Here is a 144,179-nt window from a genome sequence, read left to right on the forward strand (position 1 = left end):
AGGCAATTTTAGTAATGAACATGCGTGATTTAGTAAAGAAATGTGACAATAAATACATAATTAAGAATAGTTTTCTTTAAATGAACTGATGACGGCGACGTGGTCCAAGATACAACAACTTCTCTCGCTCCAGAATTTTGAGGGTCCTCCTCAAAATTCTGCCCCAATTTCTAATAGCGGGGGAAAATGAAAATTTTATTGAATTATGACCGAACCCATAGGGCTGCCTACGTATCCCCTCTTAAATGTGAATCAGGTCAGGCGTAGTTCAAATACATCATATGAGAAAAGCATAAAAGTCATATATAGTATCGCTTCACTGCATCTGAATTGATCGGCTTCGGTCAAACTTCACCGTCTATTTCCGCAAGTATGAGGGCTCCTCCGGTGAGGACCCGGTGAACCATGTATGGACCCTGCCAGTTGGGAGAGAACTTCCATTTGGCCTCCTCTTGATGTGGGAAGATCTTTTTTAACACCAGCTGCCCCGGTGTAAACTATCTCGGCTTGACTCTTTTGTTGAAGGCTCTGGACATTCTGTTCTGATAGAGCTGACCGTGGCAAACTGCATTCATTCTTTTCTCATCGTAGCGACTCTTTACCCATTCTGTATCATCAAGTTCTGCTTCCTATATGATTCTCAAGGAAGGAATTTCTACCTCGGCGGGAATGACTGCTTTTGTACTATAAACCAACATATAAGGAGTTGCCCCGGTTGATGTGCGAACTGTGGTGCGGTATCCCAATAAAGCAAATGCTAACTTCTCATGCCACTGCTTATGCTTTTCTATCATCTTCCTCAATATCTTCTTGATATTCTTATTGGCGGCTTCTACAGCTCCGTTCATCTAAGATCTGGAAGCTGTAGAATTCTTGTGTTGATCTTGAAGGTTTCACACATGGCTTTCATCAGGTCGTTGTTGAGATTGGAACCATTATCAGTGGTGATTGACTCCGGAATTCCAAACCGACAAACAATGCGGTCGCGGACAAAATATGCTACCACTTTCTTAGGCACTGCTTTGTACGATGTTGCTTCAACCCATTTGGTGAAATAATCAATTGCCACTACAATGAACCTGTGCCCGTTTGATGCGGCAGGCTCGATAGGTCCAATAATATCTATTCCCAAGTGGTGAACGGCCATGGTGAGCTTGTTGCAGTAAGCTCGTTTGGAGGCACATTTATCATGTCTGCATGTATCTAACAGCGATGTCATTTTCGTACATACTAGATGCAGTCCGTTTCCATAGTCATCCAAAAATAACTAGCTCGGAGTATCTTCTTAGCTAAGACAAAGTCGTTCATATGCGAACCGCAAGTCCCTGTATGAATTTCTTCCAATAGCCTGGATGCTTCCTTTGCGTCGACACACCTTAGTAACCCCAAATCAGGAATCCTCCTATACAGGATTCCTCCACTATGAAAGAAGTTGTTAGATAGTCTCCGAAGTGTGCGTTTCTGAGTAGGATTTGCGAGTTCTGGATATTCTCCTTTCGTCAAATATTCCTTGATATCATGAAACCAAGGTTTTCCGTCTGCTTCTTCTCCTACATGAGTGCAGTAAGCTGGCGGATCATAGATCTTTACCGGAATAGGATCAGTGAAGTTCTTGTCGGGGTGTTGTATCATGGATAATAGGGTAGCCAATGCATCGGCAAACTCATTCTGAACTCTGGGAACATGTTGGAACTCTGTCTTTGTGAACCTTTTCCTCAATTCCTGTACATGATGCAGATAAGGGAGTATCTTGGAGTTCTTGGTTGCCCATTCTTTTCGGACCTGATGTATAAGTAGGTCTGAATCTCCGATCACTAGCAATTCCTGAATGTTCATGTCAATGGCCATCTTAAGCCCTAAGATGCAGGCTTCGTACTCGGCCATGTTATTGGTGCATAGGAACCTGAGCTTGGCAGATACCGGATAATGCTGACCAGTTTCTGATACTAGGACTGCTCCTATGCCAACTCCTTTGAAATTTGCTGCTCCATCGAAAAACATTCTCCAACCGTCATAGGATTCTGCAATGTCTTCTCCTATGAATGATATCTCTTCATCAGGAAAATATGTTTTTAGGGGTTCGTATGCTCCGTCCACGGGATTTTCAGCAAGGTGATCTGCTAGTGCTTGTCCTTTGATTGCCTTCTGAGTCACGTAAACAATGTCGAATTCACTCAGCAGGATTTGCCACTTGGCTAGCTTGCCAGTGGGCATAGGCTTCTGAAAGATGTACTTCAAAGGATCCATTCTTGATATGAGGTATGTGGTATAGGCACAGAAATAGTGTCTCAACTTCTGAGCTACCCAAGTCAGGGCACAATAGGTGCATTCCAATAAAGAGTACAAGGCATCGTACGGGGTGAACTTCTTGCTGAGATAATAGATGGCATGCTCCTTTCTTCCCGTTTCATCATGCTACCCTAGAACACAACTGAAAGCTCCATCCAATACTGCAAGGTAGAGTAATAGAGGTCTACCCAGCTCGGGCGGGACCAAAATTGGCGGCGTTGACAGGTATTCCTTGATTCTGTTGAAGGCTTTCTGGCAATCATCAGTCCATTTGGTAGCGGAGTCCTTCTTCAACATCTTAAAGATTGGCTCACAAATGATAGCGGATTGAGCTATGAACCGGTTGATGTAGTTAAGTCTCCCCAAGAAACTCATAACCTCTTTCTTGTTCTTCGGTGGTGATAATTCTTGGATGACTTTGACCTTTGAGGGATCCGGTTCTATTCCTCGATGACCCACAATGAACCCAAGTAGTTTTTCGGCAGGAACCCCGAATGCACATTTGGCGGGATTCAGCTTCAAGTTGTACCTTCTTAGTCTATTGAAGAACTTCCTCAGATCTTCCATGTGGTCATTGGCTCTCTTGGATTTGACGATGACATCTTCTACATACACCTCGATCTCTTTGTGTATCATATCATGGAAAATAGTGGTCATGGCCCTCATATAGGTGGACCCAGGATTCTTTAACCCGAACGACATCATCTTGTAACAATACATCCCCCACGGCGTAATGAAAGTCATTTTCTCCGCGTCTTCCTCATCCATCCATATCTTATGATACATAGCAAAACAATCAACGAACGACTACAGTTCATGCTTGGCGCAATTGTCAATTAGAATATGTATGTTTGGCAAGGGGAAGTCGTCCTTCGGACTGGCCCGGTTGAGATCCTGGTAGTCGACACAGACTCTAACCTTCCCGTCCTTCTTTGGCACTGTCACAATATTTGCTAACCATGTTGGATACTCTATTACCCTGAGAACCTTGGCTTTGACTTTCTTGGTGACTTCTTCCTTGTTTTCAAACTCATGTCAGGTTTGAACTTCCTGAGCTTCTGTTTTACTGGTAGACATGTTGGATCGGTTGGTAGTTCATGAGCTACAATAGATGTACTGAGACCAGTCATGTCATCATAAAACCAGGCGAATATGTCCTCATATTCCCTTAGAAATTCTGTGTACTCTTTCTTTTTTGATGGTGATAGATGAACGATGATTCGTGTTTCTTTGACATTTTCTGCATCTCCCAGGTTGACAATCTTAGTTTTGTCCAGGTTAGACTTAGGTTTGTTCTCAAAATCCTCAACCTCTTCAATAACCTCTTCTGGTATATCCTCTTCTTCTGAGTCCATATCCGTTTGTTGCGTTGCCTCGTCGCACGTCACAATCGTCAGTTCATCAAGATAAGTAATAGTAATGTTGTGTGAATAAAGTAAATGATAAAAAGTAATAAGAGCAAGATTTATAAGAAACTGAAACGCTTTTATTTTTTTCATAATTGTTTTGAACATTGGAGCTCTTATTTCAATATTAAAAATGCGGAAAGAAAGTCAATTAGCGAAAAAATAAAGATAATGCATGGTGCTTTGTTCAGCCTTGCTACCCCAAAGCTTTCCGGGCCCTGGTGGTTCTGATGGACCAATTGTTGAGGCGTGCTCCTCGGCTCACAGCTTGTATAGAAGGGATTTCCTCCCCCTCCTCCTCGAAAATGACACAACAGTCCATATTATTATCTTCCAAAAACAAATTCCTCATCGCCACCAGTTCTTCCTCTTCTCCCGACCCATATATGACATTGGCGGGCTGGAAAGTCTGTTCCAAGCGAGGTATTGGATGCTTTAGTAGGTAGTAGGGACTGCGCCATGGTGGCGACCAGTGGTTGAATTCCTCCCAAGTGTATTCATATCCCAAACCGAAAGTGGTACCGTGTTTCTTCAACTTGATAGGCTTAGCGATTCCTTGGAGATCCTTTCCAAGTCCCTTGCCAGGTTCGTATCTGCATCAATTCGGTATACTTTCAATTTTGCTATCCCACCATTTGTCCTTGTCCACGGCGTTGACTCGCTCAATGTGATGGTAGGTTTCTACGCCTATCTTCCTTCTTCCTCCGATTGTTGGGATGGTCTAGCGACTGTATATGGGATTGCTACTGTCGCCGTGAATAATTACCTCTTGGTGATTCCACTTGAATTTCACTGCTTGATGTAGGGTTGATGCCACAGCCCCAGCGACATGGATCTAGGGCCATCCTAATAGCAAGTTGTAAGATGCTGGGATGTCTATCACTTGAAAATCAACGTCGAACAAAGTCGGTCCCATTTGCAGACACAAACTGATTTCCCCAATAGTGGACCTTTGGGATCCATCAAAAGCTTTGACATTGATGGCTCCATCCTTGATCTCATGCAGGCTCTTTCCCAGTGTTCTGAGAGTCACCAATGGACAAATGTTGAGGCTAGACCCTCCATCAATCAGGACTCTGGTGATGAAATGATCTTCGCACTGCATAGTGATGTGCAAGGCCTTGTTATGGCTTAGACCTTCAGGTGGCAGCTCATCTTTGTGGAAAGTGATTTTGTGACTCTCTAATACTTGCCTCACCATGTTTGCCATTTCTCCTCCAGTTATGTTGTTGGGTACATATGCCTCGCTCAGCACCTTCAATAAGGCATTCTTATGTGCGTCAGAGCTTTGTAGCAGAGCCAAGATAGAGATCTGGGCTGGCATTTTGTTCAACTGATCAATGACCGAATACTCTTTGTCTTGTATCTTCCTCCAGAGATCATCAGGCCCAGTCTCAGTGATGGTTGGTCGTCCAGAGGCCTGCTTACTGGACTCGGCTAGGTGTTCTAGGGTATAAACCCTGCCGGTTCTTATCATACCCTCTGCTGCAATTGCTTCTCCAAATTTGGTTTTCCCTTTCCTTCTCGCCTTGGCGGTGTAATCCCATGGTATGGCCTTCGTATGGAACGGTGTTACGACTGTTATGACCACCGTCATGGGTACCTTTGCATTGGATGGTAACACAACCACTTCGAATGGTACAGGTGTCTTTAGAGACCCAAACTCAACCTCAATAGGTCCTGACGTCTTTGTAGAAGAAGGTGCTTCGAACTCAAGTGGTACGGACATGTCTATTTCAGCATTTTCAGAAGGCTAGATTTGGACCACAATTGGATTAAGTGTAATCGTTGGTTCCTTTGGCTCGTCACCTTCAGCGATCAATCCGATCGACCCTTTGGGGTCCCAATCATCCTCTATCTCAATCACGTGAATGCCCCCACCCTTGTGGTCAAGCAGAGGGTTGTTGCAGACATTCGGAGCTGGCTCCTTTGCTATGATGATCTTGTTATCAATCAAATCTTGGATCTTATCCTTCATAGAGTGGCACTCATCAATGGTATGCCCCTTCATGCCGGAATGGTAAGCACGGGTTTTGTTTGGGTTGACCTATTGGGAGGGGTTTTCGGGGTTTATGGTAGGGATAGGGGTGATGTAACCAGCAGCTTTGAGCCTTTCATACAGCTGGTCGATAGGTTCGGCAATGGCGGTATACTGTTTGGGGGGTCTACGGTCGAAGTTTGGTCGGGGTCTAGGAAAGTTTTGGCGGGTGGGAGGTAGTTGATAGTGAGAGGGTTGAGTATTGTAGGCTTGGTAGACGTGTGCGGGTTTAGAGTATCTAGGTGAAGTAGGTTGATATGTGGGTGGTGGAGGTGATTGGTAAGTAGGTGGTGGAGCTTGGTAAGAGGGCGAGGGTGCTTGGTAATTTGGGGTAGGTTGATATGTGAGTGGAGGTATTGGGTAGGTTTGGTATTCAATTGGGGATTTTGTTCTTTGTGCAACCATCACGGCAGCTCATGTCCCTTTTCTTGGACGTGCCACCAGACTGTAGAGCCTTGTTGGTGGCCTGCAAAGCTTCAAAGTTAGTGATCATACCACTTTTGATACCTTCCTTGATCCTTTCCCCTAGCTTAATGATGTCGGAAAATTTCTGGCTTTTAATCAGTATTGACCTTTCATAGTACTGTGGGTCTTGAGCTCAGACGAAAAACCTGTTCATTTGTTCTTCTAATAAAGCCGGTCTGACCTTATCGGCTTCTGATCTCCAACGAGTAGCATACTTACGGAATGTCTCCGAGGGTTTCTTTTTTAAGTTCTGGATGTAGAACACGTCTGGTGCATTTTTCGCGTTGAACCTGAACCTGTCCATGAAATCGGACGCCATACTTACCCAATTTGACCACTTCCTAAGGTCTTGGTTGATGTACCAAGACAAAGCATCTCCTTTCAAACTTCTCATAAAGAGTAACATGTGAATCTTTTCATCCCTTCCCACTCCGACCAGCTTGTCACAGTACGTCCTCAAATGGACTCTGGGATCCCCCGTGCCATCAAACACCTCGAACTTGGGAGGTTTGTACCCCTCAAGAAGTTCGAAATCTGGTTGAATGCAAAAGTCCTCGTAATTCAGTCCCTCAATCCCCTTGCTTCCTTCGACACCCTAAACTCGGTTAGTCAGCTTCTTGAGTTCCACAACCAGATTCTTGATAATAGAGTCTTTGTCATCAGACTTAGGTGTGCTTGAAATAGGTTAAGTATAGTGTGGTATGGTTTCCACATAGATGGGGGTGTTGTGGAGATGATCATTTGTGGAGTTTAGTGGTTTAGGGATGAGCAGTGGGGTGTTGTCTGAAGTGTGGCATGTGTTGCAGTGGTGATAAGGAGCGGGTTGGTTTTGTGGCTTCGGGATGCTTTGTGGAGGTGTGGGATTTTGAGTATTGGCAAAGTTGACATTTGGGGTAGTGAGGGAAAATTGGTCCAGTTCTTCCTGAAACTTTAATAACTTCTGTTCGAGCTGGGAGACATTTTCCTTGGAAACCTGAATACCCTGAGGAACCTCTACCCTTTCAACTGAGTTCTCCTTTCTGATGTTGCTCAAATCTTCCATCTTTCCCTTGTTCTTATTTCTGATAGGACTCGGGGGAGGAGGAGGTGGAGGACCCTTAGATCTTGTGGAATATGATAATGATGCCAGATTTCACGAACTAACCTTTGGGGAGGGGAATAAACAAAAGGTAAAAAACAAAAAGGTATCAAGTTAGTGTGGATTATGAGAAGAAAACGTTGCAATATTTAAACACATAGTGCAAGAATATAAATCGTGTCCTAATTTGGGAGCCTCGTTGTGCCCGAGGTAGGCCTAGCGAGAAGTTGATTTGGAGAACTTATAATGCTAAATGCCTCGTTTTATTGATAAAAATAAGACGGATCCCAAAACGACACTAAAATAGCAGAAAAATAAAATGTCAATAATGGTCGTTGGCCTTATTACATTTCATAAAGTAAAAGAAAACTCCTATCTATTTGGTCCCAGAAGGACCTTCCTCAGGTTGAATGCTCTCGTTAATCAAATCCTCTAGCTCGCGTAGGTTCACCAGTAGAAATGCCTTTGTCATGTGTTCTCTTCGTTTCCTTCAGCATTCTGGCAGTCAGTGACTCTCTTCCTCACTTTCCCTTCCAATTCCAGCAGACTGTACTCCAGATCTTGCAACTTTTCACTAGCTTTGGCATCCCTCTCTTTCCACTGGTTAATTTGGTCATTTGATGGAAGATTCCTCAACCAGTCCAGCAAAAGTGAAGGTGTGTTAATCATACCGAAGTTGGGGACCTCGTGCCTCATGTTTCTGCAAGACAAAAGGGTTAGGCCCTTACCCCCACCGGACTCGATTATTTAACTATCAATAATTGGCATAAGCAACATTTAGTTCTCCAAATAAATGCACAGAATATGGTAACGTCCGTTTGGGTTCCCAGGAAACCCAGTGGACTTTGGACAAGGCTATCTTAAAGAGTCATTATGTGGACAACATAACTGACTCGGTTAGGTTTTAACAGTGATGCATGCACAATTGAACAGAGTAGGGTTTCTATAAGGTATTAGACTGGTACCCTTGAGCGGACAACTAAAGAAGGAAAGGCACGGAACCGTCGACTACACCGTTGATCGACTGGTTTTACCGCAAATACGCCTTTGCCAAATTTAGGGGGTAATGATATCGGAAGGGCGCAACCACTCATTATAAGCGTTGCTATGGTATTTTGTTTGGCACGAGTGGAATATGATGTTGAATATACAGTTACAAGAATGAAACAAGTTATCATGTATTTGCACGTTCATAAAGTAATGATTACAATAATTGCTCATAATTACAATAGTATTAAAGGAAAGCAGTAAAGGAAAGCATTAAAGAAAAGAAACAAAGGAGCCAAGTCAGTTTCGTAATAGAAGAGAAATAAAGACATTAAATAAAGGCAATAAAGAAGCAGTAAAGTCACAAATAATATGAAACGGTAAAAGCCTAAAGAAAATCCCCAGCAGAATCGCCACACTGTCGCGCCCCCTTTTTCTCGCGAAATCGGGCTTATGACATTTGGGAGGACAACTCGTTCCCTCTTGGGAATTGGGTTTTGGAACTTGAAGAGTCGCCATCTAATGATTAAGTGCATTAGGACACTAAGAAGGGTTTGAGTTTGAAGAACCAGAGTTTGGGTAAGGGCTAGAAATTATCTCGAGGGGAAGGTGTTAGGCACCCCTCAAGATCCACTAGTGTGGTTCCCGGCCATGTTACAATTGTGACTTCACATAATCAAGTAAGCAATTAAGGGCCTCAAATAGAAGGGGATTTTCATATATTATTGCATGCAAATTAAAAGTTTGGAGAGATTAAGGAAAGCAGAAATAGTTCGGACAATAAAATAAGTTAAAAAAAGGGGGTCCTAGGTTTACAATAATATGGATCACATCAATGCAATACCCGGCAATCGCTCCTCAAAAGAGGGGTTGCAAGTGGTATTAGCGCACCGGTCATTATATCCATATCTACCCTTTACCTAATGGTTTGCCTAAGTGAGACCTATAAGCATGATATCTAACAGTGGTTGCTCTAATTTTAAAGAAAACTTACTAATTATAAAAAAAACGAAAGTTTCGCAGATTTTAGACAACATTGCAACTGATTTTAAACTTGCAGATGACATGAGCGAATCAGATTCAAAGGTTAATCCTATAGGCATGATTTCTAGGCGTTGTTGGTTTTAAAACGATTATAAAAGTGCAGGAGTCCTATAGACATGGTATCTAGAATGAAACTTATTATTACTCAACCTATAACTGTTTGCCTAATGATAGATGTAAAATGCATAATCCTATAAACAGGTTGTCTATATGATACGCGGAAGTGAAGAAAACCTATAGACATGATCTCTATATATGCAGAAGTGCAGAAAACCGATAGGAATAATTTATATATGAAATGCATAAGTGCAGAATCCTATACTCAGGATTTCTATATGATATAGAAGTGCAAAATCCTATAGTCAGGATCTCTATATGAAATGCAGAAGTAAAAGAAACAGGTTGTGATTGCAGGAATAAATACCTAAGATCATGATGTCTACCCGTATGCGTACATAAGTGACCGTCCCCTTTTTCACTAGAACCCCATAAGTTATTAAGACCAGAATGACTTAAGAAAAAGGTAAAATTACATCAGAAATTAAGCTACAACAAGGGAGCCTAATTCAAACTCAAAGTCCAACAATATGAGGTGAACCAACTTCCAGGAACAGATTTCCAAAACCTTCTCTTATTTGGGATGTGTCAAAGTTCCCTAAGAGCCTCGAGTGGACTCCGGGCAGTGCTTACAACCCAAATATATTGCAGAATTAAGAGCATAGTGCAGTGTGAAAATGCCAGCCCTCAGATGTCCAAGTTCATAGGGAACTCAATGTCCCAAATCAAGGCTCATATGAGGGGCAGAACTTAGAATCTAAGAGAGAGAGTTTAAGTGCACATGGCGGAAAATCAGGGAAAGCCATGGTAGGCTGGTGGTCATGCCCAACAATAAGGAGTGCTGGCACACCTCTGACTAGCTTATTAGCTACATTTTGAGAGTTGGGATCCATTGAGGATCAGGTTCAGACCTAAGCAGTAATTTGGATGCTGTCAGGCCATGAATCTTAACTCAAACACATAGAAGGGAGTGGGGGCATAGGGAATTCATAACAAACAGCAGATGCAAAGAAAAAAAATTACATAGTTAACATTAATCACTGAACATGAACAACAAAGTAAAACAAGCTTGCAGAAACTGTAAATAAACACATAGGGAATGAGGCAGAAAAGTTAAATTAGAACATACCAGTTTCAGGGAAAACAAACAAGTAAAAGCAGTCTTGAGAAAGCCAAGTTGCAAGCAGACAATTCCAAAAGATCTCAGAAAGAGTATTGTAATTGAGAGGTGTGTGTGTGTAAAGTGTTGAATTCGAAGTATTGAACTGAAGGTTCAAGATTGTCTAAGTGCAGAAGGGTCGTGCCCCTTTTATAGTGCAGAAAACAAGTAAGAAAAGGTAAGGGAATCATTTCAATCAATCACACAGAATCTCCCTTCAGTTAAGGGATTCTAATTTCAAACGGGCAGAAGACAATTAAGGAAAGAATTGGATTAAAATCTTTTCTAAAGTAGTACAAGAAGGGCAACTACATAGAAACTATTTAAGGAAAGAGTTTGATATCAACACGGTTTGTGCAAATAAGGAAAGGCAATCAATCAACAGCTAGTAAAATCAGAAATTGAGTTTTGGTATGAATGAATCCAACTAGAAAAGGTGAAGAAAGGTTTAATTAAAGAAAATCAGTAACAATCAATCGAACCTTATTAAAAAAGGAATTCTGAATCAATCACAAATTGGTAAACCTTTTTTGAAGGAAGAATTCTTCATATATAAAGCATACAGACATGTCAAACATGAAAGAACTGTCATGCTAATTAGAAAGATCTAGTGTAGAAAAGTTCCAAGTCATGAACAAAGAAATTCAAGTTCAGTACATAGACACGAAACGAGTCTGAGAAAGCCCAGAGTTCCAAAGTAGAACCCTAGTTCGAATACCAGATCAGAACTAGCCCAAAAACCCCAAATCCTAGGGTTTCCAACTCGAGTAAGATACAAAAAGGATGAGGCAGGTAATTGAAACATGATCAAGGATCTCTTTCAGAGACTTGTGAGAAAAACAAGCAGATACAATAACAAGTTCGAGGCAAACATAGTGAAGAAACGGATTTGAAGCATAAAGACATATTTTAAGAAAAGCTCGGAACTTAAACAGGTTCAGAGGAGAAAACAGGTAACATAGCACTTAAGAGAACAGTAGATGAAATATGTTTAGAAAGAACTCAAACAAAGTCCAGAAGAAGGCAAATAAGAACTAAGAGCTTAGTAGAAAATACAGTAAGGGGACATAGGGTTAAACAAACACATAAGATAAACGTGTGAAAGCATGACATAGAAACCAGTAGAAGAAAGAACGGAGCATAGTAGAAGAATATGCATAATAAAGCAAACATAAGAACACAGGGGAGGACCATGCGAGGCATAAAAAGAAAACATAAGAACATAACATAGGCAAATACACACAAAGAAAAGAAGAAGAAGAGTCAGAAAACATTTTAAAACTTTTCAGAAGCCCTAAATCGAAGATAAACAAATTTTGAAAGAGAAGATTGGGGAAAACGTTTTAAAACTCCAGTAGAACACAGATATAGCATGGATCTAATAAACAACCCAAGAAAAACCTCGAATAGCTAGGGTTTCAGAGAAACCCTTGAAATTAGAAAGGCTTTGAAGAAGGTCCGATCTTGAGTTGGATGAGGTCAGTAAAGGCTTCTAGTACTTGAATATGTCAGAGCATGGCCGGAGAAGCCATAAATCTACAGATCTAAGCAGGATCTAAAGAGAACCATCAGAGTCGGGCTTCAAATCATCGAACAACTTAGGTTTGATGGTGAGAGAGGGTGAGTACAGGTCATCCATGGCCTGAGAAGCCATGGATTCCAGTGAAGTAACGGTTAAAAAGGGTGGAAGTTGACTAGGGTTCCGAAGAACCTTCGAAAGAGTTTGAGAGACGAAGGGATTCAAAGGCGGCTAGTTAGGTGAAAGTGATTAGGGTTAGGGGTGTTTGGGAAATTAAAAAGGAAAGGGGGAATTATGGTCGTTGATCAAAATGATCAACGGCCTGGATAAAAAGGGAATCCAGGTGGGTTTTTTAATTGGGTCATGGGTCGGTAAAAGATGAAATTGGGTCGGTCCAGCTAGAGGTTAGGATTGGGTTAATTTGAGGGCTAAAATTAAAATGTAAATAGGCTGTAATTGAAATGAAATGAAGCTAAATGTTAAATAGCCAGTTTTCCCCTTTTATTTTATCAAAAATGGTAAAAATGATTTTAAAAGCAAATTAAAAGTACTAAGCCAGTTAATAATACGCAAATATTAATTCAAAAATACTGGAACAAATTTTACAATATAAAATGCTATTAATCATAAAGTAGGCTATAATTGCAATTGTATGCAATTTAGTCTTTTAAATATCAAATAAATTTGTAAAAATCTACCAAAATTATCTTAACTATATTTTGGTATAAATATGGGAATAAAATAAATTACTCACCAAAATTGATGATTTTGGGAATAATTATGGATTTTGTACCGCTAAAATGGACAATAAATTGATTTTAAAAATCTTAAAAAATTAGGAAAAAATACCAGAACTCTTGGGCATGCTTATTTATGCATGTACATGCTATTTTGAAAGTATTTTGTATATAAGAATACATAGAGAAAAATTGGGTATCAACAATGCCACAATGTGCCAACAAGCTACAAACTCGAATATGGTACATAAGGAAAACGAACTCTGGAAAGAACTCCTCAACCCACGTAACTAATTAAACAACCGAAAAGATGTTATCAACCTTCCTGAGAAAATGAGAAACAAAACACACAAGAATAGATATGGGGAACTGTACTCAATATCACACTGTTGCGGCGTGCAACCCGACCTACACATGATACAGTTGCGGAGTGCAATCCGATCCAACCATGATACCCATGACGGCGTGCCACCCGATCCACACATAATAATCTATAAGGAAATACTTAGCAAGCTAGAATGCTCATTCTTGCGAAGTACTCGAATGTCGACCACAAGCACGCCAAGTGCATAACACCATTCCTAGGGAGATAGATAGCGCCATATGCTACAAAACTGAAGCACGACTAAGGTGCAATAAATGACCTGCATCTCGATAGCCATCTTGCTCATATAACACCGCAAGCTACACCGGACCACAACACATGTGCGAACAATCAAGCCGGCTCACAACCCACATGGCACAATAAAGTATTACATGGAATAGTTGACGACAGAAATAACATCCAAGGACCGATGACTCCTCCGTAAGCAACACTATGCTGAAATAAATATATTCGGCCTGATATAGAGCACACATTCATATTTAGATCCATCCACGGACCTCAAGACGATTCTAATCACACCGCACTAGGCTAATAACCTTTCAAGGATCCACAATAACCCCTTTCTACATGTCACACAAGAACAACCGTCAAATCCGGAACAAACTTTCACAGTCCACGACCAAATGGACATAGCGCCCTTCAGGCATAAACTCTCACATTAGCGATAGTACCATATTCTCAATACTTGGTTTAAATATTTAATCAATCAAGTGACTACATGTCACACTCATACAGTCTTCCTGTGGGATACACTCCCCACGACCTTCCGCACAAGGTAACAAGTCTACACATCCACACCACCGGTCATACTAATGTCGTAGCGCGAATCGGGAATCTGCAAATTAGTACACCAAGCCTATTACACAGGACACCAATCCCAGGTGACGCTAAAGACAATACCAGCTTACTCTAAACATCTGAATTATTTCCTGCTCATTCGAGCTCTTGACATTCTTGTCGATACCAAACTACACCTTGATCCTCAACTTCCAATTTCCATGCCACTCACTGCACCTAACATAACAATACGTGAGAGTACAAGAATTCCATCACAACTCCTGATCCATTAATAGAATAAACACTCCATCATATAACAATCTTTCACTTAACTCATTTCAAGAGAACCATTGCAATACGCGATTGAATTCCCATAACCGCAGAAAATACGATCCTCAAGAAGTGGTCTAAACCACCATAATCCCTCTGAATCCGTCTACACATAACAGGCCATAATACTCGAATGCCTCCAAATAAAATCAATTACGGCGAAAGTTAAGCCTCGCACGTACTGTCGCAGATCACATGTATAACTTAACACGCTGAAGGAACTGATCATTATCACCATTATGCCATTTCAATTATTGCTAACCGGTCCGACTTCTTCTAACTTACTCTGTACTTGCCTTAGGAATAATAATAGCTCCATTCAAAACATAACAAACCCAAATCCGCACTCATCCTGAGTGACCTTATTTCATGAGACCACGTTGTCTCAAAACCCACGAACCATCTCATAACAAGCACTTCACATCGCATAAGATTGAATAGGAAAGAAATAAAGCACAAGCCTCAAAGGAATCAAATCGCACGATGAGGAATCAAGAAGGGAAGCGCTCCTAATAGCCATATAGCCTCTCGAAGATAAGTACAAACGTCTTCATACCGATCCGCAAGACTCTACTAGACTTGCTCATGACTCATGAGACCCAATTGAACATAGTGCTCTGATACCATGTTGTCACGACCCAAAATCTACTAAAGGTCATGATGGCGCCTAACACTGCTGTCACGCAAGCCAACGATAATTGATTAACTTGATTACTCATTTTAGTATTTTAAAATCATAATTTTTCCTTGAATTAAATAATAAGAAAAAAAATTACAGAGTAAATGATGATATTTTCCCAATTACAATACTAAACAACTCATAAGTACCCCCAAAACCTGGTGTCACAATTGCATGAGCATCAACTAGGAAGTAAAATAAAATATCGCATATGTCCAGAATACAAATTAGACAGGAAAATATAAATACTCTGAAGGAGATTTTGTGTGTTGTGGACTTGCAATATAGGATGCAGCTCACCTAAGTCCCCATAATAACCATGCATTTATGTCCATAAGGCTACTAGACATATATGTACATGCACAAAAATGTACAGCAAGTGCAGTATGAGTACGTAAATCAACGCGTACCTAGTCTAACCTCAAAGAAGTAGTGACGAGGGGTCGACTCTGACACTTACTATGGGCTAATAATAAAATACAGATATTATAATTAAGCATGGATTACATAATATAAGGGAAAATTCAATAACCAAAAATAATAAACAATCCCTTTACTAATAGAAATTTCCAAATTTATTTTCATCATTTAACAGTTTATATCTCAAGCCAATGAAACAATGTCAATTATTATCAGTTCCAAAGAAGTATCATGCGCAGGTCATGCCGAGGTCGTACAACTCGATCCAACAAAAAAATTTAAATTGTGCACTACCAAGGGTCGAACGGCACGAACCATAGATGCATCTATCTGCTACTGAGGTGTTCGACCCACTCCACAAGAAGAGAAAATATATTAAAACAAGCAATTCAAGATTCATTAAGGGTTATTGTTCAAAGAAATATCAATTCTCTTTAACGGTCAAGTGACCCGTTCAAAACTCAAGTAGATGAGGTTTAACCTTTTACGATTCCTTTATCAAGTTCCTATATGTGTTAAGCAGGTAATTTAACAAGTAGGATGCAAACATCGCAAGTATAACATGATTTGGGTCCTAGACTACCCGGACATAAGTATAATTAGTAGCTTCGTACGGACTCTAGTCACCTCGTGCGTACGTAGCCCCCACAAATACAATCACATATTAAATCAATTCACCTATGGGTTAATTCCCTCTTACAAGGTTAGAAAAGAGACTTACCTCGCTTTGAAGTTCCATAGCTGACTCCCAAGCCTTTCCGACAACTCAAACTGATGCCCAACACTCCAAAACTAGTCAATAAATGTGCAAATCTAAAAGTATGTACTCTAATACTCATTATAATCTAATTTACAACAATTTCCAACTCCGCTCGGAAAGTCGATAAAAACCACCCTCGGGCCCACGTGCCCGGATTCCGAAAATTTTCAAAGATAAACTTTACCCAAAATACCACAAACTCAAATATATAATTTATTCCAAATTCCATGTCCAATTTCGTGGTAAATATCCAAAAATATAAATTTCTAGATATATCTTCAAAATCTCAAATTTCTACAAATTTTCATATCTAAATCCATATATAAGCCTTGTATGTAGCTCACAACTAGTAGAAATCACTTACCTCGTGTTTGATGATGAAAATTGTGCTCCAAAATTGCTCCTACATCGGCTCCCATGGAGGAAATGAGGTAAAATGTCCAAAACCAGTGTTCTTGCAACTTATACACTGCCCAGGCGACCCTCCTTCGCGAACACGACAATCCCCTCGCGTTCGTGAATCTCAGCAAGCCCAGGCGCAGAAAACCTTCTTCGCGTTCGCATTTCTTACGACACGTTCGCGAAGCCTTCCGCCCTCACTGCTTTGCGTTCGCAAATCCGGCCTCGCGTTTGCGTAGGCCAAACGACCTTAGGCCCAGCTCCTTACTTCCTTCTACGCGTTCGCGACAAACCAATCGCATTCACGTAGGTCTCTCAAGATCTTCATCACGTTCGCGTCTCTCCCATCACATTCGCGATGGGAAAATCCAGCGGCTCCCAAAAGTCTCCTTCGCGAACGCATGAATCCTTTCGCGTTCGCAAAGAAGGAAACCAGATAGCAGCAAAAGCAATAGTAAATCATTCCAATTTAGTTCGAAACCACCCCGAAACACACCTGAGGCACCCGGGACCCCATCCAATCACATAAAACAGTCCCATAACATAACTCAAACTTGCTCGAGGCTCCAAATCACATCAAACAACGTCAAAACCATGAATCACACCACAATTCAAGCTTAATGAACTTTAGAACTTCAAACTTCTACATTCGATATCGAAACCTATCAAATCACGTCCATTGACCTCAAATTTTGCACACAAGTCGCATTTGACATTACGGATCTACTCCAACTTCCAGAATCGGAATCCGACCCAGATATCAAAAAGTCCACTCCTGGTCAAACTTCTCAAAAATCTTCAAATTCCAACTTTTGCCAAATGACCCCAAAATGACCTACGGACCTCCAAATCCTCATCCGGGCGCGCTCCTAAGACCAAAATCACCATACAGAGCTATTTCCAGGCTCGAAATCCCAAACAGACATCGATTGCATTGAAATACACTTCAACCCAAATTCATGAAATTCTTTCAAAATGCCAACTTTCTACAATAGGCGCTAAAATACTCCCGGTTCATCCAAAACCCGATCCGGACATACGCCCATGTCCAAAATCATCGTACAAACCTGTTGGAACCTTCAAATCCTAATTCTGAGATCGTCAAAAGTCAAACCTTAGTAAATTCCTCCAACTTAATGCTTCCGAAATTAGAATTTTCTTTCCAAATCAACTCCGAACTTCCGGAAATTCTATTCCGACAGTACATACAAGTCAGAATACCGGAAGTAAAGCTACTCAAGACCTCAAATCACTGAACGGCGCGCTAGAGCTCAAAACGACCGATCGGGTCGTTACATACAAGACATTACAAAAAGAAAATTTTGTAAATAGTTTTAGTTGGCTAAAACTAATAAAGTTTTAGTTAATCTTTTTTTTGAATTTGACTTGGTAATGAAGATTTATACAATTCAAATAAATAGTCAAGGTATCTAAAAAGTTATAAAAATGCACAGTTGAAATAAATAGTCATTGAATCAAAAGAAAAAATAAAAAGAGTGTATCCATAGAGTAAGTTATTTCTTGCAATTGTACACTCTTTTTGTTTCTTCTTTTGATGCAATGACTATTTATTTCAACGGTATATTTTTACTTTTTTCAGGTAAAATCTATTAAAAAAATATTTTTAGAGCACCATAATTTAGAGCTATATAAAAAATTATAGCCAAAATAATTAATTTCAAACTATGTATTTTTATAACTTTTTAGATGCCTTGACTATTTATTTCAATTATATAAATCTTTATTATCAAGTCAAATTCAAAAAAAGTTTAACTAAAACTTTATTATTTTTAACCAAATAAAAAAATTTGGCTTAAATAATGTAGTTCTATCCAAGTTTTATTATAAATTGTATTCGAAAAAAATTATATAAAAAACACACTTAAAAAGGTAAAAATATATTTTATTTTTCAAAAAAATACCACATATGCAGAAAAATCCACGTGACAGGTGAGTGCACGCACACTTTTTTGTCACATCAGCGTCCAGGGGTACAACTCTCAAAAGGTCAAGTTGAGAGGGTAATTAAGATCACAAATAGTTTAAGGATGTAACTAATAATCAGTGTTAAGTTTAGGGGGTGATAAGGTATTTTGCCTAAGATTGGATTGTTCATTTGATTTCCACTTTTGAGGCCTCATTGATCTGAATTTTTAATAAAAATTCTCTATGAAATAGGATTTTATTTTTACAGTTCGAACCCAAAAATCGTAGTCAAGAATATAGGGATACAGTCAGTAGAATTTTAAAAATATTCTCTTTTTTAAATATTTTCTTTTGGCTGTGAAGTTCCTGAGGTCTTAAAATTAATGAAGGGAAGTCAAAAATAAAAAATAAAAAATAAAAGCAAGTAATTAATAAAGCGTGGAAGTTGGAATATAAGAGCACAAAAGACGCAAAACCGTTCATATTTTTTCAGGAATTATCCCCTTCAAACGCAAATAATAACTCCATTAAAAGATATGCAAATGCAAACTCTCCACTTACTATCCACTTCTACTTCTTCTTCTTCTTCACTGTAAGTAACGACCAATCACTGGTCAGTTTATATTTTTTTTTTTTTTGAATTTGTTGTTCAATTTAACTTTTCGCGTTTGATTTGTGATTGTGTTACAGGTCCACTTTTGTTTCTCTTAATTGCTGCCGTTGTCAATTTTCAAATCAATTGCCATTTCCCTGCAAAACTAATTTGGGTTTTGTGAAAGGTAGCTCCTTTTTTATTTAGTTTCATTTGTGAAAAATATGTTTTTGCTGACATTTCAAAGCAGTTGACTTTGGTGTTACTAGCTAGTGTTTTATTTTTGCAATCTTGATTTATTGGTCTCTGTTTTTGTGTGAAAAGCTTTAATTGGTAATGGGTAATTAGTGATTGTATATGCAAGATAATTGTAAAACCTTATTTTAGGAAGTTGTTAAATTGTCAAGATCCCGGTTTGACATTTGGATATAAACAATGTTGTAAAAGGTAAAAACTGTTGAAAAGCTCCAAGGGCTGTTGGGGCGTCTCCATCTGGTTCTTGAAATTCTTAACGGGTAGATGAAAGCTGAGTTAAGGCAGTTTAGTGTTTAAAGGCAGTGGGTACTACTCGTGATGTATAAACATAAGGAGCAGCCCGATGTACGAAGCATCCCAGACGCAGGAAACCGGGGAAAGGCCCCACTCCATTGGACGTGATTAGGCAGCCTACCCTGACACAAGTATCAATGGCTATTTCACTGTTCGAAACTGTGACCTATAGGCAGAGGCGTGTCCATGATTTTAATATCATGGGTGCACTATTATCTTTAAGATAGATATTTGGTTCCATTATATAAAATTTTATGATGGTGGCCAAATTATATTAATACTATATTTGCAAAAAATATCATTCACTTTACAATTGTTCTCGACGAGTTTTTATTGAAAACAGTCAATAATAACATCGTTACTTACAGTTTTAAATATCTCACGCTCTATATAGCAAATTAAACAATCATTCAAAAAAGTTTTTAAAAGCGGCGCTTAATATTGAGCAGGGGTTTTCCTGCTTTGAATCCACTGAGAGCCGAGAGAGACGAGTCATGAGTACTTTGCTTTTAGGGATTTCAAAGTGTTTGTACTCAAAAAAATGATTAGGAGAAGAAAATAAAAAAGACGTAAGCAAAAGGGATTTTTTTAAAAAAAAAAGTAAAAATAAAGCATTTGTTTGTTAATTGAAAAGAAAGAAAGGGCATAGGGATATGTTGTTAATTGAAAAGGGTGTGGGAAATTGGGAATTTATTTATTATTTATTATAATTAATTATAAAAGGAATTAATCAAAAAGAATTGTATGGGGATCGAACCCCTGACCTTGGGGACGAAAAGGTGATAAGAGGGGCACTTGGTCACCAATGCACTAAACCAATCACTTGAACATGGGTGGCCACAAATATATTTGACCACATAATTGAAAAAATTAGTATTTTATGCATAGCCTAGGGAGGGGAGCATGGGTGCATGTACCCCACCCCCTCCACGTAAATCCGTCTCTGCCTATAGGTCACAAGGAGACAACTTTACCGTTGTTCCAAGGCTACCGTTATACGATGTATAGACAAATTTTAGTTTTTTTGTTTTTTTGTTTTTTTTGTTTTCTGATCTGGATTGGATGGATGATGAGTGGTTAGTGATTGTAAAGGTGACATCATTGTGAAACCTGATTCTTCTGGAAGTTGCTGAGCTGCCATAATACCTGACTGACATTTGGATGTAAAACCTGTTTCCTTTCGGTGTCGAAATATGGTTGCAAAGCTTTAAGCAGTAGATGAAAACTAAGATTTGTAATTGTTTTTTGGTGATTGTAACTGTGTGATTGTAAGTTGCTAAATTGTCGAAAGTACATGGGTGACTCTTGGACGTAAAACCTGTTTCCTTCCCAATGTCATAATCCTGATATTCGGGGTTCTTTACTTTGTCTTTCCTCCTCAACTTGATTCCTTATCAGAGTCGAACCTTAATTCGTCTCCTACTGATACTTCTGTTTAGTTAACATAGTTGGAAACCTCATGGTGCTTGACTTGCGTAAAATGAAATAGAGGAAAAAACCAAACACAAGCAAACAGGAAAGACCTAATGGTTATTTTAGTTACTGAATTTCAAGAATTTGTCTCCTAATGCAAAGTTACTTTTACTTCTCATCGTATTTGCAGTCAAGAGGCAATCAAAGGTTTCTAACTTGAAGGCTGGCTTTTGGGAATCCATCAGATCCGGGTACTTGAAATAATTGTTTAACAAGCTTTCCATTTGGCAAAAAGTGCATTAAAGCTTATATTTGGAATGTTTGCTACGAACATACTAACTCCTTAAAGTTATTTCTCGCTTTCCCATCAACCTCACTAGAGGCAATTATATGTTTATGCTAATTTTCTGTGATGTGTCTGAAGAAATGGTATGAGACTGGTACAAGATATTGAGTTTAAGCTGTTATTGCTGTGCTAAGTGGAAACTTGCCAAGATCTTGCCGTAAGAGATGATAAAGGATACATGTTTATTGACAAAAAAGTAAAAGTAAAAGTAAAAATAAACAACAAAAAGGCTGCATGCTCTGAGTAGTGAAGTAAATGCAATGTGGTGGGATAGTTCACTTTCATAAGTGCTTTCCCAAAATCAAGACTGATTGATACACAATGATTATACAGCTGTCTCCAGGATGTTTCATGTGGACTCTATTAATTTCCTTAATAAGATCGTCTTGGAGTTATAACTTAGACTTATAAAGCGTAAATAGCCTTATGATGCTCCGTAGTGCAGGTTTGTTAAGAATAACACTGTACAGGTTATAGAATCACCATCCAATGAAGAAGAAGAGGAAGAAGAGCCTTTGCCTGAGGAATTTGTTCTAATTGAAAAGACTCAACCAGATGGAACGGTTGAACAGATTATATTCTCTTCTGGCGGAGATGTTGATGTGTATGATCTCCAAGCTTTATGTGATAAGGTGATTGATTACATTTGTCAAATTCTATTTGCACTGGGGTGAAAATTTGGTGCTTTCTTTAAGTTAGGCAACATAAGATTCAATTGAACAAACAGTGATGATTTGGTGCCTGGAGATATGAAATTACAATGCGCAACATGATATAACACAAAATGTTAGTATTATGAAGTTCATCCTCTTCAGCTTCTTCTGTAGCTTTTCATCCCTTCTAAGGGTTGACTTGAAAATGTTCATACTGCTATAGGCTATAGGAACAATTGCAGTCATGATTTTGTCCTTTGTGAAACGAAAGGAGCATGTGTACTTGTTAATAGTCTAGCAGGAAGGCACGAGAAATTTCATTCATATTATATTAGTCTAGAGTCTAGTCATTGTGAATGTATTAAATTCTGGGGGCCGTATCCATGTACTCTAAAATAAGAAGCATGAAGGTGAACCCGTTTTACCTTCTGTTGACACTTTTTAATCCACTTATTCACAATCTATGGAAATGCAACATGAGTTGGGGACAAATTTAAATACACAAAATTCAAGCCAACAGGTACTGATTGCCTGGTAAATGTCCGTTTTTTGGAAACTAATTGGACATCAAGTTTTGAGTTCCAAAGGAAAGGTGGGGCAGAGGAGCTTGAAGTACAACATGAAGAAAGAAGAAGAAGCCAAAGCAGATTGACGAGATAGAGTGGAAGCTAGCTGCGGTGCCAAAATATCTCTCTAGTTCCTCATCTATGGATACAAGAATCCTGGTCCTTATATACTTTCTTTTATTGCACGGGAGGTCTATTCCCATCAAACTTTCTTGTGGTAGTAATGGCGAGCTCATTTTATTTTTGGAGGATTTTGCTTTCTATTCTTGCAGCTGAGAAGCCTCAAGCTGTGTCCCCTATTCACAACATCTATAAAAAGCCCTTCCTCTTCCTTTCCTCTTAATTATCAGGTAAGCTCCAGAATGGCCGCAATTATGAGTTGCTTTCTTCCATGGGGAAAGCTGCAATCGAACTCTAGTTCTGGAAATAAGTTGGGGCCCTTTTATCAAGTATATCAGATGGAAGATGATAGAGGGCCAACTGTCGTTGTTTCGTACAAGATAGTTCCCTTTCACTTCGATTTCCTTCTTTCCATACCAGATTCCAAGAATACTAGTCCATGTACTTTTCCTTTAGTGCATGGGAGGTCTATTCCCAATAGTTATTTCTCCTTTAGATGGGATCATCTTATGGTACAGTCTGCTAAAGAATTAAAGGCTAGTGACACATTAAACAAGTGATTCTTTTAATTGATATGCCACTTTTGTTACTTCAATTAAGACAGGGACTTGGGTAGCTATGCTAAGGATAACAAAATGCAAATCGAAATTCAAAAAGTGTATTCTTTCACTGTGGATGTTTATTTGGTTGACGCAACTTTTCATTACTAGGACCCAGCACTTCTTAAGTTCTGCAAAGTTGTGTGTTTTCAAGTTCCTACTGATACGTGTGCAAATAATCCCCTTTTAGATGTTGCAAAACTAAACTTATGTGTTATAGCATGTGATTGGTTTGACAGGTTGGATGGCCTCGAAGGCCACTGTCTAAACTAGCTGCTGCTCTTAAAAATAGCTATATAGTTGCAACTTTGCATTCCAGGAAGTTCTCTTCAGGAGAAGGTATGTAGGTAGAACAACTTTATTGTGGGATTCATATGTTTATCTTTAAGTATTATGCCCAATTATCTGAATTTGTGTGCAAATGAGTTTTATAAGTAAGTGATAAAAGTCTTAATCTATTTGGACAAGTTACTTGGCAGAGGGGAATGGAGAAAAGAAGCTGATAGGCATGGCTCGTGCAACATCAGATCATGCTTTCAATGCAACAATTTGGGATGTTCTTGTTGATCCTTCCTATCAGGTATCTGCTCTGTGCGCCTTGAAGAAATTTGTCCGTGCTGTCATAGCTATTTAATTAGTGGCTACTGGTCATCGCTTGTACTAGTCAGGAATCAGGATAGGTTTTCCTGAAACTTTTCATGCAGTAGCACAATTTTGTTTCTTTTTTTAAATGATGCAAGTGATTTTTGCGCAGAGGTATTTTTTCCCGATTCTTTTGGATTGGTCTAAGTTGTCAACCTTACATCTTCATTTTCCTAGTAATGCAATACAACAACTACGCCTCAATCCCAAGCTAGTTAGGGTCGGCTGAATGAATCCTCACTAACCATGTCGCTCCATTTAGACGCGTATAAGTACAATGTTTAAAGATTTAAGTTCTCATGCACTAGGAGTTCTCTCCTATACAACATATATCCATCTTAACGTTCACATTTCTGCGACGTCTTGTGGATATATTGAATCTTAGGGGTCCAATGTTCACTCCTATATAACATAACTGGTCTTACAATTGCTCTATAGGATGTGTCTTTCACTTTGATAGGTGTCCTCTTATCATATAACACTCTGGTGGCACTTCTCCATTTCAATTATCCTATTCTAATTCTCTGTGTAACATCTCATCTATCATACTCCCTCCGTCGCAATTTATGTGAAGGTAATTGATTGGGCACGGAGAAAAAGAAATGAAGGAAAACTTTTACTTGTGACTTAAAACAAGCCATAAAGCTAATTTGACTAGGAAATGCTTTCAATGCAACAATTTGGGATGTTCTTGTTGATCCTCCCATAATTGCAATATTGAACTAAAAATGGATTTAACTAGGAAATGCTCATCTATCTTGAAGAGGAAATGGCTGTAAATGCTACTATATGATAACCATTATCCTCACGTGTTTGTATATTGGATGCGTCTTATTTTCAAACTTATGTGGAACTATTACTGATGGTTTTCTTGATAATCTTCTTGTACTTCGAAGTTAATTTTGAACTAACATAGTCGATTTGATGGATTTTTTTGACATTCAAAGGGACAAGGACTTGGAAAAGCTCTTATTGAGAAACTGATAAAGACCCTTCTCCAAAGAGACATTGGAAATATTTCATTGTTCGCGGATAGTCAAGGTACCATTAGAACCAAGGTCTTTGATCGGTGAAGATTTGTTTGGTGTTGAATCATATTGGCTAGTTTTTGTTGAAAAACTTTTAAATCTTCTTTGAATCTTATATCTTAAAAGTTATCTTTTGTTACAGTTTCTCCATTAACCTAAATAGGCTTCTGAAGCAACTTTCATTTTTCTTTTTACAGTTGTGGAATTCTATAAGAATCTAGGTTTTGAACCTGATCCAGAGGGTATTAAGGGAATGTTTTGGTATCCAATGTATTAAACATGTATAGTTGGACCAACAGTTTCGGCCTCTTGCTCTGTACAAATTCCTCAGCGTGGTGCGGGAATGTGGCTGTTGGATTCTGCGACAACATGCAGCATTCTTTGGAAGCTTATGAGCTTTTTGGCCATCTTGTAATGTACATTATAATGACTATGGAACATTTGCGATTGTATCTTGAGGGTCATGTTGTATTCTTGTTAGAGGATTTCGGTATACATGCACAAGGGCTAGGTTTCTGATAGTTTATTAGATGTTGCTTTTGATTAAAATGTAACCTCATTAATTTTTTAATAGATCTTGTTCCATTATAATTTTCCTTGTCTACAAATTCTTCCATATCATTTTCCTGTTGCTTCTTGCCTTGGCTGTTCTTGACAGTGGTGCAAATTGCTACTCTCCATTTCCTAAATTAGCAGTCATATTTTTAATCTTTACATGTTCGATGACATGATGTTGAGTAATGCACAAGTAACAACAATAATAACATACTCAGTGTAATCCCACATCGTGGGGTCTGGGGAGGGTAGTGTGTACGCAGATCTTATCCCTACTTTGTGAAGGTAGAGAGGCTGTTTCCAATTATAGACCCTTGGCTCAAGTAACAATGACAAAATTCTCTCTTTTATCAAATGCATGCAGTACAGGAAAAGATAGCTTTATATCGGTTTGTCTTTCCGCTTGAGGTGGTGTGCCACACTGAGAAATCTGCATTTCTAAATTGACAGATCTGGTCTTGTTTTCATGCAAATTGGGACATAAAAAGTATTATATATTTCGATAAATAGGGAGTCAACTTGACATGGGAAGCATTCCAACAGCAGAATGTGTAAACAAGATAAAGAAGCAGAGTCAGATAGCTTTTGAGACAAAGCTAAAGTTACCTACCCAGAGAACTTTTGTCCAATGTTATAGTACTTAATTAGTCAGTAGAGAAGACCAAGTCCCCTTGCCTAGTTCATATAAGTCATTGTTTATTCCCACACCAAAATAACTGGAATTTTTCTGTATCAAATTGCCATTACTAAATATCACTATGTCCAATTTCTTTTTTGTCAACTCATATTGACAATGCCATTGCCAACTACTAGCTGATTTTCGTTTTCTGGTGAATATAAAAAGAGGAAAACTTGACAAGTTCAAGATTGCCAGTGTCAACTCTCAGCTATCCTCACATATCTACATGTTTAAAATGATACCACTTTCCTACCATTTATGTAGCATTTCCAGATATCGGTCGAGCCTTTGAGTCTCATTGAGGTTTCTGGTAAGAGGTCTAATTATTTATATTTGGAAATTGAATTTTTTTTTTTGTAAATTTGTATCCGGCCATGACTTCTTTTCATTTTTTTCTTTAGCCGAGTGTCTATCGGAAACAACATCTCTGTCCTACAAGGGTAAATTTGTATCCAACTACAACTTCTTTTCATTTTTTTCTTTAGCCGAGTGTCTATCGGAAACAACATATCTGCCCTGCCAGGGTAAATTTGTATCCAACTACAAGTTCTTGTTATTTTTTTCTTTAGCCGATTGTCTATTGAAAACAACCTCTCTGCCTTGCCAGGGTAAATTTGTATCCAACTACAACTTCTTTTCATTTTTTTTAGCCGATGGTCTATCGAAAACAACCTCTCTGCCCTTCCAGGGGCAGGGGAAAGATCTGCGTACACACTGCCCTTTCCAGACCCCACTTGTGGGAATTCCCTGGATTTTTTGTTGTTGTTGTTGTTTGTAAATTTGTATCTGTGAGGTTTTATTAATGTTCCGGCTACTTCAGTCGGAAAAAATACCTACCTTTTCGGATCTTTGGCAAAATAAATTTTCTGACTACAGTAGTTGGAAAAGTTTTTCCGATGTACTATTTTCCGACTACTCAAAAACATTCGAAAAGTGGTCGGAATAGATATTTTTCTGACGAAAAGTAGTGGGAATAGATACTTTTCCGACTATTTTGGTAGTTGGAAAAAAGCTATTTTCTAGTAGTATTTTACTTGTGCTCTTCGTGATGGATTTTCCTTGATCAGTTTCTTTTGTGAAGTAGTTAAGAAATTAAAAATTACCTTCTTCAAAGAACTAAAAGAATAACTTTTTTTGTTTAAAGATACTTGGAGATGGGCAGAAGAGAAAAGGTAGTAGGACACAATGAGATGGTATTACTGCTTATGACTCTCTCAACATGTTGGTCTGCTTATGGACAACCAATGATCACTGATCCAAATGAAGGTAACCTTTTTACCTCCATATCATTTTCTTCTTTGAAGGGAGCCGAGCAACGATAAAGTTGTTGTCGTGTGATCTATTGGTTATTGATTCGGGTGATGAAATCTACTTGTATCAGAAATATTTCGTGCACCAGACTATCCTTTATATCATTTTCTTCCGCAAGTTACACTATTTCCTTTCCGCTGTTTGATAGTCTCTTGTGATTTGCAAGCAGGCAACACTCAGACAAACAAAACAATAAGGTCTAATTTGTTTTCGAAAGTTGTTTTTGGTTAAAGGGAAAATAATGACTGTGTTTGGGTGTGAAACTTGGTTGAATGATGTCGGGTCGTTCAAAAATAGTCCAGTTTCAAAAGTAATCGAAATTTAGCCACTTTTTATGTAAAGATAAATCTGAGCGAAAATACTGTTCAAAATCCGAAAAATACGCCAGTATATTATATTGGAGTTCCAAGATAAGTATGCTGGAACTCCAGCATAAGCATATGTACACTAGAATTCCAGCATAATATACTGGAGTTCTAACAAGTATAATTGTCCAGTATAATATACTGTAGTTTGGAGCACCGGTGCTCCAGTCTCCAGTATATTATACTGGAGTCAGCAAAGTATACCGGTCCAGCATAATATGCTGAAGTTCATACACAGGTGCACCGAACTCCAGTATATTATGCTGAACCGGTCTTTGTTCAGCAAAATAGTGGCTATTTTTCATTGACTTCGTAAACGCTGGCTATTTTTGAATGACCAGTCCGAAAACTGGCTATACCGTGTTATTTTTACAATAAAAGATATTGTTAAAATCCTAAAATAATTGTGAAAATAGTACGGGCTAGCCAGTTTTCGAACTGGTAATCAAAAAATAGCCAACGTTTGCAAAATCATTGAAAATAGCCATTGTTTTACTGAAACATAGAAAGTTCCAGCATAATATGCGAGATTATGGAGCTTTTGGGTATAAACTTCCAGTATATTATGTTGGAACTCCAGCACACAGAAAGTACCAGCATAATATGCTGGATTATGGAGCTCCTGCATATAAACTTCCCCAGCATATTATATTGGAACTCCAGCACATTATGCTGGAAGCTCATATGTAAAAAATTCGAACTTCAGCATATTATGTTGGAATATTTCCGAATTTTTAAGGGTGTTTTTGTTCAGAATTTATCTTTACATGAAAACGTGACTAAATTTCGATTACTTTTGAAATTGTGGTTATTTTTCAATTACTAGTTGTAAATCTACCTATTTTTAAAAAAAAATTCCAAAATAATTTTCTATGCTTTCGTATGGGTGAAATTAATTTTATAACTTACTTAACATGTTGAGGTACTAATGCACTTTTTAAATTTTTATGAATGAAAAAGTTGATGGACTAAAAGAAAAGATTTTGGCTCCAAATAAAATTATGAGTAAAAGAGAGTTTAAAACTTCCGTATGGATGAAATTAATAGGTTAAATTTGCTGATTGTGGTTACTGCTTCTCTTTTTAAAGCGTCTCCACCACCGTCTTTTTTTGTCGTCTGATTTGATCATGCTTTTTTTGAGCCGAGAGTTTATCAGAAACGGTCTGTCAACTTTCACAAGGCCTACGTAAACAGTACTTAATCCAGACCCCACTTGTGGGATAAATATGTTGTTGTTGATTGTTTCTGAAATATATTTTTGAAAAAAAGTTTTTGTCTGTTTCAAAAAGAACACAACTTAAAATTCCCACGCATTTACCTTAAATCACACACAATCAAAGACTTTTATTCTACATTACAGAATTATTTGATCAGATGTATATATGTCTCTAAAGAGACTTTCTCTTGGGTTCGACAATGACAAGTCTTTGTGTTAATTTTCTTTAATTTCTTCGAGGAATTTTGAGTTTTTGACTATAACTATTGCTCCACTAGCAATATAGGTATAAGAAAAAATAACATGCCGAAGAAAAACTTAGAAGAATTAAGTTGCACCTTTGAATGATGCTCCATCCGTTCCAATTTAATGACCAATCTGATTCGAGATAATATTTAAAAAAGAAGAATATTAAACCTTGTATTTACTAAACACATTGTGATCTTACAAAATGGTTGTAATATATCGTTTCATAATGTATCATATAGTACTGTATCGTTTTAATGTATACAGTGTTTGGATAGATTATACTGTTTACCGTTATTTTATAATGTCATTCATCAACAATATAAAAAATGAATATGCAATATTGTAAAGGAAAAGTAAGGTACGAGGTAATAATATTATATAAAAAGATATGGTAAAGAATTAAATAGGATTATTTAATAATAAAAAACGACAAGATGAGAGAAAAACATAAGGTAACGACGTGACCACACCAAATTGGTCATTCCATAATTTGGCACATTTTGTCATTACGTAACAATCAAAACAACATTGTATTTAAAGTAACGATACAATACATCAAGTTACAACCATCCAAACAAGCTGTTAATAATTTGTTTAGCTATAAAATCTTCTCATCAAAGATAAATTAGACCATCTTCAGCCCTAACACCAAATTTCACACCAAAATGGTGTAACACCAAATTTACTCCAACCATTACACCATTTTTTACACCAAAAAAGAATATTTCTTTTTATATTCTTCTCTCTCTTCTATATTATATTATTATCTTCAATTTAAATTTTATTTTTTATTTCCTTCAAACAAATTCTATCTTTTTTCCTTTTTCCATATTCATCACATATAATTCACATTCACCACTTATATAATTATTTATTACAAAATTATTTTAAAGGATAAATCAACTCAAAGTGAAATTATTGATAAAAGATAATTAAATAAATATTACATCATAGTCAAATTTAATTTAAGTACCACATAAAATTTTATTGACGAAGTTGAATTCCATTGACGATCCAAATCTTCGTGAATATTTGCGACAAGAACAAAAACGAATAATCGATAAAAGAAGTCAACAATTTCAACAACCACAAGCACAACAATCTTCCACCCCATTCTCTCAGTTTTTTAGTAATTTTGGTGCACCTTGAAATGACATACCGGATTACTAAACTTATGTTTTATGTTTTTAATGTAATTTCAATTTTAATGTATCCTCCTTTGATGTACTTTTAATTTTAATGTATTTTTATTTTATGTATTGTTAATTTTCTTTTTTAAATTTTAGTTTTTACTTTTCAATTTTAGCAACATTAGATATCTTACATTTGCATTTTTCATTTTTAAATAATGGTTATATTTCTTTTTATACAATTATAATAATAATAAAATTAACTTATAATTTTATATAAATATAATATATACAAAAATTAATATATCAAAAAATAGGATATAAAATTAAAATTATAAAGATCTTAATATAAAAATTAATTATATACACAATATATGATAAATTAAAAGTCTAAAAAAATAAAAAGATGAATAAAATAATAATAAATCAAGTTTGGTGTTAATTTGGTGCAACACTATTCATGCACTATAATGGTGCAAGATTAAAAAAAAAAAAAAAAAAACCTAAGTTTTACATGTAAAAAATAGTGCACAATTGGAAAAATTGAATTGAAATATAAAATATGCGTATCTTTTTTTTCAGAATTAATTAGACAATAATTTCATACATTAAAATGAAATGAGGAAAGTAATTGTGTACTTAATTGATGAAAAGTAACAGTGTAGTAGCAATGAGTTACTGGTGTGACATTGCCGGAATTTGCAGTGACGGCGTTAGAGGCGATTCGCCGGAGACTAGAAGATCCGGTGGGTTATCTGAGGAATTGGGAAAAGGAGAAAGACCCATGCATTTCGTGGTCTTTTGTGCACTGTGTTCCAAACAAAACTGACGGTTATCAGCACGTCAACGAATTGTATGCACCTCGATCTCCTCTCTCCCTCTCTATGTTGTTTTATGTATTTTTCTGTAGTAATAGTATTGTGTGAATAACCTTACTCAAAATTTGTGTCAACCAAATTAAACATCTCATAATTCATTGTGTTTGAAAGCTTTTCCTTTTCTGTTTCATGCGGAAATGCAGGCGTCTGATGAATATATCCTTATCTGGTACACTAGCTCCTGAGCTTGGCCAGCTAACACAAATGGAAATATTGTGAGTCCCTACAATTATATTACTTCCATTTGATATTAATTAGCACTTGTTAAGTGCAGTACTTAGTACATTTATTTCAGCTTTAATTTTGAAGGGGAACTTTGGAGCAACGATAAAGTTGTCTCCGTGTGACCTATAGGTCACGGGTTCGAGCCGTGGAAGCAGCCACTAGTATTTGCGTTAGGGTAGATTGTTTACATCACACCCCGGGTGCGGCCCTTCTCGGACCCTGTGTGAATGCGGGGTGCTTTATGCACCGGGCTACCTTTTCTTTTTCAGCTTTAATTTTGGTGATGATGATTCCTTTGCTTTCTAATTTTTCATAGGAATTTCATGTGGAATAGCATTAGCGGCAGCATACCGAAGGAGATAGGCAACATTACTGCTCTGAGGCTACTGTATGTCTCTTCACTGCTTAATTAGGAAAAACATTACTCCCTCCATTTCATTCTAATCATTGTGAAGAGAACCCCTTTTTGTTTGATATGATCATTTGAAAAACATCAATAGTTTGGACAAAACTATGGCCTTCGTGTACTCATTGTCATTTTCTATCATAGTGAAGGTTGCTATGACGAGGTCGTTGTGCTAGTGAAGATTGCTTCTAATGATCGGGATTTAAAAAAAATACAGAAACCATAAAGTGTAACGGTGTATGAATGGACACAAAGTTAAAGTGTTAATTTGATTCGTGTATTGTGTTTCCTAATTGAAGAAATATTAAAATAATGGTTAAAAAGTTAGTTTGTTAGAGAAAACTAATTTTTGAATTATCTTTATTGAGAAATGAAGTCTTATCTTTATCATTAGAAGTTACATAAACATTTACTGGAATTTCACTTCTCCATATAAACTTCAATCAATATTTTCGAATCCTTGCTTCAGTTGAAGCCAGAATATGCATATGCCTTACTGTTTACAATCAGTGCTTTTGCTTACAGATGTTATAGCTGAAGATATCTAATAAACAACTTGCATGTATTCAACATATATCGATTGTGCACTTCTTCTGTCCTTGCAGGCTTTTGAGTGGAAATCAAATATCAGGTCCTTTACCAGAAGAGCTTGGTTATCTTCCTAACTTAACTAAATTTCAGTTGGACTTAAATACTATATCGGGACCAATACCAAAATCGTTCGCGAAATTGCCAAAAGTTGTGCATTTGTGAGTTCTCCACTAGAACCCAAAGATTCTCTGCTCGTTGTGGTGGTATGGATATGTTTAGTTTCTGTATTAATCATTCTTGTTGTGAATGCAGCCATATGAATAACAATTCAATAAGCGGTCAAATTCCTCCGGAGCTTTCTGCTTTACCGCTTCAACACTTGTAAGAATCACTTAACCTACAACACCTAGTTTGACTAAATTGGCAAGCAGAGTTACAATGCCATAGGAGCTAGAAATTTTTTCTCTGCAATTTTCATGTTTGGATTTACTTGAATGTGCATTATTTCAGTCTTCTGGACAACAACAACTTATCAGGTTACCTTCCGCCAGAGCTTGCACAGATGCCGAGCTTAAAGATTCTGTATTACCTGTCTTTTAACTCTAAGCTTTTGCTGTTTTTTCTCGATAATTTAATGTCATTTCAGCATTAATAAGCAAACGCAACACCCCTTTTCCCCCACAATAACAACTTTTGCAGTCAACTTGACAACAATAACTTTGAAGGCTCTGTGATTCCAGCTTCTTACAGCAATATGTCCAAACTCTTGAAGCTGTATGTTACTATTCATCTCTTACGTTTATTGGTTTATATCCCCCTTCTCGTTCTGCTGTTTATAGATGCCTGTTTGCACAAAGCAAGAATATATAGTTCTAAAGGATGTTTGTCATCACTTAAAGATTATTTATCCCAAATTTTGATCAGAAAATAAGTCCCCAAGTGGAATATTCTGAAATAAATATTATCCCCGTTGATGTAACCTTTGACAGGCGGTAGCATTATAAAAGAGGATTAATATAACTTTTTCTTCCCATGATTATCAATTAATTTTCAATAAAGGTCTCTATCTCCCCTCCTCACACGAAACGAGAAAATTACAATAATGTTTTCATTCTTAAAGAGTGGCTTTTTACATAACATGGAGTAACAATTTAAAGAAAGTGATAAAGATTGTTGGAGGAACTTTATACTATACTATGAAGCTTACGATGTAATGATACTATGATTTTATTAACCTTTCCTTAATGAAAATTACATAGTATAATATTTCATCGAACCTGCAGGAGTCTTAGGAACTGCAACTTGCAAGGAACAGTTCCTGATCTGAGCACAATACCAGACCTTCTTTACTTGTAAGTTGTAAGCATACTTCATCGAGAAATTTTGCTGTCCAGTTAAAATGTTTCTGTTTTGCTAACCTCTTGATAGTGTTGATATCGGCGAAATTTTTCTTAATAATTCTTCTATACTAGATGAAGTTGAACTCATCTGCCACTCAATTAATTTGCGCTGATATCCAGAGAGTTAAATTTACAACCAGTGACTATTCATCTGATATAAATTTTTCATGTCACAGAGACCTTAGCAGAAACCAACTCACGGGAAATATACCTTCCAATAAGCTGTCTGATAATATCACAACCATGTAAGTTTCTGGTAAAGTTTGAAACTGCTCAAATCTTTCCTGGTTTATTCACTCATCTTTTTATCTCACTCCCTTCCCCTTCTCACCTCCCCCTCCCCCACTCCCTATCGACATCTACCAGTAGGCGGTTGAATGTACATTAGTTCTTAACACACACCCTTTTCTTTTTCATGTTTGAGTAACTTACTCTTGGTATCAGACTCTCAATAGTGGACTAAGTGCTTTGGTGGTGATTGCAGCATTCTGTCTGGAAACATGCTCAATGGTTCTATCCCTTCGAACTTTTCTGCCCTTCCAAGTCTGCAGAAACTGTAAGGAGCTTCATTTGCTCAATCTTTGCTTCTTGTTTCTCAGGATGTTTTAAATTTCATTTCGATACTCTATTAAATGCAGTATTGACATTTCCTTCCGTTAAAATTATTTTTCTTGTAGGTCACTCAACAATAATAGGTTAAGTGGTTTTGTGCCAACTACCATTTGGGAGAATATGACATTTTCCCCAGACGCAAAACTTAGATTGTAAGAGTCTCATTCGTACATATTACCCTTATCAGTACTTTATTTTCATGCTTATCTTCTCTACTTTCCACAATCTATTGGCTGTTTAAGTTAGTAACCATAAGAGAGAAAATAAAAGCTTTTTTGAAATCCCCAATAGCCCATGAGGTTTGAAACATGGTGTGTAATGGTCCTTTACCCTTATTCATTTAAATTCCAGTTTTTTGTTTGCAGTAGGGTTCGAAGCCGTGACTTGCGCCTAACCCATATGTCACAAGTTGTGCTCTTACTACCAGATCAAGGCCTTGGGAGCCAAGATAAAAGCTTTTTGTAGTTAATCAAGTCAAGTTTATGTGCCAATTTCAGTTTGGTAGCTTTCAGTTCACATGTAATTTTGGATAGACAAAGAATGTATCCTGAAAAATAAAGTACATTCAAGGTCCATTGGCAACAACAGTTTCTATTTCTATACAGTTAAAAACTTAAAATACAACAAGGAATAATCTGTCTGCTTTTTGTTTTGTTAGAGGTAGGTACTAAAGTGTGTATTCTGTCCTCTTACTAAACCATGCCATGTCTGACTAGAAAGGGCCCCTCAAATGTTAATTTATCAGATTGCCAGGCTTATCCAGTTGATCTCCTTTGTGCAGGAACCTTCAACGTAATTTACTCTCAGATATTTCAGGCATTCTTGATCCTCCTCCAAATGTCGATATTATGTAAGACCTTATTTCCGATAATCTTGTACATATATATTATTGTACTTACTTTCAGTTCTCGGCTTTTATAATTGTATGTGGCGAATCTGCTATTTATCGTTTGTTAGAAACCAAAGAAGTTCTATATTTCATATCTAGAAGAGAAGATTACAAGGCCTATTTATAATACTAATTCACCTAATCTATTAGTTGCCATACACCTAATTACACCTACTATACAACTCATATACATGTGCTAGCTATGATGTAGTACATGTGTATACATGTGCTACACAACTTGTATTACACCTACTATACAACTCATATACATGTGCTTGTATTACACCTACTATGTACCAGGAACATCGTTCATGGTCCTGTTTTTTTTATAAGCTTTAATATCTGCAATAATTCTGTGGAGTCCTTAGTTTCTATTTTCTGCGATTAAACAGAATAACTAACATGAAGAAGTCTCAGGCAGACTTGTTATAGAACTTCCCATGACAACATTTGTGTTAATTAGCTAAGTTATAGACATTAACATTACACTAGCTGTAAAGTTTCTGTAAACCTTGAAGTTAGAAACGAGTAATGACAGTCAAGGGCTGTCCGGTAATCGTTACAGCAGTCCTCATTAGGAAAACTTCACTTTATTATATTTAACGGATGTGCAAAATTCTTTCTGGACCAAAACCCAATTTTGATTTTATTGGGTAATGAAATGTTCATATTGTTCATCTTATACTTTTAACATTCATCTGAAACATACTCTGAATCCAGTGTGGAATTACACGTTAGAGTGAAGTTCCTTGATATTTCTGAGTTCTGACTTAAGTATTCCATAAATGATGATGCTTTAATGGAATAACTTTCAGGCTTTATGGAAATCCTGTTTGTGGAAATGCAAATGAGCATCAGATTATACGATTTTGTAAATCAAAACATGAAGATGAAGAGTATGGAAGCTTGAACAACTCTATTCCAAGTTGTTCCGCACAGCAGCCTTGCAACAAGGATTTCGAACATGTCCCAGCATTAACGGATGACTGCATTTGTGCAGCACCTTTTGGGGTTGGTTTACGTTTAAGAAGCCCCAGCATTTCAGACTTTCCGCCACATCGTAGTGAATTTGAACAGTGGATAACAAAAAGCGTTAACTTGGATTATTATCAATTATTCATTCATTCGGTTGCATGGGAAATCGGTCCTAGGCTTGGGATGTTTCTGAAATTCTACCCTCTACGTACAAATGATTCTGGAATAAATGATTTTGGCAAATTTAATAACAGCGAGATAGTACGGATTGCAAACAAATTTGCTTTGTTTAATCTTACTGGAACTGATATCTTTGGCCCATATGACCTGCTCAATTTCACTGCCATGGGGTATAATTCTGGTATGTTTCCAAACCCGTTGTGTTTTTGCATAAGTAGGATATAATCTGTAATGTTACTGACAGATCAAATTCATTAAAATGTGGACGTGTTTAGTTGTAGTTGTAGTTATGTAATGATTTCCTGAGGATTTTAAAGTAAAACCAATTTGAATCTCGTTTTTTTTACAACTGAGGTCACGAATGGAGTATGATAAATACAAATTTTAGTTCAAATTTCTCTAGGGAGGCACAAGAACCCAAGTTTGAGATTAGCATGCAAGCTTAGAGAAATGCCTTTGATTATCTTACAACTTGTTTCTTCAGTTCTTATTTTGTGTTTAATGCCTTCTCAGATATATTTCAACTAGACTGGAATTCTAGAACTCTTGTGCGCCTGCATGACTAATTTTTATTTTATTCTTGCTGATTCTTGAGTATAATTATTATGATTATTATTAAATTCTTTTTTCTTTTCCTAGTCATGCTCAGATAAAAATTATCTTTCCGTTGTGCTCTTTTTCGTTTTTGAAAATGTTTATTTATATCGTTTATCTTGTGATATAGAGCATAGTTTCTTCTTGTTGTCATAGATGTATGCAAGTATGAAACCAATGAAATTCTTTAGGCACCGTGTATGCTTTGACTCTCAACATCCTCATAAAAAATGCTAAACTGACAGAGATGCTAGTGATCTCTTAGATATTCAGTAGGGTCAACCAAGACTGAATTGGCGACATTACTATAAGTGCTTAATTAAATAAAATCTTAGTTAAACCATATGGTAATTTCAAAATATGCTATCGTATAAGAGAGAATAACTTGCTCTCTTCTTGTCTTACTTCCTGCTTTCTCACGGTTAAATTACGAATGCTTTTCTTCTTGCAGTCCTTTTCCCCCCGGTGGGGGTAGGGGAAGGGGGAAGCAGAATCAGCAGAGCCACCTTGGTTGGAATTATCTTAGGGTCCCTATGTGCTGCAGCTGTGATACTTGCGGCCATAGCATTTGTGTTGCTTAAAATGCGTCGGAGGTTCCATGTCTCAAAAGATCAACCATGTGAGTTAATCTTCAGTTATCTTATTTGACTTTTGCTCAGCTATGGAGAGTTTCTTCTCCATCTCTTTCACTCACCCCATTCGAGAACTTGTTGGTTAAGTAGTCAATAGGTTTATATTTGACGAGCGCAAAATACACAAGAAAATTTATGTTTGCTAGTCAAAGATAGTATAGTAAAATTATTGTCTCCACAGGGATTAAATTTAAATAATGTTCGAATAATTTCTAGTTAATTGCTATCCAAGAGGATTAACACTTTGATTGGAATGATTATGAACCACAATTAACTACTAAAAGTAAAGCAAATAACAATTGATCGCGAAGAACTAGAGATTAGCAGAATTGGTTGGTTACCGGTGTGAAAAATAAGGGTCATGACATGATAAGTGCAAGATTGTTATCTTGGAATTGGCACCGTTAAATTTCACTCTTAATGTTCTATTGATTCTCACGAATTCAACGGGTTATTATCATATTATTCTGATTTAGGTTCCTCTCTCGATTAAACTTAAACCATTCAAATAAGCTAATATGAAGTGCGTGAAACTTGCAAGAATCTGTTGGTAGGAATGGTTTGAGAGAAACTTCTCGCGAATATTTCTCAATCTTAATTGAAAAGATAGATCACAAAGCTCTTTCGATTACTTTAAAGAAGTACCAAAATAAATTAGGCATGCGTTGCAACAATATTCAAAATTATGCTCCTCTTCCGATTAAACACTATAATGAATAAAATCACTACTAGAGTTAAAGCTCCAACAAATTCAAGAAATCAAACAAGAATCAAATCCGCAGATAACAATCAAGTCACCAAATCATGTCAAATCCTAAACTATTCCATAATCATGGAAAAAGTCATCACAAATAGAGTCAAAAAATAAGAAAAAATCAATCCAGCGTTGCAATCCAAACTCCCGTATTGAATTGGTGGAAAGATGATGAAATCTTGTGTCTTGAAACCTCCAATGCTCTTCCAATCGTTCCTAGGTCGAATCCCCTTAAAAACGTGTTTATCGTGTGTTTATACCATGTAGGAATAGTCTTAAACCGAAATAACCTTAATGGATCGAAATAGGATTGCACAGACCTAAAAATTGCATTGACACGCCGTCGGGCACGTCGCGCCGCACGGCGTGCCAATGGACAAAATCAGAGGGCTATTCATTTCTGCCTAACAAAGTATATAGGCAGCCCCCTTGTTGGACATGACGTCACGTCATGACTTTGGAGAATATCAGAACTTGCTCAATTGTGGCTTGTTGTGTTTGTTTGAATTGCCACAATGTTTGGCACGCTTTTCATTCCTTGGTTCCTCCTCTTCTGCTTTTTATTTCTTTCAGTTTCCAATTCGTACTCGGTCCTCGGCCCCCGAACTCGATCCCGATTTAACTCTCGAAATTTTACTCAGACTTCAAAGTTCTCTTTTTATTCAATTTAACTCCAAAAACTCGTCTTAGTCCGGAATCTCAACCTACACAACAAAAAATACGTAATGAATATAAGTTGTCCACATTTTAGCTCATATACAATTAAACTGTAGCAAATAATAGGTGCAAAATAACCAAAAACTCATATTTCTAGCCTATCATCAATATTTTATTGGATGGTCTGATGAATCACCAAAAAAGGGACTTGAAATCACATTCTTTGAGTGCTTTATACAATTTCCAGCTTCTGAAGAACACAAATTTGCCAGCAAGTGTACAATCTTGTCTTCCTTACCCTACTTGTTTAGATTCTCTATATAATCAAGAATAACACAGAGTTGCCAGTATTGACCATCTTTTCCTATGTGGCAAATTATTTTTCTTAGTACCTTCATTTGTAATTTTAACTATGATACTGCTTGATGATTTTCTTTAGAAAAGAGTTAAGCAATATGCTTCTTCACATGGGCAGAGAATTTGCAGTTTATGGAAAGTTTGTGCATATTTACAGTAAGCTCTCCGCCCAGGCCCCATCCCCCTAAAACAAAAAGTGGAAAAGAAAGAAATAGAAGGTGTGTGCTGGACATATATACCTAAGGAATACCCTTTTTGTAATGCTTCTGTTATTTGTACATTAATTAGACTATTATTAATGTTCTTTGCTAGTCAGGATTACTTGATATTCTTCAAGTGAACAAAGTTAGCTGAAGCCAACTATCATATAAAAGGTTCATTTGTATTAATGTCACACTCAACAACAACAATAATAATAAACCCAGTGCCATCCCACAAGTGGAGTTTGGGGAGGGTAGTGTGTACGCAGACCTTACCCCTACCCTAATCTGTTTCTTTCATTCTTTTTATGTCAACTTTTCAAGATAAAGTTTTCAATGGATATCTAGTTCTGAGCAATTGAATCTTCTATGGCATTGATGTCTTTCATGCTTAAACAAACTTACACAAGACCACGTGGAACTCATAGTGATATTCCTTCATTTCTTTATGTAGCCCCAAAATTTCCAATGAGAATAGAAGGTGTTAAGGCATTCGGTTTTAAGGAATTAGAGGCAGCAGCAAGCAGCTTTAGCAGCACTACTGAAATTGGACAAGGAGGGTATGGAAAGGTCTATAAAGGCATTTTAGCAGAGGGCACAATAGTGGCAATAAAACGTGCACATCAAGGCTCATTGCAGGGGGAAAAAGAGTTCTATACTGAGATAGAATTATTGTCACGTTTGCATCATCGAAATCTGGTTTCTTTGGTGGGATACTGTAATGAAGGAGGTGAACAAGTAAGATTCTCCTAACTGAAACAGTAATATATATTAATATACATACATATAAATGAACCCAGAACAGACTGTTGGGAAGCGAATTACATGTGACTTTGTAATAGTTGACTATGTGTGCCTGCAGATGTTAGTGTATGAGTTCATGCCAAATGGTTCCCTACATGATCTTCTCTCGGGTACGTCATCTATCCTGCCTTTGCCTATGGTGTCATTTGACTTCCTTTTACTAAAATCAAGCACATCAATTCTCCTCTCACTTTTTTCCTTTCGTCTGGACAAAAGGATGTTTTATTTCTTACCTAAGAAAGAGGGTGGGAGCAGAATTGTATTCTTCTTTTTTGATTTTGGTGTAAAGCAGAATATAGTGACGACTTAGAGTCGATTTTACAAGTCCTAGATTCCTTGTAAGAAGTGCAAGGATTGTAATAGGGAGCTTTGTAGGCTTTTGTAAACTCTTTCTTTTGGCTTCCAGCACAACCTTTGTGCTGAAGATTAATTAATACAAATATACATGTTACATTGTCAAAAAAAAAAAAGAGGGTGGGAGATATATCCCTCTAGCAGTGTGCTTGCGTAGGGGAAAGTAAAGCTATGATTTCTCTCATTCCAATCACCACTATTAGTTTCCTTGTTGTTTTTACTTGTGTGGTCATTGGCAGGTTTGTCGTGTTAAACTTTATATTCTGAATTTTAATCATGTGCCAGTTTCGATATGAATATTAGAACAGGTATCTCCAAATTAAGATTATTACTAAGATTTTACTTATTTTTACAGCTAGATATAGGGTACCTCTGAGTCTTGGAACAAGGCTATACATTGCGTTAGGTGCTGCCAGGGGCATTGTCTACCTCCATACTGAAGCTGATCCACCAATAATTCATCGTGATATCAAGGCAAATAACATACTGTTGGACTCTAAGTTCACCGCAAAAGTCTCTGATTTTGGAATCTCAAGGCTAGCACCATTACCTGATGCTGAAACGAGTGGACATGTATCCACTGTTGTGAAAGGAACTCCAGTAAGGCTTTACTCATCTTATACGTTGAAGCCCGCAATAGAAAAGCTAGAAAATGGCAATGAAATAAGACCTGCAGCTTGAGAATGAACATCAGAATACCACGCCTCATACTGATTATAGAATTAAACATCTGTCACTGTTATACTGTGATTTACAATGAGCAAATTATGATTTTCAGATATTTTACAATTTTGAGCTTAACTAATCAAGTACGATTCCATCGCCAAGTTACAATAATGAATATAATATACATATAGAGAAAAGTATGAAGCGTGGGTGGATCTCGGCCAAATTTACCTCTCTTCTCTGTCTCTCTCTGTCACTTGCTTGGTTGCTCTTTCCTTCTTTCCTTCCCTGTTTTTCTCAACTTAACTCCGTGAGGTTTAATCATGAATGCACATACTATAGTCCTCTTGTATTTTAAATTTCTTTTTACCTTTTCAATTATTTTTTCTCTGCTTTCCAAAGATTGCTGACAGTTGCCAAAATTTGGCACTTATGTAGGGCTACCTTGATCCTGAGTACTTCTTTACTCACAAGTTGACCGAGAAAAGTGATGTTTACAGCCTTGGTATTGTGTTTCTGGAGCTTTTAACAGGGATGCGACCTATATCTCATGGCAGGAACATCGTCCGAGAGGTACTTGATTCTAGTTTTCCCTAAAGTTTTATTAGCATTTCACTTTGTTCATGAGGATGGTAATCTTCAAGAAAACATGAATTAGATAGCCCTTCTAGATATTTCCATATTTGCTGAGGAATCTGAAGATAAGCAATACTCACGTGTTTGGCCCATGAAAAAGAACCAGGCCTGCATGTGACGAGGCGTGTTGAAGACATAATTAAGTATATAAGTGTGCTCTCTCCAAAAGTTGAGTTGGTCACGCACGTCTACAATTTTGTTTGCATTAAATTATGTAGCCTCTCTAGGTAAGTTGGATGCTTTGATGTAAACATTGTGATACAAATTATGATCAACATCCATATATGCACCCCTCTAATCTCAAATACTATCGAATAAGTGTTTCTCCGGATAAATATGTGAAGTCCTCAATTATCTAGCTAATCCAACGTTAGCACTCACCATCCTGAAAAGAACGGGGGAATTCAGAATACGAGGAGCAACACATCTTATTTTTTATGTGAATCAGACATTGATTCAAAAGGAACTATAAATTACAGCTGTTAAATATATTTTAAAAAATTGGAGAAAGAAAAGGAAAAAAAGAAACTGCTAATTTGACTCCTCAAAGTGAAAATGTCATTGTTTTTGGAATGAATGAGTAAGAAAAGTTACTTTTGTACTAATGACAGGTGAATGCAGCATGTCAATCAGGGACGATGGCTTCTGTCATTGACAGGAGTATAGGTCCGTATTCCTCAGATTGTGTCAAGAAATTCCTGGATTTGGCCCTCAGGTGTTCACTGGACGAACAAAAGGACAGGCCTACAATGCTAGAAGTGGTGAGAGAGTTAGAGAACATCAATTATATGCTTCCAGCATTCGACAACAATAATACTGCACCCGATTTAGATGTTTCCATATCTGGAATGTCATCGTCATCACCAACTTCGGCTTATTCTAGACACACCACCACCAACACCACGACTATGGATTTTCAAGGAACTGAGCTTGAGCTTGTGAGTGGTGTTATTCCCTCCATCAGGCCTCGTTGATGCGTCTAAGGACTTGCTACCCTTCTTATGAAGTATCAGAGGTTCAGTATTAAGTCCGAGGTATGTAAATATATAAGCAGGTTGAATCAATTGTGAGAGGAGTAAAAGACCTGTATATAATCATTATGCTGTTGTTGTTCCATTAGACATGCACTCTGGTTTTTTATGACAGTAATAAGTGATTATCAATAGCTTCAACTAAGTGTTTGGATCAAGATTTGGATTAATTGAGATTGTTACTGTGGCTACTTTGCACGCCTGCGCTTTTAACATGGTAGTATAGAGTATAGACACAGAATTCAGAAAAGGAGTGATTTATTATTTCATCTAAGAGTTTAATGAATATAGAAACATATTGTTAGTAAAAATCAAATATTGAAAATATCATCAAGAGATTGTCTTTTAAATTTTCATGTTATTGAATTGTTTTATTCAACAAGTTCGTATAATGTTTCGTTGAAATAAAATGGATTTAATCTCTAATTTATTACACATGACATGAAAATAATATCGTGCTATATTTTTCATATGATAATTATCAAGATAAGAGTCAAAGTAATCTTATTTTAGTGGTTTCTTTTTTGCGTGCTTTACTTTCACTTAGTATTTTGTTTAGCACAACTTAATTTGTCTATGCATAGATAACTACTCGACATCCTTTTAATTATTCCTTTGTTCATCTTTATTCTTTTTATAATAATGGTAAGAGAATGAAAAATGCATTTAGGTAATATCTCATCTACTATCATTTTTCTCTTTATATATGAGTATCATCTGAGTATTTCATGTGTTGTGTAAGCAAAGTTGGATATAGCTCACGAGCTATGAGTTTAATTGAACCCATAATTTAAATATGTAAAGCAGATGTATATGTAAAAGATCATCAAAAGCTCAATAAATATTATATTCTAAACCCATATTTTCATTGTGCAATGGATTCAACGGTAAAAACATAAAGATTGAGGGTGTGTTTGATATAACGGAAAATGTTTTCCGCGGAAAATGTTTTCCAAGAAAATGTTTTCTTGGAAAACAAGTAGTAATCTTATTCATTTTCCGGTGTTTGGTACGCAAATTAAGGAAAATGACTTCTCAAGAGTATTTATGAATAATTTCGATATAATAAACATGAAGCCATAAACTTTCAAACCAACAATCTTCCGAACCCATATTTTTCATAAACTTTCGAACCGCTAAACTTTCGAAACCACGGAATTTCTAACCTGTAAACTTTATAATTTCTAAATATGTAAACTTCCAAACACATAAACCTCCGAACTCATAACTTTGGAACTTGTAAAATATTGAACCTTTAAATTTTTTCCGGGGAGGGGGGGGGGGAGGAAATGAAAAAACAGAATTTGAAATTACGAATAAAAAGTAATTTTTTTTTTGTGCGGGAGGGGGGGAAGGAGATGGTGCAGAAAAACGAAAAAACAGAAATTTGAAATTGTAATAAAAAAAGGTAAAAAATATTTTTTTTTGCGGGAGGGTGGTGGGGTGGGGTAGTAGGGTGGGTGGTAACGGAAAAACTGAAATTTGAAAAAAAAAAAAAAAACTTTTTTTGGAGAGGGGGGGGGAGGTGAGTTGGTGAGGGTTGGGAAGGTTGAGAAGGAGTTTTGGAAAATATTTTCCCTTCTCTTGATAAGGAAAACATTTTCCTCCAATTGGAGGTAAATGAGTTCATAAGGAAAATGTTTTTCAAAACATTTAAGCCAACCAAACATGGGAAAATTGAAAGACATTTTTCGGAAAATATTTTCCTTCATACTAAACACACCCTGAATCCATCAAACTAAAATTCTAGATTTTCTTTGTGCATAAAGCTTCCAAGGGAGTTTATGAAGGTTAGGGTTCATCTACCTATTATCCTTTAAGGTTTTAGGCTAATTAGATACTCAAAGTCTGTCAACACAATATAACCAACCTAAGAATTCAATTATGTTTACAACATATATATATAGATCACTTGAACTTAGTTGTGGTGTTTAACTAATTGGGCAGATCTATATTTTAAATGGATTACAAAGGAAGGGAGAACATTTAAGCGCATAGTGTATATGTGCACTATGAAAATACCATTTTCAAAGCTTAAACAAAAAGAAGGGAAAAGAAAAGGAAATTTAAAGTCGTCAACAAACAACAACAACAACAACAAAAACAACAATATATCCAGTATTATATCATACCGTAAGATTTGAGAGGGTAATGTGTACGCAGACCTTACCCCTATCTTGTGAGGAGAAATTTAAAGTCAAAATCGATTAAATTATGTGGTCATCTAATCTCAAAATTTAAACTATTAAAAGAGTAACCTTTAATTTATTTAAGTTATATTTTCAATATGTCTATCACATACAGTCGTGATTCTTTTTTGGGGTATTATCACTTTTAGCCCGCGCCAGAAATTATTTATATTCGATAGCCGAAAAAGTATATTAAATTTGTATAATTTTTGCATATAACATACAGAATGTATAATATATAAAAAATATATATTTTTTCGGCTATTATTTTGAGAGCGGCTATACAATGTTATTTTTTTGATTTTTTTCTATGGGCCAAATACGAGAATTGTGTGATCATCTCATCTACAATTTAATTATTAAAAATAGTACACTTCATTTTCTTAATAATCTTCAACGATGACCTTGACATTCACACACGATTATACATATGAACCAATATTTATCGTTCAAAATTGTTACACAGAGACCGTGTGTTACTAAAATAAAGCATATATTCAACACAGGTATAACATAGAAAATACTCGATCACATTACGAAACTTGAAACTGATAATATCTGAACAATATACGTCATGAGACATGCTACGATTTAAGGATTTCTTCTTGGCTTATGTTGCAATTTTGGGACTTTGCTATACTAAAGTTCGTAAAAGCCATTGTCATCAAATATTTGGACGTCGAGAATTAATTAACTTGCCCTCGATGTGACGAGCTTTGACTGAGGAGACTACTAGTAAGGAGAATTGATCCCAGGTCTCCTATGTGGAAACCACTCAGCCAACCCTTGTGGGAAATATATTTTTTAAATTTTAGAGACAATAAGAAGAAGGAGTTTAAGTTATATACATAGTTAATATTTTATACTATCAGGTCATTCAAAGAATATCTACAAGTAAATATTTTTATGATGTCAGATATGCAATTGTATGCGGTTAAAATCGGGCCTACCCGGTTTTGCTATTTAATCGAAAACTTTATTTAAGTCTTCACAGCAGCATCCAAGTATCCAACAGCCAACTGCTCAAAAGACTTTATTTCACCTAAAATAATCCAAACACCAATAAGTCATCTTTTTTCTTTTTCCAAATATATTTCCCAGGAGAGCTAGAGTGTCGAGAGCGGGTTCGGCCGAACCCAGTAGCTTTAGTTTGAACTCTGTATTTATCTTTAAATATTCATTAATATATACAAATTATTAATTTAGAACATTAAATTACCGAATCCATAAACTTGAAATCTTAGCTCCGCCTCTGCCCGCCCCCCTCTCTCCCCGTACGTATCTATCCACTGTTTGGTTGATATATTTATTGTTGGAGGAATCACGACAAGGACAATATTGTGTGTATATATATATTTATTTATGTATGTATATTTGTCATGTGACCAGTACATCATCAGCCTTCTTATCTCTCTCATGGAAAAGCATTCCCACACAAAATCCTTAATCCACTTCTCCATAATATCTGTAAGCTATTACGGCTAAATTATTTCAACAACCCCAAGCATATATATATATATATATATAAAGCCTGCACTCTTCTCTTTTGAGATATAATCATGGGTTTTGTTTGAATAATTTGATCCCACTTTTGGATTTCGAGGACGAAACAAGAAGCTCATTGTTGTTGATTATAAAGGTCACTTCACCATTGCCTTATAAGAGCCAATGTTTTTCCTCGTACATCTGCATTACACGTGCCCAAGGGTGTCGAGTTGCGCGCGTAGTGTTCTGCGTCAGGTAAATTAGTCCAACTTCTTCTAGTCTATACAATGGAATTAGCGACGAACTTCATCGCTAATCTATCCCTAATCGCTCGTAACTAACAAAATTTCTTAATAATACGTCGCTAGTCCGTCGTTAAATGGGATTAGCGATGGATTTTTCTTCTGGCTACAGAATTTGTTCGTCGCTAAATCTTGTTTTTTAGTAGTGAGTGTTTATAATATAATTGGTGAAACAATATGGGTTTATTTGGAAAGAAGCATGTTTGTGTATTTTGTAGTTCCTCCTTTGTTTGCTTTAAAACTGTTGAGTAATGATAATTAGCCTAAGGTAGTTTGGCTTATTGACTAATCAGAATAGTTCTCTGGAACATTAAAGTGCTGCTACAATCAAACTTCTCTATAACAGCTTTGTTTGTTTCGAAATTTTTTGGCTGCTATAATAAGTGCTGCATTATGGCATAACACGAAAAATTAGTTCCAAAGAAAATTTGGTCATTGCTATTATAGAGAGGTTTAGCTGTATATTTAATTTTTTCTTTCCATATTCCCAATTTTTTATTTATTTATGGCTCATTAGAATTGAAACTGGCTACCTATCTTTGGCCAGATATTTTTCTAGGGATTGAAGATGGAGGGAGTAAGATATTCTGGATATGTTTTTACTACGGCAATTTATTGTTTTATGCTACTTACAGTTGCTCAAGTTACTCATCCTTCTGAAGGTTGGCTTTCTTCACTTTTCTTAATTAAAAGTTTATATTATCTTTCTTACAGAATTCTTGAGCACAATTTTATTTTGTGCTTCGAATGCATAAAGGGTTTGTTGCCAAAAAAATTTCCCATAAAATATACTCCCTCCCTTCCAATTTACGTAAATTTATTTGACTGGGCACGGAGTTTAAAAAAAATAAGATTTTTGGAATTTATGGTCCTAAACAAATCAAAAAGGGGCCTAGAGTATTTGTGTTGTTATAAAAGTTTCTAAATTGTTTCCAAATTTAGAAATTGATTATTCTTTTTGGAATGGACCAAAAAAGAAATAGATTCACATAAATTGGAACGGAGGGATTAAGTTCTTTCACCAATATATATCTAAGTAGAGGAGTACATTAATTTTGTTTACGAGATTTCATGCCGTGGTAGAATTCTACATTGTCTTTTATGCTAATAAATGATTAAAATATCTTGGAAAAAAAGATCAAGTTCCTTGCATTTTTTAACCAAACCATTTTCCTATTTGTACTTTATTTTTTTTGTCCTTTTTACGATTTTCCTCCTAATGTTGGTATCATTTTTTTTATTTGCACCATGTACGTAATATTTAATTTGCCCCTACCATTTTTTTTTACAATTTTAACTCTAGCCTTTTGCGAAATCATAGCATTTTATTCGTGAAGAGGGAAATTAAGAATAAGACTACTATTTAAGGGCATCTTGTTTGTATTAGTCCATGTTAAAAGCTGGTTTGAGCATCTTTTTGATAGAGCTGATGCTTAATTTCTAAGGATTTTTTTTTATTTTATGGGTACTTTTTCCATAGTGAGATGATTAATTATGAATCTTAACCATTTCCAATTGCCATTTAATTTGCAGTCTCAGCTTTGATATCTGTAAAAAGTGGTTTAATTGATAATATGGAGTATCTGAAGGATTGGCAGAAGGGTACTGATCCATGTACATCAAATTGGACTGAAGTTTATTGTTTTGACAAAGTTGGAACAGATGGTTACTTTCATGTCAGAGAGCTGTATGTTACTCTTCTCTATTTTATAAAATTAATCTACTAAGAGCCCGTTTGGCTTACCTGATTTAGAGCAGCAGTTGAAAAGCACTTTTAAGTGCTGAAGCTGATTTAAAAAATAAACAATTACGTGTTTGGATAAAAGCGTTGAAATTAATAATAAGCAGCTGAAGAACTGGGTATACGAAGAGTTTTGTTTAAAAAGAATTATTTTAGGGATAGAATAGTAAATATTTTGGTCAAACCTAAAGTGCTTATAAGTTGAAATTTGATAAGTTGGGGGAGAGCAACTTATGGCTTTTGGCTTATTTTGGGATTATAAGCACTTAACTTATGAACACTTTTAATTTTACCAAACGCGTAGATAAGCCAAAAAGTGCTTATAAGCCAGTTTGACCAGTTTATAAGCTTAGCCAAACAGCCTCCGAGAAGAAACTTTCTTGTTGTATAATTAGGTTTATTCAAAGCCAACCTATTTCCAAATGATTTGTATTTCTCATGCCATTATATTCTTGTTCTGATTTCACTCTGGCTGTCCTATATTCTCGTATTTTCTAATTTTTAGATTTCTATTACTTCATGTTTTGTCCCGGTATCTATCTTGTTGTTGTTACTGCTTCTTTTTCGTTTTTTGAGCCGAGGGTCTATTGGAAACGGTCTCTCTACCTTCGCAAGTGGGGTTTGGGCAGGGTAGAGTAAATGCGGACCTTACCCCTACTCCGGAGAGTAAAAAGGTTGTTTCCGAAAGACCCTCGGCTCAAGAACATGTGGGATTACACTGGGATTTTTTTTTTTTTTTTTTTTTTTTTTTTGTCATACCTTGGTCGTTAACAAATCATCTCGTATTTACCCTTGACCGTAACATATCTCTAAACTGAAATATAATGAAGGGTAATATATTCAAAAAGAAGATTTTTCTGAAGTATTTAGACAAGTGGAATCACATCCGTATATGCAGGAGCTCTGTTTAAATTAGGGTAAATATGTAGCATTTGCTAACAGCAACAGAATGAATGGTCGAAAGTATAAATTTGGACATTTTCCCAAGATTTTATATTTAGCTGCAACCTCTAGCAAAAGATGTTTCTTTACTACTACTGGCTTGTGTGAGTGCAATGCATGAAATGACATTAAACATTTTAATTTCTCCTTGTGCAGCCGTTTGATGAATATGAATCTTTCTGGAAGTTTAGCTCCTGAGCTTGGACAACTATCCCATCTTAAAATTATGTGAGTTATATTATTTCACATATAACATTATTCAATATGTAATAACAAATTGGAATTTTTAACTTATTTTTCTATTATATATGCAACTTACTATTTTATAAAATATATTTATAATTCTCTTTCTCATAGGAATTTCATGTGGAATGATTTGACGGGAAGTGTACCAGGAGAGATTGGAAACATCAAGTCTTTGAAACTTCTGTAAGTTGAATGGAATTCAGTTCCGCTTTTTATTTGGTTCCATCCTGATTTACTTATGTTAAAGCCGAATGAAGGGAACCTTGGCGTAACGGGTAAAGTTGCTGCCGGAGGTCACTCGGGCTATGGAAACAACCTCTTACAGATATGCAGGGTAAGGCTGCGTACAATAGACCCTTGTGGTCCGGCCCTTTCCTAGACCCCACGCATAGCGGAAGCTTAGTGGACTAGGCTGCCCTTTAAAGCCTAATGCTTGTGAAGAATATGTTCTAAAACTTTATCCATTGGTTTGATCCAAGTGCAATTATGCTGATATGCAGGCTCTTGAACGGAAACCGATTTTCAGGATCTTTACCTGATCAGCTTGGATATCTCTTGAACCTGAGAATATTCCAGATAGACCAGAACCAGATATCCGGAAGCATTCCTAAATCCTTTTCCCATTTAAATAGTATGCAGCATATGTGAGTACAACTCATTTTGATTGTTATGAAAATTGGAAGAAGTCTAAGATTTTATCTTTGTTTATCTAATTGAACATATCTTGTGTCTGCAGCCACTTCAACAACAACTCACTGAGTGGTCAAATCCCTAAAGAACTTTCCAATATCTCCACTCTGATTCACTTGTAAGTTAATGGAAGAAATTCTTGTTAGCTTCTCTTCTTCAGAACATGTTTTCGTAACTTTAGAATGACTTTATCTTGGCTGTGAACTAATGGAGTAATGTTTTTGTGATGATACTTTCTGTCAACAGGCTTTTGGACAGTAATAATCTTTCAGGATACCTTCCTCCTGAGTTTTCAGCATTTCCGTCTATTCGGATAATGTAAGTCCCTACACACGCACACACACGATTTACATATATTGAACCTCATATGCAACTTTCATCAGCTGTATGTGTGCAAGATGTATAACTATATCTTGACAAGCAATGTCTCTTTCTGAATTTTCTTATGCAGCCAACTTGATAACAACAATTTCAGCCATTCTGACATTCCAGCTTCTTATGGAAACATTTCATCATTAGTGAAATTGTAAGTGCTCCTTGAACAAATTTCTCTCTTTTGTTCTTTTCTTATCCTCTTTTCCTTCTTTTAGTTTTTTAGCTTGACCAGACAAGGTTAATTTATCTCTATGACACAGCATTATTTAGTTTTACATTTGAAGGACTAGCATAGTAAAGGTTGTAGCTACGAGAGCAATGAGGGAGGTCACTCGATGATTATATTTGTGCTATGCGCCTTTGAAATTTCAAATGCTTCTTCCTCCTGTCTAATATTACTTGCGATTTAGAAATTGTTTACTGTCTTTATCAATTTTTGAAATTGTTATGTCTGCCATGAAGGGGAGCCTTGGAGCAATGTTAAAGTTGTCTCTATGTGGCCTATAGGTCACGGGTTCAAGCCATGGAAGCAGCCACTAATGCTTGCATTAGATTAGGCTGTTTACATCACACCTCCTGGGGTGCAGCCCTTTCATGTACCCTGCGTGAAAGCGGGATATCTTGTGCATCGGGCTGCCCTTTTTTATGTCTGCCATGAGTGGTCTTAATTTACATGCATATATTGGACAATGTATATGAAAGAGAATGTTAAGTACATCTTATTATGATGGATCGGGTAGATAGAATAAGACGTAAATTTGAATCCTAACATTACCTACTCAAATGGAGATGCAATGCTTCTTAAAAATATTGCAGAAGTCTCAGAAACTGCAAGTTGCAAGGATCCATTCCTGATCTTAGCAGAATACAGAACCTAAGCTATCTGTAAGTTCAAGTTTACAATAGTTTCTTCTACTTCCTATACTTCTTGCTTCATGATTATTTGACTGGAAAAATTCTTCTTAAATGTTTAACTTCCTGCTTACTGTTTGTACAGTGATCTCAGCTGGAATCAACTGTCTGGATCTATACCACAGAATAAGCTTTCCAACAATATGACAACTATGTATACTTCGCGGTTTCTTGCTACATGATTTCTTCATATATCTAGTGTCTCATTTCAGCCATATTTTGTGTTTAGTTCATTATTTCTCTGTATTTTTCCCGTCATATGTCCTAATCTAATGCGTTGTACATACTCATCGTGCAGTATTCTGTCACACAATCGTCTTGATGGATCTATTCCGAAGAGCTTTTCCTCTATTCCCTCTTTGCAGAAACTGTGAGGATCTTCACTGTCTTGCAATATTATCTGTTTAGTACTGATTCTGTAAGGCAATATACAAATTTGCAACTCAACTTTATGTATAACAAATTGATTTGATGGTCTTGTCACAGGTCATTGGAGAACAACCTTTTGAATGGTTCCTTTTCTACCGACATTTGGCAAAAGAAGTTAACTTCAACTTCCAGACTTGATATGTAAGATATTGTAACATCAAATTTCTGTATTGAATAGTACTATCATTTACTTCAGGAATGAACCTTTATACAGAAGTCTGGATTTTTGTGAGGAATATTCTAACCCTTATATCTTCTTTGCAAACCTAGTGATCTTCGGAATAATTCACTTTCGGACATTTCGGGTACTCTTGAACCTCCTCTTAGTGTCACTCTAAGGTATGGTTTTCCTTTCCAAATTCAATGAGAAAACTTAAGACATTCCACTGATTACTGAAAGTATGATTTCGTTGTCATTTCATCCAGAGGCGGATCCAGGATTAGAATTTTATGGGTTCAACCTTTAAGGTTCTTAGCATTGAACTCATTGCGTATTTAAAGTTATGGGTTCATATCTACTATTTGTTATAATTTCAATGAATTTTTATATATAAACTTATGCTCAGCATAACTGAACCTGGTACCTATACATTGCATCCATCTCTGACTTCATCTCCACATTTCAATAATAAAGGAATCTTTACACAAATAGCAGGCTAGATTCACTAGATTCACTGTTTACTTTTCCTAGCCGATATACATAGATTATAAATTGATTATATACAGTTATGCACATATTATACATATTGCCGACTATTTTTAGTTTAAGCGGTTGGGTGGATGGCTATTTAGGTTAATTCTTCAATAATTAAAAGACATTATGTGCCTCAGTAAGTGATTTCTGCTAACTTTTGGTAATACTTCTGCTCCTAACATTATCAGACAATTTTTTAGGTTGCAGGGAAATCCTGTGTGCAGCAATGCGAGTGTAAGGAACATCATCAAATTCTGTGGTTCTGAAGCCAGAGCAGAACATGAGACAACTAACTCGACGAATGTAAATGGCTCTTGTCCTATTCATGCATGCCCTAAGGATAACTATTATGAATATGTCCCAACATCACCTGTTCCTTGCTCTTGTGCCTCGCCTCTAAGAGTTGGATGGCGGCTGAAAAGTCCTAGTTTTTCTTACTTTGATCCATATGTGCATTACTTTTTGCTGTATATGACTAGTGATCTTCATTTGGACCTTTACCAAATGTTGATTGAATCAAGTTCTTGGGAAGAAGGACCTCGTCTACGAATGCACTTAAAGGTTTTCCCAGCAGTTGGGGTCAGTACATTTAATAAAAGTGAGGTCATTCGTATTAGCGAGCTTTTCTCATCTTGGGATATCAGTGTAGTTGACCTATTCGGACCTTACGAGCTCCTTAACTTCACTCTGTTGGGACCTTATTCGTACTGTAAGTTTTCGTAGCTTCAATGTATCTCTAGTCCAACTTTAAATGACTCCGCGATTGAGTTAAATCATGTGGATCCGTGTGTTGCTGCAGTGAATCCTGATATTCAAGCTAAACATAAAAGCAAAGGTGCTTTGATAGCTGCAATTGTAGCAGGTGTTTTTGCTGCATTTGTTTCAACAATTATCGCTGTATTAATCAAAAGACAACATGCCAAATACCAAAGCATTCTATCATCAAGAAAACGTTTATGTAAGTTCTCTCATTTGGTAAGCTTTACCTTTACTTTATACGAATATGTTTCTTTCGACTCTTTTCTGCAAAACTGACGAAGCTTATAAGGTTTAATATCTTAATTCCAGCCTCAAGGCTCTCTATAAAAATGGATGGCATTAAAAGCTTCACCTTTAGAGAAATGACATTGGCCACTAACAACTTTGATATCTCAAATCAAGTTGGGGAAGGAGGATATGGGACTGTTTTTAAGGGAATTTTAGCTGACAAAACAATCGTTGCTATCAAACGAGCAAAAGAAGGATCGCTACAAGGGCAAAAGGAATTCTTGACAGAGATATCGCTGTTATCAAGGGTACATCACCGAAATCTAGTTTCGTTGCTGGGATACTGTGATGAAGAAGGAGAACAGGTATGATCAATCCACTCACACTGTGTGCTGTAGCATCTCTTTTGTTAGTTTTCAATCCTTTCCTATGGATTGCGAGTCATTAGTTCTCACATTTCCTTAGTATATGCCTGAAATCATTTCTAGAAATCTTTCAGAGGTCACGCTTCCTAGTGTGCAAATTACATACTCCGTTTCAATTTATATGACACACTTTCCTTGTTAGACCATTCCAGAAATAACGACATATTTTATATCTGGATTCTTTTTCATTCTCTCCACTTTACTAGGAACCTTTCCCTAAGTGTAAAAGTACTCATTTCCTGTTGATGCATTCAGAGTCATAAAGTGAATAAATTAGTGTCTTCCTGTTTATGCATTTGCAGATGCTGGTTTATGAGTTCATGTGCAATGGAACTTTGCGAAACTGGATTTCTGGTAAGGAAAGAGTTCCCTGGATTCTGTTCCTCGTCGACTCTGATCCATCATTTTCATTTTCTTAGTATTTAATTAAAGGCAGCTAAGAGCCAGGGAGCGGGATTTGATATATTTCTTCTTTTCTTTTATTTGGGATTGGATCTTCGGTCCCCTAAGATTATTACTCAAGTTTTTCGACCACTAGGCCACTCCTTGGTGCTGGATTTCTTATTTTTTTATATTCCTTAAACAAGTACTACTATCTTTGACTTGGTACAAATAGACTGGTAATATATGCTCTTAAATATTGTTTTTATGTCTGTAAATGGAGATCAGATGTCAAGAAGCTGACTCTGATATAATAGCTTTATGTCTACATAGATATCACCAAAATAAGAGCCAACAACCACATCTAGGAAATTGAAAAGTAAACTTCATGGTTTTCCTCTAAGTTGCTCCGACATGGCAGTTTTGGTGCCGCACCCCTGTCGACACGACACTACTATGGGTGTCGGCATGGGATACGTACCGGATCTGGTCAAACAATTTTGGATACTTTGACCATACGGACGAAAAAATTCGAGATGAGATATAATTTGATTCCCGAAATCAGAACAAGTAAATTTGAAGAAAATAGCATAGCTTATCTAAGAAATCAATACTTTACTTATCTACAACTCGAGAATAAAAAAGAAATTCACACTATACGTAAGTGTTCCACAAAATTTCTCATAATTTAGAGATATTTTTATATTTTTATTTTTTTGAATTATTTTTAGCCAGACCCCAGCACCCGTATCCTTGCTAGGATCCGTATCCCTGGATCTTAGAATTTACTATCCACACTCGTGTCGGATACCCCCACATGTGTCCTAGTAACTTAGGTTTTCCTAATCAGGTTGTTGCTTTTATTCTTCAAATTATGCTCATCAATTTGATTATAGAAAATAACATTTGATACCTTCCCATTTTTTTAACAGTTACATGTAAAGAAAGTTTGAAGTTTGGAGCAAGATTGCAGATTGCACTTGGTGCAGCTAAGGGCATCCTTTACCTTCATACAGAAGCTCACCCGCCGATATTCCACAGGGACATCAAAGCCAGCAATATTCTTCTAGACTCTAAAATGACAGCTAAAGTTGCTGATTTTGGATTGTCTAGGCTTGCACCTGTGCAGGATGATGAAGGTGTATTACCTAATCATGTATCAACTATTGTCAAGGGAACACCTGTAAGTCTAGACTACATTTATCATTCAACTGCATTTTTTTTCTACTTGTGTAGACAGAAACTACAGTAAGATTTCGAAGGTATAAGATTAAGAAATTGCAGTAAAAAAGTCATTCCTGAGCTCTATTGGAAATAGCATCTCTATCTCTACAAGGTAGGGGTAAGGTCTGCATACATATTACTCTTCCTAGACCCTACTATATAGGATTACATCGGGTATGTTATTGTTATAGTAAAAAGTCAATGATTTCTTTGTAGTTCCAAGTATGGTCGCTGAACTTTAGCAACTTTACGGTTATAGTGGAAAAAGGTAAGATAGTGTAATGTGAGAAAATATTTTCTCTGACTTTAATGTTATAGTGGATATAGTTCAATGACCATATGTGAAATCAACGTTTAAGGTATACACGCAGAAGCAGCTCCACAAAAGTTTCCTCCTATTAAAATTTAAATATACAAAATAACCCAATGGAAACATTACTTTTCAGTTTACTTTTCACTATGACATTTTAGGCAAGTTTTTAGTTTTTACAATGAATCTCCTCATTGTATTGAAGCTTTACTTGTATATGCAGGGTTACCTTGATCCTGAATATTTCTTGACCCGTAAATTGACCGATAAAAGTGATGTCTATAGCCTTGGAGTTGTATTTCTGGAAATCTTAACCGGCATGCGCCCAATCTCACACGGGAAAAACATTGTTCGCGAGGTATCATTCTCAAATACCACTTCTCAATCCAATTTACTTATTGCTTGCATATGTTTTATAAATGGCTTATTCCATCATAAGTGAATCCAGAATCTAGAGTCGACAGGTTCAAAGTAAGTGATATTATTATATTCTTACAATTAAATTGTTTTTCACATATGCATACATTGTTATCCATATTCTAAGTACTCCTGACTAATGCAGAGATATGGAACGCAATCTTTCCTTGCATTCCCGCGATAAGAATTAATGCCTTAAAACATGTGACATATAGGTCACGAAAAGAGCAATTCTATCGTGTTTAATAGTCCCTATCGGAAATATTGAATTACAACCTTGAACCATCAATGGCAGGTACACTTGGCTCATGACTCGGAGAAGATGTACTCAGTCATGGACAGTACAATGGGACCTTACCCTTCTGAATGCATGGAAAAGTTTGCGGCTTTGGCCCTGAAGTGTTGCGAGGACAAACCAGAAGACAGACCTTCAATGTTAAAAGTGGTCAGGGAGCTGGAAACTATTCAGTCTATTCTCAACATGATTCCAGATACTGAAGCTGATACAGTGGATTCTAAAACCAAGTTTAATGAACCAAAGTCATCGTCTTCATTTTCTGAAACCACTAGCAGAGATGCATTTCTATCATCTGATGTGATGGGAGGTTATAGTTTCAGTGGTGTCAGTCTCACTATGCCTCGCTAATAGTTGCTAATCTTTTTGTATATTAGAAAATTAGTATGTAGAATAGTTGCTTATCTTTTGTATTAGAAAAACTAGTATGCAGAATAGGGTATTGCCACACAACCCAGAGGGTATACAACTTTCCTTATTTTCCAGATCTGTCAAACATACATTGTCTTGGACTGAGGCGTAATTGTAGTTATTGTCATGTGATAAAAAAAAAAAGTAGTTCGATGCACTTGGCACTTTGTATTCACGCCGGGTCCAAGGGGAGGGCTGCACCCCAAGGGGTATGATGTAGATAACCCACACTAACGCAACATTAGTACTGATATGTTGTATCAGCTCAATTATAAAGCTTTCACCCTAATAGGTAACTTCTAATTTGGATCTGTAAAAGCTGATGCATTGCAGTGTCAAGAGAAGTACAGAAATAACCACTCAATGTAAAGTCAACAATAAGCTTGTTTTTTCTATTTGGAACATTACCTCATAAGGTAGGGGTAAGACTACGTAAACATTATTCTTCCCAAACTCCATTTATAGGATTACACTAAGTCTACTATTGTTGGAACATTAACTCATAATTTCCACACACAAAAAAAAAATAGACTATAAAAGCTATAGCTAAGTAACACACAACAAAACAGGGAAAACCATTTTGCTTGCCTTTCCTCTTTACTTACCTTTCCATGCAGTAATTTTGTTTTTTGATGACCGAGAAATCCGTCTGGGGCCGATCCTTTGGACCAACCGCAGCTTTCGAAACTCGGTGGATAATGGGCTCACCTCTCTACCCTTCTCCACTTAAATACCAGGCTTTGCTTTGCATGGTGTGGGGACTTGAACCTGTGACCTAAGACACAAATCCACCACCCTTTGCCACTTGAGCTAGGCCCTGGGGGCCCTTTCCATGCAGTAATTGAGAAACAATGTTATATTTAGATGTTTTTCACATAGATGTTTTTCACATAATATCTCGTCTTCATCATCAACCATAGAAATGAACATAAAACAAACCTCAAACCAATACCAGAACTCCTATTCTGTTCTATGGAACCAAAGCTAGACATGGTTGACTCACTCCAAGCTCCTTACAAGTACAAGAAGCCAGAATTTCTTGGAGTAAAATGACTAACATAATTCATTTTATTTATAGATCATATAATAAGAGAAAAACGAAAGAAATGCTCAACCAGGAGGGAGGGAGCCGGTTTTGGATGGCACGTTTTAGAAACAAATACACACTGATAATAATCACTTTGAAGCAGAATCAGCAGTATGCATATTGTCATTCTGGTCCAGCAACGTCTCTTTCTCTGCAACTAATCCGTCTTCAATGCCAACTACCTTTACTTCATTTGCTTTCTGCGAACCTGTCATCTTCGCCAAGATGACGAATGTCGCTCCCCCAAGAAGGTTATTCACACATCTCAAAACCACAACCGAGGACTTAAATACCAAAGGAGGAAGACCTTTGGCTAGCACAAACTCAATACCATTAAGTGTTTGATATCTTAAGTTACTACTGAATCCCATATGTATTGCCCAAGTTGCAGCATTTAAAAGTGTTGGAGGTGGCTTGTTTGGCGTTTCGAAATTCGGATCCATTTTTTTCCTCATCTTGATTAAACCATTAGATAGTGCAGTTCCAACGAGCCCTGCAGTAAATCCTACTGCAGCAAACTGAGTTCCTTTGTACACAAAAGTTCCAAGCCTACTCAACAAACCATAAGAACCAGACTGAAACATGTGGCTTGGCGGACAGTAAGCAAAAATCGATGGCAGTGTTTGAATCGAAGCGGATGCAGTTGGTGCCAATAAATACATCAACACAAAGTTCATAATTGATCCAACAACAAGTGTTGAAAACACGAAATCGAGTTCATTAAGTCCAAAATTAGGCCTTGATGCCATGTCACCAAGAACATTAGCACTTACACCAACTAATTCCTCCATTAGAACCTTAAAAGGAAACTGTGGATCTGCAGCAACTCTTGATCTCCAGCCATTAACAAAAGCACCAATTGGTCCAATACTATCCCAAGAAGACTTTGAATCATCTGAATCTCCACCCTTACTCCACCCCCCACTATCACCACCCCCACCCCCACCACCCCCACTACCCCTTCCAATCCCAATACTTCCTCCATCACCACCAGCAGCACAAGGAACTTGAAACTTCAGCAACAAATCTTGATCCAACTTATTAGAACTAATATGGCTACTTTTTAAAGGGTTAAAGCTGAGTTTTTGCTGAAACTTAATGCCACAAAATCTGTTTGTGATCCCAGAAATGTAACAACTTTGGTTTAAGTTATGATTCTGAGAGTAACCAGTAAGTGGAGTGTAACAAAGTTGAGACATCGCCACCATTTTCTACCACCACCCTAAAATGGGAAAAATAAAATACTAGTTGGTATTATTATTTACTATAATATCAATATTCAATAAGTTGATCTACACTACTCAAAAAATGGAATCTTGAAAAAACAAAGTCAACAAAAAAAAATTATCTTTCATATAACTAAAAGATCAAATTTATGGGTTTTAGTTTAGCAAAAAAAAACAAAAATATACAACAAAAAAATTGGCGGAGAGTTACCTTTGAGAGATTTCTGAGCTATAGTTAACAAAAGATGAGTTTTTTCAGCAGCTACAGATCATGTAATGTAATAATCTCAGATTCTCAGATCAGCAGTGGCTTTACATCTATGGTGGCACTAAAATGGGGATCTGCATGCAAAAGGAGAGCTTAAATAAGGGAAACTATTAAAATGACCTAAATACAGGACGGCAGAGGCGAGGTTAAAAAAACGAAAAAGATATGACAAATGGACGGTGTCTGAACTGCGAAGCAGTAGGAAGGGACACGTAGCTTAAAGGGAAATTGACATTATATAAATATATAATAGTCCAAAAAATATGTATTAATTTTATATATTTTTACAGCTACTACTAATTGTATATAATTTCTGACCGTTAAAAGTGAAAAAATCTCTAGCTTAAAATATGAAGAAACTTGTACTATTTAGAGTAGGTAATGATAATGGCCCACTGGGCTTAAATGATGGCAAATGGGAAAAATCACTAAAATGGTTGTTGGTTCACTTTTTCAGTCATTCATCAGCACCTACTACTCCACATTGCTCAGGGTTGGTGGCTTTGTACTCACTAATCAATTCTACTTGCACAAACATTTAGACTTATACTCTTTCTTTCTACATCAAAATACAAAATTAGTTGATTGCATTTGCTAGTTAAAAGTATTTTTTTTATACATATACACATACATAAAAATATATATATTTTATCAGCTATTATTTTTTGAAGCGGTTAAGAGTATACATTTTTCTTTTCCTTTTATTTGGTTTTCTAATATGCGCTTTGGATATACTCTTTTTTGTTTTCTTTCGTATGGCACTTTTGTTTGTCAGCCGATGTCATGATACATTTAAGATTATAAGTTTAAAAATATTTTTGGTATGTGATATATTTTTCTACCTTTAAAATTGTGCATCATTAAATACTATCACAAAAAGTTAAACCAAGAAAGAATTACTTTATCCATTATTTAATTATATATATACGCAAACTGAAAGCAACATGTATATACCAGCACACACTGCCTTATAGACCCATCCAAATTTTGGCTGTCACGTTTTCAGAGTTTGGTAATAGGCTGCTACCTATACATTAAAGTCAAATTTGAGGTTCTTTTTTCTGTACTTTTCTTGATTTTGTCATATATGGTGTCACCTTTTCATACTCCTATGCTATATTGAAGCGAATTGAACTAAAGAACAATGGTATATGAGCCAACAGTATCAACATCATCAGAGATTCGTTTAAGCCACCGGTAAAGTTACGACCAGGAGGTCACGGGTTCAAGCAAATGCAGGGTAAGACTACGTACAATAGATTCTTGTGGTCCGGTCCTTCCCGGACCCCGCGCATAGCGGAAGCTCAGTGCACCGAGATGCCCTCAGCATGAAAGTATAGCTATAATCTGCACATAACCTTTCAAGAACCATATACATGAATCTGAGTCTAGTAAAAGCAACTATATGGGTGAATTCTATGATAATAATTTTTCAATGTAACTAGACTCAAATGGCCAAGCTGAAGAAAGACCTATATATGCTTAGAAAACACTACACTGAGACAGTAATTATGTAATATCTTATATTGCAATTACTAACACAAAAATAAATCCAATGGAAGAAGTTTACAAGAACTGGCATGACCAAAAATAATTCAAAGAACCAACTATATAACCCACAAGATCTATTCTTCCTCTATACTCGCTTTCTATTTGTTTGTTTCTTCTGTTGAAAAAAATTATAAAATCCACAAGCCAACCACAACGCGACCACACTATTGACCTGTTTTTTTTCTCTTTATATCTTGGGTTTAGGAAGCTATGCGGATATGAGATCAGCAAGTTGAATGTCTGAACTTTCAACGGCCAGTCTTGGGACGTTTCAATCCACCAGAATTGAAAGGAGAGACACTGCCACTTGGTCCAGGACTATCCTCCCTGAAATTTGAATTTAGCATGGCAAGTTCGTGCAATTGTTGTCTCTTTATATAATCCTGTGATTCGTCCTGTGAATGGTAGCATTGCACAAGAATAAGGCAGCAAGTTTAGACAGATATGCAAAATGGTTTATCTTGGTTTGTTTTGAAATGTGCCTAATTAGGCAAAAGGATCGCAGCCAAGTTTTGTCTACTATGTGACAAGTTATTTTGGTGCCAGATACTTAAACTGGTTCTGCCATCATAGAGCACCTATATAGTCAACTACACTACTACAGTCAGAGGCGGATCCAGAATTAATGCTTATGGGTTCCAGTAACGACCTCGAGTAAATTTTCAATAGTAACTCGGTTCACATTCAAATATTTATAGATATTTAGTGAATTTTTCAAACACATTTACACTATTTGGACAAAAGCTACTGGGTTCACGTGAACTCGTAGGTCGCAAGGTGGATCCGCCTCTGACTACAATAATATCTTTATGCAAATTAAGTAGTCAACTGTTAGTATTTTGAGAATTGCATCCTTTTTGTGAGGAGTAATTAATAGCATGTGCAGTTTAATTAATAGCATAAAGTCCTGAACAATCCTCAAAGAAGGAGTGAATCGGAGATACATACCACTGGCTTGAGCAACTCCTCTATTATTTCTTGTGCCTGTCTCAATCTAATATCCACAATGTTCGCTGGTAAATCCGCCTCAATTAAAATATGGAGTGGTTCATTCAGGTGCTCATATCCTGGTATTCCACGTAGGTTCTCCTCCTTGAGATTATCAAGCATAAAAATATATTAGAACTCCAATTATCAGCTCACATAAATGGCCTATTAAAATTTTGAAAGAAACCTTCAAAATAAAAGTCTGATTTCAGGAAGTCAAAGGAACAAGCTGATTTTGACAGAGTGGTAACTTTACAGTCAACTGCCAAGGAGTGAGTCTAAGTTGGTACTAATTGATCTGTATGGATAAAATTATTGATACCAACTTCGGTCCATAACTCAAATCAACTAAGCCTCAATCTGAAACTTGGTTCAACACGTTCAAAAAGAAATCCTTAAGAGTATAAGCATTAGACAGAATATTTGAACGCTAACGTTCCTATGCTTCCTGTTTTGTACATAACTGATCATTGTAGCAAAGCTTTAATAGGTGCAATATAATCCTTCTTATATGAAGATAACTAAGAGAAACTAGGCCAGAAAACTGTACAAATATTAATAAAAAAGAAGAAAGAACACAGTTTGCTGACGTTCTGCAGGACAGGCATTAACTTAAAATAAAATCGTCTTATCTCGTCAGGATGATCAAGTATATGAGATGCTTTGCTCTAAACTACTTACAAAAAGAAAGTTGTACTCAACAAAAGCATCTTGGAGATTTCGCAATTAATACCTCTAATAATTGGTAATTTATATACATATGCAACTATGAGCTAGTCAATCAGACAATCCTGCAGAGAAAGAATAGAATACTGGTACTACCTGATCGGGGTCCTTTATTGACCCTCTTCCTCTAATATATACACGACATCCTGTAGTAGCTTCCACCTGTTTCAAGGAATTTCCCCTCGGACCCAGAAGTCGCCCAACAAAATTGAACTGAAATCCAAACAGAAGTTAGATCAGTCACGTATTTATTTGCCCCAAGTAAAACTATACAGCACTGACAGCCAGTGTGCGAAATCAAGAAATAAGCCCTTACATTTGGATAAGTTTCTAACGGAATTTCTAAGCGCAATATCCTTTTCACAGTGTATGAACTAGGACTTGCTGGTGCCCCATGCCAGTCCATTGACATTCCTGGAGATCCACTTAATCTCTGCCACAAATTAAGAAACTGATATTTAGGGGATAAAATAATAAAAGAAACCGGTTAACACAACACAAAGTGCTTGACAATTTTGGAAGGCAAAAGACAAGAAAATCCATAGCTATAAAAATCAATTATCAAATGAATCATCAGAATGGGGAAACCAAAGACCCACATATTTATAAAATTCAACTAGTGAGAGAGATTGACTTTCATTATCTCACATGCCAACTGCTAAAGGATGTGCTATATATAACGGCTCAAAAGTTCTAGAACAATCTGTATCTTCACCCATTCGCCAATAAATTTCACATTCTGATCTTCGGGCCACTATGCCTAAGGAAATGATAAAAACAAAATCTTTAGTGGGAGTCCATCTATATTCTTTTAGGTTGTCAATATTCTAACATTTCACTCGAACATTGATATCTTGATGGATAAACTGATAACAATACCACCACCGAAAGAAACATCTTGTTTCAAAGCTGTATGGGTAAACAGCCAGATTAGGCATTCATGTCACCCATGTTACCTATAATATTTTTCTGTCGGTGCCAAATTATATGTCCATAATCAATTGCATTCACATCCTTATGCACAGTATTACATGGAATGTGAGTCAAGAACTTCAGAATCCCTTATATTCTTGTTTCTAGATCAAACAGATAACCATCTTCTGATGCTACTGGATAAAAAAGGACATGGAAAGTAATCACAAGAACCGAAGAAGTCCCAAACCTGAACAAGGCATCATTTCAGCAGAATACCCTCTCCTTTACGTATATAAATGTCACAACTAGTTCGGAAAAATCATCACCTCAACATCTAAATCTTTACTATCCAAATTTTACAGGCAAATACTTGGGCAAGCTCATCTCAGGTTTGGTAATTGTCAATGTTGGTTCCAGCTAACCTTGTTCAGACCTTGATTGTGAACTGTTGGACGTTAGAATGCAATTGAAAAGGGGGAATCCCACAATTAATTATTTTGTTCATTCTCCTATAAAATTAACCAGTCTCTGAACTTGGTGTAGGGAAAGAGCAGTGCTCTTGTCGTGCTGCAAGTAGAACAAGATCATGACCACCATTATGCAGTAAGATACTAATGATCGCTCGCCCAGTTATTGATCTTGCTAACTTCCACTAAAATATGCACTTGCTCGTGTACTTTACAATGGTTTTCTATTAGGTTTCTCCAAATCCTTGCGAACCTTGCTTAGTGATTGCTCAAAATATCTAAGGTTCTCATATCGCAGAACTCAGATAAACCTTCAAATAGTAAATACTAACAAAGAAAACAAGAAACATGGATGATTAAAAGTAATAACACGCATGTCCATTCACATAATGTTACATCCCAAAAGGCTAGCAGAAGCAAGAAAATGAAATACTTTTCCAAGGGATTAAGAACTTTTTTACAAAAACAGTTTGAATAATTCACAAATTCAGTGGTGACATTATTAAAATGCATAAATGTGAAAGAATCAAGTTCATCAGAAAATTATATGAGTAATACAAACTCTCATTGAATTCTAAAGTAACTTTGTTTCTGAGTATTAGCTACATGTGTTAACCATTTTGGTCCAAAGTAATTTCCATTGTGTTCAGTACCGAATTTACCTGTTCTGCATCAATTCTCACCAGTTTTCCCACCAAAAGTATGCATAAAAGTTAAATATACCCTGTATTACATTGAGCAACATTATGCATTTCAGGAAACCGTTTAGAGCTCGCTAGCTGCTTCACATGAAATATTAAGACAGTGACAAGATCCTTCCCATTCGACATGCAGTGCTACTGCATTCCTACTATCTAGATGGTAATGCACTCTACATTATTTCCCAACAATTCCATTTAGCTACTGCTGTAGTTTCATTAAACAACCTCTAGAAACTTACTTGTGCTGCCTTAAGATAGAGCACTCTTCAGCTTCACAAAGAGTAGGACTAGATAATTAAGAATCAGTAAGGTTATTTCATCTAGACTATCATTTAATGCAACGCACTATGCATGTTGCAATAAGGGTCTAAAGGAAATCTGGAGATTCTAGGTATGAATCCTAGCTACAACACTCGGTGTGAATCCATCTGCTCCAACCTTGGTGGCAGATTTACCCGGTAACTGTGCTTGTTGCTAGCACGCTGCACTGTGGATTAGTTGAGGCATGCTTAAGTTAACCCAGACACCATTACCATAAAAAGAAAAAGGTCTAAAGAAAATCTGTGACAACTGAAATCGTTGGGCTTGGCTCTGCTCGCTTGTTGTGCTGCGCGAGCCTCCAAATGCCTCAAAGAAAGCGAAGCTTTTTGGGGTAATCCCCGAAGCTTTTTGGGGTAATTCCCACACATCCTTCCCCTGCTCCACGACAACAGCGGTATCTCGGAACAGATTTCACTAGCTAAACATCAAATGACCAATGGAAGAAGAAACAAGCTGATCAAGTCCCTATCTCCACTTCTTTAATGGTAAGCATGAAAATTAAGAATCTACGTTCTTGAACGATTGGAACTTAGCTCTTATCCACTTAATAACATCATACGTCCAAGTTATACTGTTGAGAAAATCATAGAAATCCTGCCAGCTACTAAACTTTTTTCTGAATCATTAGATCTAGATTTGTATAGCTCTACTATGGCTTTTTTTCCTCTTAATTCATCGGCTTCTAGTCCTCACACTCCCTTTGTGCTCAAATCAATACAATAGTGCTTATTCAAAATAATGAGACCAAAAAAGCGTCAGAAACTTCTGAAAATTAAATCTAAAAAAGCTAATGATTCATTTTGGTACAACGCTGTATCCAGATTCAGTTAAATGGAGCAACATAAATAATAAGGATTCATATAACCAACCAAACCAGCTTAGGCTTGCGCTGTTGTTATTGTTGCTGTTGTATTCAGATGCAGAAACAAGAACTATGTTTCTAACCAGAAGTTCACAAAACATTGAAGCCTGAAACCATTTGACTTTTATTACTTCCTAAAGCTCAGTATACGTCAGTTGCCTCAGTATCTAGTTCCAGTGAAGCAGAAATATACCAACAATTATATCTATTACTTTAAGTAGACCACGTAATGGTATTATTTCTTTACGAAGTCACCACAGGATTAAACATATATGTGATGCAGAGACAGTAAAGGGACAGTCCTTTCAAGAGAAGAAATCCACCACATACGGACAACTTGTCAGATATAAAATCACAAAGCCATTTACCTCCTGCGCAAGTCCACTCCAACCACCCAATCCAGTTCCACCAACATTTGACATAACGTTTGCTGAAGCCATAGGGCTTGAACTTCTATGCCGAAATCTGTCTAGCTCACCAAGAATCTGGTTTGGCGTCATTCCCGATACCCTTAAGATCTCTGAAAATCAGAATTATGTTATGGTAATCAATCACCAAATCAATATTGCAAAAACAGCACAATAATTATGACAAAAAATGGTTAAATATCCCGTAAGTTGCTCAAACTCATAATCTACTTATTTTGATCAAGCCAAATAAATAGCATTATAACTATGATGTGCAAAATTATTTAACAACAGAATTGGCATCATAATCACATTAAAATCTAAACAATAAAGTACCACAAACTTAAGAGAAATAAACATATTATGCTACCTCTGCCTGTAAACATGCCTGAGTAACACTCACAAATATTGAGTTTTTAATAATTCAAGCTGCATCCAACCCAAACATCCAGATCAAGTACATTAACATGAAGAGAATGCACTTAAGAATTTGCACCTAAACAAATCTTAAGCTTTCCAACGTGGCCAGATAACTCTTTCAAGTTTTAAGCGAAGCCAGAATTGAATGTTCACTCTCAAGCAGATTATTCCACGAAAACTGTTCTATCACCTAAGTTGAAATTTTCTCATTAACAGAACTGTCCAAGTTACAAAACCCCTGAGAGCAACATTTCAAACTTGAAGAGCTATTTTTAACAATGCACTAAAAGCAAATTCTGATGAGCTTGTACTATTTTCTCCTAAACCTGTAAAATGAAATAGGTTGGCCATGTTTTTACAATTTATATAGATTTGGAAAGATACAACTTGCTGAAGAAAAATAAACTATTTTTATGTTCTTTAACTTCCTCCAATCATTTGTATAATGTTGTACTTCAGAGTCTTGTTAGTTAACCTCAAGTTGCAAGTGACCCGTTTTTAACTATGGTGTCAGCGCCAGCTTGCGCGCACCTCAACTAAATCAAATTGCAAGTGAACCTTCTTCACCAGAAACGAAATGTCTCCTCCAATGCCTCCAGGATTAAATTACTTTCCATTTCATAAATCAAATCCATTCCAACAACACAATCATACATGAATCTACGGTATACACAGAATCCAAAAAGGGGCTAAAATTTAAAAAAGGAAACTTCTTTTATTGGACCATAACCCCATCATATTGAGAAGTTGGGCAAAAACAACAACAACAACAACAACATACCCAATATATTCACACAAGTGGGGTCGAGAGGGTAGTGTGTACGCACAACTTACCCGGTTACCCCTACCTTGTCAGTAGAGAGGCCTCGGCTCAAAGTTGGGCAAAAACAGATAAAGTAAAAACCAATGGTGATCCATGAAGGTTAATAAACACAATCAAGTCAGATCTAACACATCATCTATAACACAAGGAATCAAGAAAATATGCAACTGTGATTAAAAAAGAAGTTACCTTGATTCAAGAGAGTGCTGCATATGGGAAGAACTTGCATGAAAGGACCAACCTTTTGATGTTCCGCCAACAATTCCGATAAGTACTGATTACTAACATGTTCCCAAAACACATGGCAATCACAAATCACAATCCACATAGCAAATTCAATTCAATTAACCAAAAAAAAATGTGGGAATTCAGCAACATAAGAACTGAAAAACAAACAAACAAACAAACAAACAAATACCTGTCAACATCTGGATTACTACTTCTAATTTGAGGAGATGCAGCTCTAGAAGGTGAGAAGTTGTGATTATTATTATATAAACCTGACATACTTAGCTTTTTTCAGGTCAAGTATAAGAGTCGTCAAATGGGTTCCCAGTATATACTATATAGTGGCAGAAGGTCTGTGAAATTGCCAGAAAGGCAGACAAAATCTTTTTCTCTTTTTCCTTTTTCCTTTTCTTTTTTCCCCCCTTTTTTTACACTTCGATTGTGAGAAAAATATTTATGTAAGTAGGCGTTTAGGCATAAAAATTAATTTTTTGTTAAAAAAAGTAATATTTAGAATTAAGTCAAAAAATAATATTTAAATTTAAATTATGTTTGGAGTTTTGTGAGTGAAAAAAAATCTACAAATTTTGATTTTGAAAAATTTATTTTCGAAAAATTTTCAAAAAATTGTAAAATTTCATAGAGAAATATATAACTTTTTTTAAAAGTGTCAGGGAAAAAAAGAAAAAAAAATTATGGACAAGTGAATACTAAATATGAATAAATTGGGGTATAATATAGGTAAATATTATAGTCTAGGAATTAGACTATTGTCACCTAAGGATCTGCTGTCACCTTCTGTATTCTGTCGTCTTTGATGTGAATTCAAGAAAATTATTAAAGGAAAATTAAATCACAAAAATTTGAAAAGTAGATTCAATAATTGCGCTCGGTAGGTGCGCACATGAAAACAAGGGTTTTTTTGCTGATTTCTGATACGAGGTGGAGAAAATCCAGGTAGGATTTGTCTTTTTGTGGGGTTAATATCACAAAAGTAATATAGTAAAATTTTAGTCTCAAGTTTGTCCTAGCCGCATGTACAAAAGTATGAGTCTTTGGTAGATTCATTTTCTCCTATTCAAATTTTAAGAAGTTAAAGAAGATTATTTTCTTGTCCGCGTTGGAAAAATATACTTGATGGATATATGAGTGTGGGGTGGAGTTATTTCTATAAAATTTGTGGCAAAATTTTGGAGAGTACTTGTGAAAATCAGGCGTGTGCATGGCCTATTAGTGCAAAACCGCGATAACAACAGAAATTGTGGTGGTGTAATATAATGAGTAAGATCTTTAGCTTACAACGAGAATTTTTGGTTCATAGAATTTGTCGACTTCACCAATTATTCTGTAAGTTAAATTTTATTTTATCTATTTCTGGTTCATAGATGAATTTTATCATATCTGAAATCCAACAGATTATAATCTCTTTCTTTATTATCCTTTTGAGATATGTGGGAGATTGTTGGAATTTGTGGGTATTTTAAAAGGAAGTGTCCCTTATTTTTATCAACTTTATCTCATCTTGAAATAGTTAAACTAGCCATTAGAAACTAGCCGTTAACGCTCGTTAAAAATTAGCCGTTAACTAGCCGTTGGAACACCCCTACATAAACATGATCCTTGGAGAGTTAAAAACACAATTTTCTGACATAACAGTTCGATCCTTTTTAAATTCATTTCAGCCAAACAAATTTGATTCAAAATAAGTAATATCTTACAAAATCAAGAAAGCAATAAGTAACATTTTAAAAGATTAAGAAGGAATTATCTAAATTACTCTTTGTCCCAATAAATGATCTATACTATTTTTTAAAAGGTATCTTAACAATAATTATTCATTATAAGGAGAGATTTTAAAAAAAAATAAAATCCCAATAATTATTATTTATTTTGAGGAGAGAAAAAAATAATTTAGGACATGACGGAGTAACACTAATGATAGCAGACAACTCTCTTTAACTTGATTGTTTATTAGCAATAACAAAACTTGGAAGGCATTTTAATCAATTTAGTTAAAATTTATGTATCATTTATTGAGAATGAGATTGGTTAGAATATTGTAAATATAGTTAGAAGTAATGGTATAGTTAATTAGTTAGTTATATTCACAATTAGGAAATGGTTAAAGAAGGTCGGTGATTTATTTAATAGAATCATATGTATAAATAGTTGGGCGATATATCTGAGACAATACAATTTTGCTCATTTCCAGATATCCGATCTTACATCTCTCTATGCTCCTTTCTTCTCTGAAATCGTTTCTTTTCGTTCTGCATGTGTTAGGGCTCACAGATATTGTGAGCCACAAGCTAGATTTGCTTCTTTTCACATGGTATCAGAGCCCTAGCGGCCATTAATGTGGGTGAAATCTTCAATTGAAGCTTGATTGCAGTCGAAATCTGTAAGGAACATAGTGACAAAGGTGGACAATGAAGTACCAGAGAAATTGAGCCACAATTATCCTCTGTTCCTAAATTCCACAGATAATTCAGGAACCGTGTTGATCTCACAGGATCGGAGAACTACTCGGTAGGGAGCCATGCAATGAGAATTGCAACCCTAGGCCGCAATAAGCTAGGGTTCATCGACAGAACATGCAAAAAGGAGAAGTTTAGTCCGAATTTGACTGATCTATGGGAGAGGTGCAATGTGAATGTATTATCGTAGATAATGAACCGTGTATCAAGTTAATTGCTTAGTGGAATAGTATATTCATCAAGTGCCAGTGCAGTTTGGAGTGATTTGAAGGAGAGATTTGATAAAATTGACGGATTTCGCATTTTTCAGCTTCATAAACAAATTGCTACTGTGACGCAGGGAACAAATAGTATTGCTGCATATTTCTCGAAGTTGCGTTTGCTGTGGGATGAGTTTGATTCCCTAGCTCCATCTCCGTGTGATTGTCCTAGATCTCGTGGTTATGTGGAATTCATAAAAAAGCAGAAGTTGCTGCAGTTTCTGATGGGATTAAATGAGTCATATGAGCAGGCTCGTAGTCAGATCATGATGATGATTCTTATACCATCGGGGAACAAAACATACTCAATATTGATAGAAAGAGGAAGCCAAAGAAGTATGGCAAATACCTTGGGAACAATGGACAATATTGAGATGAATGCCTTGATGACAATTAGGGGAAGGAATATGCAGCAACCTAAAAGGAATTTTAATGTTCAATGTGACTTTTGCCATATGAAGGGACATAATCGTGCAGAATATTACAAAATAATTGGATATCCTACTTATTTCAAAACCTAAGAAGAAATATGGAGGAAATGCAGATAATAATGTTATTGTGAATGATAACAGGAAACATGATACACATGGTAGCAGGTACGCCAATACAGCTGAGGGAGTGATGAACTCTGAAGGGACCAGAAGACCCTACTTCACACCAGAATAATATGAGCAGATTTTGAAGGTGCTTGGCAAGGAAAATGTAACTGACAGTTCAGTTAATATGGCAGGTAATGATGATATCACTGTTTTTTTGGTAGAATCTAATTGCAAGGAATGGATTATAGATACGGAAGCAACATATCACATGACCTCTAATTTGAACTTGTTGGATAATACAGTTAAAATAGGTGAGCCAAAAGAAAAAAAGGCCAGTTTACTTAATGGATCATTCACATATGTAACTTACACATGGTCTTGTAGACTGAATGATAAGGAAATAGTGAGCAATGTGTTATACATCCCAGATTTTAAATATAATCTGCTATCAGTATCAAAACTCACTAAGGAATTGAAATGCTCAGCCTTGTTCTTTTCTGAATTTTGTGTATTCCAGGATCTTTATAGTGGAAAAGTGAGGGGGATTGGTAAGGAGAGAGGAGGACTCTATCTGCTTACTCAAACATATGCTAAAGACAACACTGCTGAAATAACTAGTTTGATTGCAAGCAAGGAGAAACAAGACATTGAACTCTGGCATACTATGTTATGTCATGCTTCAATAAAGACACTAATTCAACTTTTTCATTTTTCTCAGAATAGTTGTAAGAATCAGCTGGAACAATGCATTGTATGTCCATTAGCAAGACACACCAGACTACCCTTTCCACATAGTACTAGCAGAACTGATGAAGTTTTCAGCTTACTACATATTGATGTATGGGGGCCATATAATGTACAAACCTTTGATGGGAATAAACTTTTTCTTACTATAGTGGATGATCACTCTAGATTGACTTGGCTATATTTGTTGAAACTAAAGAGTGATGTCATAGTTGTGCTAAAGACTTCATCAAATTAGTACAGAATCAGTTTAATAGAACAATCAAAGCTTTCAGATCTGACAATTGAGGAGAATTTTTAAACAATGAGTGCAATGCACTTTTCCATAATCATGGGATTGTGCATCAACGAACTTGTGTCTATAGTCCTCAACAGAATGGAATAGCTGAGAGGAAATATAGACACATATTGGAGGTAGCAAGAGTTTTGAGATTTCAAGGGGGAATTCCTTTAAGGTATTGGGGCTAATGGGTCCTAACTACAGTTTATATCATCAACAGACTGCCATCAACAATACTGAACGGTAAAAGTCCCTATGAAGTCTTTCATAAACATAAGGCCAGCCTATAACATTTGAGGACATTTGTGTGCCTTTGTTATGCCAAGAAGATGGACATTCATGATAAGTTTGGCACAAGGGCAATAGCAGCTGTTTTGATGGGTTATTCAAAAGTAACAAAAGACTATGTGCTATTTGATATAACTAATCATACTTTTTTTGTAAATAGGGATATTGTTTTCATGGAAAAAGTGTTTCCTTTTAAAAATAGGAGACAACATCAGTATCACTTGTTCCTGGAACCAAAAAATCTTGTTGACTTGCCTTATGGTGCAGAAGCCCCTAATGTTCATGATAAAGAGGCTTGTGATATGCCTTATGGTGCAGAAGTTCCTGCTGAAGAGGTAGCAAACACATCTTCTCCATTTTCTAAAGTTGTGCCAATGGTTGATCAACCACCAATGACAGATGAACTAGATGATTCAGCTGGGCAAGAGGTTATATTAACACAAGACATACCAGTACCACCTATGGATCCCTTAAGGAGATTAGAGAGAGAGACAAGAAAAACCTTGCATTGATGAGTGATTACATCACAACAAGAGTTGATTCACAATATCACTCTCATATTCCATATGCAATGCAGAACTACCTCACTTATGCCAGATTGAGGCCACATTATCAGCATTATCTAGCAGCATTCACTTCAGTTGCTGAGCCTAGAACCTTTTCTGAGGCTTCACAAGACCCACACTGGGTAGAAGTAATGAAAGTAGAGATTTAGGCTCTTGAAGAAAACAAGACATGGGAAGTTGTTCAGCTGCCACCAGGGAAATATCTTATAGGTTGCAAGTGAGTTTTCAAAGTCAAATACAATACTAATGATGATGTAGAGAGGTTCAAGGCCAGATTAGTGGCAAAAGGATACAATCAACATGAGAGACTCGATTATCAGGAAATATTTTCACTTGTGGTGAAAATAGTGATTGTTAGGGTAGTCATTTCAAGTGTAGTTGCTGAAGGATAGCATATTCACCAAATGGATGTTTACAGCGCCTTCTTGCAGGGTAATCTTTATGAGGAGGTATATATGAAACTCCCTGAAGGTTTTGCAAGCCAGGGGGAGAATAAAGGAGCAGTATGCAGGCTTGTCAAATCTTTATATGGGCTTAAGCAAGCCAGTAGATAATGGAATGTAAAGCTCACTAAAGCATTTGAAAAGCAGGGCTTTGTGCATAGCACTTTGGATTATTCTCTATTCACTAAGAAACAAGGAAACAACATAGTGATTATTCTAGTCTACGTGGATGACATATTGTTGACAGGAAGCAATCTGGAGATAATTTAGGCCACAAAGGTGAACTTGCAAGAAGCCTTCAAGATAAAGGATCTTGGTGAATTAAAGTACTTCTTGGGGATTGAGTTCAGCAGATCACAAGAAGGTATTTTGATGAACTAAAGAAAGTACTCTTTGGAACTTATCTCAGATGTGGTATTGAGTGCATCTAAAATAGTCAACACACCTCTTGATAGCAGCCAGAAGTTCACCAGTAAGGAATCAGATGACATAGCAGGAGAGAACACTGATGAGCCATTTGAAGATAAAGAGCAATACAAAAAATTAATTAGCAAACTGTTGTATCTAACACTTACTAGACTTGACATAGCCTTTTTTGTGCAGACAGTTTATGCAACAACCAAAAAAATTCACTAGGAAGCAACACTAAGAATTGTGAAGTACATCAAGAAGGAACTGGGATTGGGCATTTTGATGAGCAGTAGAAGATGCAATAAGGTGACTGTATATTGTGATGCAGATTGGGCATCATGCCCAAATACCGGAAGATCTATAACATGATTCATAATAGTATGGTGATTCACTTGTTTCTTGGAAATCAAAGAAACAGAACACTGTATTAAGTAGCTCAACAGATCTGAATATAGAAACATGACTACTACTGTATCAGAATTAGTTTGGATAATTGGATTGCTCAAAGAATTGGGAGCCCAGGTTGAAGTACCAGTCGAGCTGCATTGTGACAGCAAGGCTGCTCTACAAATAGCAGTAAATCCAGAATGTCATGAAAGGACAAAGCATATTGAGATAGACTGCTATTTCATTCGAGAAAGAATTCAACAAGGGAAGGTGAAGACAGTCCACGTTAACACAAAGAACTAAATAGCAGATATTCTTACAAAAGCTTTAGGGAGACCACAACATGAATATTTGATGTCCAAGCTGGGAGTGCTCAATGTTTTTGCACCCTCCAGTTTGGGGGGGGGGGGGTATTAAGAATGGGATTGGTTAGAATATTGTTACTGTCACACCTGCTTTTTACCCGCGCCAACGCAAAGGGGCGCGGAGGAAGTTTTTCCAATTAAGGGACAATCGAAACGAGATTTATTATTTAATTCAGAGTCGCCACTTGGGAGATGTATGGTGTCCCAAGTCACCAGTTGAATCCCGAATCGAGGAAAAGAATGACTCTGTATTACAGTTCGTGAACCAGAAATCTGAGTAAGGAATTCTGTTAACCCGGGAGAAGGTGTTAGGCATTCCCGAGTTCCGTGGTTCTAGCAAAATCTCTCAACTGTCATATTCGGCTTATTTATCTGATTTTAATATATGTTGAACCTATGTGCAAATTTTAACTGTTTACCGCCTTTATTATTATTATTTTTAACGAGAATTGCAACATCGTGAAAATACACCTCGAACCACGTCACATCAATGCACCCGTGGTTATTGACACATTTCAACTCTGTTGAGATTTGGATTCGGGTCACATAAATATGCACCCGCGTTTAAGAAAGTAAATTATTGAAGGCGCGCCTAAAGCGACTAGCGTATCATTATTTTGGGTAGGACCGTGAAATTTTGCTAAAACGGCCCATCCCGAAGTCTAAGTAATTTTACCAACACGTATAGAGGGCCCCGTAGCTTGTGTACTTTTGTTTGTCGAGGCTCGTCTCATTCATTATTTTTAAAAGGAATTTGCAACGTTGTGGAAATGCATCTCAAACCACGTCACAATCAATGTACCCGTGATTAGCAACACATTTCGGCTTCATTGAAATTTGGATTTGGGTCACATAAATGCACACCCGAGTTTAGGGAGGTAATGTTATTAAGATACACACCTAAAGATACTAACACGTTGTTATTTTGGACGAGGCCGTGAAATTCGCTAAACGGCCCGTCCCAGAATCTAAGTATTTAATATATACATTTAACGAGGGCCCCGCCATTTATGCGTTTTACTAAGCGAGGCTCATCTCATTTATTTTAAAAGGACAATCCTAAAATGACTATATTTTTCTATTAAGTTCGTCTATAAAAAGAGAAGAAGTCCTACTTAGTTACATGTTTATAAGCTCGTGCCTCTTGTTAGTTATTAGATTAAGACAAATGCAAATGGAAAAATTGCAACCGAGCTTGCTCAAAGGGAGATTGTATCGTTCCTTGTTCTATTAGTTAACAATACTAAAGTTGAGATTATGAATTGAACACGAGATTGACACACAGTAACATCAGAATAAACTAACGATTCTTAGATTAATTTAAACTAACATTGTTAGATGAATGGGTTATTAGAAGAAACCTAATGTAATACTAAACCATTTTTTGAACTCTTTTACAACTATCGAAAATACCTCAATATTTGAAAATTGACATTAGGCTAACATTATTCAAGTAACCATTTCGTTAGCTTTGAACCTATATGATGATACTTTCAATTCATTTGATTCCCCAAAAAATTTAGAAAAACGGTGGCTCACATGGTCTAGATACAGTCCAGTTAGGTACATTTGCACAAACCGGTCTTATTACAGAAAATTAAACATTATACATATGCAACCCTATAACTCATTAATCAGTCAACTACATATTTAGACAAAGGAAGGAAAACTCTATTCGAGCACAAATCTAAACAGAAGGGATTTTAACAGGAACAATGCCTGGTCAACACTTCATTTTGCTTCAAACCAAAAGTGTACAAATGTGTACCTGGAAGGAATACAATGGGGAAAAAGAAGAGAGGAAGGTCAACAGCAGTAGCAAACACCAGTTGCAACAGCAATGCAACAAAAGATAACCAGCAGCGATTCAGAAAACCAGTTAAAATTCCCAGCAATACCAACAACAATACAAGCCCCCAGTAACTGACCCCAAAACAGCTTGATAGCAACCAAATATCAATCAAAACACAAGCAGAAACACCCCTAGAATTCAGTAATAAAAAGAAAACTCGAAAATACAACCCCACAGTTAAAGCTGAAGCTCTTTTCGGTTTCAATGGAATAGTACTAGTTGAACTAGGCTCGCTCTCAAGACCCTTCTAGTTTTTCAGAATATTCAATGCCCTCAAGATTTTCAGAATGTTCAATGCCTAAAGTCTGCCCCCTAAAAGAAAAAGACAGACCATACTCCAAAAAGGGATAAAGAGAACTGATTTTTTGCTCCCCAAAAACCAAACCCTAACGGTGTAAAAACTCCCTTCATTTATAGCTCATACTGACCTTGCCAGCTCTCAAGAGCACTTAGGCAGAATTTTTTAAACTAATTCTGCCGATGATCTCTTTTTCACTTCCACTAAATTATGTTTTGTTCCCCACTAAACTTCTTTTTTATTTATTAATCCCACGCGCGTATGGGCAGCCTATTTTTCTATTCAAATCCCTTAAACCTTGTGAAATGGTGCCCATGATCCCTTACACAACCATCAACCCCCCACTACTGTTTTAAGCTATTTCATTAGTTTAATGGTACTTTAGTACCCTACTGTCAGAATATTCAACTAAGCCATTTGCTACACTGATTCAATTATCTAAATGAGCTGAATTTAAACTCTAAACACCTCATCTATAACCAATCCACAACCAAATTCAAACAATGATTCAATTAGAATTGAAACAGTATGAATCAAATTATTATCAGGTTATTCTAACATTCAAGCATGTAAAACTAATAGACGACGCTTATCCAATCGACTACACGAATTACAACACATACAATCAGTAGCAAATCAGAATCGAACAGGCACATAGGTGATTCGAGTCGTATTGATAGAAACAGGGATTCATAATAAAACTTAACTAATCGACGACACTCATTCAAATCGATTATATAGTTTATCATATACATTGACCATGACCAGAAAAAGTTCGACCAAATAAAAGGTCATTGAAGAAGGACAGAATCAATCGACAAAAAGAATTGAAAAACCAATAAAACTAAACTAAACAAATAAACAGATATAAACACATACAAAACGGAACCAACGGGAAAGGAAAAATACCTCAAGAACTCGGACACCAGACGATCCTGACTTGGACTCTGACTCGGACCTTTTTTGAGGTCGAACGGACCTTAATCGAGTGTTCTCAACTGAGAAAACTTTGACTAAGGTCCACTGGACACCCAAATTCCTTTTCTTCGGACAAACTTCAACCTTTGGTTTTCTAGGGTTCTTGGGAGTTTGATTTGGGGTTCGAACGGTTCTGGTCTGATTCGAACCAAACCAACGGTGGTTTGGTGACGAGGGAGGTCAGGGAGATGTCTGGTATGAGTTTGGGCCAGTTGGGGTAGGTTTAGGTTCTGCTCGAATCTTCGATTGAAGATTCGAGAAGCTGGAGGTTGATTCGAGCCAAACGGTCAACGTATCCGTAACGAAGGTGGTCAGGGGGGGGCCGTGGGGTGAGTTTGGGGATGGTTGGGGTAGTTTCAAGTTTTGCTTGAATCTTTGATTGAAGATTCAAGAAGCTACATGGCTATTCGAGCAAAACGGGTAAGGGATTCGTGGAGAGGGTGGTTAGGTGCTCTAGGGGTGTTAGTTTCATGGTCATCGACGTTGTTGCCGCCGGCTTTCAGGCGAAAGGGTTTCAGGGCAGCTAGGGTTTCGAGGGTCGTTTGGTTTGTCTCTGAAAGAGACGATGAACAGGGGGTATGGCTTAGGGGGTGCGAGGTGAGAGGTTGGGTTTATATACGGGGTGAGGGGATTCAATCCTGGCCGCTTGATCAAGTCGTATCAACGGCTTGGATCCATTCCTTAATGGGAACGACGTCGTTTGGAGTAGTACTGGGGCGGTCCGGGTTGGGTCAAAACGGGTAAGGGAGATTTAATGTCAATCGTTGGATCGATTTAATCCAACGGCCTTTATTAAGAGTGACCAAACGACGTCGTTTTAAGACGTCTCTGGACAAGCCAACTGGACCTGGTAAATGGGTGATTTGGGGCTGATTTTTTGGTCCAAAATGATGGCCCAATCCGATTTTTCTCTTTTCTTTTTCCTTTCATTTTCTTTTAATTCCTAAAAACAAAAAATTCCTAAATTAAATTGTAAAACCATGATTATTTTAAAATGATATTAATTAACCCTTAACAATAATTAACACACAAGACCGAATATTGATTAAAATAAAAATCACACAATTAAACAATAAAAATGACAAAGCTACCAAAATTCATATTTTTGTGGTTTTCATTCTTTAAAATAGGACGTGGTTTAATTAATTTAAAAATGCACAATTAAATCTTAAATATGCACGCAACATGTATTTTTGTATTTTTCGATTAATTAAAACAGGATAAGCGTTCACAGACAAAAATAATTATCCAAAATGTCACGCAAAATTTTCAAAATCGTACTAAAAGGCAATTTATTTTATTTTCGATTTCTTTTGGAGTAGTTTTCGTGAAGCAAAAATCACGTGTTCACGGCCGCCCCTCTTTGTCCGAAAACACGAAGGGTTTTCGTGCAAAGATAAAGTGAGCGAATACGAGCGATTTTTGCCTGTTGGACTTCTCCGTGTGAAGCATTTTTTGAAAGATTTAACCGAACCTTTGCTTCGCAGGTTTCCTACATATCCCTGGGTAAAAGGGAATCAGGTTAATGTAGTTCGGGAAGTTTTGGTAGCTGGGACTACCATGGGACTGCATTTTTGTTGTTACTACTGTTGCATGCTGTTGCTACTGCTTTTTGATCTCCTTATTACACCGTGCTAAAAGAAAAATAAGAAACTAGACTAAACTAGGGATTACAACATCTTATCTATCTTCAAACTTGCTCTTGTAGTCTTCTTTCTGATTTCTGCGATGGGATTCGTGCTGGGGGTATTTTGTTGTAACCCTCCGTTTTACTGACTTCTGACTTGAAATTGAGTGTAGTCCTCTGTTCTACATGCGGGCTCCTGACTTCAAACTTGAAATTTATTCCTCTGTTCTACAGGCGGGCTCCTGGCTTCGTTTTGAAATGTACTCCTCTGTTCTACAGGCGGGCTCTGACTCCATCTCGACTTTAAAAGATAATACGGCCTCCCTTCTCCAAGCGGGCTCCTGACTTCAACGGCAATTTAAAGATAATGCAGCCTTCATTCTCCAGGCGGGCTCCTGACTTCAACTTAAAATATGACAACCTCCGTTCTACAGGCGGACTCCTGACTCCTTTAACTTAAAATATGACAACCTCCGTTCTATAGGTGGATTCCTGACTTCATTAACTTAAAATATAACAACCTCCATTCTACAGGCGGGCTCCTGACTCTAACAACGACTTAAAAATATAACACCTCCATTCTCCAGGCGGGCTCCTAACTTCAACTTCAACTTAAAATATAACAACTTCCATTCTACAGGCGGGCTCCTGACTTTGACTATTTCTTAAAAACATAATACCTCCATTCTCCAGGCGGGCTCCTGACTTCTCCAACTTAAAATATAACAACCTCCGTTCTACAAGCGGACTCCTGACTTCGACTATTTCTTAAAAACATAACACCTCCATTCTCCGGGCGGGCTCCTGACTTCTGCTATGACTTAACAAGATAATACCTCCATTCTCCAGGCGGGCTCTTGACTTCAATAAACCTTAAAATATAACACCTTCATTCTCCAGGCGGGCTCCTGACTTCAACAACTTCTTAAAAATATAACATCTCCATTCTCCAGGCGGGCTCCTGACTTCAACTACTTCTTAAAAATATAACACCTCCATTCTCCAGACGGGCTCCTGACTTCGTCAACAACTTGAAAATATAACACCTCCATTCTCTAGGCGGGCTCCTGATTCTGCTATGACTTAACAAGATAATACCTCCATTCTACAGGCGGGCTCCTAACTTCAACAACTACTTTTAAAATAAACACCTCCATTCTACAGGCGGGATCCTGACTTCAACGGCAATTTAAAGATAATACAGCCTCCATTCTCCAGGCTGGCTCCTGACTCCAACAGCTTCTTAAAAAGATAACAACCTCTATTCTCCAGGCAGGCTCTTGACTTCAATTACGACTTAAAAGATAACATCTCTATTCTCCAGGCGAGCTCCTGACTCCAACAACAACTTAAAAATAATTCAGCCTCCATTCTCCAGGCGGGCTCCTGACTTCATGAGCATTTTTGAAAATAAATCAGCCTCCATTCTCCAGGCGGGCTCCTGACTTCATCAGCAACTTTGAAAATAAATCAACCTCCATTCTCCAAGCGGGCTCCTGACTCCAACAATAACTTAAAAATAATTCAGCCTTCATTCTCCAGGCGGGCTCCTGACTTCATCAGCAACTTTGAAAATAAATCAGCCTCAATTCTCCAGGCGGGCTCCTGACTCCAACAACAACTAAAAATAATTCAGCATCCATTCTCCAGGCGGGCTCCTGACTTCATCAGCAACTTTGAAAATAAATCAGCCTTCATTATCTAGGCGGGCTCCTGACTCCAACAACAACTTAAAAATAATTCAGCCTCCATTCTCCAGGCGGGCTCCTGACTCCAACTTAAAATAAACAACCTCCATTCTACAGGCGGGCTCCTTACTTCTTCAGCAATTACTTCCCTCAAACTGGTGTTTTCACTTCTTTGAAACCTGTCGGGGATACCACTGCTGGGGAATTATCTTCCTTCTTTAAGACTAGTTACTTCCCTCCTTTTAACAATGGTGGGGATGATACTGATTCAAAGACCACTACCCTTAAAACTTGGGTTATCTTGCTTCTTCCAAGATTGCTTTCTTTAAAACTTGTATTGCCTTTTCCCGTAAACTGTTGGGGATTCAACTTCCTTCAAAACTTGTGTTATCTTCCATCTTCCCCAAGTGGCTATCTGATTTCAAGAAAATTTTCGCAATGAGAGAAAATTTTCTGCCCCAGTTTGATAATCTTCTTTGTGGCCATGTCTTCCCGCTGTCAATAACATTTCCTTTCCCTGCTTCAAATCAAAGAAAAATTTGTTAGTTTAAAACGTGGTGAGTGGTCGTGTCACTCCTGCTGGGGATGGTTTTTCCCTTTTTCCTTTCCCTGTTTTTCGTTTTATTACAAAACTTGTTGGGATGATATTATTTGCTGGGGATGATATTCCTGCCGAGGATGGATTTTTTTCTCTTCCTTCCCCACTCTGTGTTGTTCGACCATTGCGGAACTTGGTCGATAATCTGTCGGAGGTGTTCTTGCATCTCGCAAATCTGCTGGGGATCCTCTTGGAATTAGATCCATAACTTTTCAACTGTTGTTTTTTCTGTTTTTTCTCCAACTTTCCCTGGAAATTTGGTCCTCTTGGAATCTAGACCCATTCATCATTTGGTCTTGCGACAAACTTCTTTTCGCTTTGTCGCCTTATTTTTGGCCTGTCCTATTCGCATTTTGCTTTGCACCATTTTGGCAAATGGTAGTAAGCTCTAAAAAATCTTTCTCAAAACAAACTGCTGGAGGAAAAATTCTTAAAACAAAAGAAATGAAAAGTGATGATTTCAAAAGATGGAAAAAGAAGAAGTCTTTCCGAACGAATGGTGGGGAGAAGAAAAGGAAAAGGACTTATCTGAATAATATAACCAATCCCAACGATCATGTCGTGCATTCCGGATTAATCAACCCAGTCTATTTGTATCAATCAATCTTTCGGACGGCCTCATCTTGCTGGGGATAAATAGGCACTCAACTTTTTGCCAAATGCGGATCCTTTATGCCAATCTTGTCTTGTCGCCTCATAGTGCCCTTCGAGGGGTTTTCACTAATAAGACTCTCTCATTTCTCTCAACTCCCATCGCCTTATGATGCCTGTGAAGGTTTTCACCGATAAGACACTCTCATTTTATTTCTCTCAACTTCCGTCGCCTTATGGTGCATGTGGAGGTTTTCACCGATAAGACTCTCTCATTTTATTTTATTTTTTCAGTTGGGGATTGGAGTGTTACCGATATGACTCTCTCTACTGGGGATTCTTTCGGCTATCAACTCATTTCCAGTTTATGATCCTCTTCTCTGCTGGGGATCAGAGTGTTATTCCCGACTTTTATTTGCAAGCCTTGGCACTTCTCGGAGACTGATCGGGAGGTCTTTTTTGGACATCAATATGGGTTTTTGTGTATGGCTAAAAGAAAAGGGGTATCAAAAGGTTCAAAATAATTTTGATGGGTAAAACATTACAACTCTTGGAATCAAACTTCCTTCCCAATATTAGAAACACAACTTCTGCCCCAGTTTTTTTTTGCTTGGGGATTTTTATTTTTTGTTACACTATGACCGAGCCGTGAGGCGCCTACGTATCCTTCTTTGAGGAATCAGGTCAAACGTAGTTCCCAATTCCTTTGTTTTTCTTGTGACTTTTCTTTTATCTTTATTATCATTATTTTTCTCTTCTCTTTTTCTTTCATTTTCATTACTGATTCCAAAAGAGGGGTATGAAAGAAATAAATAAGGCTCAAAAGGGGAAGCAAAGGCTAAAGTGTTTGGATGGAAGAACAAATTGCCTCCGTTATTTCATTCTCCAATACCATGCCAAACGCAAACAAACAACAATTACAATTAAAAGAAATCATACATAATATCTCTTAACTGCGTCATAATTGATAGCCATGTCGACACATTTCCCTTCGATGTCTGTTAAACATAAAGCGCCATTGGACAACACTCTGGTTACAATGAATGACCCTCGCCAATTCGGGGTGAACTTGCCCTTTGCCTCAGCCTGATATGGGAGGATGCGTTTCAGCACTTGCTGGCCCACTTCAAACTTCCGGGGACGCACCTTTTTGTTGTATGCTCTTGCCATTCTCTTTTGATATAACTGGCCATGACATATTGCTGCCAATCTCTTTTCATCAATCAGGCTTAACTGCTCCAATCGGGCTTTGACCCATTCGTCATCATCAATCTCAGCCTCAGCGATAATCTGAAGGGACGGAATTTCTACTTCTGCCGGTATCACTGCTTCAGTTCCGTATACCAACAAATAAGGAGTTGCACCTACTAAAGTGCAGACAGTAGTGCGATATCCCAACAATACAAATGGCAACTTTTCGTGCCATTGCTTGGACCTTTCTACCATCTTCATCAATATCTTATTTATGTTCTTGTTGGCTGCCTCAACAGCGCCATTTGCCTTGGGACGATACGAGGTGGAATTACAGTGTGTAATCTTGAACTGTTGACATACTTCTTTCATCAAACTGTTGTTAAGATTAGTGTCATTGTCCGTGATGATCACTTTAGGGATCCCAAATCTACAGATGATATGGGAATGAACAAAATCTACCACTGCCTTCTTGGTTACCGACTTGAAAGTTTTAGCTTCAACCCACTTAGTGAAATAATCGATGATCACCAGAATGAACCTATGACCGTTGGTAGCTGCCGACTCAATAGGTCCAATGACATCCATGCCCCAGGTAACAAATGGCTATGGTGCTGACATTATATGCAATTCTGTCGACGGAGAATGAATCAGGTCTCCGTGTATCTGACACTGATGGCATTTCTGCACGAAACTGATACAATCATGCTCCATAGTGAGCCAATAGTACCCTGCTCGAAGAATCTTCTTCGCCAACACATATCCGCTCATATGTGGCCCACAAACTCCAGCATGTACCTCTGTCATAACTGTCGTGGCTTGACTAGCATCTATACATCTCAGCAATCCCAAATCTGGTGTTCTTTTGTACAACACTCCTCCATTGAGGAAAAATCCATTTGCCAGCCGCCGAATGGCTCTCTTTTGATCTCCGGTGGCCTGCTCCGGGTATATCCCCATCCTGAGGTATTCCTTGACATCATAAAACCATGGCTCGCCATCCATTTATTCCTCTATCCTGTTGCAATAAGCATGGTGATCACGAACCTGGATATGCAATGGGTCAACGTGAATTTTGTCTGGGTGGTGCAACATCGATGCTAAAGTGGCCAAAGCATCGGCAACCTCATTATGAACTCTTGGGATGTGTCTGAACTCCATTGATCGAAATCGCTTGCTCAGATCGTGCAAACATTGTCGATATGGTATGAGCTTCAAATCTCTTATTTCCCATTCACCCTAAATCTGATGCACCAGGAGGTTTCAGTCTCCCAAGACCAAGACGTCCTGGACATCCATGTCTGCAGCTAGCCGTAGACCCAAAATGCATGCCTCATACTCAGCCATGTTGTTTGTACAATAGAAACGCAGCTGAGCCATAACAGGATAATGATGTCATGTTTTAGAAATAAGTACCGCTCATATTCCAACTCCCTTCGCATTTGCGGCTCCATCGAAAAAAAGCTTCCATCCTAGTTCCTTGGTCATTTCCAACTCATCTATATGCATCACTTCTTCATCAGGAAAATACGTCCTCAAGGGCTCATATTTTTCATCAACAGGATTCTCGGCCAAGTGATCAGCCATTGTTTGGGCCTTCATGGCCGTCCTCGTCACATAGACGATGTCGAATTCTGTGAGTAATATCTGCCATTTCGCCAATCTCCCTGTGGGCATAGGCTTCTGGAAAATATACTTTAGTGGATCCAAACGTGAAATGAGATAAGTAGTATATGATGACAGATAATGCTTGAATTTCTGGGCCACCCAAGTTAGGGCGCAACATGTTTTCTCGAGTTGAGTGTACTTAACCTCATAGCCTGTAAAATTCTTGCTGAGATAATAGACGGCTTGCTCCTTCCTTCCTGTAATGTCATGTTGCCCCAGTACGCAGCTAAATGAATTCTACAAGACCGTTAGATAAAGAATTAACGGTCTTCCCGGCTCAGGTGGAACTAACACAGGTGGATTTGATAAATATCCTTTGATTTGGTCAAATGCTTCCTGACATTCTGCCGTCCATTCTACCGCAACATCTTTCTTTAATAGTCGAAAAATGGGTTTACAAGTTGCTGTGAGTTGAGCAATAAACCTGCTGATATAATTCAACCTTCCCAACAAACTCATTACTTCTGTCTTGTTCTTCGGCGGTGGCAAATCTTGGATAGATTTGATCTTTGATGGGTCCAACTCAATGCCTCGCCGACTGACGATGAATCCCAACAGCTTTCCAGATGGAACACCAAATGCACATTTGATTGGGTTGAGCTTAATATCGTACCTTCGAAGTCTTTGGAAAAACTTCCTTAGGTCTGCTACGTGGTCTTCCTGATGCTTGGATTTTATGATCACATCGTCCACGTATACCTCAATCTCTTTGTGTATCATGTCATGAAACACAATAGTCATTGCTCTCATGTACGTTGCCCCAACATTCTTCAAACCAAATGGCATTACCCAGTACCAATAAGTCCCCCACGACGTAATAAAAGCCATATTTTCCGCATCTTCTTCATCCATCAGAATCTGATGATACCCAGCGTAACAATCCACAAAAGACCCGATCTCACGTCCGGCGCAATTATCGATCAAGATATGGATGTTGGGTAATGGAAAGTTATCTTTTGGGCTTGCCCTATTTAGATTGCAGTAATCGACACACACCCTGATCTTCCCATCTTTCTTCGGCACTGGCACCACATTAGCCAACCAATCAGGTTATCGAGCGACCCGAATAACCTTTGCTTGCAGCTGCTTGGTTACTTCCTCTTTAATCTTCACACTCATGTCTGTTTTGAACTTCCTCAATTTCTGTTTGATGCGAGGGCATACCGGGTTAAGGGGCAATTTGTGAACCACTAAATCCGTGCTTAACCCCGGCATGTCATCATACGACAATGCAAAAATGTCTTTGAACTCAATAAGTGCTTTGATTAGTTCTTCCCTGATATTCGGTGCAATGTGGATGCTTATTTTAGTTTCCCTGATATCAACTGCATCCCCTAAATTGATGGTTTCTGTGTCATTTAAGTTGGGCTTGGATTTTTCTTCAAACTGGCTTAACTCTCTGTTTATCTCTTCGAAGGCTTCATCCTCATCGTATTCTGATTCATCATCATAATTGACCTCTTGTACAATTAGTTCGGAATCAGATTGATTTTCTAGACTGGGTTGAAGATCCGTTGTGCATGCCATGTCATTAGAACTAATATAAAGAGAACTGTTCAGAAAGAGAAAAAAAGAACGCAAAATTAGAACAAAATAAGAAAAGAAAAGCTTTCACTTTATTAAAATACGGGATAACAGAGTTTCACACTTTGCCGAATACAAAACAAAACTGGATTACAACCCTGGAATAATCCAAAAACAAGAAAGAAAAATCAGAGCCCACTACCAAGACTCCCTCCGGGTAGGAAGGGGAGTAGCCATCCAATTGTTGATATTTGCCTTAGGCCCCACAAATTGTACATCTAACCTACTGGACCCTTCTCCAACTTCTATCATGTTGACATCGGCGAACAACCTTTCAAAGCCCTCATTCAAATCTCCATCTGGCCCAATCAGTGGTCCGAGAACTTTCGGGACCGACAACTTTCTAATACCTGCTCTGACAAATGATCTGGATAGGCGCGGGATTGGCTTGAGAAGGACCCAAACTCATTTCTTCAACTTTAGGGCCCATATCACATCTCCCACTGTAGGCTTGAACCCCAACCCAAAGGTATCCAGATTTTTGGGCAAAGAAACCGGCTGAACAATACCCTGAAGATCAGTCCCTAAACCTTTACCTGGCACAAACCCGTTCTTCAACATCTCCGAGGTTACCATGACAGTTGCAGCTGCGATCCTGGGAAGTGGAAGGTCCTCGCCTTCAGAAATTTTATCCACTGAAACCGTATCGAAAACCTGGTAAACCCACGGTCCCTTATCATCATCAGTCTCTATGAAGGGCACGATGGCATCACTTACGGCGCTTGCATTGTCTTCCCCATGTACTATGATCTCTTGCCTATCCCACTCGAATTTGACCATTTGATGTAATATAGAAGGCACTGCTTTGGCGGTGTGGATCCAGGGTCGCCCCAACAGAAGATTATATGACACTGCCACGTCTAACACTTGAAACTCCATGGTGAACTCGACTGGACCAATTGTTAATTCAAGTATGATGTCACCCACTATGTCTATACCACCACCATCAAACCCTCGAACATAGATGTTGTTCTTGTGAATCCTGTCACCATCGACCTTCAGTTTGTTCAATGTGGCCAAAGGATAGATATTGGCACTAGACCCATTATCGATCAGTACTCGAGTGACTACCGAGTCTTCGCACTTCACAGTCAGATAAAAGGCTCTATTATGTTCTGTACCCTCCACGGACAACTCGTCGTCTGAAAAAGTGACCCTGTTGACCTCGAAAATCTTGTTTGCTATTTTCTCCAGATGATTCACAGAGATCTTATCCGGAACATGGGCTTCGTTCAGAATTTTCATCAATACCTGGCGATGCTCATCTGAATGGATCAACAATGATAACAATGATATCTTTGCTGGGGTCTTCCTCAATTACTCCACAATGGAGTAATCTTGCGCATTCATTTTCTTTAAAAATCCTTCCGCTTCTTCCTCGGTAACTGGATTCTTTGTTGCTACTGGATTGGCCCTTCTTAACTCTGCGGGAGCAAAACACCTTCCCGAACGAGTTAACCCCTATGACTCACATATTTCCTCCACAATTTCCTCCCCCTTATGCATTACCATTACTTGACTATAGCTCCATGGTACAGCTTTCTCGCTGATTATTGGCAACTGCATTACTGGCCTGATAACAACTGGTCCTATGCATGCCCCCTTCACGGCTACTGGCTTGCTTGATATCCCTTGCACCGTTACTTTGACCAGCTCTGGATTCTTGGCAACATCAAACGAACTTTTCCCTATCACCACCACTGGCTTGCCTTCTACCCTTTCCGACTGTACTACCGCTTTATTTCCACTGATCAACTTTACCTTCGGACAGGCACGAATCATTATTACCATTTGTGAGGGCTTCTTGAGTTTCCCTTCTTCGTGCACTAGTTCGATCATGTGGGCTTCATGGTGTGCCGGTAACGGGTTCTGATTGATGTTAGGTGCCTCTGGCTCCTGGACCTCGATCCAATTTGTGTCAATAAGATCTTGTACGGCAGTCTTCAACTTCCAACACTTCTCAGTATCATGCCCGAGAGCCCCCGAACAATATTCACAGCTTACCAAGTGGTCCAGATTTTTGGGAAGGGGATTTGGCAATTTGGGATCCACAGGACTCAATAGGCCTAACTGCCTCAATTTGTGGAACATAGTAGTATAGGTTTCTCCCTGTGGAGTGAATGTTCTCTGCCTCTGCACCCTTTCATTCCTGAAAGTCTGACTCCCACGGAAACCTGGTCCCGAAGGATTCCTGTAGGCCCTTGGTGGTGGATATGTGTTTTGTGGAGGTGGATATGTGTTTTGTGGAGGTGGATATGTATTTTGTGGAGGTGGATATGTATTCTGGGGAGCCAGCGCACGCCATTACGGGCGAGCCGGAGGCTGGGTGTAAAATTGAGCGTGATGGACAGAGAAATGTGGCTCTTGTGGTGGGTAGTAGGGCTATGGAGGGACGTATGGAATGTGTGGGTAATTTGAGTGATGGGGTCTAGGCTGGTAGTGAGGGGGGACCTCTGGATCTGGACCAAGTACCTGCCTCGACAGTTGTGACATCTTCCTTTTTTTTCTTTCCGAGTGCACCTCCCGTGCCGCTCTGGATGGCCTGAGTGGTTGCTTTAATCGCCGAATAGCTCAGGATTTTATTGGACTTAAGTCCCTCTTCAATCATACCGCCCATTTTACTACTTCGTTGAAAGATTTGTCAACTGACGTCACCAAGTGACCGAAGTAAGTTGGCTCCAGAGTCTGTAGAAAGTAGTCCACCATTTCCCCCTCTCTCATCAGAGGATCAACTCTTGCTGCCTGTTCTCTCCACCGGAACCCAAATTCTCTAAATCTCTCTCCCGGCATCTTCTCAAGTTTCAGCAATGTGAGACGGTCAGGGACGATCTCAAGGTTATACTGGAAGTGACCTGCGAATGCTTGTGCTAGATTGTCCCAGGTGTACCACCTGCTCGGATCCTGTCTTGTGTACCATTCCAGTGCAGACCCACTTAGACTTTGACCAAAGTAAGCTATTAGCAACTCATCTTTACCACCTGCTCCTCTCATCTTGCTGCAAAAACCACGCAGATGTGCCATTGGATCACCGTGCCCCTCGTATAGATCAAACTTTGGCATCTTGAATCCTGCCGGTAGTTGAATGTCGGGGAATGGGCACAGATTGTTGTAGGCCACACTGACTTGGTTGTCTAACCCATGGATATTCCTGAAGGACTGCTCCAGGCTTTTAAACTTTCGAAGCACTTCGTCTTGCGCTGGGCTCTTAGCCGGCTTTTCAGTCTCTACTGGGATCCCGAAGTGAGTATTATAAGTATGAGGCTCGGATGCTTTGAAGGTTGGTTCAGGGGGTAATATTGGTTATCGTAAGCCTGAAACAATGGCTCGCTGGATGATCTTTGCAGCGTGGCTGGTGGGGGTGCCACGAAAACAGGAACATTTGGTGGAGGAGGGTTCTGGTTGGGTTGTGAAGCTTGGGGATCATAGGCATTTCTTCCCTGATAGTATTGGTGACTGGGGAAGCTTGTCGAAGGGCCGGGGGGAGGGTATTCTGGCGTGTGTCCTGGTGGGAGAGTGGGAATAACGGGAGGGTTAGGCGCTTTTTGTACCCTAGCTAAGGCCAACTGTATTTCTTTCATCTCCCGTCTCATATTATCCATTTCCTCCTTCTACATTTGATTCTCCGTCCTTTCATCCTCGACACTTTGGTCTAAACTAGTCATGCTTTTAGTACGGGCCCTTTGGATCTTGTTTGGTAATGGTAATCTGCCAGAACGTTCTAGCAAACTAACTGGTTCGAAATATTTGGATAAACAACAAACTTGTTAGCGTTAGAGTTTAACACATATTGCAATTTCACGTTGGGGGATGCAATGTTCCTAGGCAGTTTAACCATTTCTAACATGTCTTTGCTTTGACTGCATGCGTCATTCCGGCTTACTTTGTTTGTACCTCGTTTAAGTGTTTCTGAAACTTTCTTTATCTATCTTTTTATTTATTTCTTTTCCTTTTTATTCACTTTGCCTTTTCTCTTTTCTTTTTAGTGGTGATCGAATCTTATGTGGATTGCCTATGTATCACATCCCCGCATGAATCAGACCGTGCGTAGTTCTACACTCGCGAAAGCAAAAGATAATTTTGGAAATTTTCGATTTTTCATTAATAAACATTCTATTGCAAACCAGACACTTTTTTGGAAAGGAAAATAACAGACTCGAAACCAAACCAAGTACGAACTCAATAACTACTGACATACTCTGATGCGAAATAAAGACAGACTCTAACAGACAACAGACCCTAAGAAAAGAAAATGCAGATTCAAACTATGAACACATTAAAGTTTTAAATTTGGGTGCCCGCGGGGCGTCATTCGGCCTCTCCGCGGGCTTAGGTGTAATGTTCCTTTCCAGCTGTTCCAATTCATACATGATTTGCTTCACAAATATCATCACTGCCGAGAAGAAGGTAGTACAGGTCATATTTTAACACTCACGACATTTCCTGGTGATAGCACAAGCAATAGTCAGAATCTTGTTCCTGGTTCGGTCCTTCTCTAGGAGTAGGCGTTCTATCTGATCCCCTCTAGCCTTCAAAACCCGAGAATCATACAGATGTTGTTTCCGTAACTGCTGTATTTCATCTTCCATCGAGGCTATCAGATTATAGCAATGTTTACTCTCGATTTCAAAAGCCTTGGCTTGTTTAGCCGCCTCGCTCTCTAGGGTGGTTGCCTTCCTTTTTAGACTGACAATGGTCTTTTCATGATCTTTCCTTGCCTGCTGTAAGTACTGTGTGCGCTCTTTCGTTCTCTTTGCCCATTGTGCCCGGAGTTGTGCTATGGTATCCTCAGATTTCTTCAAATCATCCCGGCACTCGCCGATTTCCTTTTTCAACCCTTTTATTAACCGCTCATCCGACCGACTCCTTTGTTGTTTGTCAGCATCTCTCCTCATTTGTCGGATTTGGGCTTTCAGCGCCTCATTTTCTTGAGCTAGTTTTCTCTTTTCTCCCTCATCTGCAGCGATATGCAAATCTTTCTCAACTTTCAAATCTATAACTTGCTTCTCCAACTTGCCTATTGTAACCCTGTATTCGTGCTCTTTAGCCAACCAATCCCACTGTTCTTGCGACACCTTGATGAATTCCTGGATATGGGGTCTTTTAGCCGGCCTTTCGTGCTCAAGTTCTCTCATGTACCAAGCAAGGTATCCTGGTGCCACTTCACCTTTGGCCTGATCCTGCACGCAAGTATCTGCTTTCAAATATTGGCATTCACTCCAGATCTGACGGACTCTTGCTTCAGGGAACAGTCCGTCAGGGCTAATCTCAATTACTTGAGAACTAAGATCATCCTCCTATGGCACTGTTTGGCATCTCTCGAGCTATCTCAGAACCCGATATGGCGCGTAAGGCTGAACGCTCTTGAGCCCCATCAATAAAAAGTGGGTCCTAGCTGCCAGCATATGGATGACCTCGTCAACGGGCAACCATCCTAGTGTCCACTGTATTTGGCTGGCGGTGAGGGTACGAAAGAATGATGTTCATGCCGTAACTCCCTCGGGTAGACTGATCCCCTTGATTCTTGTGTAGAACTCTTCTATGCAAGTTTTCTTCAAGGAACCATAACTCAAGAGCTGGGAACGGTGGCAGAGATGCTCAGTCATCCATATTTGTAGCAACAAGTTACACCCCTCGAAAAAGTTCCCTCTGGCTTTGCAGGCTGTGAGAGCTCGGAAGATATAAGATACTATCATAGGCGCAAGAGTGCTTTTGTCTTGAATGAGCAAGGCACTGACGACCCCGGCTATTTTCAGATCAATGTTTCCGTCTTTCCTTAGAAATACCTAAAGGCCCAAAAAGGTTATCATAAAAGCCACTCGTCTATGCTCGTTCCATTTCTGACGGTTACTTTTGCTTCATAACTTGTTACCCGGGTTGTTGAATCCTCCGACATGACCGTATCTGTCGTATATGAAGCACAAATTACAAAAATCTGTGGCTAAATCTGGGTTATGGACCATTCTGGGTATCTTTAACGAATCTAAAAACCGATGCACAGTGACAACTCTTTGAGCAACCAGGTATTTTTTCCTCAACGGAACTTCAGCATTTCCGATGTAACCGGCTATTTCCTCCAAAGTCGGGGTGAGTTCAAAATCGGAGAAGTGGAAGACATTGTGTGTCGGGTCCCAGCAGGTGACCAAAGCTCTTATGATATCCCCTCGAGGCTAGATTTCCAATAAACCCGTAAGACCTTTTAGATATTTCTTGACCTCATCTTGCCCTTCACCACCTAAATCATCCCACCATAGCCGCAACTTGAAAGGGATTTTAGTCATTATTGAAAAAGGTTCATTTTGCATCGTGCTCATCCTGCACATTTATTAAGGTGAGTCAACGGGTCAAAAATCCAAAAATGACTAAAAGTGGCCATTTATGCAAAGTCAGCCTTCCGGCGTCTCTTTCGGGAACATTCGGCTATTCTTGCCAAAAACGACATCACCCGACTTATTTATGTTGACAATTAAAATTTGATATTTTTTTGGCTATTTTTGTAAAAGGGGAGGTTGGATCCGATGAGGGTTGCCTACGTATCCCGCACCCTGTGAGAATCAAACCGGCGTAGTTCGGGTAGATAAAACAAACTTCTTTTGAAAACAAGACTCTTTTCAATGGCAAATAAAAACCATTTCTCATAAACCAAACCCTTTTTTTCTTTTTCTTTTTTGTTCATTTTTTCTCAAAAATTCGACAGAGTTTCGACGCTATTTGGACATTGATTTTTTTCAAACAGGCGATTAACTACCTCTATCTCTCTTTTCTCAAAGTATTCAAAAGTCGGTCAGCATGCAAGTCCGAAGCAAACAAATGCATAGGTAGCAAGTTGGATGCAACAGGATGGTCTTTTGTCGTTTTGGTACACCTGTCCTAGACAGACCCAACCCCTGTGTTGAGCCTCCAAAGTCAAATGCACATGATGCAACCAAATGTTCCTACTAGGGATCCGGCATGAAACTGAGTTATTCTAGGTTTGTAACCTGGGTATTTGTTCTAGACTATGTACCCGAGCGGACAACTCGAGTCGAGGAGGGGGGTACGTACCGGGGACCCGCGAGATCGTCCGACTTTGTAACTTGTCCGGCCTCTTTCTTATTTCAAGGTACGACACTAACAGAATAGGGAGTCTCAACCAGCAAGCACATCCCCGGAGGTAAGAAGAGAAGGGTTTCGGCACAGTTTATATACAGTTCAGATAATATCAAAGCGGTAAAAGCAGCATTTAGCACATTAGGCCCAAACATGTAAAAATCAGATAATAAACAAAGCCAAATATAACAATTTATATAAGCTTGAATTCTGAACCCTGAACCAGAGGTTCTGGGTTAAATCCCCAGCAGAGTCGCCAGAGCTGTCACACCTGGTTTTTACCCGCGCCAACGCAAAGGGGCGCGGAGGGAGTTTTTCCAATTAATGGACAATTGAAACGGGATTTATTATTTAATTCAGAGTCGCCACTTGGGAGATTTATGGTGTCCCAAATCACCGGTTGAATCCCGAATCGAGGAAAAGAATGACTCTATATTACAGTCCGCGAACCAGAAATCTGAGTAAGGAATTCTGTTAACTCGGGAGAAGGTGTTAGGCATTCCCGAGTTCCGTGGTTCTAGCACGGTCGCTCAACTGTCATATTCGGCTTATTTGACTGATTTTAATATATGTTGAACCTATGTGCAAATTTTAACTGTTTACCGCCTTTATTATTATTATTATTATTTTTAACGAGAATTGCAACGTCGTGAAAATACACCTCGAACCACGTCACATCAATGCACCCGTGATTATTGACACATTTCAACTCTGTTGAGATTTGGATTCGGGTCACATAAATGTGCACCCGTGTTTAAGAAAGTAAATTATTGAAGGCGCGCCTAAAGCGACTAGCGTATAATTATTTTGGGTAGGGCCGTGAAATTTTGCTAAAACGGCCCATCCCGAAGTCTAAGTAATTTTACCAACACGTATAGAGGGCCCCGTAGCTTGTGTACTTTTGTTTGTCGAGGCTCGTCTCATTCATTATTTTTAAAAGGAATTTGCAACGTAGTGGAAATGCATCTCGAACCACGTCACAATCAATGTACCCGTGATTAGCAACACATTTCAACTTCGTTGAAATTTAGATTTGGGTCACATAAATGCACACCCAAGTTTAGGGAGGTAATGTTATTAAGATACACGCCTAAAGAGACTAACGCGTTGTTATCTTGGACGAGGCCGTGAAATTCGCTAAACGGCCCATCCCGGAATCTAAGTATTTAATATATACATTTAATGAGGGCCCCACCATTTATGCGTTTTACTAAGCGAGGCTCATCTCGTTTATTTTAAAAGGACAATCCTAAAATGACTACATTTTTCTATTAAGTTCGTCTTTAAAATAGAAGAGAAGAAGTCCTACTTAGATACATGTTTATAAGCTCGTGCCTCTTGTTAGTTACTAGATTAAGACAAATGCAAACGGAAAAATTGCAACCGAGCTTGCTCAAAGGGAGATTGTATCGTTCCTTGTTCTATTAGTTAACAATACTAAAGTTGAGATTATGAATTGAACACGAGATTGACACACAGTAACATCAGAATAAACTGACGATTCTTAGATTAATTTAAACTAACATTATTAGATGAATGGGTTATTAGAAGAAACCTAATGTAATACTAAACCATTTTTTGAACTCTTTTACAACTGTCGAAAATACCTCAATATTTGAAAATTGACATTAGGCTAACATTATTCAAGTAACCATTTCGTTAGCTTTGAACCTATATGATGATACTTTCAATTCATTTGAATCCCCAAAAAACTTAGAAAAACGGTGGCTCACATGGTCTAAATACAGTCCAGTTAGGTACATTTACACAAACCGGTCTTATTACAGAAAACTAAACATTATACATATGCAACCCTATAACTCATTAATAAGTCAACTACATATTTAGACAAAGGAAAGAAAACTCTATTCGAGCACAAATCTAAACAGAAGGGATTTTAACAGGAACAATGCCTGGTCAACACTTCATTTTGCTTCAAACCAAAAGTGTACAAATGTGTACCTGGAAGGAATACAATGGGGAAAAAGAAGAGAGGAAGGTCAGCAGCAGTAGCAAACAACAGTTGCAACAACAATGCAACAAAAGATAACCAACAGCGATTCAGGAAACCAGTTAAAATTCCCAGCAATACCAACAGCAATACAAGCCCCCAGTAACTGACCCCAAAATAGCTTGATAACAACCAAATATCAATCAAAACACAAGCAGAAACACCCCTAGAAATCAGTAATCAAAAGAAAACTTGAAAATACAACCCCACAGTTAAAGCTGAAGCTCTTTTCGGTTTCAATGGAATAGTACTAGTTGAACTAGGCTCGCTCTCAAGACCCTTCTAGTTTTTCAGAATATTCAATGCCCTCAAGATTTTCAGAATGTTCAATGCCTAAAGTCTGCCCCCTAAAAGAAAAAGACAGACCATACTCCAAAAAGGGATAAAGAGAACTGATTTTTTGCTCCCCAAAAACCAAACCCTAACGGTGTAAAAACTCCCTTCATTTATAGCCCATACTGACCTTGCCAGCTCTCAAGAGCACTTAGGCAGAATTTTTTAAACTAATTCTACCCATGATCTCTTTTTCACTTCCACTAAACTATGTTTTGTTCCCCACTAAACTTCTATTTTATTTATTAATCCCACGCGGGTATGAGCAGCCTATTTTTCTATTCAAATCCCTTAAACCTTGTGAAATGGAACCCATGATCCCTTACACAGCCATCAACCCCCCCACTACTGTTTTAAACTATTTCATTAGTTTAATAGTACTTTAGTACCCTACTGTCAGAATATTCAACTAAGCCATTTGCTACACTGATTCAATTATCTAAATGAGGTGAATTTAAACTCTAAACACCTCAGCTATAACCAATCCACAACCAAATTCAAACAATGATTCAATCAGAATTGAAACAATATGAATCAAATTATTATCAGGTTATTCTAGCATTCAAGCATGTAAAACTAATTGATGACACTTATACAATCGACTACACGAATTACAACACATACAATCAGTAGCAAATCAGAATCGAATAGGCACACAGGTGATTCGAGTCGTATTGATAGAAACAGGGATTCATAATAAAACATAACTAATCGACGATACTCATTCAAATCGATTATATAATTTATCATATACATTGACCATGACCAGAAAAAGTTCGACCAAATAAAATGTCATTGAAGAAAGACAGAATCAATCGACAAAAAGAATTGAAAAACCAATAAAACTAAACTAAACAAATAAACAGATATAAACACATACAAAACGGAACCAACGGGAAAGGAAAAATACCTCAAGAACTCGGACACTAGATGATCCTGACTTGGACTCTGACTCGGACCTTTTTTGAGGTCGAACGGACCTTAATCGAGTGTTCTCAACTGAGAAAACTTCGACTAAGGTCCACTGGACACCCAAATTCCTTTTCTTCGGACAAACTTCAACCTTTGGTTTTCTAGGGTTCTTGGGGGTTCGAACGGTTCTGGTCTGATTCGAACCAAACCAACGGTGGTTTGGTGACGAGGGAGGTCAGTGAGATGTCTGGTATGAGTTTGGGGCCGGTTGGGGTAGGTTTAGGTTCTGCTCGAATCTTCGATTGAAGATTCGAGAAGCTGGAGGTTGATTCGAGGCAAACGGTCAACGGTTCCGTAACGAGGGTGGTCAGGGGGTGTCGTGGGGTGAGTTTGGGGCTGGTTGGGGTAGTTTCAAGTTTTGCTCGAATCTTCGATTGAAGATTCGAGAAGCTACAGGCCGATTCGAGCAAAACGGGTAAGGGATTCGTGGATAGGGTGGTTAGGTGCTCTAGGGGTGTTAGTTTCATGGTCATCGGCGTTGTTGCTGTCGGCTTTCAGGCAAAAGGGTTTCAGGGCGGCTAGGGTTTCGAGAGTCGTTTGATTTGTCTCTGAAAGAGACGATGAACAGGGGGTATGACTTAGGGGGTGCGAGGTGAGAGGTTGGGCTTATATACGGGGTGAGGGGATTAAATCCTGGTCGCTTGATCAAGTCGTATCAACGGCTTGGATCCATTCCTTAATGGGAACGACGTCGTTTGGAGTAGTACTGGGGCGGTCCGGGTTGGGTCAAAACGGGTAAGGGAGATTGAATCTCAGCCGTTGGATCAATTTAATCCAACGGCCTTTATTAAGAGTGACCAAATGACGTCGTTTTAAGACGTCTCTGGCTAGGCCAACTGGACCTGGTAAATGGGTGATTTGGGCCTGATTTTTTGGTCCAAAATGATGGCCCAATCCGATTTTTCTCTTTTCTTTTTCCTTTCATTTTCTTTTAATTCCTAAAAACCAAAAATTCCTAAATTAAATTGTAAAACCAAGATTATTTTAAAAAGATATTAATTAACCCTTAACAATAATTAACACACAAGACCGAATATTGATTAAAATAAAAATCACACAATTAAACAATAAAAATGACAAAGCTACCAAAATTCATATTTTTGTGATTTTCATTCTTTAAAATAGGACGTGGTTTAATTAATTCAAAAATACATAATTAAATCCTAAATATGCACGCAATATGTATTTTGGTATTTTTCGATTAATTATAACTGGATAAGCGTTCACAGACAAAAATAATTATCCAAAATGTCACGCAAAATTCTCAAAATCGTACCCAAAGGCAATTTGTTTTATTTTCGATTTCTTTTGGAGTAGTTTTCGTGAAGCAAAAATCAGGTGCTCACAGTTACAATTTTGCTCATTTCCAAATATCAGATCTTACATCTCTCCCTGCTCCTCTCTTCTCTGAAATCGTTTCTTTTCATTCTGCATGTTTTAGGGCTCACAGATATTGTGAGCCACAAGCTATATTTGCTTCTTTTCACACCATTTCTTTGTTTTGTAGGCTATGGGCGATTAATTGAAAAGAAAACTAGGCAGCATTAGCCGAAACAAAGGTCGACAAATCCAAAAAACGTTGTAAAACTTCTACGAGGGCATCTCGGTGCAAAAATTATTTTGTATTTATGTAGGATCTGAAAAAGGAACGTATCCCAAAAGAATATGATGTAGGCAGCCAACTTACAACTTGTTTGGATGGTTGTTACTTATCGTTTCATAATGTATCATATTGTATTCTACTATATCGTTTGATGAATACAATGTTTGAATAGATTGTATCATTTGCCGTTGTTTCATGATATCATGCATCATCAATATAAAGAATAAACTTGTAATATTCTAAAGAAAAATTATGATACGGGATAAAATTATTATATAAAAAAAGGTAGGGTAAATGATAAAATAAATTTATTTAATAATAATAAAGGGTGCGATGAGAAAAAGAGAGAAGGTAACAACGCGATCACACCAAATCGGTCGTTACATAAAGTGACACATTTCGTTATTACGTAACGACGAATTTAGCGATACGATACAATAAAATTTAAGTAACAATCAAAACAAACATCGTATTTAAAGTAACAATACGATACAGTACAATAGATAACAACCATCCAAACAAGTTGTTAATGCAAGTATTACTGGTTGATTTCACGGTCTGGGTGCTATCCATAAGAGGTAAAATGTATGATGAAGTTTCGAGTTGTACATCTATTAAAGAGAATATATACAAAAGAAAAAGGGTCCTTCAAATGCAAAGAAGTTTGTCGCTATATATCTCACCAGCTCATGTATTTGTGACCGACTAAAGAGGAGACATTACTTTGTCACAACAGAATGCATTGAAAGTGCTAAGACCTAAGATCAGCCAAAATGTTTAACAATGCAACATAAAGGTCCCATATATGGAATCAACTTTATCCAGAATTTCAAATTCTAGCAAGAGATACTCCTCATTTTTCACTCAAGTATAACAAGTTACGTCAGGTATTTGCGTTAGATACAACTTAAAATTTGGGATCTTTACACAAATAGTCGGTCATATTTTATATTTATTTTTTCTAGCCATCTATATTTTTTAATAACTTAATTGTACAAATTATATATATATATATATATATATATATATATATATATATATACTTTCAAAATAGTATATTTGCATAATCGGTTAGGTGGGCGGCTATTTTGGTTAATTCTTCTTAAAATTCCTCGACAGTTGTAGAGTTTATGAGTTTGAGTCTCACTTTTGCTGATCATCAAAGAATTTTTACGTACTTAACACATAAATAGAGTGCTAAAAACACATTTTGAGATAATTTTATACATTGAACAATATAAGCTTTTAAATAACTGAATGGTGATTGTACCAATCTAATAGCCTATTTGGCCAAATTTTTAAAATTAGTTTATTTTGAAAAGTGCTTTTGAAAAAAAATCCTCTCTATTTGCTTTTAGTTGTCAAGTACTATTTCATAGATAGATTTTCATTTTTACTTGTCACTTTTCGCATATCAAGAGAAAAAAATTATTTTTCATATTTTGCCCTTAGTATTAATTACTCATTCCAAATTATTTTTTCAAATCCATTAAAATATGCATCAATTAATATGTGCGTAATAGTAAATTATACACTTCATTTATTTTTTCTTAAGGGGTGTGCAACGTCTATAGTGGACAAGTAAAAATGAACAGAAGGAGAACTTTGGTGAGAAGCGGTTTGTGTTTGGCTAATTAATTTTAAAAATACTTTTGAGCACCAACTAGGATTTGGTCAAGCTTATAAAAGATACTTGTAAGTGTATTTTTCAAAAAAGTATTTTTGGGAAAAAACTACTTTTTTCTGTTTTTGCTTCTAGTAAAAACAATTTTTCTTTCTAAAAATTTGGCTAAACACCTTAACTTTAGAAAAACCTGTAATTTTGACCCCAAAAAAACTTGGTCATACTGGCTATAATAATGCATTCCTAGTTTTTAGACGAACAATTAGCCCAAATAACTGTCAACCTAATATCTTAAACTAAAAATAGTCGGCGAATGTTATATATATATGTGTGTGTAAAATCGTTTAAAAAATGTAATTTTGACCCAAAAAATTTTTGACAGGCTATTTGTGTAACAATCCCTTTTTAGAGAGAGACTAGGCCAGGCCTATCAAGCAGATACAAAATGGGCCTCGACCAAGTAATGGCCCAGTTTGACCAGTGAGAGTGAGTAGAGGATTATTGGACAAAATGTCAGCTTCCATCTTCTCGATGCTAGTTTCTACCGGAAATCAATCAAACCTGCGATAAAGGGAAAAAAACGAGAGAGAAGAACTAACGAACGAAGGGAAGATGAGTTTGAGGTGGTTAGAAGCAATGCTTCCACTTGGAATCATAGCTGGTATGCTTTGTGTTATGGGCAATGCTCAGTATTTCATCCACAAAGCTGCTCATGGCCGGGTAAATCCCCTTTTATCAGATCTAAGATTTGACCTTTTTCCTGCATATTTGTGACTCAATTTGTATATTTTTCTTTTAAATTCATATTTTTGGGGTTAAATTTGCAGCCGAAGCACATTGGGAATGACGTGTGGGACGTGGCAATGGAAAGGCGGGACAAGAAGATTATGGAGATCCTTGCTTCTCCTTCTTCTTCGTCGTCTTAGGCTCTATTACTCTTTTATGGTACTTTAAGCAGCCACCCTTTTCACCTTTTTCATATTCTTTGTCTGTTAATAGAGGAGATTTTCATCTTGTTTGCTAGACAATTTAGGGTTATTTTTCTATTCTGTTAATTGGTCATCAAATTTGTTTAGTTTGGATTAGATTTTGAAAAAAGTCGACCTTTGATGATGAAATTTCGTGCTCGAGCTTGTTTATGGGCACATTAAGAGAATAATTAGATTGATACCCAAATCTAAGAGAAAGATGAGCTTTAATTATTTTTTTCATTTGAAACCTGTGTCATTTTCTTAAATAGACCTAATCATTATCCCTATTAGCTCGCGCTGCTTGTACCGGATAATTCTGCTCTCCAAGGCATAAAGAGATGGTAGGTATGTGCTAACCCTATCACATATACTGGGTAATTTTGTTTTCCAAGGCATATAGACGACAACAACAACAACAACCCAGTATAATCCCGTAAGTGGGTTCTGGGGAGGGTAGGATGTACGCAGCATTACCCCTACCCTGGAAGGGCAGAGAGACGACTGTTTCCGATAGACCCTCGGCTAAAAAAGGTGAAAGAAGCCTTGATAGGAAGTAATAGCAAGACAAATAATTAGAAAACTAAATCAAAGATAGCAACAGAGAATGTGAAAGGGGTACCGATAACAAGTAATAGTAAGATAATATATTTAGAAAACTAAATCCAAGGCAGCCAACGAGAATATGAACGAAGTACTGCTAGCAAACTACGGAATTACCGATGGCTAGTAATAACGGAACAAGACATGCGAATATAACAAGCTAAGGAAAAAAGGGTACCGTACTAGCACTAATACTATTGAACTAGAGAAGGCAAAGGGAAACACACAACTACCTACTAACCTTCTACCGTAATCTTCAACCTCCACACCCTTCTATCTAGGGTCATGTCCCGGTTAGCTCAAGCTGCGCCATGTACCGCCTGATCACCTCTCCCCAAAACTTCTTTGGCCTACCTCTACCCCTCCTCTCACCTCCCAAGGCCAACTCTCACATCTCCTGACTGGGGCATCCGTGCTTCTCCTCTTAACATGCCCGAACCATCTCAACCTTGCCTCACACATCTTTGCCTCCACAGAGGCCACTCCCATCTTGTCCTGAATAACTTCATTCCTAATTCTATCCAACCTAGTATGCCCACACATCTATCTCAACATCCTCATTTCCGCTACTTTCATATGCTGGACATAGGAGTTTTTGACTAGCCAACACTCTGCCCTATACAACATAGTCGGTCTAACCACTAGCTTGTAGAACTTACTCTTAAGTCTCAATGGCACATTTTTATCACACAAGACACCGGAAGCGAGCCTCCACTTCATCCACCTTGCTTCGATACGGTGCGTGACATCCTCATCTATCTCCCCATACTTGAAACTCTCTCTCGTGGGAATGATTTGCGTATCGAGCCTCACATCCCCGTCCGCCTCCTGGGTAACACCACTGAACTTGCACTCCAAGTATTCTGTCTTGGTCCTGCTCAATTTGAAACCCTTAGACTCCAGAGTATGTCTCTAAACCTCCAGCCTCTCGTTAACGCCACCTCGCGTCTCATCAATCAGGTCTATGTCATCCTCAAATAACAAGCACCAAGGCACCTCCCCTTGAATGTGACGCGTCAAAGAATCCATCGCCAGGGAAAACAAAAACGGCTAAGTGTTGTTCCCTGATGCAACCCCATCTCAACCGGAAAGTAGTAAGAGTCACCTCCTGCTGCCCTAACCCGTGTCTTAGCCCCATCATACATGTCCTGAATCACTCTAATATACGCTACATGCACTCGTCTAGGTTCCAAACATCTCCATAGAACCTCTCGCGGAACTTTGTCATAGGCTTTCTCCAGGTCAATAAACACCATATGCAAATCCTTCTTCACCGCCCTATACCGCTCCACCAATCTCCTCACAATGTGAATGGCCTCAGTAGTCGAATGTCCCAGCATGAAACCAAACTGGTTCTCGGAAATGGACACACACCTCCTCAACCTCCCTTCAATCACCTTCTCCCACACTTTCATCGTGTGGCTTAAATCACCCTCTCCCACATTTCCAAGGCATATAGAGATAGGAAAAATCACCTAGAGATTGCTGACTCGGGTAGTATTTGAACCTTGGTTTCTCATGGTTTTCGTCCCATTTCATTGATTATAGGCCGTCGGTGCATTTAAGGGGAACTACCATTCCTCCAATATTCCGGAAAACTTTCCTTAATTGTGCTTTATCTGTCGCCAAATGAGTTTTTTTTATCCAGCTGTTGCTATGTGCCTGTTTGTATCGCGATAAAGTGGGTGAGAGGCGTGGAACTCTTAAAATATCTTGGTTTATCAGGCAACTGCTTGCTAATAATTAGATGACTAATTAATCATAACGTAAGGGAGCAGCTTTCTTAAGAGTGGTATCCCATAATCACTGGGATTAAGATTCATGGTAAGACAACATTTTATCTATAGATAAACACATAAACAAGGGTTGGGACTTGGAACATGCTTCCACATTCTGATGCATTCTCATTTTGAAAATTCTGGCTACATATGTTTTCACTAGTATCAAAGATTTTAGGATCCTGAAGGAAAATTAAGTTTTTATGCTTTAGCCTTTGCAGGCAGGTAGCAACTGACCAATTTTCAAAATAAACTAATTCTTGCTGGTATTGCGAAAGATGGCAATTAAAATTGTCCGGAACAGGCAAAAAAGCAGGTGAAAGCTTTGCTAGTTGATCTCACTAGAGATTCTCAGTGCAGAACTGAACAACTTAGACGAGGTCATTATTAAAATGAACTACTTTATTCTGTCCGCTGCTATTATCAACTAAAAAACCTGTAGGAAATTATCAACTAAAAAACCTGTAGGAAATTATGTTTGGTTGAGAAAAAACTGCGACTTTCAAATCTTGATGGAGTACAAGAGCAATATTTCAAGGTTAATATGCTTGGCATCGTGGCAAGTATAGCTTGCATATAATTAATCAGTTTAGGGCTTCAGAAAAAAAATAAGGTAGTACTAGAAGGAGCAAAGTTTATTCTCATTGTGATTTTGCAATTGCAACTCAATGATTGGCACTTCTTTAGCCTCAGCTTGAAAAGCAATAGTTTCCACTATATCAGGAAAAACTTTGCGTAGGTTTCATAAACAATCTACTATTCCCATGTGATTTCTGATTCACCCAAAAGCCATCAGATTTATCAAATTTTAAAAATATATTTTTGCCTATGTCAACATTGCGTAGGTTAATCATAAGCGGTCTTATATTCCCATGTGATTTCTGATTCAACCAAAAGCCATTAGATTTGTCTCAGTGTAAAAATTATATTTTTGCCTATGTCATAACACTTGGCATTCAGCAATGGTAGATTTTTGTAATAGTTGAGGAACAACTGCGTAGTGGTTTTTTTGTAATAATACTTTGTCTTCCTACTTTCTAAAGATTAGTGGATACCCCACAGCTGGTATAAAGAACCTAGATGGTTAATATCGTATTGATTTGTTTTTATATAAGCAATGAATGTTTGAATAACCCGCTCATGAATGACGAAGGCAGATCTATTGGGTCGTGGATTTGGATGGATGAGATGCCTATTTCTCACTTGTACTTTGGTGATGATGGTAAGCACTCTCCACTTCCAACCAAGAGGTTGTGAGTTTGAATCACCCCAAGAGTAAGGTGGGGAGTTCTTGGAGGGAAGGATACCGAGGGTCTATTGGAAACAGCCTCTCTACCCTAGTGTAGGGGTAAGGTCTGCGTACACACTACTCCTCCCCAGACCCCACTTGTGGGATTATACTGGGTTGTTGTTGTTGTACTTTGGTGATGATACTATCCTTTTCATCTTTGGCGATGTTGATGGGTTAATGTTGACCAACTAAACCGTTTAGCCTTTAGGCTATCTCCAAGATTAGAAGGACTAACATTGACTCGTCCATCAATTTTCATTATAGGGATTTATGCGGCACTTATAGTGGCCTGACTCGTTTTAGGGTTATTTATGGGGTTATCAAAAACTTGATTTCCTTTTGGCATCTAATAGTTTATAGAATCTGTGGAAGTGCTAATTTATGTGGTGTCTTTTCTTCTTTGAGGCAGTTTGGGTGAGTGTTTAGAACCGAACTCGAGAAAGCCTCCTTGTTTTGCCTTCCTCTATGCTACTTGTGTCTTTTTAGGTTTTCGCATACGATCAGAAACCTTTGAAGATGCAGTGCCTAAATGGTAAGTTATTCTACAAATATCGTGATGAAAACCTTTGAAGATCGAGTGCATAATTGGTGAGATATTCTACAAAATGAGTCAACAAGATTTCAAGAGATGGATCTAGTAGGTTGGTGGTTAATGGACAAACCTAAAGGTGGAGGAGTTTTGACCAAAGTTAGAATAGTTGGATGCAATTCTTGCACTAGTGTCTTCATTTTTTTTTTTAAGTTCAGTTTCTGGTAATGTCAGGCTTTTGTAACACCTAGTTAGTGACCTCTTACTGAATCATATGATTGTCTATGATTTGTCTGGCAATCACACTGATGTTATAAATTCCTTCATCATTCAGTACATGCTATCACTTTGTACTTCCATTTCTCATTAATGGTATAAAGGTTGTAGACCTTGCAATTCTTGCAAATGCCAGGTGTACTGACAAATTTCCCCTGTTGAAAATAGAATCTGGAGGGGGTTTGACTAGTTTCATTTTTGAATCACTCTTTAGGTTACCTTATCAAAACTAAAACACTAGATGTTTGTTATGCGGTTTAGCTCATGTTATTCTCTGGACGATGGGATACTTCATCAATTTCAGAATTTTCTTCCAAAGAACCACAAGCTTCATTTGGTATTGAAATCTTCCAGAGACATTTCTTCATTATGACAAACTTGTGAATTCCACTTAAACTGATTATGAGCCCTTTGGAGGCAATACGCTGAGTCAAGGTGTACTGACTAATGACTATCTGTTCTGGATGCCTTGCCCCGTTTCACCAAAAAATATAAGCCTAAACCCCCTACCATAGTTATCTTACAAAGTCAATTCTACTCTTTAACGAATGAAATGGTGCATCAATATTTAATAACTCCATTAAGAAAGCTATTGAAGACAATTTACACATAATAAAGAAAGAAACTATTAAATACAAACTCTTCTTTATTTGTTGACAATGAAAAGAACAGAATTTATAAGCTGCTGATGCATGTAACCTGTTTAATTTTAAGTTTTAGTCATGTATATCTTCAAGTTCATTGTCATGCTGGTTTGTATTCGGATTTTTCTGGATTGCATTATCATGCTAGAATTTGAGGTGGCTCTTTTCTTAGTTGTAAAATAAAGGCAAGAATGAAAGTCACATTTTAGGATGTATTGATGTGTATCAAACTTAAACTTATATTATACATTGTCTTTTGGCATTGCAGGAAAGCTGTGTTTGGGAATAAAAATCTTTGATGCTTCTCCTTGGTTGAGATCATGTGCGAAGTACTTTAGTATCGTCTTTCTTCCTTCTCCCGTTGATGATTTTCAGGGCCTATGAGCTTTATAACAATGACAATGTTATTCAGAATATACTGGTTTGGAGATTCAGATTGTTGTGAAATACTTAAGTCCAGCTTTTTGAGTCTAGTGTGGTTGTTGGCCTGTATTTGGACTTATGTGGAATTATCACTAGTATTCATTGACCCACTTAAAAAGAGGGATTTGGCTGGAACTTCTTTTTATACAACCAAAAGTGCTGAAATTAGTATCTGGACACTTTTGTAGAATGCATCCTGAGATATGTTCTGAAACCAATAATGAAACGGTGAATATTTTAGATAATTGAGGGAGACGAAGGTACTTTTCGTTTAACAGGATGTATAATGCATCCTAAAGATACGTTATTAGATGAACGAAGATAAAGTGAAAATTTTGCACTCACGAGTATGACTTAGTGGTCAATGAAGTGGTCGCAAACTTTGAAAATCAAGGTTTAAATTCCAGCAAAAAAGAAAAAATATTAGGTGATTTCTTTCTATCTGTCTAAGTCTTGATGATAAAGTCATCGGCGCTTATTTTGGTGGGGGTAGCAGTTGAAATGATGCCTGCTTATTTGGGAGTTTGGGGGTGGGGATTGGGGGGGGGGGGCCTCTGTGATAGTCCTTGGATGCTATTAGAAGCTGTTAAAATCCTAATTATAGCATGCTTCTACATCTCCTTTTAAGCTCGTAAGTAGGGTTGTTCATGGATTCAAACCAACTAAATAGATTGGTTCGGTTTTGGTTTTGTCGATATTTTTGTCACATTAAATATGGAATTTGTCTTACTTTGTTAGAGATATAAATAATCAATATCAGTATGTTTTACAGTAAGAAGTTAGCGAATTGACGAACATATGATCTATATTTGAAATATTCGTGTGAGCACGTGATTTTTGTCCTATGTGAAATACTCCTACAAATTAAAGAAATAGATTTTTCTCCAATTGTTTGCAATTTTATAGGATTTTTTTGCATTTCTTTGCATGTTTACTTTTATTAAAATCATGAAAATTTTGGATTATTAATTTTTCTTTTTTAATTTAGGATCAACTAATTTTTAAAATTTTATAGTTAGATAATTAGCTTAATTTCGCAATTTGAATTAATTTAGTAATGTAATTTAGATTTTTTTTAAATTGATTAAAGAAAGAAAAGAAAACAAAAAGAGAAAGGGAATTGAAAAAGCTTGGTCTTAAATTCGAAATTGGGCCATGTAATGAGTGAGACCAAATCTTTCAATACCTCTTCTTCACTTAAACTAGCCCATCTCCTTACCCAGCCCAAGAAATAACCGGACTTGACCCAAATAACCCTCTAACCCACCCCATTTCCCCATCTAAAATTCTAACCTAGACCCTAAGGAGCTATCAGCCGATAACACAAAAAAAGCAAAATTTCCCCACCTAAAATTCTAACCTAGACCCTAAGGAGCTATCAGCCGATAACACAAAAAAAAAACACCCCTCCCAGCGTAGCTTCTTCATCTTCTTCACGGAGGACAACCAAAAACCTTAGAGAACAAGCAAAACCCTAAGACTTCTACACTCAAACCCGCTGACCACCCCTGAAACCGGCGACCCCTCACGCCGAACTCCCTTCTCCAACCACCAAGCCACCGCCGCTGCTTCTGCATCCCAGAAACCGAGCAACCTTCTTCTCCCTCAAGGCCTAACAAAAAATGACCCCATCCCCACCTTTTTCAACACCAACCAGCGATGGACTAACCCCCTTTCACCTCACACCAAACGACCCCATCTCCGCCAGCAATAGAACCAACGTCCACCCCTGAACCTCACGCCAACCACACAAACGACGCACCTCTCACACCACCTGGAACTCGCCGGAGACAACAGCGGCTGGTGCCATCTTGTTACTGCCGGAATCCGGCGAGAATAAACCCATGTCGCTGCTTCTTCCCATTCACAACAGCTCGCCGGAACACGCACACACACAGTCACGTACAAAAACACAAACGGGACAGAAATAAAAAGGGATCTAGGGTTCTTAGAATCTTTTAAAAATCAGAAAACTAAAACAAAACAAAACAAAAAGAAGATTTCTGTTCTTCTTCTCCTCGATTTTTGGTTTCAAAATGAGTTTCGTTTGAGTTCTGAGGCACTGTGGAAGTAGAGCTGTCGTTTGAGTTAAAATTCGAGATTGGTTTGTTGTTGGGTCTCAATGTTGGTGTTCGATTGTTGTCCAGTTGAGGTTGTCGTTTCGTTAGTTCCGATTTGAATGCCGTGCAAGAATCCTGTCTAAGATCGTCCATGCTATTGAGTTTTTGTGTTTAACAATATTAATTGAGGTCCAATTCTTCCTTCCTCTACTCATTTTATTCTAGCTTAATATTAATTATTTGTTCGGTGTTATGGTCCCGTTGTTTGTGTACTCTTCATAGTTTTGAATTTGCTCACTTAGTTATCTCCTCGTATGTTTACTCGAATTGGTTATAGTTGAACATGATTTTGTCACAATATAGAAATTGGGTGGCTATTCTTCAACTGAACTACGTCAAATTAGATTAAAGGGGCTCGGGTGTGCATTTTATGTGACCCTTCCATAATTTGGAGTAATAATAATAAAACTAAACATGTTGCAAACCCGGGAGTACATTTCATGTGACCCGATTCTAATCCTAACAAGGTTAAATAGAACGCGTCGTGAATCACGGGTGCATTTCATGTACCATGGCTTACGATGTGTTTTAAATAACCTTGAATTACTTCTTTGAACAAATAAAAGCGACTATAAAGTTAAAAATGCACAATAGGTTTAAAACGTGTAATAAATCAAATAATAGGTCAATTATTAATAGTTGAGCGACCATACTAAAACCACGGAACCCGAAAATGCCTAACACCTTTCCCGGGTTAATAGAATTCCTTACCCGGATTTTTGTGTTTTGCGGACTGTAAAACAGAGTCAAACTTCCTCGATTCGGGATTTAAACCAGTGACTTGGGACACCATAAATTATCCCAAGTGGCGACTCTGAATCTTAAATAAATAATCCCGTTTCGATTGTCACTTTAATTGGAAAAACTCCTTTATACCCCTTCCGGGGGTAGGAAAAGGAGGTGTGACAGCTCTGGCGACTTTGCTGGGGATCAGAACCCAGAACTTCTGGTTCAGGGTTCAGAATTCGAGCTTAGAATATCTGTTATAGTTGACTTTATTTATTATCTGAATTTTATGTGTTTGAGCCTCATATGCTAAATGTCACTTTTTACCGCTTTGATATTGTTTGAACTGTATATAAACTGTTACGAAACCCTCCTGTCTCTTAGTCTTTTAAATCATCTGGGAAGGGTGCACTTCGTGTAGCTTCTCTTCTGTTAGAGTCATATCCCAATGTTAGAACGAGGTTCGGACAAGTTGCAAAGCCGGTAAAGCTTCTGTATTTCCGGTACGCTCCCCCCCCCCCCGGCTCGAGCTGTTCGCTCGGGTAAGCCAGGTCTAGAGCACAACCCCAGGATTTAAACTTAGAAAAACACAGCCCCATGCCGGATCCCTAGTAGGAACGTTTGTTTGCATCATGTGCATTTGACTTAGGGGACTCAACACAAGGGTTGGGTCCGTCTAGGACAGGTATGCCCGAAAATAAAAGACCATCCTGATGCATCCTATATGCTACATGTTGCAATCTTCAAGGGTAAAGGGTCATTTGGCGGACCAATGATAGTTGAGGGCAAATGAAAAAGAAAAGAAAAAAAAGAGGGTGAAGTGTGAAAATAAAGCAAGTAGGGCCCCGTTATGTTTTCTTTCATATTTTTGTTAAGAAAAAGAAGAAAAAAAAAATGAAAATTTCAACAAAAAAAAAAGACTTTGCACTTTTCATCATTTTCCGAGAATAAAAAAATATCAAAAAAGGGAAAAGAAAATCCAAAAAGAGTTTACATTTTTCATCATTTAAAAAAAAAAAAAAGAAGACAAAAGCATATTTTCTCTAAATTAGTTGTTTTTTTTATTCTTGCCCGTATTCAATATGCCCGAACTACGCGAACCTGATTCTCGTCTCTTGGGGCGGGATACGTAGGCAACCCACATAGGGTCCGACCTTTCTAGTGAATCTTAGGTTCTTGGCTTTGCGGGGTCTTAGCCAATTCTTGCATTTTTAGCCACCTTTAGCCACATAGGTTAGTTTTAGAAAAATAGTCACAATCGTGTCTTGCATGTGTCCAACAGGGAGTATTATTGTCTCACATAGCGTTCTAGGTCTTTAACTTTATTTGGTCTTAATTTTCTCATACAGGTGTGGGTCTACTTATCGGAGTTTGAGCATGACAGATACCCCGGGACCATCCAGTCAGGATCGCTTATTCAGGAGTTGCTTAAGAAGATTTTCATTTTTATTTTTTATGTTTTAAGTTTGTTTTTCTTTTTATGTCGTCTTTTACCTTCTAGTTTTGTACAGTAATGTCGAGTCTTTTGTTATTGTACTTTCTATTTTGTATTTGAAAAAGTGTGTTATAACTCAAAAATCAAAAAAAAAAGAAGAGATTTTGCGCTTTTATATTTCCGTTAGAAATTTTCTTTAGAATACTAGTTCTAGAAATGAAAAATTGAGGTGGTTTTTCCTTTAGGAAATTAATATCTAGAAATAAAATAATTGCTTTTATATTTCTTTTAGTATATTAAGACTAAAAATTCAAAAAAAAAGAGAATTTTCTTTAGTACCTCTTTAAAAGTTTTCTTTTAAGATATTAATTCCAAAAATTCAAAAAAGATTATCTTTTGAGGTTCTTCATTGGGAAATTAACGAAAAATGAAAAAAAAATCTTTTTATTTTCACTAGAACTTTAGGACATTGTACATAGAAGAAAAAAAATATACTTTATCATGGGTTTATTTTCAGAGTTTCTCCCTTAGGTAATCAAACTGAAATCAAAAAATATTGTTTATCTTTTTCACTTCTTGGTTCAAAATCTTTCTTTCAGGATATCAAATGAAAATTCAAAATATTTTTATTTGGTTTATTCTTTAGATTCTTCCTAAAAAAATATTTTTCTCTTCTAGTTTTTTTTTTCCCTTAATAATTTTCCATAGAGTATTTGTTTCAAAAGAAAAACAAATATGCTCGTTAAGCTTGAGTTTAGAATATGTTATAGAACATTAAGTCTAAAAAAAAAATTGCTTCTTTTATTTCTCTTTTTTTATCAGAGTAGTCATTAAGACAAAAAAGAAAAAAAAGAGAAAAAAAGAAAATGTGAACGTTAGTTTGTTTACTTTATTCTCGATCTTTCCGAACTACGCGAAGATCTGATTCATGCGGTGTCATGATACGTAGGTAGCCTACATAGGGTTCGATCGAATCATTTTTTAAAAAAATTAAAAGAAAAAAAAGAAAAAAGAAAAGAGGTGAAATTATGGGATTTGAGAAATGAGAGGAATGAAAAAAATGATAATTAGAAGAAGAAAAAAAGAAGGAAAATGAGCAAGCCAAGATGTGCTATAAAATAAAGAAAAGAGAAGATTGAAATGAACAAAATTGGGAAGATGCCAAGTGACCTTGTGACCCTAGAAGTCATTCTAGAACCGTTAATTGTTGCTAGGTGCATTGCACGCAATGTGATATTTTTAGCTGTTAAATGCCCTAATGCTAACAGGATGTCCCTATTTTGTTCCTTTTGTATCTTCATTGAGCAGAAGGGTGGTTGGTTTCTAGTTTTTTAAGTAACTCATCCATATAACACAAGGTTAAAGAGCAAGGTAGCTGTGGCTAGCAAAGACTTGGACACAGGGGTTATTGATCCGGCTAAGGGAATTGTTGAATCAAAATCTGAATTGAAGGAAGAGGTCTTAAGGTTGAAAGGACAGATGATCGAAATATACAAAGCCTGGATTAGTGGGCGCCCCCCACCATTAGTTCTCACTACTACACTAAAAGCCTTGTCACCATTCCGTCACTGTTACAAATCCAGGATATCTCCCCACAACCTTTTCACACTCCACCCTCCAGAACTACCTCATATCCCGCTCCTTTGACCGCTCATGTTTTTGTAGATCCACCTGCTACCTTTCCTCGATCCTCTAGCGAGACTGTGTTCAAAATCCCCGATGTTCAACACTATGCTCCAGAACCAATTTTCAAGGTCTTGGGTCCATACTCTTACGCTCATCATTTTGAGCCTCCCGGGGAGACTGCAAAGCCTGCTAAGACAGTGGAGCAAGATGAGATATCCAGAAAGCTGAAAGGGTTTAAGATGCCAAAGTTTAATTTGTATGATGGGCGTGGAGATCTAGTAGCCCATCTGAGGGGTTATTGTAGTGGAATGAGAAGTGTTGGCGGGAAAGACGAGTTGTTGATGGCATATTTCAGTGAGAGCCTGACTGAGACAGCTTTGGAATGGTATACTAGTCAAGATGTCGGTAAGTGGCATACATGGGATGACATGGCTCAGGCCTTTGCCCGACACTTTCAGTACAATATAGACATTGTCCCAGACTGCTCCTACCTATCTCAGATGGAAAAGAAACCCAAGGAAAGTTTTAGGGAATTTTGGTTCAGATGGAACGAACAAGTTGCTCGGGATGGTCCTCCCATTGATAGAAAATATGTTGTTGAGCCCCGCCAACGACAGGATCCAGTGGGCATTCCTGCCAAATGCCCTCAGCCTCAATACCGACCCCATGAATATCCCTGAGCTCCACATAATCCACCCTAGTATTATCCTCCGAACAATGTCCGGTCACCTGTCTAACCACTGGGTCACTCCAACAGGCGAGCACGAGCACCGTAAAAGCTTCACCAACCTCCACAAAATTTTCAAGTGTCCTATAACCCACATTCAAGCCAAGGGTATCGAAGGGAACAAAGGCAGAAAGATAATTTTACACCAATAAGAGGGTCCTATGCAGGCTTGTTTGAGAGATTAAAGCATTATGATATGATTTCACCTATTCCTTTAAATTATATAGACCCACGTGCGAGAAGCTTTGACCCTGCTAAAAGGTGTGAATACCATTCCAACGCCAGGGGCACAATGTTGAAGATTGTCGTTCTTTGAAAAGGGAAATAGAAGGAATGATTCAAGAAGGAATAATGTGGTCCAAGGCAGTAATACCCCAAGTGTCACATATAATCCTCTACAGGTACATGACAACGCACAAATTGTTGGGATGGTTTGCAATGACGAAAGGTTGGTCAAAGGAGTCAATGAGCCACTTGGTGAAGACCATATGATTGAAGTTGGTGAAGGTCCCAGTGATATTGATTTGGAACTCAGTGGCTAAGATGCCGAGCTTGGTAATTGGAAAGACGATCATCTCTTGTCTAGCCAGGGAAGAGTCTTGGTGGTTCATTTTGTTGTCATTTCTTTTGTCCGGGTTGTTTCAAGGTTTTAATCCAGATTTTTTCTTGTGACTCAAACCCTTCTATCTTTGCCTAGTTCATTTAGTCGTAGTACTCCCTTTAGTGTTATTTAGGTTTTTTCATGGTTGTAACCCCAATGTGTTTTGTATGTTTTGTTGTTCAAACCCTTTCACCGTCTGTCTAATGCAATCCTCTCTTTGCTGTTATTTCTAGTCATTTTTTGTTTAGTTATCTTATCTTTTTATAGTTCTTTTCATGCTGGCTTTAGTGGCATGACATGCACGCATACTTCTAGTCCTGGTCTTAAAAGTTAGATTAATCATGAAGCAATGAAATAGTTTTGAAGATGATAGGGACACTTAAGGGAAATAAGTACAGATTTGGATATTTTGAGATAATTTGAAGCCCGAACCATGTGAAGCTAGGGCAGATAATTTGGGAAGTTAATAGGGTGATAAGAATTAGTTAAAGGAGAGTGCATCCCGGACAATTTGAAGCAAACAACTTTGAGTTCAAGTGCATCTCACGTTACAAGATAAAGTCAAGAGAGTTTTCTCCGAATTGACGGAGGATATCCATTGTGAAGAGGGAATCACCCTACGGGGGTTCTGTACTTGATAAGGCGCTAAAGAAAAGTGGAAGGCATATCAGTGGTATCAATGCCGAAGCCGCAAAGAAATATTGTGCATGATCTTTAATTTTCATTTCAAGTTGCATGTGTTGTACTTGGCATTTTCAGGGATTGGGAGGCCCTGTTTCAGCTACCCAAACACTTATACCATTCGATACCCTTTTGATCCTGTACTAATTTATTTGACCTCCCCTCGTTTGGAATCAAGTTAGAGTCATACGAAAAAAAATTCATGTCCCCATAGGTTTATTTTAGAAAGTTTATTCCAAAAGGAAAATTCAAAAAAAAGGAGAAAAATAGAGATAAAAAAAGGAAAAAGAAAAAAAAGAAAAAAAGAAAAGAAGAAAAAAGAAAAAGGAAAACAGTAACAAAAGTAGTCCTATGAACTACGTTTGACCTGATTCTTGTCACCACAAGATACGTAGGCAGCCTTATGGTTCGGTCATACCAAATAAAATATTTCATAATCCCATGAAGTCTAGAGTGGGGCAGTCTTTCTTAGAAATTTCATTTCAAAAAGAAAAACAGAAAAAAAAGAGAATCAAATTCCTCTGGTTTAGAAATTGGGGCAAAGTTTTTAGAATGGATTTCAAAAGTTGTAAATATATTAACCCCGTTGTCTTAGTTATTTTGAGCCTTTATGATATCCTTTCTTTCTACCCCTCTCCAAAAGCCACATTACAGTCCAAAAAAGACCCCCTGGATAAACTTTGAGAGTAGTGAGTTTAGACATGCCAAGAGTATATGATGTTTTTACCATGGTTAATGCCATGTCATCTGCAGAATCAGAGGAAATAAGAAGAAAAGAATAAAATAAGAGAGTCTTATTGGTGAAAACCTTCACAGACACCATAAAGCGATGGTGAGTTGAGAGAAAGTACAAAATGAGAGAGACTTGATGGTGAAAACCCTTCGGGCACTACAAGTCGAATAAGGATCGTGAATCAGATAGAATAATCGGAGCATTGAAGCCAGTTTCACGGCGAAGAGGTAAAACAAGAGTTGAACATTAGACTTGCTTGACAGATTAGGCCACTTAACCCAAAGGTGCATGTCATGGTCATTAGAGTTAGTATCCACATATGATAAGTTTCTACTTGTAGTTTTCTTGTTAGGAATCATCTCTTTCCATTGTCCTTTGCTCTGTTCCTCTTGTCTTGTTTACTTCCTCTTCCTGAGTCTGTTTGGTCAGAACAAGTGAGAAATGACTTCAAAATTTGCCACCAGTTTTCCAATTGCACAAAACGGGATCTGGCTAGCACATCAAAGTGGCATAAGTTAGGAAAGAACAGCGTGCACACTGAGTTGGTAACAATCAACGTGTTTGGGATTCATCTGAAATACAAAGGTTGGTATATGTCAATTCATGAGCACAATGCAACATATAGAGGGTTTGGGTTTGAACGAATCAGAGGTATCTTCTAGGATAAGGGTGACAGAGAAAGTGGTTAATCAATAAACAAGCAAGGTCTTTCGAGTTGAAATCAAAGTTATCATAGGAAGTGAAGGAGCAATCGCCCTCAAAGTCAAGGCCACAAATCGACCACCATATTTATAAACTCACAAGTTTTCTTTGTTTGAAACAGGGACAAAAATTGTGTCCAAATCAAATCTTGGAAGTTTGATTTTTTCAAGTGTCATGCCCAAATTTTGTCAGCACAAAGGCGGTTTGAGAAGGGGAAAGAAAAATTTGTTCGATCTACAGGAACCCTCCATGAGGAAAAGCATGGTTCAGGGGCAAGGAATTTTGTTCGTTCTGCAGAGATCCTTTAGGAAGAGAGTGTGGCTCAGATAAGTTCATTCTCGGCTGTTCAGGATCCTCCCGGATAATGGGATTTAATTTAAAAACTTTCAGGGCCCTCCTGGATAATGGGACCTAGTTAAATTTCAAGACCTTCATAAATAACAAGATTTAGCGTAAGTTCTACTTTGGGGAAGTATAATCTAGCATTTAAAGTTTTTCACTTTTGAGATGAGACTTGGTTTGAAATTTTTCAGGATAAAGGAATTTAGCTTAGAACTTATTTTGATAACAAGAATTGGTTAACACTCACAAATGTTTCCAATATCAAACTGGGGCAGAAAAATTTCTTTTGTTTTATCTGTTTTGTTGCAATCAGGCGCCCACCTGGAGAACAAGGAAAAACAACTCAAGTTTCAAGGGAAAGCGGGTCAAGTTTAGCAGTCAGGCGCCCACCTGGATAACAAGGGAAAACAACTCAAGTTTCAAGAGAAGATAGTTCGAGTTCAGCAATCAGGCACCCACCTGGAGAAATAAGGGAAGATAGGTCAAATAAAAGTAGTTTCAAGAAGAGGACAATTCAGGTTCAGCAATCAGGCACCCACCTGGAGAACAAGGGAAGACAGTTCAAAGGAAAAACAGTCTCAAGAGAAAGCAGTTAAGTTTTGGCAATCAGGTGTTGATACCAAATTTTTCCCTAGGTATTTTTGTACCCAAATACTTCCAAAATAGCATGTATGTGCATATATAAGCACACCCAAGAGTTTTAATATTTTTTAATGATTTTATACCGATTTATCACCTATTTTAATACCACAAAATCCAATAACTATTCTCAAAATTATCATTTTTGGCGAATAACTTATTTCATTCCCGTATTTACAACAAAATATAATTAAGGTAATTTTTGCATATTTTTTTTTACAAATTTATTTGACATTTTTAAAGCTAAATTGCATATAATTGCAATTATAGCCTATTTTGTAATTAATAGCATTTTATAACAATAAAATTTGCTCCAATATTTTTAAATTAATATTTATATAATATTTGCCTACCTAGTATTTTTAATTTCCTTTTAAAATCGTTATTACTATTTTTATAAAATAGAAAGAGAAAAAGTGGCTATTTAAAACCTAGCCCCAGTTGCATTTCAATTACGGCCCAAATTGCACCCCAATTCGACCCAATTTCAATCCCCAAATCAAACGACCCAATTTCAATTTAGCCCGCCCTTGACCCAACTAACCTAACCCGCCCGACCTCCCCTTTTGATCTAGGCCGTTGATCATTCTGATTAACGACCACGATTAGTTCTTTCCTTTTTAATTCCCACTTACACCCTAACTCGAAATCACTTCTATCAGATACGCCGCCTCTAAACCCTAGTCCTCTCAAACTCTCTCTAAGCCTTCTCCGAAACCCGAAGTTTCCCCACCGGTTTCTACCCTGTTTCACCGGAACCCATGGCATCCCAAGCCCTGGGTGACCTGTACTCACCTCCATGTGCTCTTGTACACTTGCTGCTTGAAGAATCAAGGTCTGACCTTGAAGGTTTTCGCTCAGATCTCCGCCGATTCAAGTTTCACGGCCATCTCCGGCTTTGCTCCGGCATGTCCTGATCCTATCTCTGACTCATCCGACTCAGATCAGACCTTTTCCAGGCCTTTCTCGCCTCTAGGGTTCTTCTGAAACCCTAGCCTTTCGAGGTTCTCCTAATTTCTCTAGATCTATTATAGATCTATGTTTATTTTAAGGTTTTCAAACGATTTCTCGAAGTTTCTTTCAAAACTTTGCTTTCAAAACCGTTCATCTTCTTCGACTTAGGGTTTCTTTAGCTTTACTTGCTCTACTGTGACTCTCATGTGTTTTTACTGTATTTGTTCTACTGTGATTCTTGTGTGTTTTTCTTCGACTATACTTTCTTCTACCATTTCCTTATGATTTCTTTTACTGTATCTTGTTCTTTTATTATGTTTTCATGAAATGTGTAAGGTCTTAAGTTCCTTTGGGTTTTCTGAACTTATTTTGTTGTTATTCCTGCCTGATTTACTTGCTTTCGTCTCTACACTCGATTAATGGTAAAACCCCTAGAATTTGGGGGTTTCATTCGAGTTCTTGAGGCCACTTGTTACGTGACTTGTTTGCTTCCCATCTCTGAACTTGTTTGGTTTTAAATCCCTAATTTCTGAGTTCCTGAAGTTGTTTCATCTTTGCCTGACCTTCTGCATGCTCTCTGATATTTCCTCTTGCCTATAGTCCACTACTCACTAATTTTTGATTGCATGACACTTTTCTTTGTTTTAAATCCAGCATCGCATGTTTAAAGCTTATGCACTCTTTATAGTAGAATTTCCCACTCAGAATAACCTCTGATTTTGGGACTGATTTCAGACTTCCTTGTGTAAGCCTGATTGATTTATTCCTTGTTTAATTTGAAGACACCCTCTAACCTTTCGATTTCCTTATTTTCTGACTCGGTTCATTAGTGATTTTGAATCTCTGATTCCCTGATTTACTATGTACTAATTGATTTACTCCTTGCCTTATTTATTTAACCGTGTATCTATTAACTGGTCCTTAACGTCTTAATACAGCAACGATTTCAGAAGTCTTAATTCTTTGACAAAAACTCTCTTGACTCGGTACGCTTTTAAATCCCTCAAATCGGCATCTTTTTCTGAAACAGTTTCTTTCTAAACATTCTGTCTAAATGTTTTACTCAGACCCTGAAATTATCTTTTAAAACAGTTGCAACTTACCCTTTCCTTAGATATTTCTATCTCTGAAACTCTTTCACAACCATTTCTGTGTTTTATTTTACTGCAGTCCATACTTTCTTTTCAAAACTCCTCTGCATTGGACTACTTTTTCCTGAAACCAGTTCCTTTTAAATCACTCGCTTGAAATACCTTAATCTCTAACAATCGGATCCGAGTTGCCTAATGTAGACTTTCTGTCTAAATGTATGTGTTGAACTAGTCCGCTCGCCGCTTAATTTTTAACTTAAGACCAAATCAGTATATGCTAAGACGTGCTAAATTAAGTGTTTGTTTGATTAAGGGGTTTACTTGAGCTTTACCTATTTGTTTTGTTCATCCTTATATTTGTTACTGGTTTTGTATGTCGCAATTAGAATTTTAACCTTTGAACCCCATATATGCCTATATCCCTTTCCTTCCCCTTTAGGATTAGAAGTCCTGATACCCCGAGACTGATAGGTTGGGACGGGTACTAGCATGCAATAAGTAAACGAGACTTATTGCGTTTAAATACCTTAACGGGGTAGGAAGGGTAGAATATGGATATGATGACCGATGCGCTAATATCACGTGCGACCCCTCTTCTGAGGAGTGATTGCTGGGTATTGTATTGAAGTGATCCATATTAATTATAAACTTAGGACTCCTCTCCCTTTACTTGCTTTCATCTCTTCTTGTAAAACTGTTCAAATCTCTTTTTCATGAATTTCTGCCTTCTCTACTTATCTTTGAAAATTTTCAACTTGGTCGCAATCTTATGTGCGAATCCTTATTTGAGCCTTAATTGTTTACTTGTAAAGTCACAATTGCAACATGGCCGGGAACCACACTAGTGGATCTTGAGGGGTGCCTAACACCTTCTCCTTGGGATAATTTCTAGCCCTTACCCTAATCTCTGGTCTCTTCATCTCAAACCCTTCTTAAAGTGTCCTAATGCACTATAATCATTAGGTGGCGACTCTTCAACTTCTAAACCCAATTCTCGAAAGGGAATAGAGTTGTCCTCCCAATGTCGTATACCCGATTTCTGACCTCACGGTTAGAGAAAAGGGGGCGTCGACAGCATGGCGACTCTGCTGGGGAATTTCTTTAGGCTTTTACCATTGCATGTTGCTTGTGACTTTACTATCTCATTAATTGCTTTATTAACTGTCTTTTATTCTTTCACTACGAAATTGACTTGGCTCTTTTTGTCTTTTCTTTCCTTTAGTTGCTTTACTTTATTGCTTTATTTCAATGCTGTTGTAATTACTACAATTATTGTAGTTATTTATCTTATGAACGTGAAAATACATGTCAATTTGTTTCATTCTTGTAAACTACATCGTCAACATCATATTCCACTCGTGCCAAACAAACACCATAGAAACGCTTATAATGAGTGGTTGCGCTCTTCGAATATTATCACCCTTTAAATTAGACAAAGGTGTATTTGTGGTAAAATCAGTCGATCAGCGGGTGCAGTCGACGGTTCCGTGCCTTTCCCTCTTGAGTTGTTCGCTCAAGGGTACCTGTCTAATACCCAATAGAAACCTTACTCTGTCTAACTGTGCATGCATCATGGTCAAACCTAGCCGAGTCAGTTATGTTGTCCACATAATGACTCATTAAGATAGCCTTGTCCAAAGTCCATCGGGTTTCCCTGAAACCCAAACGGACACCTACATGTTCTGTGCATTTATTTGGAGAACTAAATGCTTTTTATGCTAATTATTGGTTTAAATAGTCGAATCTGGCGGGGTAAGGGTCTGACACTCTGTTTTGCAGAAAATGAGGCACGAAGTCCCTAGATTCGGCATGGTAACCAACATTCATCCAAGGCTGCCGAATTGGTGGGAAGATCTTCACTCCAGTGATCAGACACTCGTCTGCAAATACTTAGGGAATCTGCCTTCTCTTCTAGAAATCCAGCCTGACAACAAAATCATAGAGGCTGCAACTCTGTTCTGGGATAGTGACAGGTCCGTATTCCGCTTCGGGAACCTTGAAATGACTCCTTTGCTCGAAGAAATAGGAGGCTTAACTGGTATTCCTTGGGAGAATCCGGGTTTGCTTATGCCAGAGAATCGCAAGGGTAGGGGTTTCCTTAAGATGATGGGACTGAAGAAGAACCCAGACTTGACCTGTTTGAAATACTCCTACATCCCATTCGACTATCTGTACGAGAGGTACGGCTATAGCAAGTCATACCGCACCTACCCAGATGAATTTGCCCTCACCTCACTGGGGCATATTCACAGAAGGGTCTTCGTATTCATGTTTTGTTTCCTGGGGATGATAGTGTTCCCTATGAAGAAGGCTAGGATCCACACCAGATTGGCCATGGTAACCAAGACTCTGATAGAAGGAATCGGCGGATAACCTTTCAGCATAGTGCCCATGATTGTTGCTGAGATATATCGGGCTCTGGACAACTGTCAGCGAAAGGCTAGTCATTTTGAGGGATGCAATTTATTACTTCAGCTCTGGCTCATGGAGCACCTCTACAAAGGAGAATACCGACAAGATATCTTACGCAGAGACTGGGATGATCACATTGCCTTCCACCAACCGAGGCGTATGAATTATATGCCTAACATGTTCGCTCAGCCAGAGGACGCTGGAAGATGGGTGGAGCTATTTGAGATTCTAAAAGAAGACCAGGTACATTGGATGGTCGAATGGTTCCCTATGGAAGAATTCATTGTTCGATCCCGAGATGCACCATTTCTCACACTCATTGGTCTAAGAGGAACTTATCCCTATGTTCCCCTCCGAGCCATGAGGCAGGCTGGAAGAAAGCAAATCATACCAAGGGTCGACAAAATGAGTCACTTTAGGGCCGATTTCCAGGACGATGATAGCCCTCACAAATGCCAAGCTCAACACATGTGGCATTGTAAGCTCGTTTTGGGGAAAGAATCTATTGAGCCCGACAGGTATCATGCTGGTTGCGTGCCGCATTATTCGGGTTGGTTTGAAGATAATCACAATGGTATGGGTCAGCCCGGGTTCATTCACGGACACAGAATCATCGACGAGAAAGCTGAAGCACGGGTTAAGTACAATCAACTGCGCAAGAGGATTCGAGAGTGTGAAAATGAGCATCAGGAAATACAAGAAGCCCATCAGAAGTTGATCGAGGAATGGAAGGATATGGCTGTCAGCGCCAACAAGTGACCAGGGTATTTGGAGCGGGGTCTAGTGGAGCTAGAAGGAAAGTTCCTCAAGAGGATTGAAGATTGTCGAAACGCTGAAGGGAATGCAGGCAGACATTTGGCCCAAGTTTATCTATTGCTAGGACTGCGCGAGCTGGTGAAGCTGTTCGAGGGGGATAAAGATATCGAATCTGGGGAAGGTCCGTCTGGGACCAAGTAGTTAGGAGTCTTTTATTTTGCTTCGAATGATGTAATAAGGCCGATGGCCACTAGTGACATTTTATTTTCCGTTATTTAGCATCGCTTTGGAGTCATCTTATTTTTTATCAATAAAATGAGGCATTTAGCATTATAAGTTCTCCAAGTTAATTTGTCGCTAGGCCTACCTCAGGCACAACGAGGCACCCAAATTAGGACGCGATTTATATTCTTGCACAATGTGTTTAAATATTGCAACATTTTCTTCTTATAACCCGCACTAACTTGTTACCTTTTTTGTTTTTCTTTATTTTTTATTCCCCTCCCCAAAGATTAGTTCGTGCATTCTAGCACCATCATCATACAGTACGAGATCCAAGGGCCCTCCACCTCCTCCTCCAAGTCCTATCCGGAACAAGAGCAAAGGTAGAATGGGAGATTCAAGCGCCAGAAAGGAAATTGAAAGAATTAAGATTCCTTAGGGTACCCTGGTTGCTAAAGAAACTGCTGCCCAACTTGAGCAGAAATTATTGAAGTTCCGAGAAGAACTGGATCAAGTTCGGAACTTGGCAAATTTGTCATTCTCTCTCGCCGCTCCTGATGTCAACTTTCCAAATGCTCAAAATCCCGCACCTCCACAGAACACCTCACAACCACAGATACAACCCACTCAACACTGCAACACATGCCACACTCCAAACAACACTCCACTGCTCATTTCTGAACCACTGAACACCACAAATAACCACCTCCACAACATTCCCATCTATGTAGATACCATACCCCACTACACTCAACCAATATCAAGTGCACCTGAGTCTGATGACAAGGACTCTCTTATCAAAAACTTGGCAGCAGAACTCAAGAAGCTGACCAGCCGGGTCCAGGGCATAGAAGGAAACAAAGGCATAAAGGGGCTGAATTATGAGGACCTCTGCATTCAGCCAGATGTTGAACTTCCGGAGGGATACAAACCTCCCAAGTTCAAAATATTCGATGGCACGGGAGATCCCAGAGTCCATTTGAGGACATATTGTGATAAGCTGGTCGGAGTCGGAAGGAATGAGAAAATCCGTATGAAACTCTTCATGAGAAGCCTGAAGGGGGATGCTTTATCCTGGTACATCAGTCAGGACCCCAAGAAATGGACGAGTTGGGTAGGTATGGCATCAGATTTCATGGATAGGTTCCGATTCAATACAGAGAATGCACCGGATGTATTCTACATCCAGAATCTGAAGAAGAAGCCTACCGAGACATTCTGCAAGTATGCTACCCGTTGGAGATCAGAGGCTGCTAAGGTCAGGCCGGCCTTAGAAGAGGAACAGATGAACAGATTCTTCGTCCGGGCTCAAGACCAACAATATTATGAGAGGTTGATGCCAACAATATTATGAGAGGTTGATGCTGATCGAGAGGCGAAAATTCTCCGATATCATCAAGCTGGGAGAAAGAATGGAAGAAGGCATTAAGAATGGTACGGTTACTAATCTTGAAGCATTGCAGGCCACCAACAAGGCTTTACAGTCTGGTGGCGCGTCCAAGAAGAAGAATGTCAATATCGTGATGGTCGCACAGGGAGCCAAATTACCACTAAAATACCACACCTACCTGTCGCCTCCACCTACATATCAGCCTATCCCGAATTACCAAGCACCCGCACCCTCTTACCAAAATCCACCACCCGTTTACCAATTATCTCCACCTCCCGCATATCAATCCACTTTACCCAGATACTCTCAACCTGCACCTGTTTACCAAACCTATAATTCCCAACCCTCTCACTACCAATCACCTCCCACTCGCCAAAATTTCCCTAGACCCAGACCAAATTTTGACCGCAGACCTCCCAGACAATATACAGCCATCACTGAGCCAATTGACCAGCTGTATGAGAAACTTAAAGCTGCTGGTTACGTCTCCCCTATCCCTGCCATAACTCCAGAAAATCCTTCCCAGTGGATCAACCCTAATAAGACCTGTGCGTACCATTCTGGCATGAAAGGTCACACTATTGACGAATGCCATTCGTTGAAGGACAAGATTCAAACTCTGATCGACAATAAGGTTATCATAGCAAAGGAGCCCGCTCCTAATGTCCGCAACAACCCTCCGCCTGATCACAGAGGTGGGGACATTCACATGATCGAGATCGAAGATGACTAGGACCCCAAGGGATCGATAGGATTGATTGCTGAGGATGATGAGCCAAAGAAACCGATAGTCACACTTAACCCGATTGTTGTACAGAACCAGCCCTCTAGGGGCGATGAAGTGGACATATCTATACCTCTCGAATTTGAAGTACCTTCTTCTGCAAAGGTGGCCGGGCCAATTGAGGTTAAGTTTGGGGTTCCAAAAGCACTTGTACCCTTTGAAGTTGCTGTGTTACCACCGAGGGTACCCATGCCTGTAGCAATGTCAGACGTAACACCGTTCCACTCAAATGCCATACCATGGGATTATACAGCTGAAACAAGGAGGAAAGGAAAGACCAAGACGGGAGAAGCAATTGTTGCGCAGGGTATGACCAGAACAGGCAGGGTTTACACTCTAAAGCACCTAGCTGAGTCCAGTAAGCAAGTCTCGGGACGAACTACTGAAACTGGTCCCGATGATCTTTGGAGGAAAATACAAGCTAAGGAGTATTCGGTCGTGGAACAGTTGAACAAAACACCAGCACAGATCTCCATCCTAGCTCTCCTACAGAGCTCTGACGCACACAAAAATGCCTTGATGAAGATATTGAGCGAAGCTTATGTGCCCAGCAACATAACTGGGGGCGAAATGGCAAATATGGTAGGACAAATACTGGAAAGCCACAAAATCACCTTCCACGAAGATGAACTGCCGCCGGAAGGACTGAGTCACAATATGGCCCTACACATCACCGTGCAATGCGAGGATTACTTCATCACTAGAGTCTTGATCGATGGAGGCTCCAGCCTCAATATCTGTCCATTGATAACTCTCAAAACATTGGGAAAGAGCCTGCACGAGATCAAAGATAGGGCCATCAACGTCAAAGCCTTCGATGGGTCCCAAAGGTCCACTATCGGAGAGATCAGCCTATGCTTGCAAATGGGGCCAACCTGGTTCGACGTCGACTTTCAAGTGATAGATGTCCCAGCATCCTACAATTTGTTGTTGGGACGACCGTGGATCCATGCCGCTGGAGCTATAGCATCGACCTTACATCAGGCAGTGAAGTTCGAATGGAATCACCAAGAGGTGATCATTCATAGCGATGGTAGCAACCCTATATATAGTCGCCAGACCATCCCGATGATTGGAGGCAGAAGGAGAATAGGCGGAGAAACATACCACCATATTGAAAGAGTCAATGCAGTAGACAAAGATAAATGGTGGGATAACAAGATTGAAAGTATCCTGAATTGGTGTGGATACGAACCTGGAAAGGGACTCGGCAAAAACCTCCAGGGAATCGCCAAACCCATCAAGCTGAAGAAACATGGCACTACATTTGGTTTGGGGTATGAGTACACTTGGGAGGAGTTCAATCACTGGTCACCACCATGGCGCGGTCCCTACTACCCACTAGAGCACCCGATACCTCACCTGGAGCAGACTTTCCAGCCGGCAGATGCTATATATGGGTCGGAGGAAGATAAAGCATTGGCAGCCATGAAGAATCTATTCCTGGAGGATGATGATATGGATTGCAGTGTTATTTTCGAGGAGGAAAGGGAGGAAGGCCCTTCTATACAAGTTGTGAACCGAGGAGAGTGCCTCAGCAATTGGTCAATCAGAACCACCAGGGCCCGGAAAGCTTCGGGGTAGCAAGGCTAAACAAAAGCACCATGCATCACATTTTACTTTTTACTAGCTGATTTTATTTCTGCATTGTCTTTAATTTTGAAAAGAGCTCTGATACTCAAAACAATTATGAATCTAATCGAAGCATTTCAGTTTATTATATATCTCGCTCTTATTATTTTCCTATCATTCACTTTATTTTACACAACATTACTATTACTTGCCTTGATGATGAACCAATGATTATGACTTGCAATGAGACAACGCAACAAATGGATACAGACTCCGAAGAGGATGATATACCAGAAGAGGTCATTAGAAGAGTTGAGAATTTTGAAAATAGGCCTAAGTCTAATTTGGATGAAACTGAGGTCGTTAATCTGGGAGATGCAGAGAATGTCAAAGAAACGTGCATCAGTGTTCACTTGTCACCATCAGAAAAGAAAGAGTACACGGAGTTCCTAAAGGAATATGAAGACATATTCGCCTGGTCATATGATGATATGACTGGTCTCAGCACATCCATTGTAGCTCACAAACTGCCAACAAATCCAACATGCCCGCCGGTAAAGCAGAAGCTCAGGAAATTCAAACCCGGCATGAGTTTGAAAATCAAAGAAGAGGTTACCAAGCAAGTCAAAGCCAAGGTTCTCAGGGTAGTAGAGTATCCGACATGGTTAGCCAACATCGTGCCAGTGCCAAAAAAGGATGGGAAAGTTAGAGTTTGTGTTGACTACCGGGATCTTAATCGGGCCAGCCCCAAAGACGACTTCCCCTTGCCTAACATACACATTCTTATCGACAACTACGCCAAGCATGAGTTGCAGTATTTTGTTTATTGTTTCGCTGGGTATCATCAGATATGGATGGATGACAAAGATGCATAGAAAACGGCTTTCATCACGCCGTGGGGAATGTACTGTTACAAAATGATGCCATTCGGTTTGAAGAACGCTGGTGCCACCTACATGAGAGCCATGACTACCATCTTTCATGACATGATACACAAGGAGATCGAGGTATATGTGGATGACGTCATCATCAAATCCAAGAAAGCCAGGGATCACATGGCAGATCTAAGAAAGTTCTTCAACAGACTGAGGAGGTACAATCTGAAACTGAATCCTGCCAAGTGTGCATTCGGGGTTCCTACTGGAAAACTATTAGGTTTTATTGTGAGTCGTCGAGGAATAGAATTGGATCCATCAAAGGTCAAAGCTATCCAAGAATTGCCACCGCCAAAGAACAAGAAGGACGTAATGAGTTTCCTGGGAAGACTCAACTATATCAGCCGGTTCATAGCTCAATACACGGTCATTTGTGAACCTATCTTCAAAATGTTGAAGAAGGATGCTGCTACCAAATGGACTGATGACTGTCAGAAAGCTTTTGACAGAATCAAGGAATACCTATCAACACCACCAGTCTTGGTTCCACCTGAGCCAGGAAGACCCCTATTGCTTTACCTTGCAGTATCAGATAGAGCATTCGGTTGTGTTTTAGGACAACATGATGAAACAGGGAGAAAGGAGCAAGCCATCTACTATCTCAGTAAGAAGTTCACACCGTACGAGGCCCGATATTCTCTTTTAGAACGCACTTGTTGTGCTCTAACTTGGGTCGCGCAGAAGTTGGGGCATTACTTATGTGCTTACACTACTTATCTCATATCCAGAATGGACCCTCTGAAGTATATCTTCCAGAAGCCCATACCCACTGGCAAGCTCGCCAAGTGGCAGATCCTGCTAAGTGAATTCGACATTGTTTACGTAACCCAAAAAGCAATCAAAGGGCAAGCCTTGGCGGACCATCTCGCTGAGAATCCCATAAACGAAGAATACAAGCCCCTAAAACGTATTTTTCCGATGAAGAGGTATCTTTCATAGGAGAACATATTGCAGAATCCTATGATGGTTGGAGGTTGTTTTTCGACGGAGCTACAAATTTCAAAGGAGTTGGCATAGGAGCAGTCCTGGTATCAGAAACCGGTCAGCATTACCCGGTATCCGCCAAGCTCAGGTTCCCATGCACCAACAACATGGCCGTATATGAAGCCTGCATTCTAGGGATTAAACTGGCCATTGATATGAACATTCAGGAGTTACTAGTAATCGGAGACTCGGACCTACTCATACATCAGGTTCGAGAAGAATGGGCAACCAAGAATCCCAAGATACTCCCTTATCTGCATCACATACAGGAATTGAGAAAGAGGTTCAGAAAGACGGAATTCCAGCATGTTCCAAGGGTACAAAATGAGTTCGCCGATGCACTTGCCACTTTGTCATCTACGATTCAGCATCCAGATACAAATTTCATTGACCCCATCTAGGTCAATATTCATGACCAACCAGCTTATTGTGCTCATGTTGAGGAAGAAGCCGACGGGAAACCATGGTTCCACGACATCAAAGAGTATTTGACCATAAGAGAATATCCAGAGCTTGCCAATGCTACCCAGAAACGCACGCTTCGGCGACTATCCAATAATTTCTTTCACAGCGGAGGAATCCTGTATAGGAGGACTCCTGATTTGGGTTTACTAATGTGTGTCGATGCAAGGGAAGCAACCAAGTTATTAGAGGAAGTACATTCAAGGACCTGCGGACCGCATATGAATGGTTTTGTTTTAGCAAAGAAGATACTCCGAGCAGGATATTTCTGGATGACTATGGAAACAGACTGCATCCAGTATGTCCGAAAGTACCATCGCTGTCAGATACATGCAGATATGATAAAAGTGCCTCCAAACGAGCTTAATGTAACAAGCTCACCATGGCCGTTCGCCGCTTGGGGAATGGATGTTATCGGTCCAATCGAGCCTACCGCGTCAAACGGGCACAGGTTCATCTTGGTAGCAATTGATTATTTTACTAAATGGGTTCAAGCAGCATCATACAAAGCAGTTACCAAGAAGGTGGTAGTAGATTTCATCCGCGACCGTATTGTTTGTCGGTTTGGAATTCCAGAGTCAATCATCACCGACAACGGTTCCAATCTCAACAGCGACCTGATGAAAACAATGTGTGAGACTTTCAAGATCAGACACAAGAACTTTACGGCTTATAGACCGCAAATGAATGGAGCCGTAGAAGCGGCCAACAAAAACATCAAGAAGATACTAAGGAAGATGATCGAGAGGCACAAACAATGGCATGAGAAGTTGTCATTCGCCTTATTGGGTTATCGTACCACAGTCCGCACATCAACCGGGGCAACTCCCTACATGCTGGTTTATGGTACAGAGGCGGTCATTCCCGCTGAGGTAGAAATTCCATCATTAAGGATCATACAAGAAGCCGAGTTAGATGACGCAAAATGGGTAAAAGGTCGCTACGAGCAGTTAGCCCTCATAGATGGAAAGAGGATGAATGTAGTCTGTCATGGTTAGTTATACCAGAACAGAATGTCCAGAGCCTTTAACAAGAGAGTTAAACCAAGGAAGTTTACACCAGGACAGTTGGTGTTGAAGAAGATATTTCCACATCAAGACGAAGCCAAAAGGAAATTCTCTCCCAATTGGCAGGGTCCATACATGGTTCACCGAGTCCTAACCGGAGGAGCCCTTATTCTTGCAGAAATGGACGGAGAAGTCTGGCCGAAGCCGATCAACTCAAACGCAGTAAAGAGATACTACATTTGATCGTATGCTTTTCTTTATGATGTAATTTGAACTACGCCTGACCCGATTCCCGTTTAAGAGGGGATACGTAGGCAGCCCTATGGGTTTGGTCACATTTTAATAAAAATTCCATTTTCCCCGCTATTAGAACTGGGGCAGAATTTTGAGGAGGATCCTCAAAATTCCGAAGTCAGTTTGTCGGCTTTCACATCAACATCAACCCAGTAAACTGGGGTAGAATTTTGAGGAGGACCCTCAAAATTATGGAATCGATCCGCTTTCAGTTATTCAGCACAGCCGTCAGCAGCGCCAGCCCAGTGAACTGGGGCAGAATTTTGAGGAGGACCCTCAAAATTTCGGAGCAAGCAAGGTTGTCGTGTCTTGAACCACGTTGCAGTTGTTGGTTCATCCAAAATAAAATCATTTTTTTTTCAAAATATATATACTTACATTATATTCACTGAATCATGCATAAACATCATTTGCATCATCGTCATTTAGCAATGCTACCCCAATGATACGTAACGTCAGGAGCCAAGGGATACGAACTAACCTTCCCCCTCTACAGAACTCACGATTTTTCTTTGGATGCAGGAACTCAGATCGCAATGCAAAACGCATTCACTCTTCAAAGTCGAAACCCTCGAAACAATCACTCAACTCACAAAGGTCTACTATCTACACCCAACATTCCCCAGCAGTTATGATATCGCAACCGCCTATCAGCTAAGAAAATTACTACTATTTGCTCCTTTACATTCCTGCACTGCATAAGGCTACTTTCTGCCTTTCGAGACTAAGCTCTGTCTCCATCTGCATCTTGCATAAGGCTACTCTCTGCCTTTCGAGGTTAAACTCTACCTCCATATTGCATAAGGCTATCTATCTGCCTTCCGAGACTAAGCTCTGTCTCCATCCGCATTTTGCAGAAGGCTACTCTCTACCTTCCGAGGTTAAGCTCTACCTCCATATTGCATAAGGCTATCTATCTGCCTTTCGAGACTAAGCTCTGTCTCCATCTATATTTTTGCATAAGGCTATTCTCTGCCTTTCGAGGTTAAGCTCTACCTCCATATTGCATAAGGCTATCTATCTGCCTTCCGAGACTAAACTCTGTCTCCATCTATATTGTGCATATGGCTATTCTCTGCCTTTTGAGGTTAAGCTCTATCTCCATATTGCATAAGGCTATCTATCTGCCTTTCGAGACAAAGCTCTGTCTCCATCCTGCATGGCTGAAATATTGCCACTTTATTTAAATTCTCGCTTCGGCTGAAATATCGCCACTTGCATTCAAATTCACGCCTTGGCTGAAAAATCACCACTCTTTGCATTCATTCGGCTGAAAGATTGCCACCTTCTCATGGGCTGCAAAATCGCCAACTTATTCAAAGGCGTCATAGTTCGGAGGCACCATCTACATAGCCCGAGAACACCATTTCATGGCCTGCGAATCTTTATTTTATGCTCTTTATGGCCCAGGACATCATAGTCCGAGGACGTCATCCTAACCGTCCAAAGACAACATTCATGGTCCAACGGGAATTTGCATCATGTTTAAATTACGCACAATATGTGCATCTTCTCATCTATAGGTACACCGGCTAACGAACGTCCGTCTCAGCAGAAGCGATCCCGCTCCGGTTTTCCTCAACCAATTTGAATCCAAACGCCTTTTCAAACTTAACCATTGTGTCCGTCTTTTCGAATCTCCATCGACACATTCCGTCAATAGATCCTGAACTACATATGGCCTGATTCATGTAAGACCAGGGATATGTAGGTGGCTCAAAAACCATATCTCGGTCAAAATTCTTTTCAATTGCCGCTTCCGGTCAAAATTGGCCATCTTATCTTTACCCGACAACTTTTTCATCCTCCTCGGGTAAAGAGGGGCAGCTGTTGATACCCAATTTTTCCTTAGGTATTTTTGTACCCAAAATACTTCCAAAATAGCATGTATGTGCATATATAAGCACACCCAAGAGTTTTAGTATTTTTTAACGATTTTTAAACCGATTTATCACCTATTTTAATACCACAAAATCCAATAACTATTCTCAAAATTATCATTTTTGATGAATAACTTATTTCATTCCCGTATTTACACCAAAATATAATTAAGGTGATTTTTGCATTTTTTTTACAAATTTATTTGGCATTTTTAAAGCTAAATTGCATATAATTGTAATTATAGCCTATTTTGTAATTAATAGCATTTTATAACAATAAAATTTGCTCCAATATTTTTAAATTAATATTTATATAATATTTGCCTACCTAGTATTTTTTTAATTTGCTTTTAAAATCGTTATTACTATTTTTATAAAATAGAAAGGGGAAAAGTGGCTATTTAAAACCTAGCCCCAGTTGCATTTCAATTACGGCCCAAATTGTACCCCAATTCGACCCAATTCCAATCCCCAAATCAAACGACCCAATTTCAATTTAGCCCGCCCCTGACCCAACTAACCTAACCCGCCCGGCCTCCCCTTTTAATCCAGGTCGTTGATCATTCTGATCAACGGCCACGATCAGTTCTTTCCTTTTTAATTCTCACTTACACCCTAACCCTAAATCACTTCTATCAGATACGCCGTCTCTAAACCCTCATCCTCTCAAACTCTCTCTAAGCCTTCTCCGAAACCCTAATCTTCCCCACCGGTTTCTACCCTGTTTCGCCGGAACCCATGGCATCCCAAGCCCTGGGTGACCTGTACTCACCTCCATGTGCTCTTGTACACTTGCTGCTTGAAGAATCAAGGTCTGACCTTGAAGGTTTTCGCTCAGATCTCCGCCGTTTCAAGTTTCACAGCCATCTCTGGCTTTGCTCCGGCATGTCCTGGGCCTATGAGCCTATCTCTGACTCACCCGACTCAGATCAGACCTTTTCCAGGCCTTTCTCGCCTCTAGGGTTCTTCTGAAACTCTAGCCTTTCGAGGTTCTCCTAATTTCTCTATATCTATTATAGATCTATGTTTATTTAAGGTTTTCAAACGATTTCTCGAAGTTTCTTTCAAAACTTTGCTTTCAAAACCGTTCATCTTCTTCGACTTAGGGTTTCTTTAGCTTTACTTGCTCTACTGTGACTCTCATGTGTTTTTACTATATTTGTTCTACTGTGATTCTTGTGTGTTTTTCTTCGACTATACTTTCTTCTACCATTTCCTTATGATTTCTTTTACTGTATCTTGTTCTTTTATTATGTTTTCATGAAATGTGTAAGGTCTTAAGTTCCTTTGGGTTTTCTGAACTTATTTTGTTGTTATTCCTGCCTGATTTACTTGCTTTTGTCTCTACACTCGATTAATGGTAAAAACCCTAGAATTTGGGGGTTTCATTCGAGTTTTTGAGGCCACTTGTTACTTGACTTGTTTGCTTCCCATCTCTGAACTTGTTTGGTTTCAAATCCCTAATTTCTGAGTTCCTGAAGTTGTTTCATCTTTGCCTGACCTTCTGCATGCTCTCCGATATTCCCTCTTACCTATAGTCCACTACTCACTGATTTTTGATTGCATGACACTTTTCTTTGTTTTAAATCCAGCCTCGCATGTTTAAAGCTTATGCACTCTTTATAGGTAGAATTTCCCACTCAGAATAACCTCTGATTTTGGGACTGATTTCAGACTTCCTTGTGTAAGCCTGATTGATTCATTCCTTGTTTAATTTGAAGACCCTCTCTAACCTTTCGATTCCCCTATTTTCTGACTCGGTTCATTAGTGATTTTGAATCTCTGATTCCCTGATTTACTATGTACTAATTGATTTACTCCTTGCCTTATTTATTTAACCGTGTATTTCAAATTCTCCCCTATGTATTTACCCCTTATTTGTATGCTATGCACAATGTGTTACTTGATCCCCATTCCTTAAATAATCTCTGCTATTGATTGATTTTAATTGATACATGATTATTTTCTTGCCTTGCTTACCCTGATTTCAAACACACAAAACACTTCAGAATTCAAACACACAAAACACTTCAGAATTCAAACACAAAAAAAACACTTCAGAATTCAAACACACTTCGAGCACTTTTTTCACAATTGAACACTATCCAATTTCAAAAACTCTCTCTACTACTACTCTACCTCTAATACTGAGCACTCTGCTCCTCTTCTCTTTTACTGTTTGAAACATTCTTGAGTTCCTTTTGAACTCTCAAGTACTTGCGGAGGAATTTAAATTTTGATCCTGCTGACTTCTGGCTGTTTTATTTACTTTTGTTGTTATGCTGTTCCTGGTATGTCACTCTAGTTAAATAATACCCTCTCTACTATGTGCTTATTTTACTCCTAGCCTGTTGTGCTTTCTTGCACTATGCATCTACATCCTAGTTTGTTATGCTCTCCTTCCTTATATTTCCGCACCCTTAGCCTATTATGCTTTCTTTCTTTCTTTCCTTGTGTTTCTGTAAATGCTTTTCTAGGTGAGTCCCTTCCCTCTGACCCCCTTTTGTGTGAGAGTACAATTTCGAGTCATGGCAGCACCCTGTTATTGCTGCCCATGACTTTGAACTAGGTTCTTGAACCCTTACTCAAATCAATTCCCACTCCCTTCTTCCCCCTTTATGTGCTGAGCCTTGACTCAAGTCTGGTGGTATTCTAATCACCATCCAAACTCAAGTCTTACTTCTAAAGTCTGATCTTAATTTGTTTGGACCAAGCAATTGGTCAAGGGTGTGCCAGTCTATACCCATGGCTGGGCATGACCACCCTTTGCTATGGTTCCCCAATCCCTCTTTCACTTTGCACTCATTCCTAGTCCTAAGTTCTGCCCCTCTCTGGTAAGCCATGCTTTGGGACCCTTGAGCTCCCACTGAACTTGGATGCCTGAGGGCTGGCTATTCCGCACTGCACTATTCTAATTCTAAATGGTATCCTGAGTGTAAGCAATGCCGGGAATCCTTGAGATTCCCTGGAACTTTGAAACACTTTGGATAAAGAGAAGGCTTTGGAAATTCGGAATTGGTTAATCACATGTTGTTGGGCATTAAGATTGAATTAGGCTGCTCGGATCTAGCTGTTAGTTTTTAATGTATTTATTTTCTTTCTTTTGGTCCGTAATAATTTGTATAAAGGATTTGGGGAATATAGTAAAAGGGTGTGGGAGGGGTTTTACATTCTTGCATCAGTAAGGGTAGAAACCATGCTTTAGGATTGTAATTTTTTAGAAATCCTGCCTATAGGGCTGTTCAATATTTCTGGTTCCACATCACCTAGAGACCATGCCTATAGGGTTAACGCTTCATTGTGTTACAAATCATATAGAAATCATGCCTATAGGACTTAACGTTCATGTAATCAATGCATATAGAGATCATGCCTATAAGGAATGCATATGCATTAAGCAAACTGTAGGGTTAATTAACACAATCATCTTTTACAAGTTCAATAACAGGTTTTAAAAATCAAAATAGATATCATGCCTATAGGATCAGTATCAAACTTGTCTGATTCGCTTAAAGTAATAATAATCTATTAACTGGTCCTTAACGTCTTAATACAGCAACGATTTCAGAAGTCTTAATTCTTTGACAAAAACTCTCTTGACTCGGTACGCTTTTAAATCCCTCAAATCGGCATCTTTTTCTGAAACAGTTTCTTTCTAAACATTCTGTCTAAATGTTTTACTCAGACCCTGAAATTGTCTTTTAAAACAGTTGCAACTTACCCTTTCCTTAGATATTTCTATCTCTGAAGCTCTTTCACAACCATTTCTGTGTTTTATTTTACTGCAGTCCATACTTTCTTTTCAAAACTCCTCTGCATTGGACTATTTTTTCCTGAAACCAGTACTTTTTAAATCACTCACTTGAAATACCTTAATATCTGACAATCGGATCCGAGTTGCCTAATGTAGACTTTCTGTCTAAATGTATGTGTTGAACTAGTCCGCTCGCCGCTTAATTTTTAACTTAAGACCAAATCAGTATATGCTAAGATGTGCTAAACTAAGTGTTTGTTTGGTTAAAGGGTTTACTTGAGCCTTACCTATTTGTTTTGTTCATCCTTATATTTGTTACTTGTTTTGTATGTCGCAATTAGAATTTTAACCTTTGAACCCCATATATGCCTATATCCCTTTCCTTCCCCTGATTAGAAGTCCTGATACCCCGGGACTGATAGGTTGGGACGGGTACTAGCATGAAATAAGTAAACGAGACTAATCGTGTTTAAATACCTTAACAGGGTGGGAAGGGTAGATATGGATATGATGACCGATGCGCTAATATCACGTGCGACCCCTCTTCTGAGGAGTGATTGTTGGGTATTGCATTGAAGTAATCCATATTAATTATAAACTTAGGACTCATCTCCCTTTACTTGCTTTCATCTCTTCTTGTAAAACTGTTCAAATCTCTTTTTCATGAATTTCTGCCTTCTCTACTTATCTTTGAAAATTTTCAATTTGGTCGCAATCTTATGTGCGAATCCTTATTTGAGCCTTAATTGTTTACTTGTAAAGTCACAATTACAACATGGCTAGGAACCACACTAGTGGATCTTGAGGGGTTCCTAACACCTTTCCCTCGGGATAATTTCTAGCCCTTACCCTAATCTCTGGTCTCTTCATCTCAAACCCTTCTTAAAGTGTCTTAATGCACTATAATCATTAGGTGGCTACTCTTCAACTTCTAAACCCAATTCTTGAAAGGGAATAGAGTTGTCCTCCCAATGTCGTATACCCGATTTCTGACCCCACGGTTAGAGAAAAGGGGGCGTCGACAACAGGCGCCTACTTGGAGAACAAAGGGAAGATGGCACAAATTCAAAGGAAGCGGATCAAGTTCAGCAATCAGGCGCCCACCTGGAGAGCAAGGGAAAATGGTGCAAGTTTTTAGGGAAAACAATTCCAAGTAGCAAGAGAAGATGGTTCGAGTGGCTGCAATCAGGCGCCCACCTAGCAAACAAGGGAAAACAATTCAAGTTTCAGAGGAAACGAATACAATTCAAATGTTAGTAATGAGGCACCCACCTGGAGAACAAAGGGAAAGCAACAATGTTCAAAGGAAGACGGTTCAAGTTTAGCAATCAGGAGACCACCTGGAGAACAAGGGAAAACAAGTCAAGTTTTGAGGGAAAACCAGTGCAAGTGTTGGAAATCAGGCACCCACCTAGAGAAAAAGGAGAAACAGTTCAAGTTTTGAGGAAAAGCAGTGCAAGTTTCGGGGGAAAAGCAGTACAGGTGTTAGAAATCAGGCACCCACCTGTAGAGCAAGGAAATATAGTTAAAGTTTTGGCAATCAGGCGCCCACCTGGAGAGCAAGGGAATACAATTAAAGCTTTGGCAATCAGGCACCCACCTGAAGAGCAAGGGAATACAATTAAAAATTTGGCAATCAGGTGCCCACATGGAGAGCAAGGGAATACAGTTAAAGTCTTGGCAATCAGGCGCTCACCTGGAGAGCAATTGAATACAGTTAAAGTCTTGGTAATCAAGCGCTCACCTGGAGAGCAAGGGTATGCAGTTAAAGTTTGGCAATCAGGCGCCCACCTGGAGAGCAAGGGAATACTTAAAGTTTTGTAAATCAAGCGCCCGCCTGGAGAGCAAGGGAATACAATTAAAGTTTTGGCAATCAGGAACCCACCTGGAGTACAAGGTAAGCAGTTCAAGTTTCAAAGGAAGACAACACAAGTTTTGAGGGAAAACAATTTAAGGTAACAAAGGGAATACAATTCAAGTTTTGGTAATCAAGCGTCCACCTGGAGAATAAGATAATACAGTTCAAATGTTGGCAATCAGGCGCCACCTGGAGAATAAGGGAATTTACTTCAGAATGCAATTCAAGTCAGCAACAAAAGAAGCTCGTGGCAAGAATGCGAGTCAACAGTCCGAGATGATCAACAGAAGTTAGTCACAATCCAGAATAAAAAAAAAAGGCAAGAAGTGAATCCAAATGCAGAAGTTGATGAAAGATGTGAGTTGCTCAAGACATGATTGAAGTCACAAGAATGGTGTGTTCGATTTTGATCCGAAAAGCCGAAGAAGAATGAACTAGCACTTGCAACTAGCAAGCGTCAAGGTTCAAATCCAAAGTCTGCATGAAGAACCATTCAAGACTCAAGATCAAGCTTCAGAAGACTTATAGATAGGAATCTTGTAATTCATAGTTGACAGGCTTAGTTAGTCTTTTTCATTTTTTGATTTTGATGTAACATCAAGACCGCGGACCGGAACCTCAACGGAACGGCACATCGACCGGCTTTCCACCTCAGTATACTCCATCATTGTTCCTTTCCCGAACTACACTGACCTGATTCCTTTATAGTCAAGGATATGTAGGCAACCTTAGAAGCAAGGTTCGATCAGATCTTTCAAAAATGCTTCCCACAAAGTATCCAAATGGGCAAAAATCGCTCGTATTTGCTCACTTTATCTTTGCCAGAAAACTCTTCGTGTTTCCGAGTAAAGAGGGGCAGCTGTGAGCACGTGATTTTTGCCCTACGTGAAATACTCCTAGAAATTAAAGAAATAGATTTTTCTCCAATTGTTTGCAATTTTATAGGATTTTTGTTAATTATTTGCATTTCTTTGCATGTTTACTTTTATTAAAATTATAAAAAATACCAAAAATATCATGTATTGCATTTAGATTTTGTGTTCACATTTTAGGATTAATTAATTAATTAATTGCTTTATTTAAAATGAAAATCACAAAAATGGCTCACTTTTACATTCTTAGCTTTTAAATTTTGGATTACTAATTTTTCTCTTCTAATTTAGGATCAACTAATTTTTATAAATTTTATAGTTAGATAATTAGCTTAATTTCGCAATTTGAATTAATTTAGGAATGTAATTTAGATTTTTTTAAATTGATTAAAGAAAGAAAAGAAAACAAAAAGAGAAAGGGAATTGAAAAGGCTTGGTCTTAAATTCGAAATTGGGCCATGTAATGAGTGAGCCCAAATCTTTCAATACCCCTTCTTCACTTAAACTAGCCCATCTCCTTACCTAGCCCAAGAAAAAATTGGATTTGACCCAAATAACCCTTTGACCCGCCCCATTTCCCCACCTAAAATTCTAACCTAGACCCTAAGGAGCTATCAGCCGATAACACAAAAAAAAAAAACACCCCCCCCCCCAGCGTAGCTTCTTCGTCTTCTTTATGGAGGACAACCAAAAACCCTAGAGAACAAGCAAAACCCTAGGACTTCTACACTCAAACCCGCCGACCACCCCTGAAACTGGCGACCCTTCACGCCGAACTCCCTTCTCCAACCACCAAGTCGTCGCTGCTTCTCCATCCCAGAAACGAGCAACCTTCTTCTCCCTCAAGACCTAACCAAAACGACCACATCTCCACCTTCTTCAACACCAACCAGCGACGGACTAACCCTATTTCACCTCACACCAAACAACCCCATCTTCGCCAACAATAGAACTAACGTCCACCCCTGAACCTCACGCCAACCACACAAACGATACATTTCTCACACCACCTGGAACTCGTCGGAGACAACAATAGCTGGTGCCATCTTGTTACAGCCAGAATTCGGCGAGAATAAACCCATGTTGCTGCTTCTGCTTCTTCCCATTCACAACAGCTCGCCGGAACACGCACACACACAGTCACGTACAAAAGCACAAACGAGACAGAAATAGAAAGGGATCTAGGGTTCTTAGAATCTTTGAAAAATCAGAAAACTAAAACAAATTAAAAAAAAGATTTATGTTCTTCTTCTCCTCGATTTTCTCTGTTTCAATTTATATGACACATTTTATTTATTAGTCTGTTCAGAAAAGAATGACGTATTTCTATATCTGAAAATATTTTAATTTTAAACTTTTTATTCGACCCATTTTACTCTTAATGAGAAGATTTTATAGTCACGTATATGTAATGACCCTACTACTTTTACTCTTTAAGCTTTTAAAACCATAAATTTCAAAAGTTTTTTTTTCCATCAAACTGCATGTCAAGTTAAACCACCTCATATAAATTAAAACAGAAGGAGATTATATTATTATTCCAACCAATACTTAAAACATTATTATCTTACTTTAATACTAAAAAAATCATCGAAATACTAGTATTCAATTTGCTAGCATTGTCATCAATCTCTAATAAATATTTTGAAATTCAATGTCGTTTTGGAGACAAAGAGGGTCGGTGGATGAGGCATTTATGTGTTTGGAATTTTCCCTCAGCTTTTGACCGATAGGTACCAAAGTCAATTCCATTGTTGAATTAATTACTCTTTCATTTCACTAAATACTAAGTCTGCACTCTGTAGTAGTTGTATGCCCACAGCCAGACTGAAAGAACTTTGTCTGCAGATGTACATAAAAGTGCAATACATATATACTACTACCAAGTATACTGTCCGCAGTTAGCGGAGCTACAATATTAATTGCAGATTTGTACTAATAGGGGCGGACTCAAAGCACAGATTCAATATAAATTTATCACTGCTCATAAAAATTGGTACGGGAGTCTACTAATATTTGACTATTTCTTGAAGACATTTGCAAGTATACATAGAGTTTTTGCCGAAGTTTTCTAATGCCGGTGACCCCTCAACCTATAGTGTGCCTAGTAACTTTTGTTTACATCCTATATTTGTATTAAAAATGTATATAAATATTTAATTATGACCCAATCATTAAAATAAGCTATAAGTTCGATGACAAATCCAGAATCCATAAACTTCAAATCCCGACTCTATCCCCGTACTTCACACTATATATTATCACTCATCAACATTTAACAATAATGATAAATAATGGGTGCCTCGTGGTTGCCACTTTTTCTATTCCAGCTTCTTCCGCTTGACACTTTTCATCAAAGTTGTTTTGTTGGTTTACCGTTCGATTCGATGTCCGGTATTTATAATAGGACCCGATTAAATTTAAATTTGGGCCGGAAAATTTCATATTTGGAACTTTGTTAGGGATAAACGCTCCTAACAAAGACGACTTTATAAAAAATTGTTAAAAAATATAAAGCAAATCCATTTCAAAAGTCTTTTTATTTTGTATCTCAATCATATTCCTCATAATTCCTGATCAGATTTTGATCAAAGTGTATATGATCCAAGGCTATACTTTTTGTTTACCTTTGGTTTTTATTTCACATTATTATATTACTGCTACTACTAATTATTTAAACAATACATAAAGGCAACTCGGTCCCTTTCCATTATTAACTTCTGTTTGCTGATATTTTATTCTTATTAGTGCTTTGCACATCTATGTAGCAATCAATGTCTTGGCTCCATCTTGTGGGGGCGCATAACAAAGCCAGATTATTACATAATCTTTCAAAGAACAAAATAAATTTCTTTATGTCCAGTTATCTGCACTAAAACATTTCCTCAATCTTTATTAAATGGTTTAAATGAATTGGATTCCTTTGCCTTTACTTTAGGGTTATTTGGTAAGATGGATAAGTAAAAAGAACTGTGGGACAAAGTACTGCATTATCCGATGTTTGGTTACTAATTATGGGATAAGTTATTTCAATATTAAAAATAGTACTGAAATAATTTATACTTGTCAGAGGGTAAATAGTAATCTCATGATAAGTTATCCCAGGATAAAGTTATAAAATTTAGAGTCCCAAGATTTATACAACATACCAAACAAAAAAAGGTCAGCCCAGTGCGCTAACCTCCAGCTATGTAGGGGGGCTGGGAAGGATCGGACCACAAGGGTCTATTATATGCAGTCTTACCTTGCATTTCTCAAGGGGAGCCTTGGCGTAACTGGTAAAGTTGTTGTCATGTGACCAGGAGGCCACAGGTTCGAGCCGTGGAAAAGCCTCTTGCAGAAATGCAGGGTAAGGCTGCATACGATAGACCCTTGTGGTCCGGCCCTTCCCTGGACCCCACGCATAGCGGGAGCTTAGTGCACTGGGCTACCCTTTACCTTGCATTTCTGCAAGAGGCTGTTTCCACGACTTGAACCAGTGACCTCTTGGTCACATGGCAGCAACTTTGTCAGTTACGCAAAGGCTCCCCTCCACAACATACCAAACAATCAATAAAAAATAATAGCGGGATAATTAATCTCATCATAACTAATTTCACTAAAATTAATCCCAACATAATAATCTCATCTTAACTTGTCTAAATAATTCTACAATTTGTATTATTTCTTGATCCGAAGGAAAAACAATAGGACAACTTCAATCAACTGTTTCTTGATATCTGAAAAAATTCATAATAATAAGCTAGGAAAAATACCATCAAACAATTTTATTTCTTGTCAATGAATTCATACAAATTTTCACCACAATCAACTCTACAATATGCTAAGAGTCTAAATGCACACTATAACAAATCATCACAAATATGAATGGCTAATGTGAAAGCTATGAGATTATTATTTACACAATAATCATGTTCTACTACTCACACTGCTGTCATAAGTCTAGAAAAAGAATTGAATAAAGCAACACCAAGAATATCTAACTGCAGCAAAAGAAACATGAATGTGAACTTGTGAGGCAGATTGTTCAGATGGGATAAATTAGGGTCTGTACTCAGTTTCTAGTGTAGGTTGTGTTCGCGTTACAGTTGCAACCGGTGCTTTCGTGCTCCCAACACGAGTCATATGCAACGCTTCTCCAACCTCTGCAGCCCTCTCCATTTGTTGAATTCTCTTCTTGTGCTTGTACTTGCTCGCACACATTATCAGGAGACCTAAAAGAAACAACAACACTAGTCCTCCTGCAACCGAACCAACAATTATCCAGACTCTCGACTTGTTTTTCTTTCCCTTTGGAGGGGAAACCGGGGTTGGTGTTGGAGGCACTGGAGCGGGAGAAGGAGCGATTGACTCGATCACAATAGAGAAATGCCCCTGTTGAAATGTTGTGCACGTGTTATCCGACAAAACACTGCTGAAATTCACGGAACCTTGTAAATCAATTGAAACACACTTTGCAGATGATCCAACAGGAAATGGCTTGACATCTGAAAAACTTAGCGAGATGGGCTGAACGGAAGCTTTGATATCCAACTCGGGCAAGTTAGTTGCTGACAAGTTTGATGCATCGTAAGCAAGAAGACCTAATACCGGAGCCAAGTAAATGTAACCAGGTAAATTATAATATCTCGCAGACCAATTACCCAAATTTTGATAGACTAATACAAGTCTCTCAACATAAGGCTTCTCAATGATACCAATGGGAATCTTGAACTCTTTATATATTTCAACTCCTCTCCTTCTTAAGCTACCACTCCTAAGCCTCAATGCAGACACCTTAATCCCAGTCAAATTCGAGGGAACATTTGCATCATAGACAACACCTGTCCTAATCCGTGGACGATCAAATGCAACATAAGCATAATTTTGGAGAAGTGCATCTAGTGCCCGTGCAGCTCCCGGGGAAAAATCAGCTAACTGAGAGCTCCCTAATCGTGGCAACCAAAATAGC

General features: G+C 38.2%; 6 protein-coding genes across 8 annotated transcripts in view; 3 read left to right on the forward strand and 3 right to left on the reverse strand.

The window, feature by feature from the left end:
* Positions 1 to 18,890: 18,890 nt before the first annotated feature.
* Positions 18,891 to 25,554, forward strand: LOC107817186 (histone acetyltransferase TAP1). Its single transcript, XM_075254210.1, has 8 exons — positions 18,891 to 19,047; positions 19,146 to 19,234; positions 21,200 to 21,260; positions 21,801 to 21,987; positions 23,533 to 23,632; positions 23,773 to 23,873; positions 24,883 to 24,976; positions 25,161 to 25,554. Exons 1-8 carry the CDS (start codon positions 18,992 to 18,994, stop codon positions 25,238 to 25,240), a joined length of 768 nt encoding a protein of 255 aa, XP_075110311.1. The 5' UTR covers positions 18,891 to 18,991; the 3' UTR covers positions 25,241 to 25,554.
* Positions 25,555 to 26,372: 818 nt separating this feature from the next.
* LOC107817185 (putative LRR receptor-like serine/threonine-protein kinase At1g06840) lies at positions 26,373 to 43,419 on the forward strand. 3 transcript variants are annotated; one of them, XM_016642958.2, is made up of 22 exons: positions 26,388 to 26,507; positions 26,599 to 26,637; positions 27,342 to 27,463; positions 31,174 to 31,321; positions 31,490 to 31,561; positions 31,888 to 31,959; positions 32,583 to 32,726; positions 32,821 to 32,889; positions 33,019 to 33,090; positions 33,208 to 33,282; positions 33,792 to 33,860; positions 34,085 to 34,153; positions 34,393 to 34,464; positions 34,586 to 34,672; positions 35,302 to 35,370; positions 36,225 to 36,745; positions 37,610 to 37,777; positions 40,213 to 40,496; positions 40,621 to 40,672; positions 41,272 to 41,516; positions 42,021 to 42,155; positions 42,830 to 43,419. In XM_016642958.2, the coding sequence occupies exons 3-22, from the start codon at positions 27,352 to 27,354 to the stop codon at positions 43,190 to 43,192; spliced, it is 2,898 nt and encodes a 965-aa protein (XP_016498444.1). In that variant the 5' UTR covers positions 26,388 to 26,507; positions 26,599 to 26,637; positions 27,342 to 27,351; the 3' UTR covers positions 43,193 to 43,419. The 3 variants fall into 3 exon arrangements, with proteins under 3 accessions (XP_016498443.1, XP_016498444.1, XP_075110312.1); XM_016642957.2 differs by lacking the exon at positions 26,599 to 26,637 and having other exon boundaries at positions 26,373 to 26,507; XM_075254211.1 differs by lacking the exon at positions 33,019 to 33,090.
* A 3,395-nt stretch (positions 43,420 to 46,814) lies between these two features.
* Positions 46,815 to 57,782, forward strand: LOC107817184 (putative LRR receptor-like serine/threonine-protein kinase At1g06840). The gene is made up of 21 exons (XM_016642956.2): positions 46,815 to 47,178; positions 47,773 to 47,887; positions 48,759 to 48,912; positions 50,065 to 50,136; positions 50,266 to 50,337; positions 50,655 to 50,798; positions 50,891 to 50,962; positions 51,091 to 51,162; positions 51,296 to 51,370; positions 52,036 to 52,104; positions 52,217 to 52,285; positions 52,430 to 52,501; positions 52,618 to 52,701; positions 52,831 to 52,899; positions 53,455 to 53,963; positions 54,054 to 54,212; positions 54,323 to 54,606; positions 54,969 to 55,020; positions 55,980 to 56,230; positions 56,805 to 56,939; positions 57,294 to 57,782. The coding sequence occupies exons 2-21, from the start codon at positions 47,794 to 47,796 to the stop codon at positions 57,642 to 57,644; spliced, it is 2,859 nt and encodes a 952-aa protein (XP_016498442.2). The 5' UTR covers positions 46,815 to 47,178; positions 47,773 to 47,793; the 3' UTR covers positions 57,645 to 57,782.
* Positions 57,783 to 58,644: 862 nt separating this feature from the next.
* On the reverse strand, positions 58,645 to 60,367 carry LOC107804872 (protein RETICULATA-RELATED 3, chloroplastic-like). The gene is made up of 2 exons (XM_016628809.2): positions 60,229 to 60,367; positions 58,645 to 60,013 (listed from the first exon to the last, which is right to left on the reverse strand). The coding sequence occupies exon 2, from the start codon at positions 59,997 to 59,999 to the stop codon at positions 58,881 to 58,883; it is 1,119 nt and encodes a 372-aa protein (XP_016484295.2). The 5' UTR covers positions 60,000 to 60,013; positions 60,229 to 60,367; the 3' UTR covers positions 58,645 to 58,880.
* Positions 60,368 to 61,800: 1,433 nt separating this feature from the next.
* LOC107804870 (KH domain-containing protein At2g38610-like) lies at positions 61,801 to 68,990 on the reverse strand. The gene is given in 7 exon segments (NM_001325762.1): positions 61,801 to 62,231; positions 62,785 to 62,928; positions 63,646 to 63,762; positions 63,866 to 63,982; positions 67,184 to 67,335; positions 68,655 to 68,746; positions 68,884 to 68,990. Coding segments are annotated over 7 exon segments (858 nt in total). The 5' UTR covers positions 68,973 to 68,990; the 3' UTR covers positions 61,801 to 62,084.
* A 73,990-nt stretch (positions 68,991 to 142,980) lies between these two features.
* Positions 142,981 to 144,179, reverse strand: part of LOC107802420 (uncharacterized) — a 2,364-nt gene continuing 1,165 nt past the window's right edge. Inside the window, exon 2 of the mRNA XM_016625924.2 lies at positions 142,981 to 144,179. This exon is cut by the window's right edge and continues 79 nt beyond it. Coding sequence (XP_016481410.1) covers positions 143,270 to 144,179 — 910 coding nt within the window. The 3' untranslated portion in view covers positions 142,981 to 143,269.

This window comes from Nicotiana tabacum, chromosome 5, assembly GCF_000715075.1.
Source record: "Nicotiana tabacum cultivar K326 chromosome 5, ASM71507v2, whole genome shotgun sequence".
Classification (NCBI taxonomy): Eukaryota; Viridiplantae; Streptophyta; class Magnoliopsida; order Solanales; family Solanaceae; genus Nicotiana; species Nicotiana tabacum.

Excerpts from the sequence above, each read along its gene's own strand:
- LOC107817184 (XM_016642956.2), top strand. The coding sequence starts at position 47,794 with ATGGAGGGAGTAAGATATTCTGGATATGTTTTTACTACGGCAATTTAT. Across the intron at positions 54,607-54,968 it reads GTGATGAAGAAGGAGAACAG|ATGCTGGTTTATGAGTTCAT; the intron begins GTATGATCAATC and ends ATGCATTTGCAG. Across the intron at positions 56,231-56,804 it reads CTATTGTCAAGGGAACACCT|GGTTACCTTGATCCTGAATA; the intron begins GTAAGTCTAGAC and ends TTGTATATGCAG.
- LOC107817186 (XM_075254210.1), top strand. The coding sequence starts at position 18,992 with ATGCAAATGCAAACTCTCCACTTACTATCCACTTCTACTTCTTCTTCT. Across the intron at positions 19,048-19,145 it reads ACTTCTTCTTCTTCTTCACT|GTCCACTTTTGTTTCTCTTA; the intron begins GTAAGTAACGAC and ends ATTGTGTTACAG. Across the intron at positions 19,235-21,199 it reads TAATTTGGGTTTTGTGAAAG|TCAAGAGGCAATCAAAGGTT; the intron begins GTAGCTCCTTTT and ends TCGTATTTGCAG.
- LOC107804872 (XM_016628809.2), bottom strand. The coding sequence starts at position 59,999 with ATGGTGGCGATGTCTCAACTTTGTTACACTCCACTTACTGGTTACTCT.
- LOC107817185 (XM_016642957.2), top strand. The coding sequence starts at position 27,352 with ATGGGCAGAAGAGAAAAGGTAGTAGGACACAATGAGATGGTATTACTG. Across the intron at positions 37,778-40,212 it reads TGTCTCAAAAGATCAACCAT|CCCCAAAATTTCCAATGAGA; the intron begins GTGAGTTAATCT and ends TTCTTTATGTAG. Across the intron at positions 41,517-42,020 it reads CTGTTGTGAAAGGAACTCCA|GGCTACCTTGATCCTGAGTA; the intron begins GTAAGGCTTTAC and ends GCACTTATGTAG.